This window comes from Xenopus laevis, chromosome 9_10S, assembly GCF_017654675.1.
Source record: "Xenopus laevis strain J_2021 chromosome 9_10S, Xenopus_laevis_v10.1, whole genome shotgun sequence".
Taxonomy (NCBI): Eukaryota; Metazoa; Chordata; class Amphibia; order Anura; family Pipidae; genus Xenopus; species Xenopus laevis.
The window spans coordinates 93,288,482-93,424,526 of record NC_054388.1 but is presented as its reverse complement, the minus strand read 5'-3'; the positions used below and the strand labels follow the sequence as shown (position 1 = coordinate 93,424,526).

At 38.9% G+C, this 136,045-nt stretch overlaps 2 protein-coding genes across 5 annotated transcripts; both read right to left on the bottom strand.

The window, feature by feature from the left end:
* Positions 1-19,531: 19,531 nt before the first annotated feature.
* LOC121399051 lies at positions 19,532-46,023 on the bottom strand. Its single transcript, XM_041578857.1, has 9 exons — positions 45,800-46,023; positions 42,937-43,066; positions 40,043-40,215; positions 35,989-36,140; positions 34,790-34,952; positions 29,483-29,582; positions 27,263-27,356; positions 23,363-23,439; positions 19,532-21,673 (listed from the first exon to the last, which is right to left on the bottom strand). Exons 1-9 carry the CDS (start codon positions 45,867-45,869, stop codon positions 20,032-20,034), a joined length of 2,601 nt encoding a protein of 866 aa, XP_041434791.1. The 5' UTR covers positions 45,870-46,023; the 3' UTR covers positions 19,532-20,031.
* Positions 46,024-72,569: 26,546 nt separating this feature from the next.
* LOC108703132 lies at positions 72,570-121,651 on the bottom strand. 4 transcript variants are annotated; one of them, XM_018239140.2, is made up of 10 exons: positions 121,457-121,651; positions 100,522-100,649; positions 90,136-90,271; positions 89,361-89,530; positions 87,728-87,885; positions 86,243-86,408; positions 84,191-84,290; positions 82,465-82,543; positions 79,603-79,679; positions 72,570-77,070 (listed from the first exon to the last, which is right to left on the bottom strand). In XM_018239140.2, exons 2-10 carry the CDS (start codon positions 100,616-100,618, stop codon positions 75,189-75,191), a joined length of 2,865 nt encoding a protein of 954 aa, XP_018094629.1. In that variant the 5' UTR covers positions 100,619-100,649; positions 121,457-121,651; the 3' UTR covers positions 72,570-75,188. The 4 variants fall into 4 exon arrangements, with proteins under 4 accessions (XP_018094629.1, XP_041433906.1, XP_041433907.1 ...); XM_041577972.1 differs by lacking the exon at positions 121,457-121,651 and adding an exon at positions 116,375-116,590; XM_041577973.1 differs by lacking the exon at positions 121,457-121,651 and adding an exon at positions 106,336-106,358.
* Positions 121,652-136,045: the final 14,394 nt, after the last annotated feature.

Genomic DNA, 136,045 nt, shown 5'->3' with positions numbered 1-136,045 from the left:
CTAGTCTAAAGGGGTGGCCTCTGGTACGGTGATCCACTTTATGGGTAAAAAGGTCCTGCTATTTGTCTATAATGTCCTCTAATGTACTTGTAATGTGTAATCATGTCCCCTATCGAGTGTCATTATTCCAGAGAAAACAACCGCAACCTTGACAGTCTACCCTCATAATTTAAATCTTCCGTCCCTCTAACCAGTTTAGTAGCACTTAGTCTCTGCACTCTCTCCAGCTCATTTATATCCCTCTTAAGGACTGGAGTCCAAAACTGCACTGCATACTTCAGATGAGGCCTCACCAGGGACCTATAAAGAGGCAGAATTATGTTTTCATCCCTTGAGTTTATGTAAGACAGTACTTTATCTGACTCTGCTAAGCCTGGGCTTCAGTCCTTTATTAGATCTATCTTTAAATTAATTTTTAATATATAATAAGTAGACTGATTCTATATAGCTTTCTAGTTTCACTTCATTATTTTATTTGTATGGCTTTTGATTTATTGGCTTCCCCAAGCTTTCTGGTTTGGTTATTATTTGCCAGTGTGGCAAAAAGCCAAAATCCAAATTTTTAAATAAGAATTTCGGCTCTTCTAGTGCAGAGAGCAAAATTGCACTCTCTGCACAAGCGATGTGGCCCCTGAAAGACCGCCTCAGTCGGTTAAAAGCACAGAAATGCCCTTAAATTAGTGCTATATCCATGACAACAACACTTGCTCTCAATAAAAATGTGTGTAAGTAGGAAATTAAACTTGAAATTCACTCCTAGGAGAGCAAGGGGGATCAGAAATGTACTTTTAATTATATGTCCCTTTTCAAGAAGACTTAAACTTTTACTGAATTCTGCCCCTAAGTAGGCACCCCAAACTAAGAGGAGAAAAATAAAGTTTTTTTCTTTTCATGACTTTTCTTGAGGGCTAGCTTTTTTAGAGGAACAGTTCAGTATAAAAATAAAAACTGGGTAAATACATAGGCTGTGCAAAATAAATACAGTTTCTAATATAGTTAGTTAGCCAAAAATGTTATGTATAAAGGCTGGAGTGACTGGATGTGTAACATAATAGCCAGAACACTACTTCCTGCTTTTCAGCTCTCTAACTGAGTTAGTCAGTGACTTGTAGGGGGGCCACATGGGACAATTGCAATTGATCCTCAGCATTCAGCTCAGATTCAAAAGCAACAGATATGACCCATGTGCTCCCCCTTAAGTCACTAATTGGTTACTGCCTGGTAACCAGGGTAACCAGTCAGTGGAAGTCAAGAGAGCTAAAAAGCAAGTAGTGTTCTGGCTATTATGTTAGACAGACAGTCACTCCAGCCTTTATACATTAAGTTTTGCCTAACTAAATATATTAGAAACATATTTTATTTTGCACAGCCTATGTATTTATCCAGTTTTTTTTTATACTGAACAATTCCTTTAAGACCAATCAAGGTGATCTCAAATTTTCAAAGCCCTTTAATTACATATGCAAAAGCCTTGTCCACTGAGAATCATCTCTACTACAGCCATGTCAGTCATCTGAGATTGAGATAACCAGGGGATTTTTGTTTAACAATATAAATAATCTGGATTCATTTCTGTAGGAAGGCTTTAATAATGTTTACGTGCTACTAAAAAATCATATTTTCATGCCCTGCAGGACTTGGAGCCATCTTTACACAGATTAGTTGGGATTTTGATTGGTGGATTATTTTGCAAATTAATGCAGCTGTGGGCCCTGGAGAACTGTGGAAAGTTTTATTAAGCACATGTTGGCTGAAAAAATTATCCCCACTAGAGCCCACACTCCCGTTGGGGTAAAAGTTGTTTTAAGAAAAAAAAAATTGGCCCCATCAGCGCTAGGACACTCACACTGGGAAAGAGCTCCTGGTGTGAGCGGCCATGTCGTACAGAGTGCATGCACATAATTAACGAATTAATGAGCAAGTTGTGGCATTTATAAGGGGATCATATAATAATCTCTCTAATGCTTTATTTACCAGTTGGTCTTTCCAGCTGACACGAGGTCACCCATTCCGATTAGAAGAAAAGAGGTTCCGCCTAAATATTCGGAAGGGGTTTGTTACAGTGAGAGCTGTGAAGATGTGGAATTCTCTCCTGGAATCAGTTGTACAGGCTGATACATTAGATAGCTTTAAGAAGGGGTTGGATAGCTTTTTAGCAAGTAAGGGAATACAGGGTTATGGGAGATAGCTCATAGTCCAAGTTGATCCAGGGACTAGTCTTTGGAGTCAGGAAGGAATTTTTCCTCCTCTGAGGCAAATTGGAGAGGCTTCAGATGGGTTTTTTGCCTTCCTCTGGATCAACTGGCAGATAGGTAGTTAATATATACATATATATATATATATATATATATATATATATATATATAAAAAAAAAGTTGAACTCGATGGACATGTGTCTTTTTTCAACCTTACTTACTATGTATGTTACTATGTTACATTTGGGAAAATGTTTTCGGCCAACAGGTGCCCTGTAAGAATATAACCTTGATGCTGCTGACTTACAGATCCCACATGTTTTAACCTTTGATGATTTAGTAACATATTCTGGGATTTGTTGTCCAGCATTATCTAAGTAAAGAATGGTTGTGTAGCAGTGAGCAGAAGTGTTTAGAGTATTCACCTTTATGGTTGCAGGATTACAGACTTCGTCACGCCTTATGTTGCATTTGTTTTTGGTAACGTTCTGTAGAGAAGTAGAGGGTGCAGTGAGATAGTTTCATCAAGGCTTTAGATCCTCTTTATATAATATGATAGATGATGATCAGCATTGTAGTCCAGGACCAATACAACTATGATATGGAATGATTAAATCCACTTCAAAGTCATTCTATTTTTCTTTCATGTGCTTGCCACAGGAAGCCTAACATCAGTAGGCACCATACTTCTGATGTTGGCTTCCCGTGGTATGTTAGCAAACCACAACTCCAAGAGCATTATGAGGATAAATAAGTGCAATGCAATACAAGATAAAGTGAATATTTGCGTGTACAACTTCTAGGGGCACATTTACTAAGCTCGAGTGAAGGGTTCGAAGTAAAAAAACTTTGAATTTCTAAGTATTTTTTGGGTACTTCGACCATCGAATAGGCTACTACGACCTTCGACTACGACTTCGATTCGAACGATTCGAACTAAAAATTGTTCGACTATTCGACCATTCGATAGTCGATGTACTGTCTCTTTAAAAAAAACTTAGACTACATACTTCGGTAGTTTAAACCTACCGAGGTACAATGTTAGCCTATGGGGACCTTCCCCATCAGTTTTCTAAGGTTTTTTTGATCGAAGTAAAATCCTTCGATCGATCGATTAAATCCTTCGAATCCGATATTTGAATTCGTAGGATTTTACTTCGAGGGCGAATTTGAGGGTTTATTAACCCTCGATATTCGACCCTTAGTAAATGTTCCCCCTAAAGTCTAAATGCTAAAGTGTTTGCTATGGTTAAAGGACCAAGTCAAAGCTCATCATAGATTTATCCTTAAACCTACCACTGAGAAGGCAGAAGTCATCAGTCCTTTGCTAGCCACTGTAATCAGACAATGGACTTCCCAGTTTGGGGAATGGTATGTATTTTAATCTAGTCTTTGTAATCTCTAATGATACCATGTGATATTATACCCTAAATTTTAAAAGAGGAACATTATAAGACTGAGCAATACCTAAAACTGCGTTATAAAACACATGGCGGAAATGACTAATACAGAAAGCTATTTTTATAGAAAAATATCCCCCTGTGTTAGACTGTTGATTGTGATCGTTGCCCTTGTTCCTGAAATAGGTGACTTTTAATTGCCATTAAAAGGTGGGATAAACATTTCCTAAAGCTCCCATTTGCACCACTACATCTCCAAAACATCCTTAACAGTGTTGCTGGGCAATAGCAGTGTATTATCAGGGGTTAAAGCTTAAATCTTTATGAAAGCTGAATTCCAGCAACTATAACAGCAAGTCCTACAGTGAATCTCTTGTCTTATGCTGGTCAGTGCAAGGCATCTTTATGGCTGCTGAACTACAGCCTCATACCCCTTGCTAATATTCAAGAAGTTGTAGTGCAATAGCATTTGGTGGAGTGCATTGCTGTTCAAGGTTTATGCCCCCTTATACTATTTTTTTCTGTCTCTTAAGACAGCATTATATCTACCCTTCTTATGACTGATTTCATGTGGCAAGCAGAAATCTCTTTATGAATAAAATGGAGTAAGAAGGGATGGTTGTCATTGTGTACTATCTGCTTGTGTCACTATCCAGAGGCATGTATACCTTGCCAGTCCCTTGTGTGGCTCTCCACACGAAAGTCTGCCTGCTGTGTTTACTTACCATGTGTAAGCTTTAAAATTGCCCACATTGTTCACCTGTTCACTCTCATACCAACTGCTGATGGGGTAGCTGCACCAAGCAACTTTATGTAGTACATGTTAGAGTGGTCCTGATAGGTTTCCCTGTCTCCTGCTCTGTTCTGCCTTCCCTATGCTCCTTGTGTGTGACATACTATGCCTGCCCTATGTTCCTGTGTGTGCGCCATACTCTGCCTGTCCTATTCCCCCTGTGTGTGCCATACTCTGCCTGCCCTATGCACCCTGTGTGTGCCATACTCTGCCTGCCCTATGCTCCCTGTGTGTGTCATACTCTGCCTGCCCTATGCTCCCTGTGTGTGCCACACTCTGCCTGCACTATGCTCCTTATGTGTGCCATACTCTGCCTGCCCTATTCCCCCTGTGTGTGCAATACTCTGCCTTCCCTATACTCCCTGTGTGTGCCATACTCTGCCTGCCCGATGCTCCCTGTGTGCCATACTCTGAGGATGTATGGATGCTAACACCGCATAATGTGCCTGTATAACTCTATCTCAATATTGGCAGCTGTCTGATAACACACTTTGCACACATGCTTCTATGAGCAAAGGAGGAAATAAAACTATGGCTTGAACCACAAGAGATAAGACAGCTCAGCAATCACACTTTATAACTGTGGCCAAAGAAATGTTGCTGCACATCTTAAGAATGATGCTGAGGCTTTCACTTGGGCTAAAATAGCAAAGTTGATCTTTAAAAACTGCAAAAAAGTTTTTTTTTAAAAAAAAAAATATACTTTGTACTGTACTTTCTTTCTTTAATTTGCACAAAAGTCAGCTATTGGCAGACAAACAGTTGGTTAAATCTACAAAGTCAATAGCAGATTTTGATCTGTACACTACCGCCTACAGCTACATTTACTATTCAATATGATATGCTGACGAGTCTTGAAACTTCTTTTGGGTTCATTATTGAAATTACTGCTTTTTTACAAGCCTTTCAGGGCTAAGGGTCCACCTGATGCAAGAGATGCTTAAAGCAGTGTTTCCCAAACAGTAAGGTCAACATCTTTTCTGAAGTCAGCATGCAAGTGAACTTTATTCCAGAGGCTCATGGAGGCTGTCTAGAGTGCACATCTCCTCTTCTACTGCACTAAAATGTCCCTGACTATTTTATACTTCAATTTCTTTCTTTTCAATTATCCATAACAAGACGTTAGATAATTGCTTTCATTTCCTAACTTGTAGCAGACTGTACAAAGCTAATTGCTCATTGGTTATTCTTGTCAATTGCTCTTGAACTATTAAGTACATTTGTTAGGTGCTCTTGTACAGCCCTAAAAACTGTGAAAAGTTATGGTTTCCCTGTTTTACATTCAAGTATACAACAGTGGTAATGATGGTGGAAGATAAACAGTGAGGTTCCAGTCACTGGGTTCACTTATGCCAGCAATGTGCACATGGGATGGGAAGTTTAAGTAGTAGGACCAACTGTAAATGATGGCAGAGGTCAATAGAGAATACAAAAATCACTTTGCCACAGCAAATTTGAAACAAGTGTACCACCTTTGAAACATGGTTGGCTCAGGGGGTAGCACTTCAGCTTTGCAACATAGGAGCCCTGCGTTTGATTTCAGCTTTAGTGCTAGATTCTATGTTCTCCCTGTAATGGCATGAGTCTCCTCTCACACTTCAAAAACAAACAGGCAGGTAAATTGGTTAGTGATTAAATTGTCCATGGTGTGAATATAATAGGGACCTTATCTCCACTGGGAATGATCTCCTTTGACCCATGAAAGAACACTCTATACCTACTGTTTATCCTAGGACTTATACATCCCAACTAAAACTTTTGATTCTTTATTAGTCAAGATGGAACAATTTAGTCAAGATTGAACAATTTAACGTGACTGTCGGATGCCAGAAGAATTTGCAAAGGGAAAAACAAAAAGACATGGCTGTTCCACCCACCATTATAAGAAGCTGTATTCCTTTTGATACTTTATACTTCATTTCCCCTTCTATATTTGTTTCGCTTGTCATCTCTACGAATAATATAATGTGTAATACTATACCAGATTTTTTTTTTTTTTTAACAGATTATACTGAATTCCATAATTAGTCAATCATAGCCATAGTCTTGGGGACACACTTGGGAGAGCACTCCACCAACGAGCCAGGGGCCGACCAAACAGTCTTTGCTAACAGCGTGGACACGCCTCCGGATAGGACGCTGCAAATTTGTATCAATATGTCTCAATCCCACGGAGCACCAGTCATAGTCGGAACTTTAAAATGTTACAATTTATTGGAGAGTAGATAACCTCAGTTAATACACACGCCAACAGCGCATCAAACAATACCCACGCTTAACGCGTTCCGTGGCCTCACACCACTTCCTCAGAAGCATAGTCATAGTCTTGGGCAGATACTGAGCTAATAATTCAGTTAGTAATGTATCACTGCAAGAGAAAGTGCAATATATGCACAAAAAATGAAATGGTAACACCCTTAGGACACGTGTGTGTATCAATCACAGAGACACTGTGAACTTTATTTAATGATAACACAAAAATCAATGCTCAATGGAAACCAATGGGAAACTCCTCAACCTGTCACACAGTGAACAAGTCTACTCAGACCAAAAAATAGGTATGGCTCATAAAATGCTTCCAATTTGGCGAGGGATATAGTACTTCAATAAGCGATTTGAATCCCATAAAGATCATACAGGATACAGGACGTATACTGCAATAAATAAGGATTTTTCAACTAAATGCAGTTTACACCCCTCAAATAAATCTTTAGCTCAATGCATTGGGGTGATACCTGCCACTCTTTTTCAGGAAAAAGTGTGCAATTATCTGCAGCTGAATTCCAATAGTTTTAGGTATCAAAGTCATTGAAATTGTCCAAATCCATGCGGCCTCCTGTGGCTCAATCCAAAGGAGCAGGAACCAGTATACACCTGGTTCTACACCAGGAAGGTCCTGATGTTCACTATTTGCTTGTTAGCAGCATTTAAAGGAGAAGGAAAGGTTAAAACTAAGTAAGCAGTCCACCTCCACCTAAATATACCGGTAAACCCTGAAAGTAGTGTTGCTCTGAGTCCCCTGTCAAAAGGAATACTGCATTTCTTTCCTTCTATTGTGTACACATGGGCTTCTGTATCAGACTTCCTGCTTCAGCTTAAACCTCCTTGCCCCGGGCGTGAGCATGCTCAGTTTGCTGTAATCTGAGCCAAGAGCTATGAGTGAGCAGGGAGAGACTAAGGCAGGCAGTTATGTCACACCAAGCTAATACTGCAGCTAATATCCTAAAAACATAGAGTTTCTAGAGCTTTTTACTCCGTTATGGTAAAACATTCTACAGAATAAATATGGCATTCTAGCTTGCACTATTGCAGCTTATCTATTTGCAATAATATGCCTCTGTATCTTTCCTTCTCCTTTAAAGGAATAGTTCAGTCTGAAAATAAAAACTGGATAAATAGATAGGCTGTGCAAAATAAAAAATGTTTCTAATATAGTTAGTTAGCCAAAAATTGAATCTATAAATTAGGTTCCCATGCACACTCATTCTCTGACATCATCACGAGTCATTTATTCCTTCCTTACGCACAGCATGCAAGAAACGAGAAAGCAGGCACAGAGGTTTATTTCCCATTTGCACTATGCAAATACTTTATATATAAAATACTTTTATAATATTCTATTAAACATTTTATATTATGTTTAGGAAAAAGGTTTTTTCCAAAATCAAACATAAGTTCTTTTTTCTGTAGCAAAAATCAATTGCAAGTGCTGTTCTTTTGCAGCATGTAGGGGCAAATTTACTTATGGTCCAATATCGAGGGTTAATTAACCCTCTATATTCGACTGCCGAATGGAAATCCTTCGACTTTGAATATCGAAGTCGAAGGATTTACTGCAATTCGTTTGATTGAATAAAAAATCAATGATTAAATCCTTCGAATCGTTCGATTCGAAGGTTTTTAATCCATCGATCGAACGATTTTTGTTCGACCAAAAAAAGATTGCAAAGCCTATGGGGACCTTCCCCATAGACTAACATTGACTTCGGTAGGTTTTAGGTGACGAACTAGGGGGTCAGTTTTTTTAAAGAGACAGTACTTCGACGATCGAATGGCCGAATAGTCGAACGATTTTTAGTTCGAATCATTCGGTTCGAAGTCGTAGTCGAAGGTCGAAGTAGCCAAAAAAATTCGAAGTCTAATGTTCTGCAAGGGACATTTCGATTAAAACATTTTTTTTAGCATTCCAGCTAAAATAGTCTTTTCTACACAGCATCTTCTAAAAATATTAGATTTGTTATTTAAATTAGCTAGCATGTATTTGCAAAAGGAAAATGAAAATAATTTTTCACTGCCCCTTGTGCAAGTGCTAAAGTACTAAGTTGTACCCAGGGCAATGGTCTGATCAGGCTGTGCCCTCTACCACACTGAAAAGGTGTGGGTATGGGGACTCCACGGCTCCTTATCTACCCCAATGCTTACTTGCACACCTGTCACCAAACCATGGGGCATTCCAGGAGACACCTTGGGGCTACCCATTCTGGATGCAATAATTGCAAATGTAGGCAGCTCTGTCTTCAGTGAGAAGCAACTCTTTGCAGTCCATTCTGGTAGATCATAGAGCTGCACTTAAGGCCTCTTCTACAAAGTCTCAGACAAGGTGCCCTGAGGTGCAGTTCTTTCACCTACTAGAATGGAGTGCAAATAGTTGCTTCTCACTGAAGGCTTCATCTACAAAGTCTTAGGCAAGGTTAATATATGTAGCTACGATTAAGGGAGTGATTCCCGAAACGCGTAGGGCGTTGGATCCTTGTATGTGTTTGGAATAAACATCTATTCCACGTATCGGAGTGCCGTCCTTTCTTCTGTATGTCTATGTAGCTACAGATTAGGCCTTAAGTGAGAAGCAACTCTTTACATTCTAGAGCTACACCTTGGGAGAACCTTGTCTGAGACTTTGTAGATGAAGCCATCGATGATTTACAGAGGGAATTTGATTTGGTGAACCAGCCTAACTAAAGGTCATATTTATCAACATTTGAGATTGCGGGGCGGGTTCTAACAGTCTCTGCCAGAAGCAAAGTAGGAGGAGGGACAGTCCTGCAGTCACACAAGCAGGGTTCTGCCTAGCTGTTGCTGAGTGCTGCTGGCTCCGCTGCACAGCCTGGGAAAAGAAGCAGAGAGAAATGGTAATGGGGAAATGGAAAAAGTAGGGTTTTAGCTTACGCAAATACCTTTTATATTTAGAACAGTATAATGCACTGACACATTCTTTTCTTTAACACAATATGTCTCCTTTAAAGGATAAGTAAACATTTAAACTAAGTGAATGTAAAATTGATGAGGGTGCTATTGTAAGCATTTTTGTCATTTACATTCATTATTTATTTGGTTTTTATTCCAAGATATTAAAGGGATAAATGTACTGTTAATATGAATGAATTTTGTTACAACAGTGTCAGCTGCTGGTCAGTTTCCAACAGTCTGACCACCAAGTAGTTAAGGAAGTTTTCAGGAGAGAGAAAGAGGCTGCTCTGATGTTTCTTTGCTTAGAAAAAAAAAAAGTAAAAACCATTCTTAAACCTTTCCTAAGCAGTAGAACATCAGAGCAGCCTCTTTCTCTCTCCTGAAAACTTCATTGACTACTTGGAGGTCAGACTGGTTGGAAACTGACCAGCAGGTGGCACTGTTGTAACAAAATTCATACATATTTAAAGGATACTGTCATGGGAAAATTTCTTTTTTTTCAAAACACATCAGTTAATAGTGCTGCTCCACAGAATTCTGCACTGAAATCCATTTTTCCAAAGAGCAAACAGATTTTGTTATAGTCAATCTTGAAATCTGACATGGGACTAGACATATTGTCAATTTCCCAGCTGCCTCCAGTCATGTGACTTGTGCTCTGATATACTTCAATCACTCTTTACTGCACGTTGTAGTGATATCACCCCCTCCCTTCCCCCCCCAGCAGCCTAACAACAGAACAATGGGAAGGTAACCAGATAGCAGCTCCCTAACACAAGATAATAGCTCCCAGGAAGATCTAAGAACAGCACTTAATAGTAAAAGCCAAGTCCCACTGAGACACATTCAGTTACATTATGTAGGAGAAATAACAGTCTGCCAGAAAGTAATTCCATCCTAAAGTGCATGCACAAGTCACATGACTGGGGCAGCTGGGAAACTGACAAAATGTCTAGCCCCGTGTCAGATTTCAAAATTGAAAAAATCTGTTTGCTCTTTTGAGAAATGAATTTCAGTGCAGAATTCTGCTGGAGCAGCACTATTAACTGATGTGTTTTGGAAAAAACATGTTTTTCCATGACAGTATCCCTTTAAGTACTCTACTCTGTACGTTCCAATTTTAATATCTTGGAATAAAAAATAAATAAACAATGAATGTACATGGCAAAATTTCTTAGAATAGCCCCCTCATCAATTTTACATTCACTTATTTTAAAGGTTTACTTATCCTTTAAGAAAAATATGTGGTGAATAAACAACAATGCAAAAAAATTGCATGAAAATCTTGGCAATAAAGTATCGATAAATTCATAAAATAGTCCAATTCTTAATCCTCATTGCAAATGAATAGAACAGTTTTTTGTTTGTATGCAACTTTTTTCCTGCGACTAATTGTGGCCGAACTATTTTGTCTTGTATTTTGATTGTATTGTATTCTAGTTCTTGAGAAAATAAAACAACATGGTAGTGGAAAAAAGTTGCAATTTTGTTTCCATAACCTCTCCCCCCTCCCCCAGAGCTCCCCCAGAACTTGAAACTTCACAAATATCCCCCATATGTAGGTGTTCAAGGTCTTGAACTTTTTTCATTTTCTTCTATAAACTATATCTATACATACTATAACACTGCAAGGATACAATCTTTATGTTCTTTTCACCTAATACGAAAAAATACCCCCTCTCCCTCTTAAGTTTAAATAAGTATCAGATTGGCTCATGTCAGGATTTGCTTGGATTTGAACCAGGGACCTTTGGGTTTCTAGCTTGATGCCTTGACAACTGGGCCAGGTGAGCAGCCTGCTAGGGTTTTCACTATACATTACCTGGTCTTTGCAGCCTCAGCCCAGCAGCAGCATGATTGGTTTTCAGTCAGCCAATCAGAGCTGACTCTGCCCTATTTAAGGCCAGCCCTCCGAACACACCTTGCCTGAGCATTTGGTTCCCATCCTAGCAGTGTGGTATTGTCCCTAGCTATGGGTTCCTGTTCTAGCCTTCTTCCTGTTCTGCCTTGCCTGAACCCTTCCCTGTCTTGTCCTGCCTTGATCTGCCTTATCTTCCCCTTCCAGTTCTGATCCGGTCCTGCTTTAAACCTTGATCTTTCCTTTCTTTAACCTTGCCTTGACCTTGCACTGCTCAGCTTTCCTTGTATTCTGAATCTTGCTTTGCTCCTCACTCCAAACCTGATCTTGCCTTAACCTTATTCTGCCTTGACCTTGATCTGACCTTGCCTTTCTGGTTCCTGCTTCCTGTTCTCTTCTGACCTGTACCCTGTCTATATTTTCCCTCATCTTGCTCTGCATCTTGCCCTGCCTTTTCCAGTCCTCTCCTGCTATCCGCTCCAGTTTCATTCTGCTCCAGTCCTCTCCTGCTTTCTGCTCCAGTCCTCTCGCTATCCAGTCCTTTCCTGCTATCTGCTCCAGTCTCCTCTCACTATCAGTTGCCGATCAAGTCTGCTCCCGAGCTACACCCGCACTGTCCTGTCCTATACTTCTAGTCTGCTCCTGTCTCCTGATCTGATCTACATCCACACCGTCCTGTCCCATCCAGTTGGTTCCTGTCCTGACCTTCGCCCTCTTCATTCTGTCTAGTCCAGTCCTGACCTTCTAGTGCCCCCTACTTAATCCTTCAAAAACCTTCATTAATAAAAATTGAAAACCAATTGCAAATTGGCTCAGAATATCACTCTCTACATCATACTAAAAGTTATCTCAAAGGTGAACAACCCCTTTAATAACACAAAATGGCACCTGCCTGCTTGTTATAATTATGAGCTCCCAGACTGAAGAAAAAAGATTCAAATAATGTATATAGTGTAATTAAAGTTAATTTTGCTTGACTAATGTGATAAAACAGTATTTTGAATATTTTTTTTGGGTGACGGGTCTCCTTTCATTGTGAACCATCCCTTCAATGGGAGTGAATCTTCTATTACCAAAATGTATACAAACGTGCTAGTTTTGGCTATTAAAGGAACTTTTACCCACACGCGGTGTTCTTCTGAGCACTTTTACAATTTTAAATTACTATTTTTTTTCTTTTAGATTCCATGCATTAGCTGTTTTTATGATGCTATTGTCATGTTATAGCAGCCCCCTCTGCTGTTCTGTCTGAGCATTGGACAGGCAAAAACCTAATTTACTGCTATAGGAAGCTGATACTTGGTTGCTCAGTTCTATTCCTCGGTGTCACCAGAGAAGCTCCCTGCATAAGTAACTCCTTCCCAGACTTTGTGGCTTTTGAGTTTATTAGCTTTCTATTCAGCAGCTCTTCAATTTGCATCTTAACTAATCTAGTAACTAGGGTCCAAATCAACCTAGCAACCATGCATTGATTTGATTATGAGAATAGCAGAGTACTGGATAGAGGCCTCTACGTCATACTAAAAGTTAACGCGAAGGTGAGCAACCCCTTTAAGTTCCATCTTAACCTCAGCACAACATGGGACCAGAATAATAATGGGCAGGTTAGAGGTGGAGAACCATCAATGCTAGAAGTTGGTGTAGTTAGTGACATAACTATCATACAGAAGTTTGTGCAATCACAGGGGGCCTGGAGGGGGGAAAAGGGCCCTATTGCAGGATCTACTGCATGACTCCATCTTGCTCACTTACTTGTGCATTTGGCCTGAAGTGACAGAGGTCAAGAAATAAGTTACCCCAACTACCCTCATGTACACTTCTGCTTGGCTGTTATTCTTTTAAAAGTTTCTGATGACTTCAGATGGGTGGGCTTTCTGGTGGCTCGCCCCACATTTTTGTTCATGTTTATTATGTGTATGTATAAATGCTATATCTAAATGCAGTTCTTTCCTTGTCTCCAGAGAAATGGAGAATATACCCTTCACACTCACTGCATTATCGAGTTGGAACAAAACATACGGAACACATTCTAAGACGTTGGCAAAATTTGCAATGTTTGTCACAAATTAGATATTCGGGTAACAGTAAAAATGTGGAAAATGTCCTTACGATATGTGAAAAGTAGGGATGCACCAAAATTTGCACTATATTGAATTCGGCTGAACCCCCAAATCCTTCGTGAAAGATTCAGCCCAATAAAGAAACGAATACGAATCATAATCTGCACATGCAAATTAGGGGTGCGAAGGAGAAAACATATTTTTTAGTTCCTTGTTTTGTAACAGAAAGTCACACAATTTCCCTCCCCGCCCCTAATTTGCATATGCAAACTGAAATCCATTTCTCAAAAGAGCAAACAGATTTTTTTATATTCAATTTTGAAATCTGACATGGGGCTAGACATATTGTCAATTTCCCAGCTGCCCTAAGTCATGTGACTTGTGCTCTGATAAACTTCAATCACTCTTTACTGCTGTACTGCAAGTTAGAGTGATATCACCCCCTCCTCACTTTTCCCCCCCAGCAGCCAAACAAAAGAACAATGGGAAGGTAACCAGATAACAGCTCCCTAACACAAGATAACAGCTGCCTGGTAGATCTAAGAACAACACTCAATTGTAAAAACCCATGTCTCACTGAGACACATTCAGTTACATTGAGAAGGAAAAACAGCAGCCTGCCAGAAAGCATGTCTCTCCTAAAGTGCAGGCACAAGTCACATGACCAGGGGGAGCTGGGAAATTGACAAAATGTCTAGCCCCATGTCAGATTTCAAAATTGAATATAAAAAATCTGTTTGCTCTTTTAAGAAATGGATTTCAGTGCAGAATTCTGCTTGAGCAGCACTATTAACTGATGCATTTTGAATTTTTTTTTTCCCATGACAGTATCCCTTTAAGCATGACTTGGGCATAGATCTTATTAGCAGGAGAATGAGTAATACCTATGTTTGTAATGCCATTTAAAAGACGGCACTTATTGAATATACATCTTGCAAGTTGGATGCATGACTAGTAGAGTTGTTTGCAGTCATGCATCCAACTTGCAGCAGGTGTATTCAATAGGTTTTCTGTTTTGAGAGTGATATGGCAACTCTACTAATGTCCATGCAGAATACAATACAGATTACACGCTGTTTACATTATTCCCACACCTAAGGATGCAAAAAAGTAATCCAGGTGTTGCATTTGCTGCAAAAGTTGCAGAGGTGCAAATGTACAATCAGATTGAACAAACATGTAGGGTATTACTCAAATGGAGCACTAGAAAGGTTGGGCAGTTCCCCTAACATCAGGCAAAATGCCTGCTATATATTGTTTTTCCAGCAAATGTGTGTGACTCTGTGTGGGACTTTAGAACTGTCCATCTAACTCAGACCATCTTAAACTTTGGCACTGACCCCCTAGAGGCTTCAAGCAGTGGTGGGTGGCTCAGCCTTAAGGTCAGGGTAAGAACTGGGGAAAATGCCCCTTTTCTCTTCTAGATATACCTAAAAACTCAGCTGAAAGTAGAGTTAAATCTCAGGGTGACACCTCATGAAACTCTACTGTACTGTCTTGCATAAAAAGGGCATATAATTATGTTTATGCATAGATTCCTGGTAAGCCTCCCCTTCGGTATGCAGTGCAGTTTTGGGCTTCTGTTTTTAAGAAACATATTACTGAGCTGGAGAGGAGGAGTCATGCAGCTAAGATGGTCAATGGAATAGGGGTTTTAAACTATGAGGTTAGACTGGAAAGGTTGAGGTTATTATCTTTGGAAACAAAGACTGGGTTTCCTTTCAAGTGGTTGAACTTGATGGTTTTTTTTACAACCCAATTTAACTGTAACCTTTGTTTAACTTGAGCAAACTAACTGTGAGAATACATATTGCCTATTCTTTCAGTTTAATGAAATATGTTTTGCCAATTATTTCAATTAAAAAAAAAACATATTTTAACTGTAATAAAACTCTATTGGATCAGTTTTGTTTTTTCCCCTTATTTCCTTCCCTCCCCCTTCTATAATCAGAAGAGTTTGTGAAAAGAAGCCCATCATGTCCCCCAGCTACAGTCTCTGTGTCATGTTTTCATTATATAAAGGGTGTATTTCTGAGAATGTGATTGACTTTTAAGAATCAAGAATGGAAAACGTGAAAGCACATTAATGCCCTATGTAGTAAAATAAAAAGTTTAGCACAAGGCCTATTGATTGCTGCATAGAGCAGCATTTTATCCCTTTTAGTGAAAAATTTAATCAAAAGGTCCCGACCTAAAAACTTTTTTTTTTATGGGGCATCATTTTCAAAGCAAAACTTGGCAAATCATTGGGCTCATCACTACTATTAACATCTTCAACTAGCTCAAGGGACCTCTGCCATTGAATTCTACATGAACTCGGCAGGTTTTAGGTGGAGAATAGTCAAATTAGAACTGTTTCCAGGGTTGAGGTGGGATAAATCTCATATTTAAAATCAAATTCGAGTTGGGGGTTTTAAATTCGAATTTGTGAGTTTTGACCAAAAAAATTGATTGTATTTGCAAAGTTTCTTATTTCAGTATGATGAAGCTTATATAAAATTTTCATTTTCACAATAGTTCCCCTTTAAATTACAAGCAATCACAGGAAATAGTAGTTGGTTTAAACTTCTTTCACGTTAACCTGTTCTTACTTATCATTTTGCCTTTCCATTAGGCTATACCATGGCATCTTTTTCTGTTTTAGACAGCTACTAAAACCTTTTATAAATATTTGTAACATCAAGGGGCAGATTTACATATGGTCGAATATAGAGGTTTAATTAACCCTCGATATTCGACTGCCGAATGTAAATCCTTCGACTTCGAATATGGAAGTCGAAGGATTTACCGCAAATAGTTCGATCGATTTTTCTTCGACCAAAAAATTGTTAGCAAGCCTATGGGGACCTTGCCCCCCGGTAGGTTTTAGGTGGCGAAGTAGGGGGTTGAGACAGTACTTCGATTATTGAATGGTCGAATATTCTAATGATTTTTAGAAGGTCGAAGTAGCCCATTCTATAGTCGAAGTAGCCAAAAAAAAACATTCGAAATCCAACGTTTTTTTTAATTCTATTCCTGCACTCGAGCTAAGTAAATGGGCCCCTAAATCTAGAAATAAACATTTGTCTAAAGATAACACAACTTCTCAAGTGAAAAATATATGTGGTGCAAAAAATAAGGAAGAAAAAGAGACACAAGTCCATTCTGGCATCTTTACAAAGTTTAATTTTTTAAGAAACAAATTACAAGGACCAGTGAGTTGGAAACAGATGAAAAACCACAGCTATGCACCAATACAGAAGAGCTAAAAAAGGCCTCAACCTACTCAATAAAAAGAGAGAAATGAGGTCTCCATTTTTGGCAAAGATGAGGAAATGTTGAAATGGTGGAACTGCAAGAAAACCGAATTCTGCAGCACTGAAAATGATTCATCAAGCAAAGAGAAATAAATGAGACACACATTTCTTGCAATGCAGAGAGGAAAGCAAAGGGCCAAACTCCACAATGTGCCAAACTGAGGATCATAAAGCTGACCTTTCTACACACCCTACACGATGGATGAAAGCAAAACCCTCCACTATCTGTTTAAAGAAGAAAAAGACCAAAAAGGTGCCAAGTAAGGGGACGAAAAATAAGAAAGAGACCACCAAGGTGGAACTAAAAGAAAAACATTCCAATGTCTTTTTAAAGAAGGAAATAGCAAAAAGATGGTAAAAAAGAGTGGAAAATGAAGAAAAGTCTTATCAAAGCAGAAATAGAGAACAAAACCGTGGCTTTGTGAGCTTATATAGAGCCTTATATGCCTGCATGAATGAAGAAGAGGTATATGAGGCATTGTGTGGTTGACTTGGAAACCAAAGTTAATTTTACATGGCTTAATAGAACATGAGCTGCAATGTAATAAATGGCTGCATGACAGAATCAGTATCTGAATCTAGATTCATCATGGAAGTAAAAGACTATAGGCAGCCAGCCATATGATATAAATTCTCCCAGTGATGCTTATTTTGGAATACTGAAGGAATGATTGGAGAGAGAGGAGGTTAAGTATTCCAGTGGGAGGAAGAGGAGGTAGAAGGCTGATGAACACACTGAAGTTTGATGAAATACAAGAAATGTCTTCAGAACCAAATTTGCTGAAGTGACACCATTGATAAAAATGTTGTCTTTCTTTTGAAAAAAGAATATTATTAAACTTATAAATAAACTCTAATTAATTAGAAATTCAATGAGAAAACCTTGTGCTTATTTCTTAGACATACATGGAAGTGGATTATAGTTAGAAATGGCAACTCAGAGCAGTGGCCCAAAAACATTGCCCGTTGCACATTAATAAGCTTCAGTCATTTATTGGCGTATAAATATACAATATAAGCTGCATCCATATAATCTTGGCACTAGCAAGCTTTAATGAAACTCTGTATGAGTTTACTAATAACACTGGGGTGCGTGTCCCAAAAAAAGCTTTTAAATATTCATAAGTTTTAAGCTTTTAAAATATGTTTGAGGCTTATCCTTGACTTTGTATCAATAGTGCATTCATTTGTTGCTGGACAACTGCTTATTGTTCCACATCCATCCCCTCCCCCCCTAAAAAAAAATAAAAGATATAATAAAGTAGCGAAGGACTTTTAAATACGCAAAAAAGATTTAGTTATTATTTGCTTTAAAGGAACCTGTCACCCAGACATAAAAAGCTGTATAATAAAATTCATTTTCAAACTGAGCATGAAACCTAAATTATTTTTTTATTATTTTAGTATTATTGTATTTATTTTTATTATTTTTTTTATTATTATAAACGTGTTATCAATGCATTTGAAAATCATAGCTGTCAATCATTTATTGCCTGCCTCACCTCTATGCCCTAGGCATACAAGCAGGGCAGGCAGTTACTTTAACTTTCCATTCTTTCCTTGATGTCACTGGTCTCCCCAAATTTCCCCTCTCAATTTAAATCTAATTTTGTAACCACTGTATGAACATGTGCATCGGTTCCCCCACTCTGTCACATAAACAAGATTTTGGGATAATGCAAAATTTGCCTTAATAACAGTGTTTACAAAATGGTACCTACCATCTTGCTGTGATTGTGAATTCTCAGGTTAAATGGAACACAATATAAATAATTTATTTTGCTTGACTAATATGATAAATTAGGATTTGGAATTGTTTTCTAGGGTAACAGGCCCCCTTTCAATGGTGGAGCAGTCTGTTCTCTCATTGGTGAAAGGAGGGGGTTCTCATAGCAGAGTTAAGAACAGACAGAAGACGGGAGAGGGAGAAGTTAGAAAGAGCAGTTAGAAAAAAGAGACAAATCCGACATAGCTCTGTAAATGGTTAATCACTTTACAAAATGATGTTTCATTTTTATTTATGATATTACTGGTCATTAACCTCCAGTGACGGACTTGTATGCCAGGGGCCCATCAGAAAACCTTAGCGTGAGTGCCATTTCCAAACTTTTATTTCTTCCTCTCCTCACTAAACCTTTTTATTCTCCTAGTCTTTTATATCTACTTACTATATTCTTTCATTATTACACATTTTTCCCCCATAAATAAATAGGGAGTTACCATGAAATAGGCCAAATGTTTAAAAGCAAGAAGGCAGTTCGACACTGTTAGGGGCCGATTCACTAACTTCGAGTGAAGGATTCGAAGTAAAAAAACTTCGAATTTCGAAGTTTTTTTTGGGCTACTTCGACCATCGAATGGGCTACTTCGGCCTTCGACTACGACTTCGAATCGAACTATTCGAAGTAAAAATTGTTCTACTATTCGACCATTCGATAGTCTAAGTACTGTCTCTTTAAAAAAACTTCGACCCCCTAGTTCGCCATCTACAAGCTACCAAAGTCAATGTTAGCCTATGGGGAAGGTCCATACTTTTTTTGATCGAAGGATATTCTTTCGATCGTTGGATTTAAATCCTTCGATTCGAAGGATTTAATCGTTCGATCGAAGGAATAATCCTTCGATCGTATTATCTGCGCTAAATCCTTCGACTTCAATATTCGAAGTCGAAGGATTTTAGTTCCTAGTCGAATATCGAGGGTTAATTAACCCTCGATATTGGACCCATAGTGAATTGGCCCCTTAATCTCTAAATAGAACAATATCCCAATTAGTGATGGGCGAATTTGTCCCAGCAAAAAATTCGCGAACGGCGAAACCCATCACTTATCCCAATTAAAATATACAAAATATACAAAAATATACAAAAACTGATACTAAACCTACTATAGATCTTAAAATCTCAGCCATCACAACATCACCCAGCAGGCCATCACACAACCTCCTTGCCCCCAATGTGAAGAACCAACTACACTGCTTCATGTCTAAAGGGGGTGGTCTCTCTCTCTCAGGCATCTACATATTAACTTGTGTAAACTTTGTGAACACTGTGAAATGGCTCGCGTTGGTCTGCATGTTTGACCGCAGCCTCCATCATACAATTTCTAAGTAGGATATGAACCTAAATTTTGTTAAAGTGATCCAGTGTCTTTCATTGAATGCAAAGAAATACAAGAAAAAGTGTTCCCTTTGCAATCAGTTTATGTTTAGTCATTGAAACAGATGTGGTTGGTTTTTAATGATTAAACGCTAGGTAAATATGAGATATTTTCAAATTCCAGCGTTTGCCTTTCAGATGGATAATCCAAAAAATGGTGATTCTGAACGGAGGCAAATCCGTTCTCGGTATTTGATTTAAAATGATCAAGTTTAAATGAAAACGTATTCACAATATTATCATCGTTCTTGCCAACTGAGGATTTTAAGTCCATGGCTTTTTTGAAATTCCTGGAATGGTTGGATATGTCAAATGTCAAAGCATATATGGACCCACCATTATTCTCATGTTCTACCTGATGAACATTTGCTGCTGTGCCTTCACTGTGGGAGTGATCGGAAGAAACTGGAGACATAGACTGTTGCTTCATTGATACTGTAACATGTTTACAGTAATTATCCAAGCAGCTCTCATTGAAATGGCTATTTCGAGAATCAGAACAATCGCACCCAAGAACTTCTACCAAGTTTTTATTTCTTATACTACCATCATTCACTGGCGCTTGGAGGGCATAACTGTACATTCTTTTCACTTCTGTATCTCCATTACAAGAGTCACCAAACACAAGAATGGGTGAATCACAGATGCGGTTGCCATTTTCCAAGTCTGGCTCATATTTTGCCTCCTGCAGGGCGCTATCAAAAGATTTATATTCAGTAATGGGGATTTTGGTATTTCCAAGAGTACAATGAGTCAGTGTTTCTTCTTGATGAACTGCATCTACAAAGCTCTGGTATCCACAGATTTCAATCATAGTAGGGGCATGTGTTTCTGCTGCATCATTTTGTGCTTCCTTGAAAGTGGTTTCGGTTGGGTTGCAAACTGTCAACTTGACTGAATTGTTTATTACATTTTGCTGGAAACAAAGTTCATCGGGTCTGTTATGGGAGAAAGACAGAAAAAGATTTGCCATGTGATTAAATTTGCCACTAGGGCATGTCTTATGGGACTTTTCCAAAATCATGGACAGACAGTTTTCTTCATCCGTTAAACTATTCAAGATTATATTTTTGTTTTGTAACATTACAGCTGTCTTGGCAAGGAGGCTGTAGTCCAATTTATTACATACGTCATCATCATCATCATCAAAGCCATCATCTAAATTGTTCTTAACAAATCCTCCTGCTGGTCGGTAAGGAAGCGACTCCAGTGGAAAACTTTGGTCATGGTTATTACAACAACATTTTGACAGGTCTGTTACTAAAGAACTATCTTGCTTGCAGTTGTAATAAGAGCACACAGAGTTGGTTGCAATCTGTGACACATATGGTACTTGTTTCGCACAGATTTCCTTGAAAAGGGAAAAATCTTTTTCATTCTGAAATGCATTTTCTTTGTCGGCAACATGTCTTACTATGTCATTTGTTACTTGTGCCTCATGTTCAACAGGGTTTTCATTTAAAATATCAAGAAACATTTTATTGATTGAGTTGTCAAACTCTAAAGGTAGATCTCCCAAGTCTTCTAATGCATCAACTTCTTTTTTATCCTTGCTTGGATTGCTTGGATCATCCTTAAGTGGGCAGATATCCACCATGTATTCAACTTCTGTAAACTCAGGGATAAGAAGTGAATTTATCGGGTCTTCTCTTTCAAAAATGTTACGATCGCCATTGAAAGAATAGTCTTCAGGCTCGCCAAAGATCAACTTGTTAAACCAGTTAACTCTGGGGGAAAGAAAAAGCGAATTAGACCTATTATACTGTTATAAAAATGGCATAATTAAAGGATTACTAAAATATACTGTATAATACCCTTTTTCAAAAGAGAAGCTTATACTGAGAAACTTTTCTTTGTTGCATGTCTTACTTGTATTCATTTTGTTAAATTGTATTAAATGTATTTAGTCTGAGATTGTCAACATTACATTACTATAGGATATACACAAGATTTTCAAGTCTAATAGACATATGTAATATGGTGCATTGAGGGAATAAATACATATCTCTGTAATAATAAAACAGTACCTTGTACTTGATCCAAACTAAGAAATAATGTATCCTTATCGGAAGCAAAAGCAGCCTATTTAATGCATGATTTTTTTTTTTGAAGGTTGAAGGTTTTTTTTGGTCGAATAGGTCCATTTATGATCGAATAGGTCCGTATTCGACTGAATTCGAATCATACGAATGGAAGGAATAGCACATTCGATCGAATTGGATTCAAGGTTTTTCCCAAAGGTTTTTTCAAAGTCCACTAATTGAATCCAAATAGGGTCTAGGAGGTCCCCCATAGGCTAAAACAGCAATTCGGCAGGTTTTAGGTGGCAAATGGTCGAAGTCGAATTTTTAAAGAGACAGTACATAATATATTTCAATATTCGAATTTTCTAATTTTTTTCAAATTCGACTCAAATTTGGACTATTCCCTAGTTGAAGTACACACAAAATAGCTCAAAATTCGACCTTTGATAAATCTGCCCCTTAAGGTATAAAGATCCAAATCATGGAAAGATCCATTATCCAGAAAACTCTAAGTCCCGTATGTTCTGGATAACAGGTCCCATACCTGTACTTGGATTTTTTACATCTATAGTATGCTGCATACATGGGGGCAAATTCACTATGCGCCGAAGCGCCTAACGCTAGTGTCAATTCGCTAGCATTGGGCATTTTCGTTACTTTGCAAATTCACTAACGGATGCTGGCGTAACTTTGCTAGTGTAACTTCGTACCCTTACGACTGGCGAATTTGCACAAGGGACGTAACTACGCAAATTCACTAACGTGCGCATTGTTCTGAACGCTACCTTTTACACTAGACTTCCTTCTCCACCTCAGACCAGGCGAAGCGCAATAGAGTAGATAGGGATTTCTTCAAAAAAAGTTAAAAAAATTTCTTAGTTCCTAAAAACGCTGGTGTTTTTTCTATATTATGGGTGATAGACTGAAAAAGATCGAAAAAATTTTGGGGCTCCCCTCCTTCCCCCCTACATTTCCTAACTCATGGCAACTTAACTATACAGTGGGCACATTTGTAGGGCAAAATAAAAATTTTATTTGATGTTTTGAAGGTTTCCCAGGCATTTGTAGTGATTCTACGTATTCCTCCATTGAAATTTGAATTTGGAGCCGTATGCAAATTAACCATCGCTAGCGTAACTTCACTTCGCGAATCAATGGTAGCGCAACTTCGCAACCTTACGCTACCCGTGAGCGCAACTTCGGATTTTAGTGAATTTGCGGAGCGCTAGCGAAACTACGCCTGGCACAACTACAAATCTTAGTGAATGTCCCACATGGTGTCTCTCTTCTTCTGGCTGTGAGAAAACCTGTTATAGAGAGTTCCAATTATTGCTCTCAATGGGAATATAAAACAGTAAAATAGCATACTGTAAGTAGAATGATGATACTTACAGAGTTATATTTGGACTTGGTTTATTAGAAATTAATGACAAGATGTTATTATTCAAGGCTGGCTCTGACACTGGTTCCTGCAACAAAAAAAAAGAGAATTTACCCAATTGGTATAAATGGATTTGCAAGCACACTGTTTATTTTAACATTGTATTAAAACATCTTCTTTGATAATGTCTACAACTATTTGTTTGGGTTTTATATCTTTGTTTTGTGTTTGGGGACATTATAAAACATAGAAACTGAGGGGCATTGGCTCTTTGAAGTATGCTCCAGATTCTGTGGTGATGGTACCCTAACAAATTGTGGTAAACTACACCTAGGGGCAGATTTATTAAGGTTCAAATGGTAAATTCAAATTTAGATTTTTTTTTTGTGTCAAAACTCACAAATTCGAATTTAAAAGCACCAACTCAAGTGTAAATTGAAATGTGAGATTTATCACACCTTGACCATGGAAACAGTTCTAATTTGAATGTTCACAACCTAAAAACAGCCAAATTCAGTTACAAGTCAATGGCAGAGGTCAGTTAACCTATTTGAAGATGTTAATAGCCTTCCTGACATTCAAGGGGTTTTTTTTTGGAGGAAAATTTGATTCGAGTTTCATTTGTATTCGATTAGAATACGAATCAAATTTTCAGGTCGTTCCTACTCGAGTGGTTTTTTAGACAGCCTAAATATTTTTTTAAATAACCTCCCATTCAAGTTGTGAGAACATTCGAATTTATTAGAGTTAAAAAAAATTCACATCAATTTGAAAATCAACCTTTGATAAATCAGCTCCTTATTGTGCCCTTTTTATGTGGTCACTTTGTGTTTGTCTCTTCCGTTTACGATTCTCACAATGATTCTCTGGGCCAACCTCTCCACCCACCAAAACTGGCTTAAAGGGATAGAATCCTTAGTATGTGCAGGGTGGTGGCTCCTATAATGTCATAGTAGATTCCTGTCTGTGGGTTTTGAAATATAACTCAGTAGCAAACCCACCTCCTTGTCTAATCACCTTCACATCCAAATATTGGATGGACGTACTCTCCATAGGCAAGGTATATGAAATATTTGGATGCCCTTCATTAATTTTCTGATGGAACCGCATAAGGGAATTAATGTCACCCCTCCATATCACAAACACATCATCGACCGCCACCACACTAGTTCTTTGTTCTGCCCCATGGCCTCCATGTTGGACAGGATCCTTGTGCCAGTTTTCCTGGATGGAGAGGTTGGTAAGTCAGCCAGAAAGACTTGAGCAATTATGGAAGGATATGATACATTTTTTAGCATGTGGGTATCCCAGATATGTTCCAGATAGAGCTAAATCACGGGCGAGGAAAACCAAACCTAGGCGTAAGAAAATGTAGGGATCAATGTATACCTTTTGTTACCCAATATAGTGACAGGTGTGATACTGTTGCTACAGTCCTTCGTAAACATTGGAGAAGCCTTAAATCCTCTTACCTCGATATCCAGGAATTTGGTCTACCCCATTGATATCTTATCAAAAAGGTAGAACATTGGGCAGTCAATTGGTCCATTCTGTTACTACAGAAACCCCAGTGTTGACACAAACATACATTGGTAAAAGATCTCAGGGTATGTTTCTTGCTTGTCATGCACCCAATGTTGGTGTGTACATAAGAGGGTGACATTTGAACATCCTACTACTGGAAGTAAATATCCACTTAAGGGATACTATTCTTGTCTGTCAAAATTTGCAGTTTATGTATTACTATGTCCCTGTGGTCTCCTTTATGTTGGGGAGACCACGTTACAGATAAAGACTTGGATATATCGGCATAGATCCACAATTAGAAAAGACAATGTAAAATTACCAGTTTCAAGACATTTTGTTGAAATGGGCCATTTTGACATGGATCTCAAATATATGGTCTTAGAATGTGTGCCCACGCCTAGGTGTGGAGGTGATATGGAACTATTACTGAGAAAACGAGGTGTGGTGGATACATCAGTTAAACACATTGGCTCAATGGCCTCAATAAAGATAACAATTTATGTGTTTTTATGATGAGATATTTTTAGTTTCACTGTTTTCTGTTTTTGTTTTCTCTCTTTTAGCTGAATTGGATGTTCTGCGGATTAATGTTGAATGGGGATAAGAGATTCGGATCTATGGACATTGTTGAGTAACTAAGAGGATAACTGGTGAGGATAACTATTGGCGATGTCATGTCCTGTATGCAATTCCCTGTGCTACTATGTAGAAGCCCATCTGTGTTAATGTGTGTAATTGCTACTTGTGCCCTTGGCTTGAGAAAGGGGTCTGAGAACCCCGAAATGTCGCCCTATGGGCTGTGGTATGATTTATTCTAATACATTACAACTTTTTGCATTTATAATCTTGAGTGCTGTGTCAGTTATAGCGTAAAACAACTTGGAGATGTATTTGTATGGCACCAACACCAAAATACAAGCATGGCAGTACCGTTGATTCTACAGTAGGTGGCAATAAAACAATTAATGAAGAATAATAATTATAGCGCAACAGCATCCATTAAAATTTATTGCAGCTTGTGCTGCTTTGGAAGAACCTATAATGAATGTCTAAAATAATAAGTTAGTGTTGGGAACAAACAAAGGATTCTGTGGCTGCTTTTCAGTGGTCAGGACAATAATTTATTTGCAACTTTTTACCCAAATAGAGCATATACAGATCTTGAAAGCTAAAAAAAAGGACCAAACAAACTGGTGGTACCGTAACGTTTCAGCTACTATACATTAGGGTAATTCTCTCATCATGGTTATACGCTATGTAATATTTGGTGGTATGTGTGCAGATGTTACTATGTATTTTGTTGAATATAATGTACATTATGATGTACATTATGGGGCAAATTCACTATGCGCCAAAGCGTCTAATGCTAGCGTCAATTCGCTAGCGTTGGCCATTTTCGTTACTTCACAAATTCACTAACGGACGCTGGTGTAACTTCGCTAGTGTTACTTCGCTAGTGTAACTTCGCACCCTTACACCTGGTGAATTTGCGCAATGGACGTAACTACGCAAATTCACTAACGCGCGCATTGTTCTGAACGCTACCTTTTACGCTAGACTTCCTTCGCCAGACCAGGCGAAGCGCAATAGAGTAGATAGGGATTTCTTCAAAAAAAGTAAAAAAATTTTTCTAAGTCCCAAAAAACGCTGGCGTTTTTTCTATATTATAGGTGATAGACTGAAAAAGATCGAAAAATTTTTTGGGGATCCCCTCCTTCCCCCTTACATTTCCTAACTCATGGCAACTTAACTACACAGTGGGCACATGTGTAGGGCAAAATAAAAATTTTATTTGATGTTTTGAAGGTTTCCCAGCCATTTGTAGTGCTGCTACATATTCCTCCATTGAAATTTGAATTAACCATCGTTAGCGTAATTTCGCTTCGCTTAGCGAATCAACGCTAGCGCAACTTCGCAACCTTGCGCTACCCCTGAGCGTAACTTTGGATTATAGTGAATTTGCGGAGCGCTGGCGAAACTACGCCTGGCGAAACTACGCCTGGCGAAGTGTGGCGAAGTGCGGCGAAGTGCGGTGAAGTTACGCCTGGCGCAACTACGAATCTTAATGAATTTGCCCCTATGTCTAAGCTTTGGATAATGTACTTTTAATTGTAGTACCACCAGTTTGTTTGGTCCTTTTTTTAGTGTGCAGGGTCCGTATATGCTTTATTATTGTGACTTTAATCCTGTATTAGGAGGTTTATTTCATTTTAGCACCTAATTAATTATTGGTAAATATATGCTGGCTTTTCTTAGCCCTGAGTCCCTTCTATTAACTTTTTGCTAAAAGCCAGATAGAGAGCCACCCACATAGCTCCTAGAAAATGGCTCAGCATAGAAGTCAAAATATGAATCTATAAAGATGTATATGTATCTACTCTTACCTGTGAATAATAGCCAATATCTGGCATGAATAGTTTGCTCTGGGCCAGATGACTTTTTGATGGATCTGGAATATCCTGCCACTTCTTCCTACAACTATGAAAGAAATGTGATATTTTATGGAACTTTAGCATGAAAAGAAATTTGGAATTAAACAGATAATACAACATAAAGCAAAAGCTCATACATCATACATTTTTGGCAGAGGAATATTAAAATAATAAAACAGGCAAGTAAAGTGAAGTCTTCTGCAAACATAATGGCCATCTGCAGCTCCTGTCTGTTGCTATAGGCTCTGGAAGATTGGAGGGAGTTTTTTCTGGTGGGTGTAACAGGTGAAATATAATGTACATTTGTCTTGTGGTGGTAAAACTGGTGAATTTGCTTCAGAAACTCAACTATAGTTTATATAAAGAAGCTGCTGTGTAGCCATGGGGGCAGCCATTCAAAGCTGAAAAAGGAGAAAAGACACAGGATACACAGCAGATAACAGATAAGCTCTGTAGTATACAATGGGATTCTTCAGAACTTATCTATCTACTGTGCTTAAATTGCTGCCTCAATGGCTACACAGCAGCTTGCTTATGTATTTCTGAAGCAAACACACCAGTGGTACCAGTGCAGGATAACAGTTTATTATATTGGTAGTAGAGGGTGGATGATCAGAAATTTTCGCGGAAACCGGGCTTGGATAAAATAGCGTAAAGCTGGTTCCCCTGCCTGCTCATACTATTGTATTTTAAACATGGATCAATAAAGATTTACCTATTTTATCCAAGCCTGGTTTCCCCCGAAAAATTCTGATCCGGTGATGTCATCCCTACTATCAAGTTTGGTTTGAAGTATATTATATTGGCAATCCTTTAAAAGACTTTCAGTTTTTGATGCTACTGTTCCTTTAAAGGAGAAGGAAAGACGTTTACCACTTGTAGGTGCCAAATGTTAGGCACCCCAGTACCTAACATCAGTGTCGGACTGGCCCACCAGGATACAGGAAAACTCCTGGTGGGCCAAGGTGTCAGTGGGCCCTCCTGCTTCTAAACATTTGGCTTATTTCATGGCCATTCCCTATTTTTATGAGAATAAAGAGGCTAAATAGATGGAATAATAGGTTATAGTATGTAAAGAAAAGAGACTAGAGGTTGAGTAAGGAAAGGAAGAAAATAATACTTATAGTAGTCCCCTAGTCTAAAGGTTTTTGGGTGGGCCCCTGGTTTAAGGGTTTTTGGTGGGCCCCTGGTGTCCCAGTCTGACACTGCCTAACATTTGGAATGTATTTACTTACCTGAAACTCTGGGCTGGTGCTCCTATCAGCAGAAAACTGATTAGTGCCTTGTGGGACCCCTATACATTCTGGGCCCTCCTACAGCCACAGGGTCTCACTTGGGGTGCCTAACATTTGGCACCCCCAATTGGTAAATTACTTTCCTTCTCCTTTAAATGCACTAGCAAGGGTCATTACGTATTAATGTAGGGTCAAGAATGGTACAGGAAGAAAGCAGGGATGTAACTACAGAGGAAGCAGACCCTGTGGCTGTAGGAGGGCCCAGGAGGTATAGGGGTCCCACGGGGCACTAATCCATATACGATTTCTATAAATATTTGTAAAACAGGTAAACCTATAGACATTTTGGGGGCCTGAAAAATAATTTGCTGTGGGGCCCAGTAATATCTAGTTATGCCACTGAAAGAAACGTTGGCATGCAACACTTAGAAAATGAGTTTGTATGACTGACGGCTGAGAAGGGAGGGTAGAGGACAGAGGTGTCACTGCAGATTTGGACGATGACTGATGGTAAAAGCAACCGATGCGCCATTCCAAAAGCATAGGACATCGCATGAAGGACAGGTATTTCGCTGCAGGATGTCCTAAAATGCGTTCCGTACAAGTATATGTGTCTATTATAGAGAAACTGCAGGAACATATCTAGGGTGTCCAGTCAGAAAAGGAATGATCTCTGCACAGCAAGGAAGACCTCATAATTAAATATCTGTTTAAAGCATAATAACTAAAAGATGAACCTATCTTGCTATTTAAAAATTACAAATGTTTCAATTACAGATCCATTCTGCGTGTTTTCTGCAATGTAATTCAGGCAAAAAAAAAAGGTAATTTAGTCCAAAAGAAATCATCAGAGAGTATCATGGCTCACAATAAGATCTTAAGAAAAGCCAAGGAATTAATTGCCAGTGATTTCAAACGAATATCAGTTCATACTTACATAATGACGAGGAAATAGCATAATAAAATGAATAAGATAGCTAGTACTCCGGAAATTGGGATGGCAACCATCATAATTTCAGTGTCTGTTAAACAGTAATCTGTATAAAGACAATGTTACAGATGTTACAGACTGTATATTTCATGTTTCATGTGATATTGTCACTATGAAGGTACAGTAACAAAGAGCAAGGGGGCTTTGCCACTTTGGGTTGGGGGAATAAAGACTGTTTGGTCAGTAGATGAAACAGTATGAAATACAAGTTTGTTATAGGACTATAGGAATGGAGATGTTTTACACAACTGCAACAAGTACTGCTTGGCTTTTTTGGTCAGTACCATCTGTTGTACATTTGCCTTTTTCTTTAATTTTCAGAGAGAAACACTGGAACAGTCTGAGTAAATTGTTTCTTAAAGGGCATGTAAAGTCTAAAATAGAATAAGGCTAGAAATGCTGTATTTTGTATACTAAATATAAACATGAACTTACTGCACCACAAGCCTAATCAAACAAATAATTTATGCTTTCAAAGTTGGCAACAGGGGATCACCATCTTGTCACTTTGTCAAACATCTTTGCAAGACAAAGACTGTGCACATGCTCAGTGTGGTCTGGGCTGCTTAGGGATCATCATAAACAAAGCTGCTTGAGTTCTGCATGGCTGGGAAGTAAGGTGGGGGCTCCCCCTGCTGCTCATAAGTATGACTGTTTCCCTGCTTAGCAGTTAGGGACCGTCTGACAATTCCTATCCACAGCAGTAAATGAAGGGAGAATTTCACTGCACACAGTCAGGTTTCTTATAAAAACGGTACACATTTTTTAATTAAAGTATATCGGAGATAGGTTTCTTTTTCATTAAAGAAAGTAAAAATGGGATTTTATTTTTTTTGCCTTTACATGCCCTTTAATCTGGGGATGTTACACAGAAATTAACATGCAACATGCAATGTAATTTTTCATTTAAGGGACACAAATACACGTTCATAATTCATCCTCCCTCTATTTATCCGGGAAAAAACAGCAGAAACAAAAGCAATAGTTTTACAAATGATCCATACCCCAAGGCAGATACAACTAATTCTGTATTAAGTTGGGGGTGACAAACATTTGCAAACCATTGGATGATGATGTTGCCAGACCAGGATAATTTTAAGAGTAATTGGCAATTACATTTGAACATTCATCTACAAGTTAGAAAACAAAAACAAAGATCTGATTGGTTGCTATGGGCATGTTTGTCTCCAGTGTTTTTAAATATGCCCCTAAGACTGTTTACTGGTAGGGTTTTTCATAGCACAGGTTGGTGTTATAAAGAGGGGGTAAAACACACAGACACCATCTGTATTTACAATATAGCATATGCACATTTTTTTCCTAACTTGTAGCAACAGGATAGGATAGATATACAAGTATGGGATATGTTATCCGGAAACCCATTGTTCAGAAAGCTCTGAATAATGGAAAGGCTTTCTCCCATGGAATTTATTTTATCCAAATAATCCAAATTTTAAAAAATGATTTCCTTTTTCTCTGTAATAATAAAACAGTAGCTTGTACTTGATCACAACTAAAATATAGTTGATCCTTATTTGAAGCATAACCCACCTATTGGCTTTATGTAATGTTTAAATGATTTTCTAGTAGACTTAAAGGGATACACAACAGAACATTGGGACAGTAACCAGATAGCAGCTCCCTGACACAAGATAACAGCTGCCTGGTAGATCTAAGAACAACACTCAATTGTAAAATCCGGCTCCCACTGTGACACATTCAGTTACATTGAGTAGGAGAAACAACAGCCTGCCAGAAAGCAGTTCCATAGTGCAGTGCTGGCTCTTTCTGAAAGCACATGACCAGGAAAAATGTCCAGAGATGGCTGCCTACACACCAATATTACAACTAAAAAAAATGCACTTGCTAGTTCAGGAATGAAATTTTATATTATAGAGTGAATTATTTGCAGTGTAAAAAGTGTAATTTAGAAATAAAAACGACAGCATAAAAATTATGACAGAATGCCTTTAAGGTATGTACAGTAGATCTAAATTATGGAAAGATCCATTATCTGGAAACCTCCAGGTCCTGAGCATTCTGGATAACAGGTCCCATACCTGTATCAGGATTTACAAAGATAAGCACTATTTTGTACATGTGTAACTAATAAACAATTTATTTAATCAGGCTACTACCAGTTAGAAAATAAAAACAAAGACCTGATTGGTTGCTATGGGCAGTTACATGGCTCCAGTAAATCAATCCTACGGTTTGAATACTGTAGATCAGGTGTGGGGGAACACATACCAAAAGTAAGGCTGTAAATGCTTGTAAAAGGCATAGTTGATTAATTATAACATGCAAGAAGGCCAATGAATTTGAAGGATGTATTGGAACTTAAGTTAAGGCAAATCAAAACTTTGAGGCAATATTCCCTCTTAGCTGTGTGCTTAAATGCATGCCCTCAAATACATTATTTAGTATCTCTTTAGAGCCAACCACTTTCCTGCACTTACAGTTTTATAATAGTGTACACAAAAGAGACATTTTTGCACAGAGTCGAAGAGAAAACCATGACTGGCCTGCACTAATACCGGAGCAATCTTGGTGAGCCCAGGCTCTTTTTGACCCGTTTCCAAGTCTGGCTAGTGTTTTCATTAATTCCTTCTAATATATTCCTGGTCTTTTTTTTAAAAAAGTGATTTTTCCCAGGTAGTTCTAATCACACTTGGGGGGTGGAGATTCAAACTTAGTTTCTTCAAAAAGATAAGTTACATGGTGAAATGGGCTCATAAAAGAATAACAGTTGGGAAAAACAGTATAAGAGTTCATTCAAATGAAAAGATGTTCTGCTGTTTGTTGAGAGAAGTAAAGTTTATCCTTTTCCCTAAGCTTGTGTCTTGGTGTGTTGTCCACTGCACTGCTTTGCTTTCTCACTCAGCTTGTACACAGGCAAATGGAGCTCATTGCAACAAAGAGAACAAAGAGCTGCCCACACACAGCAATAGTCCCAGATCTGTCTTTGTACTTCCTCATCTCTGCCGCCCCTTCTCTATCTTCTCATTCATCAAGTTGTGCAAATACTATTGGTGTGGCTGTTCTGCGGAACCCTAATTGCATAACTTTGTGGGAGATGCCTCATGGTCTGCGTATATAAAACAGTTCCCATATCGCCTAGCAAATTGGCTTCCTCTAATTTAGCAGATAAATAGTTATGAAAAATAGTGCAGTGTCTATTTGTTATATAAAGCAATAACCTTTGATCAAGGAACCTGAAATACCACTGTTTTCAGCAAAAAAAAAAAAATGTCTTTAGACCTGCTAGCTGTTGGTTGGCCATTGACATCAGGCTGTTTGGGGAGGATTAACAGGGGGCCTGTTTAGTTCAACTGAGGTTGGTTAGTGGTTTAAAACAATCTTTATTTTTAAAGTTTAATGTTTTGGTGTTACATTTTTGCATTAGTGTTACACAATGTAGGGGATCAGATAAGCCCTGTTTTTCTATCTGTGAAATCATCCAGCCCGTTTACAGGCTGGAGAGCCATCTGACTTTGGAGCCAAATGCACATGGTTACAGACAGAGCTGATAAAGGGAGCCCCTGCTGCTGCAGCCAGAGAGAAACAGCAGGGAGAGTGGATCATGTAATGTGGCAGAGTGGCAGTACTAAGTGAAACTGTATGTTGTGCTCAGCTGGACAGATCTGAAGGAAAGCCTAGAAGGAAAGGTTGCCCTGCATTATGTTCAGCAGTTTGATACCAGTTGCAACCCTTGTGTGTCCCCAGTGTGAGGACAGGTAATTCTGGTGAGCCTGCCACGTGGGAGCTATAGCCTATATACTAAAGGAGAGGTACATTGAGGCAGATAGCGCTACCTGGTGAATAAGAGATCTAGGAAAAGGGAGATTTCATGTGAACTAAACTGTGTTGTCCACTCGGACTGGAGAGAGACTATGCTAGTTATTAGACAGAACCACATTTCCCCAGTGTAGGAATATTATCGCATTGCACTCTTTAACTTATTCTTTCTTTTATTCTTTATATAAAGTTTTTCTTGGTTTACTGCATTTTCCTAGTTGAATTCCCCTGAGTTGTGATCCTCACTGTCCACTAGGTGGAGTCACTGCACTGTAAATCCCAGTTCCCAGCATCTTTCATACGCAAAGAAAACTCAGGGCCCTGGATTGCAAAGGGTTGATTGCTGTTTAAGAGCGTATGATCCGATTCTACAAAATGTGTGGTAAGGAAAGGGTTACAACCATTTGCTGGGTTTTTAGTTTCCCTGTAAGCAGAGTTGGTAAAGGTGTTCTTACATGGACACCATTAACATCCCGGAAGTATCCATCATAGCTAACAATTCCACTATCACCCTATCTCCCCAGGCCCGGTACCTTGGGGTTATCCTAGATTCTGCCCTGTCCTTCACTCCTCATATCCAGTCACTTTTTAAATCATGACGCTTCCACCTAAAGAACATATCTAAAATACGATCATTTATCACCCAAGATGCTACCAAAATTCTTATTCACTCTCTCGTCATATCACTTCTAGGCTACTGTAACTCTCTTTTAATTGGCCTTCCCCTCCAGAGATTGTCACCTTTCCAGTTCATAATGAACACTGCCGTGAGGCTCATATACCTCAGCAACCGCTCCTCCTCTGCCACGCCATTCTGCCAATCCCTACACTGGCTTCCGCTACCTTTCAGAATAAAATTCAAGTTAATGACCCTGACATTCAAAGCACTTCATAACTCTGCCCCACCCTACATCTCTGATCTCATCTCTATATACTCACCCAACCGCTTACTACACTCCTCTACTGACCTGCTACTCAACTCTTCTCTAATTACCTCCTCACATGCTCGCATTCAAAACTTTGCAAGGGCTGCACGCCTCCTCCGGAATTCTCTCCCACGGTCTGTCAGACTTTCTCCCAACCTTTCTGCTTTCAAAAGATCTCTTAAAATGCACTTCTTTAGAGAAGCCTACCCTCACTCTGCTTAACTACCAAATGCAATACCACATACAGTACCACATCGCTCACCCACTCAATTCTGATCTTGCCCATTCCCACACCTTGTGTCTTATTCCCTTCCCTTTAGATTGTAGACTTCTTTTCACAGGGCCTCCTCACCTTTTGTACCGGTATTGGTTGTGATGTATGTAACTCCATATGTTCTATGTATGTAATTAATGTAATTTAGTTGTATAAACACATTTACTTTACAGCGCTGCAAAATATGCTGGTGCTTTATAAATAAATGTTAATAATAATAATAATAATAATTAAACTCCATCTGCAGATGCTTACCATTATGCCATTCAGCACCCGGGGCCCAGTCACTCCATGTTCCAGTTAAAAAGTTAGTTCCTGGTTTTGACCTGACTTTAATCCTGTAATCATATCCACGCTTCAGCTTGCTCTTGCATATTTCATAGGAAAGTTCTCCTTGTTTGAGGTCAAAGTTTTTCAGCTAAAGAAATAAAAATAGACTCTTTGTGGAAAATCTTTAAAGGAGAACAAAACCCCCCACCATGATGTTAAGTCCCCACTGGCCCCCCTCCGTTGGCCTCCTTCCCTGCCTCTCCCCTGCACAGTCTTACCCCAGAATTCTGTCCCCTCTTGAAATAGTGACTGCATAGTGAGCGCAGCGGAGCTCATGGGTGCCATCTTTTTCTCTTTGGTAATCTTTGTGTCTTTCTCCCCTTCACCAATTTCCATCTCTTTCGACGCATGTGCAGTTGGCGCAAACCAAAAGATTGCTCCAACTGCGAAAGCACCATTACGCCGCTCACTTCATGAAGATTATGGAAGACAAGAAGGTGGCGCCCGTGAGCTCCGCTGTGCTCACTCTACATGTGGGGTCACTATTTCAAGAGGGGACAGAATTCTGGGGTAAGACTGCGCAGGTGGAAGGCAGGGAGGGGGGCCAATGGAGGGGAGCCAGTGGAGACTTAACTTAGTTCTCTTTTAAAGATGTTTTAATGAGGGTTAATAATATAAGCAACTACCCTGGGCCCTACACTTAGTGGGGCCCAGAAAAGCAACAACTAAAGGCAATAAGATTTAGGATATTAGTTATATTAGTTATAATATGTATTATCTTATAATATATATTTTACAACCTGCAGACTATGTGGAAGTACAGCTTCAGCCAGGGCCAAGGGGCGGCAAAAAGTGGCGGCAAAAAGTAGCCAAAGCTGCTTTTTAAGCGCTGATTGGGAGAGGGGGGGGGTGGCATCTGGGCTGGTGCCTCAGGCAGCAGCAGCCCCAAAATCACCCCTGGCTTCAGCTGTTGAGGTGCTGGGAGCTGGGGTCAACAAGATCTGTAGTGCAGGTCTACTTTCTTATAAATACCCCAATTTTACCCCAATTACTTGACCAACAATCCAGTCACAATAATCACAATTTAATAAGGTAAAAGTGTGTTGTTTATGACTTGCGTCATAAAACCTAATGGAAACACAAAACCATGCTTCACCATAAATACAGAGTTGTAGCAGCGTTACCTCATTTGGGTCTTGCTTGTTGGTAAGTTGAATCTGAAAAATCAGGTGATTATGAAGAGGATTACTTTTTAAATAGCCAGTGTCCCAGTGTACCTTTACGTTCTCTTGATTATCATGCTCCAGTGTTAAATTGGTTGGGCTTCTTGGCTTAACTGAGAAAAAACCCACAAACATATATATATATATATATATATATATATATATATATATATATATATATATATATATATATATATATATATATATATATAGATATATATATATATATATCTATATATATATATACACCTCTTGTGAGATATATAGGAAATTAAAAATCAAACAAATTATAGAGTTAAATGAAAAAAAATAATATTTATAAGTTCTAGGCCTTACCAATTGGTGCTTAATGTTTTTTTAAACTCCTGTCCAAGGGAGACTTGTAGTTAACACCAGCCTTAAAGAGGACCTATCACCCAAAAAAATTATTCAAAATCCTATTTTATCACATTAGTCAAGCAAAATGAACTTTAATTACACTATATAAATTATTTGAATCTTGCTTCCTTCAGTCTGGGATTTCAAAATTATAGCAAGCAGGCAGGAGCCATTTTGTGGACACTGTTATTAAGACAAGCCTTGTATCATCTCAGAATCTTGTTTGTGCACCAGAATGGGGGACCTGATGTCCATCCCCATGCCCTGGTTACACAATTAAATGGTAAAGAGAATGGGGGAATGTGGGGAGAGCAGTGACATCTAGGAAGTGCTGAATGGAAAGTGAAAGTAATTGTCTGCCCCACCTCTATGCCCATGGCATAGAGGAGTGGCAGACAATCTTTGATTGACAGCTAAGATTTTTAAATGATCTTACAACAGCTATGAATGCTTTAATAAAAAATAGAAATTGGATTTCATGTTTAGTTTGAAAAGGACTTTTATTATACCGATTTTTGTGTCTGGGTGACAAGTCCACTTTAAGCTGGTAACAATAATACAGAGATCATGCAGTGTAATATATGCAGTGACAATCCTAAAAATGTATAATGAGAGGTACGGTAACAGTACTGGTGGGCCTAGGATGGCAACATTTTATGGATGGATTACCATGTGTGGGGCATATCTGTAGCTTTAGACTATGTACCCCAACCTAGGGACATATGCCAAATATATCTGGCCCTGTGTAGCTATATTTGAAGTTTCTTTAATTTAATTGTTGGTCAGAGGAAATTAAAGGGGAAGCACTGCAGCCAAGGATTATATACTTAGATCTTTGGGGGGGGGGGCTGGTTTAGGAGCTGATTTTAGGTTACAGCAGAAAGTTACTTTGCTATATATGTCCAGCATTATTGGGGCCAGTGGTATAACTAGAGTGCGCTGGGCCCCCCTGCAAAATAATCTTCAGAGAGGCCCAGCGCACTCTGATCTGCCATACTCCCGCCCACTTCCTGCCCCTGCCCTCTATCCACCCATGCACCACCTACACCCACCCACTTCCAACCCCACCCAATTCTCTGCTTTGTGCCGACTTGCGCTTTGATACCCCGCTGCAGGTAACAGAGCTGGTGGGGAAGGGGGGGGGGTTCTTGTTTGCTATAGAGGAAGAAGACCCCACAGTATGGACCCCCCCTGTTCCCTGGGCCCCTCTAAAGTTACGCCACTGATTGGGGCCTCTTTAACTGTGGGTAAATATAAAAGGAAATATTATATTGTTTTACAATTATTAAATATTTTAAGCATTTACGTCAGGGATGTCCAACCTGAAGCCCCCCAGTTCTTGCATGAACCTCATCCTCTTAGCAACCCGCTGACAGCCGTGGGCAGGGCAACTATCTGGGGTTATAGGTAGTACAAATGCAAAGGTCCAGAATAAATGTTTGCTACTGTTGAGTATGTCAGAAGCAGGGGTGCCAAACATTTCCTTGTGAACCTGAGGGATAAAAAATGGATTGTTCATGTTGTCGCTGGATGGGGGGGGATTCTGAGGGCTCTCGTTCAACAGCTGAAGGTCGGACATCCCTGCTCTATGCCATTTTTATGCACTTTACCAGAGGGATTTCTCAGTTAGGCAAGCCTGTGGCACTGAAAGTTTTTGCTATACACACTGAACTATCAACTGGTTGCCATATTTATCAGGTTGCCACAGGATTGTTTGTGTGCTTGTTGATCACATATATTTCTTGTATTTTCTTTGTAAATTTGCTTTTACCTTTACATTGTGGGAAGGGCTTTGCAAGGGTATATACCAGCATGTACATGATGCAGCACTACTAAAATTGCACATCTAAATAATGTGCTTTAGAAACAAACCGGACCCTCTAAAGCGTACCATCCTCAAATTAGGAGAAGTTTAGGAATGTCTCCCTTCTAAAAATTGTGTAGGACACACTGTATCTCTCTAAAATGATGCTACCAGCACTTCTGCCTTAGGGTTCTGAGTTCGATTTTGCGCTCGATCAGCAAGGAGTTTGTTTGTTTTCACTCTGTCACTCCGAAAATTACATGGGGGTTAATTGTCTGTTTAAATTGACCCTAGTGATATGTGATAAGGGACCTTTAACTGTAGGAGCCAGTGGGGCAGGGGCTGATGTGAATGAACAATCTGTGCAAAATGCGATATCAATAACAGATAATATTGCACTAGACATGAGGTGCAAAGCAGAGCTGTTGGAGAATTACAGTGTCAAGTATTATGTGTTGTATTAGCAAAGATGACAGCGATACTAAGGGGCAGATTTATCAAGGGTCGAATTTCGAAGTACCAAAAACTTCGAAATTCAACCAGCAAATTGAAAAACTTTGAATTCCGAATTCTACGTTTTTTCACCGAATTCAGCAATCCTACGATCGAATAAAAATGATTTTAACATACGTTCCAAGGATTTTTATTCGATGTGTAAAGACTTAGAAAAAGTTTGTAGAAGGTCCCCATAGGCTAACATAGCAATTTGGCAGGTTTAATTTGGCGAAGTATTGACATTTTTTTTTTTAAAAAAGAGACAGTACTTCGATTATCGAATGGTCGAATATTCGAACGATTTTTACTTCGAATCGAAGTCGAAGTAAATTCAAAGTCGTAGTATCCTATTCGATGGTCGAAGTATCCAAAAAATGACTTTGAAATTCGAACTTTTTGTACTTCGAAAATGCACTCGAACCTTAGTAAATCTGCCCCTAAAGGTGGCCATGGACGTGCAGATAATATCATATGAAAATGAATTTTCGTACAATATTTGGTGCGTGTATGGTGTGAAACGAAGCGACCGATATTGGCAGAAGACTTGGATATCGGTTGACTCATCGATCGAGCTGGCTGGAAAATTTTGATTGGACGCCTTTGAAGGCACCCGAACATCGCCAATTGTTAGTGCTGAATTGTCCGATACAGGTAGAATTCTATTGTTTCTACCTGTATTGGTATATATAGAATGATCAATGCTTAACATAAGACTGCTATCTAGGAAATAGGATTTTTAGAAGGAAGGTTGGATTGACTAACAATGCATGCAAATATGCTATCTGGGAACCAACCAGGAACAAAACCCTTGACAATCAATTTTATAGCATTTTTCAAACCTGCCCAATTAATAGTCAACCACTATCCACAAGTACAACAATGTCCAATCCAATTGTTCCCTGGACGCACATATCCCAAAAATCATATGAAACCCTGTACCTAACAATAGTAACCAGCTTAAATTAAGTAGACATCGATATTGTAAAAAAAAAAGAGCTGTTCTGCTTTTCCTTTCATTATTATAGATTAACTATTTGTTTTTTGAAAGGTTTTGGAATAAGTAGTGCTGGGCGAATTTCGTCTGTTTCGCTTCTCCGAAAAATTCTCTAATTTGCTGCGAAATTCGGGAAACGGCGAAAGATTCACGAAACGGCGCCGGCATCTCGTTTTTGATGCCGGCATCTGTTTTTTACACCGTCGGCCGTTTTTTTTACGCGGCAAATTTATTCGCTGGCGGCGAATCGCGGGAATTTGCCGAATAAATTCGCCCATCACTAGGAATAAATTGTACATATGTAAGCACCCACTATCAACAATTTGGCGACAGATGAGGATTACCTTTTTGATATGGTCTTATATCTTTGATTTGAAGCACTTCTCCATTAGCCTTCACCTCAATGTTGTAGAAGGTAGATACTACAAAGAAATCAACAGGAATGTAGCAGATACATTTATTGGGGTATATGAAACCATTTGCTCCTCGCATGTTTTCTGGGATGCAGTCATCCACTCTAAAATCAGAACAGCCAGTTGGAAGTCATTGCTGTAATAGTGTGCATTAAAATATACAATATATATATAAATATATACTAAATATATATGTGTGTGTAATAATAATACAGAGGGACCTTGATACTCATCTTCGGCATAACTAGACAATATATATATACTAGTATACTAGAAGTAGAAATGTCTATTCTTAGAAAAAGGAAGGGGCAGTGGTGAGAAAGTTTTAAAAGACAGTAACTAAGGCAAAATACAAAAAAAAAAGAGAAGTAGATTTATTTCAATAGATATTGCTTTTTGACACTTTCTGTAGATTATTTTACAAAAAATGGAAGAACACACACACACACGGAGAATCATGTACCAGCCTATTTGTAATAAATAGGGATAACTATGATCGTATAAAAGTGTACAATATTGTACTTGGGGTCTCAGGTTCTAATTTGTATAAAAATGATTTAGAATTAATTTTCAGTAGCGCTGTAAACAAAAGACAGGCAGCTAGAAGAGGTATGTATCTAGTGCTTCCCTACTATCCCTGCCTCTTTTGCCTACCCCTTGTTCCAACCCTGGTGATCCAGCCCTTCAAAGCTGTGCCCAGAGACGTCACATCTTCCATCCTGTTAGGCCATCTTTTAGGAGTCAGTGACACTGCACATGCTCAGTGAGCTCTGGGCAGCTGTTGAGAAATTAATCTTAGGGTTTATTGGAAGTCATTGAGCAGTAAATGGGTTTTGTTACAGAAGCTGATGCTACAGGGCTGACTATTAAATTCTGATAATGAATATACAGGTATGAGACCTGTTATCCAGAATGCTCGGAACCTGGGTCTTTCCGGATAACAGATCTTTCTGTAATTTGGATCTTTTTACTTAAGTCTAATTAGGTAAGAAGTCTGGTAGGGCTGGTTGTGCTTTCCATAAGGATTAATTGTCTCTTAGTTGGGATCAAGTACAAGGTAGTGTTTTGTTATTACAGAGAAAAACAGAAATCAGTTTAAAAAATTTGGATTATTTGGATAAAATAGAGTCTATGGGAGGGGGCCATTCCGTAATTCAGAACTTTCTGGATAACGGGTTTTCCAGATAATGGATCCCATACCTGTACTGGCATTTTAGCTGCCATTTAATGTGGATCAGAATTAATTACTTGTTAGCCTTGCATTGTGACTTTTTAATTCTTTATTATAGTTTTATTAAGCTCAGTAACTGGCAGTAGCTCAGAGCACCTGCTGGGAATCCGCAGCAAAGAAGATGGGGAGCTAATGGGGGAATCTTCAGAGGCACAGATCTTCCCTACTAAAGGGATGTGGTGGCCTCATGCTTGGAAAGAAGCCCAAAACATAATGGGGTATATTTATCAAAGAGTGAAGTTAGAGATCGCCATAGTGAAATTCCGCCACTCTCCATTCATTTTATGGGGTTTTGAAAGGCGTATTTATCAAAGGATGAACTTTCACTTTCACCCATTGATAAATACTCTTTTAAAAATCCCATGGAAATGAAAGGAGAGTGGCGTAATTTCACTCTAGAGAACTTACTAAACTCTAGAGAACTTGATAAATACAGTATACCCCTATGTGTAGCATCGCTAGCCTAATTATTTGTTAAACGTTAGTTCTCCTTAAACGATGAGCGTTGCAGTTTATAACATCTGGGAGCAAATTTACTTATGGTCGAATATCGAGGGTTAATTAACCCTCGATATTCGACGGTCAAAGTTAAATCTTTCGACTTCGAATATCGAATTTAGCGATATTTTATCAAAAATCATTCGATCAAACGATTAAGTCCTTCGAATCGTTTGAGTCGAAGGATTTTAATCCATCGATCGAACGATTTTTGTTCGACCAAAAAATCTAGCAAAGCCTATGGGGACCTTCCCCATAGGCTAACATTGACTTCGGTAGCTTTTAGGTGGCGAACTAGGGGGGTCGAAGTTTTTTTTTAAAGAGACAGTACTTCGACTATCGAATGGTCGAATAGTCGAACGATTTTTAGTTCAATTCGAAGTCATAGTCGAAGGTCGAAGTAGCCCATTCGATGTTCGAAGTAGCCAAAAAAACATTCGAAATTCAACGTTTTTTTCCCTCTATTCCTTCACTCGAGCTAAGTAAATGAGCCCCCTGGAGTCTAAACACCCTGATGGGCTATGTGAAAACCCAGCACTTTAACAGAAACATAATTCTTTATTTCACATACTGTTACAATGTGGTGAAATACCTGCACATCATAGCACAGTGTTTGGATCATGCATATAGACAGGACTGCCATCAGAAATCATAGAGCCCCATACAAAAAATTTACTGGGCCCCCTGGGCTGCGCACACCGCAAGCCCCACCTACAGGCCCGCCCTCCCCACCACACAGTAAAAAAAACAAAAAAAATATTGGTGGCTAGGGTTCCCACATGTTAATAAAAAATAAAAAGATATTGGTGGTCAGGGCCCCCCATAAAAAAAAATATGTGACCCCACATGAGAAAAAAAATTGGTGACCAAAATTGGTGGCCAGGGCCCCCCCACATTGTAAGAAATTGTTGGCCAGGGCCCCTTAAATGTCCATGCCTTCCCGAAGTCAGAAGCTCTCAGAAAGATGGGGGGCCCAGCTAATCAAGTGTAGTGTGGCGTTGCCCGGGCCCCCCTTACCCTCGGGCCTCCTACAACTCTCCCCCCGTCCCCCCCTGATGGCTGCCCTGCATACAGATATTAAGTGGAGGAAGCTTACTTTGATTCCTCATCAGTGAATGTCAGTCGAAACTGATCAGCGCATCTCCCGCTAAAGTGAATAATCTCCCAGAAGCAAAACATCTCGTTTACATAGTCGTTGAGGCAATCCAAGTTTTCAATCTGAAATACTGCAGGAGCAAAACAGTCAAAACACGGACACTACATAAAAGAGGTTATTTTTGTATGCAGTTTCATTGAAATAACGGATAGATGGATATTCTCTATATTCTGAACTTTAGTAATTTAGGAGATTTATGGGAAGTGCAATTTTGTACTTTGATTTCATCCATTGGATTCATGATGCAGCCTAGTTACCATCAAATACAAGGTACTGTTTTATTATTACAGAGAAAAAGGAAAGAATGTTTTTCTTAATCAGCCCTGTGGGAGATGTGCTACAGAGGGGCAGGATTGTCAGGGGAGTTAGTGGTATGTGTGGAAGGGGGCCTTTTGGTTATTCTGAACTTTTCGGATATTGTGTGTCCAGATAATAAAATCTTTACCTGTACAGGTATGAGACATGTTATCCAGAATGCTGGGGTTTTCCAGATAATGGATCTTTCCATAATTTGGATCTTCATACCTTATGGGGCAGATTTATCAAGGGTCGAATTTCGAAGGGTTAAAAAATCCTCGAATTCGACCCTCCCCTCAAAGTAAAATCCTTCGAATTCGAAGGATTTTAGCGCAAAAGGTTCAATCTAATGATCGAATAAAAATCGTTCGATCGAACAAAAAACGCTCGATCGAACAATAAAATCATTCGAATCGAACGATTCGAACGATTTTAAACGATCGATCTAATGATTTTTATTAGATCAAAAAAAACGTAGAAAAGTGCTCTGGAAGGTCCCCATAGGCTAACATTGCACTTCGGTAGCTTTAATGTGGCGAAGTATGAAGTCGAACTTTTTTTTAATGAGACAGTACTTCGATTATCGAATCATTCGATTCGATCGAATTTGACCAATTCGATGGTCGAAGTACCCAAAAAAATGCTTCGAAATTCGAATATTTTTGCATTCGAAGTATTCACTCAAGCTTAGTAAATCTGCCCCTAAGTCTACTAGAAAATCATGTAAACATCTAGGGGCCGATTCACTAAGCTCGAGTGAAGGATTCGAATGAAAAAAATTCGAATTTCGAAGTATTTTTTGGGTACTTCGACCATCGAATTGGTTAAATTCGTTCGAATTCGAACGAAATCGAACGAATCGAACGAAAAATCGTTCGACTATTCGACCATTCGATAGTCGAAGTACTTTCCCTTTAAAAAAAACTTCGATCCCCTACTTCGGCAGATAAAACCTACCGAAGTCAATGTTAGCCTATGGGGAAGGTCCCCATAGGCTTGCTAAACTTTTTTTGATCGAAGGATTTTCCTTCGATCGTTGGATTAAAATCCTTCGAATCGTTCCATTTGAAGGATTTAATAGTTCGATCGAACGAAAAATCGTTCGATCGATCGAACGAACGTTTAGCGCTAAATCCTTCGACTTCGATATTCGAAGTCGAAGGATTTCAATTCGAGGGTCGAATTTCGAAGTATTTTTAACTTCGAAATTCGACCCTTAATGAATCTGCCCCCTAAATATACCGAACAGGTTGGTTTTCCTTTCAATAAGGATTCATTATATCTTAGTTTGGATCAAGTACAAGTTACTGTTTTATTATTACAGAGAAATTTGGATTATATGGTTAAAATGGAGTCTATATGGGAGACGGCCTTTCCGCAATCTGGAGCTTTCTGGATAACAGATTTACAGGTAACGGCTCCCATGCCTGTATCATTTTTTTTTATTATAGGGAAGAAGCAAATCATTCAGAAATAGTTATTGCTCAACTAGGAAACTAGGGGAAATTACATTGCCACATTTTAAAGTTTTCTATGAAAATAGTTTCCATTCCCTTATAGTAGAGGTCTAAAGAGTTTATGAGGCAAGTGAAGACTTGTTTCGATCTTCTGGGGAAAGGCAGTAAATAAACATTCACCCTCAAACATCTCCCTAATTGAAAGTGAGAGAGAGAGTGAAAGTGTGTGTGTGTTTGAAGATCAAAAACAATGCAATATGCAATACATGTATGGGACCTGTTATTCAGAATGCTCGGGACCTGGGTTTTTCTATAATTTGGATCTCCATATTTTAAGCATACTAAAAAATGATTTAAGCATTGATTAAACCCAATAGGATTTTTTTTTTTTACCTCCGATAATTATTAATTTTGTCTTTTAGGAAATCATTTAAAAAAAATCAACTAATTAATTAAAATGGAGACTATGGGCGATGGCCTGCTTGTAATTCAGAGCTTTCTAGATAACAGGTTTCCAGATAATAGATCCCATACAAGGCAAATATTGTGGCAAGATATAATAATAGATAAGGCTAGCACTATATATGATCCCCATAGCCATAATCCAGTAGGGGACAGCTTTACTAACACTGATTTTTGAGTGTGAATAAAAATATTGTTTTTCTTTTTATTTTCTAAAAAAGTTTAAATTAGGACCAAATATAAATCTTTACTTTTGCAAGAATTTTTTTTTTTTCAACCCTGCCAAGCACATACATTTTTTTCACATAGTAAAAAAATGTTTAAAACCATAGAAAATTGTTGGGGAAATGAGTTAGTGGGCAAGGAAACATAGCTTTTTACCAGTTAGGCACAACCCAGTGAATAAAATTGCTTTGTTTTGTTTTTGCTTAATTTAGTAAAATAAAATCCTATATACGCACCACAACACCGTTTTACCTTGTTCCACCTTGTGGTGTGTGTGCGTCCCCTGCATTGCAAACTCAAAAGAATTAATATGACAACTATGCACATATCCCCCATGATCTAGAATAAAATACTCTACTTACCCGCAGAGACCACCCAAGGTAAGAAAAGAAGCAGCAGAAGACTCATCTCTGTCCTCAGAATCAGCACCATTATGAAGTCTGTCTTCTTAATCTGCTGAAGGTAAACGTATCATAAACCGGCATATCTTTTTATAATTAATAAATATTCCCTGAGTGATTTCAGCGGTAGAATCACGCAAAAAGGAAAATACAGGGAGTATCTCTGCTCAATGGCAGAAAAAAACTTTAAATTATAGCTATATTAGGGACAACTTTGTTTATGCTCCACCAACAGCTGAGAGCTTTCATGCTGATGGGGAAGTTCATAAGCTAAGGGCTTCACAAGAAATATATTTGTCCATGTCAGCATTTCCCCTGTTCTGCCTGTGAAATCACTGTTACAGGCATGGGAGTGCCCGAGTGGCTGGAAGCCCCAGAGGCCATCTAGGAAAAAGAGGAGGATCCAGGAAGAGCATGAGTTTGGAGCCAATTGCAAGGCTCATGCCTCCCAACTATCCCGTTTTTAGAGGGACAGTCCCTCTTTTGACAGCTCAACCTGCAGTCCCTCATTTGTATTGGAAAGTCATGTTTTTCTCTGCACTGAACAGCCAGAAAAAAAAAAATAATGTTTCTAACTTAATTGGCTTTTGGCAGAGAGCCCAGAACAGCCATAAGATAAGATACTTTTGTAAAACTTTCTAGATAAGAAAATAAGTAATTGTAACAATATAAGATAACAGGCCCCCCTGGGAAAAGTTAGGAAAAGGGCAATTCACCTTCATTAGCAAAACTGTAATAACTGGAAAAAAAAAACACAGAAATATGTTCAAACTTCCATAACCTGCCAAATTTTGTAAAATGAACATGGTAATTAGGAGGTGTGGCTACAAAACGTGTGTGGTCAAAAAATTGCTGCGCTACGTGCTGCAACTTTTTTGTCCCTCTTTTTGTTTCCAAAAAAGGGGTGCAGATTTATCAAGGGTCGAATTTTGAGGGTTAAAAAACCCTCGAAGTAAAATCCTTTGAATTTGAATATCGAATTCGAAGGTTTTTAGCGCAAAATGTTCGATCGAACGATAAAATCATTCGAAACGAACGTTTTGAACGATTTTAAGCGATTGATCGAATGATTTTTATTCGATCATAAAAAGTGCCCAAAACCACAATGTCCCCATAGGCTAACATTCGATTCGGTAGCTTTTATTTGGCGAAGTATTGAGTCGAAGGATGTTTTAAAGAGACAGTACTTCGATTATCGAATGGTCGAACGATTTTTACTTCGAATCGTTCGACCAATTTGATGGTCGAAGTACCCAAAAAATTACTTTGAAATTCAAATATTTTTGGATTCAAACTATTCACTCGAGCTTAGTAAATCTGCCCCTTAATGTACAGAGAGAGCCCATCCTGTTCCCTGCCAAGCTGCTAGAAACTCAAGAGGTGAAAGGTGCCACTGGTGAGATTGATCCTGCTGCAGGGCTGCCTGTAATCTCCAGTGTGACTGCATCTGAGAGCACCCTGGTGAGTGATCCACCCAAGGGAGGATACTGACACGGATACAAGCATGAGGACAGGTATTGTGAATTTACCTGCTATGTGGGAGCGGCTGCTAAGATCCAAAGTGAGAGGTATTTTTGGGAAAGGGACATTCCATTTGACAGAACTGTGTGGTTATTAACCCCTTCCAGAGGATTGGGACTCTGATAATAAAAAGGACTGTGTTGGAGAAACAGTCAGGTACCTAATAGTGAGATATGTAGGTCTCACATGTCCCTACTGCAGGAGTGCATTGTGCATTAGATTGTCCAAGTTCTTTCACTACTGTTTACATAAAGTTATATCTGTTTCATTGCAAACTTCTGTGTTTTATTTTTCCACTGAGGTGTGCTCCACAGTTTTCCCTAGGTGGAGGCACTGCAGTGTAAATCCCAATTCCCAATACTTTTCATATACAAAAGGGATTCAGGGCCCTGGATTGCAAAGGGTGAATTGCTATTTAAAGAGACAGTAACCAAATTAGGGTTATAAAACAATATAACATGCATTTGTCCTGATATTATCCTTTTTAAATCATTTCTATTCTGATTCAGTAATGGTGTCTCTGCAGCACAGCCCCAAACAAGATTATGCAATGACAACTATGCACAAAATCCTCCCTAATGCGCGTGTGAAGTAAAAAAAGGGCAGCATCAAGCCCTGTGGGATGATATGAAAACTTTACCCCTTCCTAAATACTCTCTTAACTTTTCCTCCTCTTCCCCAGAAACACAATGGCAACATCCAGATTTTAGGATTGAAAAGGACTCAGCATTTATTACAGTTCAATAATACTGATACAGTAACAAAATATTGACTTAGCATGTCTGGTGTTAAAATTATCTAATTTATTTAGTGATTATACTGGCCCATCTGGGATTATTTTTTTCTATGGCATGAGGTAGAGAACACAACTAGACCATGGTGCAAGAGCTTTCTGCTATGGAAACATTTGGAAATGTTTATGTAATAAAATATTGCATAGCTTTGCTTCAGGTAACATCGTAACATACTTAGTAGCATAGTAAGGTAAATTGAAAAAAGACACGCCCATCATAGCTGTTACGTTTATATATATTCAGTATATATATATATATTTTTTATGAAAAAAATAAAAGCTACGGTTTTGGGGCATGGGTGCATTTTAGGAAGTGAATAGTCAGCACTTGGATAAGAATGTCATTATTTATATAAATAAATCAGCATCAGGTTTAGAAGTGATTATTTTTCATTTTGTGAATATAATGTATATATAACCTGCCTAACTGCTAATTGTTTCAGAGGAAGGCAAAAAAAAACACCCCATTTGAAGCCTCTCCAATTTGTCTCAGAGGGGGAAAATTATTCATTCCTCACTCTAAGATGGCAATTGGACCAGTCTATGGATCAACTACCAGTTTAGCTCTCCATATCAGCACCTTCTCTGGACCCTTTCCAATTCAATAATATTCGTTTGAGCTATGGAGACCAATACTGTACAACATACTGTATTCTAGATGGGGCCTTACGAGTGCTCTGTACGGTGGATGAAGTAGATGTCAGTAAAACATAAGCAGGATTGTTACAGAGCTGTCAGGGGCAGCTAATAAACAAGAAGGAGTGACTCATAGTGAGTCGCTGCCTGAAGGCACCGTATCAAGCAATTCAAGCAATAAGAGGCAATACTTACACACCAAGTGTGTTACATAGTGATGCAAAGTCAATATTGGCATCTGTAATACATTATATACAGTTACAGGCAGTGGGTTCTGTGGTTGCTGAGTCATTATTAGAGTACACCTATTCCGTCTTAGAATGAAGTCAAAGTCTATAACACCTACGACTTGACCAGTTGATACATACATTAAACTGTTTGTGTGCGACATGATTTTCAACGCAAGTATTCCCCTCTGTGACTTTTCTACCATCAGACTTAAGGTGCCCATACACTGAGAGATCCGCTCGTTTGGCAATGTCACCAAATGAGCGGATCTCCCTTCGATATGCCCACCTTGAGGTGGGCAATATCGGGCTGATCCGATCGTGGGCCCTAGGGACCGCATCAACGAATAGATGCGGCCGCGATCCGACGGGATTTTTTGTCCCATCCGATCGAGATCTGGCCGACTTTCGGCCAGATCTCGATTGGTGAAGCCCACCGGGGGGCCCCATACACGGGCCAATAAGCTGCTGACACGGTCTGTCAGCAGCTTTTATCGGCCCGTGTATGGCCACCTTTATTCATGTTGAGATAATGGATAAGGTGTGTAAAAACCCTTAAATCAAACCTTCTCATGGAAGAGGTATACTAATGGACACTTCATAGATGATCCTAGAGAAGAGGGTTTAATGACCTATGGCATGGGCAGGCAATGCTTGACAAGTATGTACAGTACATACCCCACATTGTGAAGATGTGTAGCAACTCAATGCTGAGTTTTGTCACAAGAAAATATGGCCAGAATTTGCTCAGATCTATAACATTCAATAAGTCATTGTCTTTCAGGTTCACTATTTTAACTGGACCATGCCACTAAGGCTAATAGCACATTGGGCTTTTTGCCTACCGCTAGGAACAAACACTCTTGCAACTGCAACATTTCACCAAAATGCATTGATACCAATGGGAAGGTGAAACGCATTGTGGTTTTTAGCTCTGTAATAGCATGTACATTGCCCTACCTTGATAGAGGAGCTCCTTATATGCTACAATTCTTCTTCATTAAGAAAGGTTCCCATGTTGCCAATTTCTTCTAAACAGGGTGCCAAGACAACTACATAAACTTTGGGAGTACGGGGTGGGATCATATTCTTTTGGTTGATATGGGAGGCAAGGGCCTTTTTATCCTGGTAAAACAGACTGCATGGCAAAATTCTAGCGCAGTTCCAAGAACAATTTTGGCACTGGGATAAGTTTGCTCATCCCTAACTACTGCAGGCCATTACCATGACAGTACAAAAGTGCTGTGTTATGAATAGAACTACCACCTAACCTTGCAGGTTCATGAACATTCTCAAGCTGTGTGCCACCAAGGGCAAATTCTCTATCTTCCCTGCTCTGTAACTGTCCTCACATTAGCATATTTTTGGCAGATAAGAGCTTACATTTTATGTACTGATAGCAGAGAATGGCTTAAGAGGAAATGTTTTTTTGCAGATTTCACACAGGATGTAACGTCTTAGCGTGCATCTATACAAAATGTAGACATACCCAACAACAGCCCTTATGCCATATAAGATAAATAAGGACATATGGTTCTAAAATCTCCAGTTTGGTCTTGGTAGATGCAGCATTACAAAAACTTATTATTTCTACCATCCCACCAAGAAGAAATATTGTGCAGTAATCACACTGCTGTATGGGGATCTACACAAACTAGAATCCTAATGTCGAATAAGTGAACCAGTCCTGAATAGCAATGTTGGTACCTTTGTACTGTACATGTTTTTTACCAATATATATACTACTATGTAATATTAGGGGGAATGCCTTTGTGTCTGTTTCATGGTTTAAGTATTTTTAATGGGAAGAATGTACAAGATGTGCTGCAATGTTTTTGCCAATGTGGTTGCTGGTCAGTTTATAGCATATACAAAGGCCATGGTTGTGGGCTGACAGCCATGGAGTTCTCCCCCAAGTAATCTTGGAAGCCTAACTTGAAGACAAGGGTAAGATTTTGGGTAAATATTTATATTCCTTACACTCACTGCAATATAAGTGGAGTTTTAGTGCACAGACTGAGACCTGTAGCTTAAATGGGTGGTTCACCTTTAAATGACTTTTTAGTATGATACAGAATGTGCTGTTCCTTGTAACATTGCAATAGTTCATCATCACATATTCTTTATAGTTGTTTTTAATTATTTGCCTTCCTTTGCTCAGAGGGGGAACATTATTCATTCCTGACTCTAAGATGGCAATTGCACCAGTCCCTGGATCAACTACCAACTTAGCTGCCCTTCTCTGGACCCTTTCCAATTCAATAATATCCCTTTGAGTGATGGAGACCAAAACTATATGACATATTCTAGATGGGGCCTTACCAGTGCTCTGTATAGTAGAAGAATAATCCCCTTTTTTAATACAGCTCAAGACCTTATTTGCTCTTGATGCTGCTGACTGGCATTGTTTGCTGCAGCCAAGTTTATTATCTACAAGGACTCCAACGTCCTTTTCCATTTTGGGTAAATATTTGTAGTCCTTATATAAATAGAGTTTTGGTGCTCAGAACGAGACCTGTAGCTTAAAGGAGTGGTTCACCATTCATATATTCTTTATAGTTTTTTTTTAATTACTGTATTTGCCTTCCTCTGCTACAGTATTTCTTTCCAGGTTTCAGATAGGGCTCACTGACCCTTGCCGTCAAAACATTATTGCTCTCTGAGCTTACAATTTTATTATGAGTGTGAATTTGTATTGCTTATATTTCTGTTTAGTCCCTCTTCTGTTCTTGTTCCAGCCTCTCATTCAACCCCACTGCCTGGCTGCAAAGGTAAAAAAAGACCCTAGCTGCTGAAATTGCAACTGGATAGCTGCTGAACAAAAATCTAAATAACTGGAAAACCACAAAAAAAACAAATGCAAATTATTAAGAATGTTAATGTCTATGCCATTCCAAAAGTTATTTTAAAGGTGAACAGCCCCTTTAAGGAAGGCAGTTGTCACTGCCATAAAAAGTCAGAATTCCAGACCATAGTAGAAAAGACCAACAATATAATAACTAGTGAGATACTCCAACGTATACAAGGTGGAAGACCCCTGTGCCATAAGGGGGGTGTCTAATTTCCCATTAGTTATTTCCCAAAACAAAAAAAGACAAAAAGAACATTATTGGGCATTTTAAATTCATTCCCCACAAAACAAATATTTATTGATGCAGCTAAAAAATTGCAGAACACTGCAAGAATGAGAATAAATATTCAAAAACCATAAAAATCAATGAAAACCAAATCTTTTTGCTCTGTGCATGAAGTTTGGAAGTAGAAGTCAGTTATATTTACTCTGTGGCTATTTATTAATCCCCATTGAGATGCTCTCTGGCTTCATAAAATGACCTTCTGTTCTGTTTTTTGCCACTAACTATCAGATAAAGTGTTACATTGTGAACCCAATTAATAACCAACATGATTTCGCTAAACAAAATGCAAAGTCATAATAACACAGAGCAGAACTGGAAAATAAGTATGAATACTGATGGAGTGAAAGCAAGAGTTGCCATAGCTTAAATCCTAGCTTAATGATATTTTACCATTCACTGAAAGGGGAAACATATAAATGATATATTATTGAATAGAAGAATGATAAAGCATGATCACTGTTGCTTCTCCTTGAACTGCACCTCTTAAAATCATAAGCCTCGAGTATATTGTGTTATGAATCCAGTGGAATGTGCAGCCCCTGAACTCTTAAGTGGAGGACAGTGTGAAACAAAAAGGGAACAGGCAGTAGAACATGCTTTGTACAGGGGAACCCATACAAAAACACTATATTCCTTCCAGGAGATGAAGGGTAATTTACATCATTATGATTGCCATGGGGAGTTATCCCTGATGCAATGGCGAATCAATGTGTCAAAATGGGCACTGTTGCATTTGCACTTTGATGCAGTACTGAACATCATTAGTCCAGTTGGCATAACTTCTGGTGTTTGGTGGGAGAGTGACATATGTGCCCTCAATTTGGAACAGGAGACAGGCAGTGGCACTGATTGCAGCAATACCGACGTGCAAAGAGCACATGTTGACACACGCTCCCACCCTATAACTATGATTATATACCTAATTTAACTGCATTTTTCTACTGTGGCAAAATGAGACAGTGCCCTATGAGTGCAGCCAACATAGATTGCTCTCCATCCTTCTAGGGTAGTCCTAAACCTAAGCAATCCATCTAAAGACACAATAAAAAATCCATAAGCCTTTTTATATCCTTGTGTTTCAACTAGTGATGAACTCAACTAGGGTTCTACGAAAAATTCAACTCAAACCCGACCCTAATCCACAAAACCTTAACCTGCACCCAACCCTAATTCCTTAACTCCAAAATGTTATCATTGTAGGACCCATGCCCAACCCTTACCCACTCCGTGTCTTCTTGCGCTTTACTATACTTCTGTGCTTGCCTCTGGACAAGAAATATTGCCCAGTCTGACCTGCAGCCAATCCTAACCTTCAATGGTTGGCCAAATTTCACACTGAACTCACCCAACTGCGGTTCAACTTACGGGTTGCGGGTCAACCTGCACATCATAAGTTTCAACCCCAACCCTCCATACTAAACAAAACCTTGACAATTTGTAGACCTATCTGTGTGCTATTGGCTCAGTACAGTCAAGAGAAAAGCATTTAAAACACATTTAACACCGATGGCCTTGAGATTAGGATCCTGGGTTTCAACATCCCATTAATTTCCTGGCACACAAAGGTGGCATTATCTATCAGTTATGAAGCCGTCCTACGGGAGGATGGTACTACATTATCCTAAATTAGTCAACTAAGGTAAAACAAAACTATGTTTTTAAATCTGACAGAAGTTATTTAAAGGATCCTATACACATGATTTAGAAAAATTAAAGATCGTCTTACCCTTCCTCTATAAGTAGCAGATTGTCCCAGTCTGGCGCACTGACCGCAGTATATATGAACTCATGTAAACTAACACTTCTTGAAAAAATGCCTGCCTATGAACTTTACAGTGAGAGAGCGTCAACACAAAGGTTAACCTGTTTGGACTTGTAAGGGGGCAGTTAAAGAGGAGGAGAGTGTTTAATTCTCTAAGAGTGCTAGCTCCTACGGTGTGTATGTGTGAGACACAATTATACATGCAATGCAGCATCTTAGTTACTGGGCTCCACATGTTGTAACATCAAATGGGTTTCTATGGCTCTAGTACTGTAGCTTCTCTATTAAAACTCTATTGTCAAATATCATTTTAAACCAAAACATTCTAATTTTGCCATATATTAAAAGGCACTGAGGGTGTATGATATTCAAATGATAAAAAGAAAAAATTACTTATTAGGGTTTAATTCTCCAACAAGCAAACAATGTTGATTTATAGATAAAGGTGAATTCCCAAGCAGTCAAATAAAAAGCTGTATATAATCTGTTTTATTATTATTATTATTATTATTGTTATTATTATTTTTTGGGTGCAAAGTACTGTGCCATTTTTGCACTTTTGTTTTCTTGAATTCTGCTCTGCAGGTTGCACTAGAAGGTGCAGTTGTTTGTTCAGCCAGAATTTCCTATAAATATAGTACTGCCTCTACCCACTCCATTAAAGAGGAAGAGAGAAATGAGGTCTCCATTCCTTGCAAAGATGAGAAAACGGTGGAATTGGTGGAACTGGAATAAAAACAGAATTCTGCAGCACTGAAAATGATTCATCAAGCAAAGAGGAAGAAATAAATGAGACACACATTTCTTGCAATGCAGAGCAAGAGGGAAGCAAAGACTCCACAATATGCCAAAATGAGGAACATAAAGCTGAACATTTCTTCACACCCTGCACGATGGATAAAAGCAAACCCCTCTACTATCTGAAGAAAAAGACCAAAAAGGTGGCAAGTAAGGGGAAAAAAAATTAAAAACAGACCACCAAGGAGGAACTAGAAGAAAAACCCTCCAATGCCTTTTTAAAGAAGGACAATAGCAAAAAGATGGTAAGAGTTTAAAATGAAGAAATGCCTTATCAAGGCAGAAATAGAGAAAAAACACAAAGTGGCTTTGTTGACTTATACAGACCCTTATATGCCTGCACAAGTGAATAAGGGGTATATGAGGCACACACTTGGAAAATGGAGAAACGGAAAACAGAACCTGACTCCACTCCTTGCATAAATGAGGAACATCAAATCCTGTCCTTCACTGACTGTGACCATGAGAGAAGGGACAAAAAGTAGGCAAGGAAAGGTAGAAAGTATAATAGACAGACTATCAAGGCAGAGGAAAAGAAAAAGAGAGAAAATTTTCAAATCATTACAATCATTGATGCAGCTCAATCCTTGCTCAAAATCCAGTTGCTTCAAAATTGCCTCCTTTCCCAAGTTGGATTTCAGCCGGTTAAAGGATCTGTAGAGATTCATCATGACAGTGTAGAGAACCATTGACTGACAAGCTGCTTTAAATTTGATCATGTGGAGATTGTAGACAGTGCTGGGATAAAATACCATTGTATCTCACTAAGGAGACAAATAAATGAATGCTTTAGTGCACTGGTGTGTGATCCTGAAGGAACTATGGAAATACTTGATGTTGATGATGTTGATGAACATTATGAATGTGGGGTTTATGCCATTGCTAATGCATTTGAGCTCCTGTCCAGTTCCTGTCCAGCAGAAACCCCGCCTGCAAGTATGATCATTTGTTGGTTCAGTAGAAGGAAGTTTACTGCATTCCCTAAAATAGTAGATGCCTGTGTGGTTGACTTGGAACCCAAATTTAACTTTTACATGGCTGGATAGAGAATAAGCTCCAACATAATGACCCAATCAGCCAATGGATATATTCTCCCAGTGATGCTTATGTTGGAATACTGAAGAAATGATGGGAGAGATGAGGAGGTTTAAGAATTCCAGTGCAGGGCCAAATTTACATAGAGTGCACCCCTAGGCCTGCTGTCATTCGTCACCCCCGACCCCTCCCTTTTATTCACTCAAATTTTCATCATTGGGACCAGAGCAATTGGAATTGACACACAGGAGATTTAAAAAACTATTGTATCTCCTGCTCATCCCCTGTGTTTCTGAACCAATGTGGGTGTAGTTGGGCAGTATGCCACCCCCTAAAATTCTGCTGCTCTAGGCCCGGGCCTTGGTGGCCTCTCCACAAATCCGGGCCTGTTCCAGTGAAAGGAAGAGGAGGCAGAAATATAAAGGCTGGTGAACACACTGATGGAAGAGATGGCTGCTATGGCATTTCCAAAGGTTTGATGAAATACAAGAAAATTCTTCCAACTGTCTTTTGAATAAATAACATCATAAAATGAATAAAAAGATGTAGTATCCTTACTCTGGAGTAACTCTGGAGTTAAGGAGAAGGCCCTCAAAGAAGGCCCTCAAGCCTAAAAATAAACATTTATTTAATAATAAATAAATAAGAAATAATGTTCTTATTCAACATTCATAGATGGTCATGAGTCATAGCATGAATTAAGTGGCACAATACAGTTTGTACTTTTACCTACTAATTTTGCACCCAACATAATCCTTAAGGGGAACTAAACCTTAAAAATGAATGTGGCTAACATGCCATATTTTATAATCTGTACTTATTGCACCAGCCTAAAGTTGCAGCTTGTCAATAGCAGCAATGATCCAGGACTTCAAACATGTCACAGGGGGTCACCATCAGGGCCGGACTGGAAGTAAAAAGCAGCCCGGGCAAAAAAACTCAAAGCAGCCCATATGTAAACACACAGGTCTTGTAATCATCCACTCATACTATATATTGGAGTAAAACTGCAAACAATTATGTGCATAAAGAGCTGCTTTTCTCACTTAAGTGTAATTAATGTAAAATATGTTAAAGATTCTGCAGCCTTGTGCCTTTAATTGGTCACAGAACAACCCCTCAGTGACTTCTAATATCCTTATCATTTACATTAGGGGGTACATTATCCCTTATAATACATAGTTAATAATAGTTCCCTGTATAACTCAGCCTGCATCCTTGTGCCTTTATATGGTCACAGAGCGAGAATACCATGTATAATACCCCCAGAACTAGACACATGAAACATAGAAAGTAATCCGTTAAGAATGTTTAAAAAATATTTTGCTGCAATTTTTAAGTAAGGAGTCAGAACAGAAAATAATCAACGCTAGTTAGGCAGCACCGCAAGATGGACTGTCCTTTAATTTGTTCCTATGGCTTCAAGTTTGAGTAGATATTCCCTTGGCTTTTACTCTGAGCCACCCTGAGGAGGCCATGGCATAGCTGCAGTTCCAGGTTTTGGCCTGCTTTGAATGTACTCGTGGCAATCCTGAAAACGAGTTCGGTCTCTGGTAGGGTACAGTATACATATACACATTGCGTATACAGTGGTCCTGTTTATCAGACAAGGGGTACAGACAGCCTCGGCTGCTTAGAAGGTTGGCACAACCGATGGCCTCCGTTTTACCAACATTGGTACAGAATAAAACAGGGAACCGATTGCTTGCACCTGGACCTCATCTGCCTGTAGGGTAAAAATGTATGAATTAATGGCTGGATTAAGAAAAGCCCAAATACTGCCTCAATCCTGCTCCACTTGCTGATAGATTTCAGGTCCCCCCCCACCCAATTGGGACGAGATGGGAATAATTGCACCAATGTGCCCGATGAATCTCTCATCCAAGACAATCCAGCAACTGCCAACTTGGACACTAACGGAGTCCATGTCTTTGTCTTCTGCTCAGCCAGCCAGAATGGGCTGCAGAAACACAAGTAAATCACCGTAAACTTGAAAGCCAAAGAGGCATAACTTACAGGCGCCAGTCCCTATGCCAAGGAGCCGCAGGATAAAGTCGGTGCCTGCTGTGCGCTCAGCCCTCTCCCCTGCTGCATGCAGGCAGCGCTTTACAGTAACCCCCACCTCCCCTTATAATAATACACTAAGTGCCTTGACACTGGCTTTCTGAGCAGCCCGTCACTTTTTATGTCATGGGGCAAGAAGGCACCAGGCGTGCAGCAATGACGGTTTTTCCTGCTCCGGCAGTCAAGCGCATACCTGTGCTGTGGGTACAGTTCCGTGCTGCGGCTGCTGCTTCTCTCCACCGCTGACTGCAGAAGGCAATGAATACGCGGACGGGTAGCTCAGGAGCCTGCCGTGCAGGAGCATTGCGTAGCTGGCCTGCGCTGCCACTGCTTCTGGTTCTGTTCCGGTTCCGCCTTGCTGCCCTGCTGTGCGCACTTAAAGGAGCAGTCGCGGTTTTCGGCCCCATCTTAATTAACTTGCGAGCGGCCCACTTGAACAACTATATAGCGGCCCCTCGGGCAATTGCCCGAAAAGACAGATTGCCAGTCCGGGCCTGGTCACCATCTTGGAAAGTGTCTGTGACACTCACATGCTCAGTGGGCTCTGAGCAGCTGTTGAGAAGCTAAGCTTAGGGGACGTCACAATTATCAAGCAGAAAATGAGGTTCGTCTGTAATAGAAGCTGATGCTACATGGCTGATTATTAAATTCTGCTGTTAATTGCACTGGTTTCTGTGCTGCCATGTAGTCAGGCCCGGATTTGTGGCAAGGGCAGCAGAATAATAGCGGCGGCAGGCCACCCAGCCACTTAACGGGGAGCATAACTCCCCTGAGCTCTGGTGCAGGCGTGCATGTGTGCTCGCACCGTAGGGGGGCATGCGGGTGGGCGCTAGGACCGTCGGGAGCCCACCCACTAGATCCAGGGCTGCATGTAATAATTATCTGTATTAATTACTAATGAGCCTTTTATTGTGACATTTATATTCTATGTGTACTGTATTTTGTGAGTGGGTCCCTAAGCAGCACAGAGCATGTGCAGTGAATCAGCAGAAAAGAAGATGGGGAGCTACTGGGGCATCTTTAGAGACACAGATCTTTACTGCTAAAGGGCTGTGGTTGCCTAAGTCCAAAACATAATTTACAAAATTGCTAGCCTACATGTTTAGTTAAGCTTTAGTTCTCCTTTAACACATTTTTTGAGCACTTTTATATTGTATCTCTTATGTGTTCTCTCTAAATTAAGTTTGCTAAAATACCTCCCCCCCCCCAAAATCCCTGGCAGGTAGAAGTGTATGTGGCAGTTTTACCAGAGAAATTTGTAAAGATATGGGATCTTTTATCTGGAAACCCATTATCCAGAAAGCTCCAAATTACTGGAAGGCCATCTCCCACAGACTCAATTTTAATTAAATAATTCAGATTTTTAAATCTGATTCCCTTTTTCTCTGTAGTAAAGAAACAGTACCTTGTACTTGATCCCATCTAAGATATAATTAATCCCTATAAGAGGCAAAACAATTCTATTGGGTTTACTTAAGGGCCCATTTACTTAGCTCGAGTGAAGGAATAGAATTAAAAAAACTTCGAATTTCAAATGTTTTTTTTGGCTACTTCGACCATCGAATTGGCTACTTCGACCTTCGACTACGACTTCGAAACGAAAGATTCGTACTATAAATCATTCGACTATTCGACCATTCGATAGTCGAAGTACTGTCTCTTTAAAAAAACCTTCTACCCCCTACTTCGCCACCTAAAACCTACCGAAGTGCAATGTTAGCCTATGGGGAAGGTCCCCATAAGCTTTCTAATGTTTTTTTGGTCGAAGAAAAATCGTTCGATCGATGGATTAAAATCCTTCGAATCGAACGATTCAAAGGATTTAATGATTCGATTGAACGATTTTTCGTTCGATCGTTTGATCGAACTATTTGCGGTAAATCCTTCGACTTCGATATTCGAAGTCGAAGGATTTACATTCGGCAGTCGAAAAACGAGGGTTAATTAACCCTCAATATTCGACCCTATCTGCCCCTTAAAGTTTAAACAAATTTTAAGTAGACGGGGAGGCACATTTATCAAGGGTCGAATTTCAAATTCATGTGAGTTTTGTTTAACTCTAATGAATTCAATTTTACTCAAAAATTCGATTGGGGGGTTACTTATTAAAGAAATTGAATATCTAAAACTCGGACGAATTTTACTCTGATATGCTAACGATGTATTCATATGAAAGTTCTTTATCTTTAAATAGTGGCTTCCCAGCTAATAGATCAGATGGTTATAAGTAAGGTAGGAGTAAACAATCTGATTTTTTTATCACTGTATGTAGGTCAGAATACTAAGGAAAAATATAAATGATAACAATCATACCAGTAAGTGACATTTTGGCTGAGGCAATTAAAATGCACTTTAAAAAGACACACCCACTAGCGCCTAGTATAGGATTTTTTCAATTGATTGTGAAACAGTGCTGCCACCCTAGTCATGGGCCCTTGAGCGTCTATATTCGTAAAAGCATTCCTGCTTCAATAATATGAATTATAGAAGCACATGCTGTGTAGTTTAACTACAACTCACTGTGCTACTGTAACTGTGCATACAAATAAAATAATGACGCCAGAGGTTCTTGCAGCAAACAAGCAGTAGCTTATTGTTCAAGACCATTGATCCACAGGGTTATACTTAGGGCTGACACCTGCCCAGTTTTCAACCCGACAGCCTGGTTTGTGGGAGTGCTATCCAGGTCAAAAGTGTATTAGATTGACATGGCAATCGGACAATCATGGATCAAACCATCATAACATGCCCCCCAAGGTCACCAGCTCTGCCACTGACATTACCTGTCCTGCCTCCGTTATGTCATCGTCCACCCCCTGCCTGGTCCCGTTATACTCATAGATTCACAGAGGCAACATATTAGCAGATGTTAAATAAGTCAGGACAGTTCAGCAAAGGCAATACACTGTGACACCATGTGGATGCATCTAGGGAAGTTTAAGGTGCACCTCTAGGATGGAATGCCCCATACAGAGGAAATGATCAGGGAAAATAATCTAAGCCTAGGGGAGAGATACTCCCTGTTTATAATCCCTTGTTGGAGCACAGGCTGTTTGTTCTATTTAACCTCTTTATCTCCCTTTCGTAGAAAGATTTTACCTATCACTTAGGGCAGGGGTCCCCAACCTTTTTTTACCCTTGAGCCACATGCAAATGTAAAAAGAGTTGGGGAGCAACACAAGCATGTAAAAGTCCCTTGGGGTGCCAAATAAGGGCTATGATTGGCTATTTGGTAGCCCCTATGTGGACTGGCAGCCTACAGGAGGCTCTACTTGGCATTATTCTTTTTTTTCTGCAATTGAAACTTGCCTCCAAGCCAGGAATTCAAAAATAATCACCTGCTTTGAGAACACTGAGAGCAACATCCAAGGGGTTGGAGAGCAACATGTTGCTCACGAGCTACTGGTTGGGGATCACTGACTTAGGGCAGTGGTCCCCAACCAGTAGCTTGTGAGTAACATGTTGCTCTCCAACTTCTTGGATGTTGCTCCCAGTGGCCTCAAAGCAGGAGCTTATTTTTGAATTCCAGACTTGGAGGCAAGTTTTGGTTGTATAAAAACCAGGTATACTGCCAAACAGAGCCTCAATGTAGGTTGATAATCCACATAGGGGCTACTAAATAGCCAATCACAGCACTTATTTGGAACCCCATGAACATTTTTCATGTTTGTGTTGCTCCCCAACTCCTTTTTCTTCTGAATGTTGCTCACGGGTTCAAAAGGTTGGGGATCCCTGACTTAGGGGCACATTTACTTTGCTCGAGTGAAGGAATAGAATAAAAAAAACTTTGAATTTCGAATTTTTTTGGCTACTTCGACCATCGAATTGGCTACTGTGACCTTCGACTACGACTTTGACTTCGAATCGAACGTTTCGAACTAAAAATCGTTCGTCCATTCGATAGTCGAAGTACTGTCTCTTTAAAAAAAACTTCAACCCCCTACTTCGCCACCTAAAACCTACCGAGGTGAAATGTTAGCCTATGGGGAAGGTCCCCATAGGCTTTCCTATGTTTTTTTGGTCGTAGAAAAAACGTTTGATCTATGGATTAAAATCCTTCAAATCGTTTGATTCGAAGGATTTAAACTTTGATTTTCGAAGTCGAAGGATTTACATTCGGCAGTCGAATATCGATATTCGACCATAAGTAAATATGCCCCTTAGTCTCGTTCACAGGGTCCCTGCTCCCTGACTTTCAAAGAGCAAATAGGAGATAATGGCATTTCCTCCCTTTTCCCCATCCTGTGGAACCAGTAAAATAAGTCAGAAAATAGGTTTGATTTATTTATTTTTAATTTAAGGTATCACACTGCCTTAATAAAAACTTGCATATGCATACAGTATGTCTGTACCCTAAAACTAACAAAATCGGCACTGAATGGACCTTGTAATAACTAACAATACTGAACTCATCTCTAACATTTGTGTGGGTGAGCATTTAGGGAATAGTGATCATAACATGGTCTCCTTTGAAATTCTGTTGCAGAAACATTTCTATAAAGGAGCAACTAAAACACTAAATTTCAGACGTGCAAACTTTGACAGTATAAGGGCATCGCTGGAACATATTAAGTGTGAAATGCTTTTCACAGGGTTAAACACAGAACAAAAATGGGAAGTCTTTAAAATGCTGCTTAATAAATATACTTGTCAGTATATTCCACTTGTAAGCAAGGAACGTTGTTGCAAAGCAAAACCTTTTTGGTTCAATAGAAGCGTTGGTGTTGAGGTGGGTAAGAAAAGACATGCTTTTAAGGCTTTCAAGTTAGCTGGTACAGCCGAAACATTTATAAGGTACAAGGAGGCCAATAAATCATGCAAGGAAGCTATAAGGCAAGCTAAAATTGCTATAGAAAAGGATATTGCAGCTAGCAGTAAATAAAATCCAAAATTATTTTTTAAATATGTTAATAGTAAAAAAATGAAGCAGGAAGGGGTGGGACCCTTACTATCAGAGGGGGGTCAGCTGGTGGATGAAAACAAAATAAAAGCGCAGATTCTGAACTCATATTTTTCATCTGTCTTCACAAATGAGGAACCAGTAAGTGAAGGTTTCCTTCTTAACAGTCCCAATTCTAGTAATACAACTAATGATGCATGGTTCACACATGAAGAAATTCAAAAGAGACTAGAACATGTTAAGATTAACAAAGGTCCAGGGCCAGATGGTATTCATCCCAGCGTAATTAGCGAGCTTAGCTCTGTGATTGCCAAACCTCTTTACTTAATTTTTCAGGATTCATTGAGATCTGGCATAGTGCCGAGAGACTGGCGAATTGCTAATGTGGTGCCTCTATTCAAAAAAGGATCCCGTTCTCAGCCTCAAAACTATAGGCCAGTTAGTCTGACGTCAGTGGTAGGAAAGCTTTTCGAAGGGTTAATAAAGGATAAGATACTGGACTTCATAGCAAATCATAATACTATGAGTTTGTGCCAGCATGGTTTTATGCGTAATAGATCTTGCCAGACTAACTTAATTTCTTTTTACGAGAATGTAAGTAGAGACCTCGATTCTGGGATGGCAGTGGAGGTGATTTACTTAGACTTTGCTAAAGCATTTGATACAGTGCCACACAAAAGGTTACTGGTTAAATTAAGGAATGTTGGCCTGGAACATAGTATTTGTACCTGGATAGAGAACTGGCTAAAAGATAGACTACAAAGAGTGGTGGTAAATGGAACATTTTCTAATTGGACCAGTGTTGTTAGTGGAGTACCACAGGGCTCTGTACTAGGTCCCTTGCTTTTCAACTTGTTTATTAATGACCTGGAGGTGGGCATTGAAAGTACTGTTTCTATTTTTGCAGATGATACTAAATTGTGCAGAACTATAGGTTCCATGCAGGATGCTGCCACTTTGCAGAGTGATTTGTCTAAACTGGAAAACTGGGCAGCAAACTGGAAAATGAGGTTCAATGTTGATAAATGCAGGTTATGCACTTTGGCAAAAATAATATAAATGCAAGTTATACACTAAATGGCAGTGTGTTGGGAGTCTCCTTAAATGAGAAGGATCTAGGGGTCTTTGTAGATAACACGTTGTCTAATTCTGGGCAGTGTCATTCTGTGGCTACGAAAGCAAATAAAGTTCTGTCTTGCATAAAAAAGGGCATTAACTCAAGGGATGAAAACATAATTATGCCTCTTTATAGGTCCCTGGTAAGGCCTTATCTGGAGTATGCAGACTTAAATTATGATGCTTTTCAACTTTATGATCATAACTTTGTAACTAAAAACCCCTGTTTTGTAAACTTACTTTTGAGACAGGGGCCCAGGGAATGTGCATTAAAACTAGCACTTCCATTATACTTAAATATACTATTACTTAGCCTTTAGAGTGCTTCCACACACCTATTTTTATACATTAAATTATGAGGGTAGACTGTCAAGGTTGGGATTGTTTTCTCTGGAAAAAAGGCGCATGCGAGGGGACATGATTACACTTTACAAGTACATTAGAGGACATTATAGACAAATAGCAGGGGACCTTTTTACCCATAAAGTGGATCACCGTACCAGAGGCCTCCCCTTTAAACTAGAAGCAAAGAACTTTCATTTGAAGCAACGTAGGTGGTTCTTCACAGTCAGGACAGTGAGGTTGTGGAATGCACTGCCGGGTGATGTTGTGATGCTGATTCAGTTAATGACTATAAGAATGGCTTGGATGATTTTTTGGACAGACATAATATCCAAGGCTATTCTGATACTAAGCTCTATAGTTAGTATAGGTATGGGTATATAGAATTTAATAAAAAGTAGGGATGGATGTATGTATGGATGCTGGGTTTTCATTTGGAGGGGTTGAACTTGATGGACTTTGTCTTTTTTCAACCCAATTTAACTATGTAACTATGCAATGAAAATCAAGGAGACAAATGTTTGGGGATATATTAGGGTAGAGAACTGTCCTACAATTGTGAAATGCATGTGCAAAACTGTATTGTGACAACCTTGTAGATATGAAGCTAAACCCGATCTAATGCAGCTGCTACTGAATAGGGATTTATGAGAAGAGGCAGGAGTACTCTGTGTAAAATCTGCAGTTCTGCTAATTTTAGAACTGGCCGTTGGTTAGTGGTTAGTGTCAGAATGTCAGTGTATTTTAATGGTTCCATAACACAGTAAGGCAACCCTACAAACTTGGATGTTGTGGTTGGGTTTCAGGAAGATTTTGTTCACGCAGGAGCCAAAATGTTGTTGTTATATATGAAATAAAGCACTTTGAGAAATACAGATATTTGGAGTGAAGACCACCTTTATTGTATGTATTAAACCTTCATTGTATTTATCAACAATAATTGACCGCACGTTGCATTAAAATTGATAAAACTTTATATAACTGGCAAAGTGCAGAAAAAATAGAATTTCACATCAATAACAGCTCCTTTACTCTCTCTGCTGCCTCAAGCTTCAAACGATTATCAGGGTCCCGTTATCCCCGAGCCCTCCAAGGGCATCACCATCCATGTGGTTTCTCTCTATAGCCTGGGGCCTTTTGCTGCAAGGACCTCAGACTAAAAGACTCACTCTATCCTGGAGTGAATAGGAAGTAGACTGACAAAATCTGGAATCTACACATGGGACAAAGGACTCACCCACCCTCCCAGATTCAATTTAGGTCCAATCACGTGGAGATTTTCAGACCATAGGGGACCATAACCCTATATATTTTAAAGGAGAAAGAAAGCCAAAAGTTATGCACTACCTCCCTGAAAAGTTAGAGCACCATATTTTGAGCTCATGTGTGTAATAAAGTAAAAAATTGTGCTTGTTTTGCAGAATGCAACGCAACTGCAATCTTTGATAAAGACGTTACGTTTTTACTATTGCACGTGTGAAAAATCACTTCCCCTGACCCCAGGTGCGCATTCTAGATGACGTTGCACTTAATAACCTCAGTGAAAAAACCCGCTCGGCACGCTTCTGAAGCAGGTGCGATTGTCTCTAATTTTGCAAATGAGACTCGGGGCTGCCTCAGGCATGAAGGTATGAAGCTTGATAAGAAATCAGTCACTGGAGTCCTGCACTCGCATCATCAGAGCATGTTTCCTACTGCTAGAAACACAGGATTAACTCTGCTCTGTAAGTGCTTAATATAATAGCATTATCATATAGCTTTATTAAAAGTTGTTGTTCTATAGAAACACACACACATATATATATATAATATCAATAATCACAAACCGCACTCCAAGGACTTCAAATAAACACAAAAAAAAAGTTTATTTCAACGTTTCAGCTCCTCTACTCGAGCCGTCTTCAGGAAGGGCGCGAGTAGAGGAGCTGAAACGTTGAAATAAACTTTTTTTTTGTGTTTATTTGAAGTCCTTGGAGTGCGGTTTGTGATTATTGATATTGTATGACATTTTGAGTGCACTCATTTTGGAGAAACTATATATATATATATATATATATATATATATATATATATATATATATATATATATATATATATATATATATAGATTTGCTTGCTTGTGGGTGCTCGGTCCAAAAATTCATATAGAGACCCGCACACCAAAGTTGTTTTCTTCAAAATTAGTGATTTTATTTAGTATATAAATTTATGTACGGTACTAAATAAAATCACTAATTTTGAAGAAAATAACTTTGGTGTGCGGGTTTTTGCAAATAAATCTCTATATGAATTTTTGGACCGAGCACCCACAAAGATTAAGCAAAGTCCGGTCTTCAGAGTGTGGTCGCTTAACACAGATTATATATATATATATATATATATATATATATATATATATATATATATATATATATATATATATATATATATATATATATATATATATATATATATATATACTTAGATATAAATCTGTTTATATATATATATATATATATATATATATATATATACACAAGCATGTAACCTGTTATCCAGAATGCTCGGGACCTGGGGTTTTCTGGATAATGGATCTTTCTGTAATTTAGAAAATCATGTAAACATTAAATAAACCCAATAGGCTGGTTTTGCTTCCAATAAGGATTAATTATATTTTAGTTATTCTGGATAATGGATCTTTCTGTAATTTAGAAAATCATGCAAACATTAAATAAACCCAATAGGCTGGTTTTGCTTCCAATAAGGATTAATTATATCTTAGTTTGGTTCAAGTACAAGGTACTGTTTTATTATTACAAAGAAAAAGGAAATAACTTTTTGTTGATTATTTGGATGAAATGAAGTCCATGAGAGACGACCGTTCCATAATTCTTTAACTTTATGGATATCAGATCCCATACCTGTGTTTTTTTTTAAATAATAAACCATTTTTTTGTGCATTTATATTTTTTTGTTTGCCAATTCTTTAAATCCTAGGAATGCTGTCCTTGGTCCGTTGTATTTTTTTTTGTACTAGCACCCAGGTTTTGTTGCTACACATTATGAAAAGGCCGTCTCTCATATAATCTCAAATAATCCACCTTTTTAAAAATGATTTCCTTTGGAAGATGCTTTTGGTCAATAATACTCCACGTCTCCACCATAAAGTCCCTACACTGTGCTGCTCTGAATGCAGTGGCCTCGTTTGTTTTGTAATCTGTAAAGAGATTCCATAATTTTATTTTAGGGGCTATCGACCTATACAGACCAGTACACTGTGTATTTCAGAAGAGTAGTGGAAAGTACTTGAATCTCTATTCATGGTTATCTTCCTTTATCAAATCTGATTTATCATATTAGTGTGCATGACCTGCATAACATTTGGGGGGGGGGTCCACACTTCTTTCTCTTGATTGAAAAACTTGCATGCTTTGCACTTGAAGAAGGGAGCCAGGAGGCTATTGTGCACATTATGCACTTTTTGCACACTCAACCATTTTGTTCCAGTTGATGATTTGTCTTTTAGCCTCAAGGGGCAATTTGCTAAATATCCCTGTACAGAGGATACCTGGAGACTCCATGTAGTCAGTGGTAGTCCCCCAACCACTACTTATTCATTTGTATGTCCTAATTACAATAAAACAATTATTGATATTTCTTTGACAATAAGCCAGTCATTCCATTCTTTCTTGCAGCAGAAAAATCAAAAAGAACCCTCATCTACTCTCATCTATTTCCCACCCTCATCTACTGTGTATTACACATGGCACTAAATTTTAAAAAAAAGTCTCTCTATCATATATCTATCATTTAGTTATCTGTCTATATTTATTAATCTATCTAGCTAATCTATCTAGCTATCTTCTTCTTCTTCTTCTTCATCATCATCATCATCATCAAACTGTCTTCCTGTCATTCTATCTATCTATCTATCTATCTATCTATCTATCTATCTATCGATCATCTATCTATCTGTCATCTATCTATCTATCTATCTATCTATCTATCTATCTATCTATCTATCATCTATTGAGTTAGCTTTCTGTCTGTCTATCTATGGATGCACCAGATGCAAAAATATACCATGACATCTCTCATCGTTTAAATGTGGTACCTGCAAACTGCATGAAGTTAGTCTGTTTCATGTGTATTATTTGTCTAGAAATGTAAGATAATAATCAATTTATCTCTGTGTATCTCAGTAAATCAGAAACAGAAATACTGTAAATGGTCCCTAAACTTCTGCATTCAAAGAACAGTCCCAAGCCCACAAAGCTTTCTTATAGTGTCTCTTGACAAAAGAACTTTACTTACTTGAAATCCTTACACGGTGCCCTTGGCCAAGCTGCTGCCTTGTAGCACAGAAGTAGACGGGTAACTACTGAGGCTTTTTCTCTCTGCTCTTGACTGTATATATTTTCCAAACACTTGTTCATCTATATTGTCCACGTGTTTCCTCTTGTGATTAAACATAACAGCTGCCCAGCCCCCTGCATCTCGCTACCTCTTTCTCTGATCGGTGTAATTTAGGCACTTCAGGGTTACCATGAATTCATAATTCTAGGAGCAGGAATAGCTGTTTGCGTTACTAATTTAGCTAAAAGATTAAAGTGCCACCGATGTGAAAGCACTGTTTGCTGTTATTGGAGAATTAATCTCAGCATACATCTTATTAACAGTTAAAGAATGCTGGGAGCTGTAGTCCAGCAACACCAGGGTTTTAATCTTAAAGCAGCATTGCACAATAGAACCTATCCACAACTCTCCAGGGGGAGCCGCCTAATTAAAATGCAAAATAGTCCTCAATTGAGATCTGTGTAAAGCTTCATGTTCCTTGTACCAGCATTTGGAACTGAACATTAATCTATCACAGATCAGATAAACGACAGTATACCCTCCCTTTTAGTGTTTGATAACAGAGTAATATTATGAAGCCAAAATGATGGTAAATAATATTCCCACTGGTGAATTGTCTTGCATTACATGTTTTGGTTAATAGTATGACCAGATCAGCACCATGACTATGACTAGGGGCAGTCAGAATGGAGATTAGGAGTCCAGAACGGCAAACCACAGAACTAGAAAAATGAGAGTGTGATTAATAAGCAATGCCTGTAAAATAGATCAGTATATCAAATAATTCGTTCTAATTAAAGGAGAACTATCGCGGAAATAAAAATGTAATATAAACTTCAGCATACTGAAATAAGACACTTTCTAAATATAATTAATTAAAAATTCTGTACTGTTTCTGAAATAATCAAGTTGTTCCCTATTCCTCTCTCAGGATCTGTTTCTCTTCATTCTGTCTTCATCCAGGAGTTGTGTGTCAGATATTCATTGATAGTTAGATCCAATATATCTTATAGGGGGCTCCTTTTGCCTAGAAGATGTATTAGAGCTCACTGTATTAAAATCACCAGAAATTCTGTCTCTCTACATGCAGAATTTGTGCAAAAGGCAGTTATTTTGTGAGATTTTGTTTGTACTGGAATCAGTCATTTGAGTGAGCTCTAATTCATCTGCTAGGAAAGGAAGCCCCTCTATAAGATATATATTGGATATAACTGTCAATAAATATCTGACACCCAACTGCTGCATGAAGACAGAATGAAGAGACACAGATGCTGAGAGAAGGATACTGAGATAAACCTGATTATTTCAGAAATGATGCAGAATATTTAATTGATTGTATTTAGAAAGTTTCTTATTCCAGTATGATGAAGGTTATATTAAATTTTCATTTTTGTAATAGTTCCCCTTTACAGTCAAGAAAAGTGTTCATGAGAAGACTGTGAGATACCACGTGCCTTTCATCTCAATCTTTTCATGCTAAGCCCAAGTGTTCCTTTCTATTTCAGTGAAATACAAAAATTCAGGCACTAACCTTATTAAGAGGTTGGTTACCAACAGCATCCATGAAATATTTGATAGAACTACCATTAATCAGATGAATCTGAACATATTAAGGCATGGTCTGAGCTTACAGAAATAGATAAAAGGTTCAGATGAGCTGCCCTGATCAACAGACAAGGGCAGGAGCAGTTGGACCCAACATATCGAAGTATGGGTTCTGTTATCCAGAAAGTTCAGGACATGGGTTTTTTCGTATAAGTAGTCTTTCATAATCTGGATCACCATACCTTAAGGGCCAAATTTACTTAAGGCCGAATATCGAGGGTTAATTAACCCTCGATATTCGACTGTCGAAGTTAAATTCGATATTCGAAGTCGAAGGATTGAGTTCGATTCAAGGGATTTTAATCCATCGATCGAACGATTTTTGTTCGACCAAAAAAAGCTAGCAAAGCCTATGGGGACCTTCCCCATAGGTTAACATTGACTTCGGTAGCTTTTAGGTGGAGAACTAGGGGGTCGAAGTTTTTTCTTAAAGAGACAGTACTTCGACTATCGAATGGTCGAATAGTCGAACGATTTTTAGTTCGAATCATTCGATTCGAAGTCGTAGTCGAAGGTCGAATTAGCCCATTCGATGGTCGAAGTAGCCAAAAAAAAAACCATTCGAAATTCGAAGTTTTTTTCCTCTATTCCTTCACTCGCCCCTAAGTCTACTAAAATAATAAACATGAAGTAAACCCAAGAGGATTGCTTTGCCTCCAAAAAGCATTCATTATATCTTAGTTGGGATTATGTACAAGGTACTGATTTGTTATTACAGAGAAAAAAGAAATCATTTTTAAACATTTAAATTATTTGGTCTATGGACTTCCCAGAATTCTGAGCTTTCTGAATAATGGATCCCTTACCATGGTCACTGTTTTTCTCTTTTTAGACATCGTTTATTCTGTGAATTCATTCTCTTCCAGAGCAACAAGAAAAGTAATTATGATTATTTTTGTATTTCTCCTATGGCATTTAACAAAAATGAGAGACCCAAGAAAAGTTTTTTTATCGGCACGGAGTTAAGTCAAGAGGGAGGGAACTCTCTGATTCAGTGCATGGTTGCTAATCTGTTGTTGGTTTGTGTCAGTTGATCAAGAAATTACTCATTTTCTTTTGGAACACTTATCAACAGTTTATCACCTTCTACCGATCATAGTAACACGACTCTTGCAAGCACTGCTGCAGTATACAAATGTGGTTTTCCTAAAGTATCACTCAGTGAAACACATACAGTATCTTCACACTTGTCTTGTATTATTTACATGTAGGTTTGTGCATTTGTTCATTGTCATTAGGGAAGTGACACATTGGGCTGTTTGGGCAGCTTTAAGTTATGTGTTTGAAGTTTGACTAATTATGAAGTGTTAAAAGACCACAATCAACTCCCCATAGGCTATCATTGCACTTTCCCTCAATTTTAATTGTTGGCTGGCAAGGGCTGGTACACGCTATCATGAGCTCAGGTACCAAAGCCATGTATCCATCTGTATGGTGTGCGAGTCAGGGTGGGTTGGGCTTAAAGGGATACTGTCATGGGGAAAGTTTTTTTCAAAATACATCAGTTAATATTGTTGCTCCAGCAGAATTCTGCACTGAAATCTGTCTTTCAAAAGCACTTGACAATAAATAAATCTTAAAGGGATACTATCATGGGAAAAAAATGTTTTTTTCCCCAAAACGCATCAGTTAATAGTGCTGCTCCAGCAGAATTCTACACTGAAATCCATTTCTCAAAAGAGTTAAAAGATTTTTTAATATTTAATTTGGAATCTGACATGAGGCTAGACATATTGTCAGTTTCCCAGGTGTCCCCAGTCCAGTGTCGGACTGGCCCACCGGCATACCAGGAAAACTCCCGGTGGGCCCAGGTGTCAGTGGGCCTCATGCTTCTAAACATTTGGCCTATTTCATGGTTATTCCGTATTTCTTTATAAGAACAGAGAGGCTTAATAATGGAAGAATAGAGTAGGGTATGTAGAGAAAAGAGACTAGGAGAATAAAGAGGTTGAGTGAGGAGAGAAGCTACTGTATAATAGTTTGGAAAGAGGCTCCTCCTAAGGTTTTCTGGTGGGCCCCTGGCATCCCACTCTGACACTGCCCCAGTCATGTGACTTGTGCTCTGATAAACTTCAGTCACACTTTACTGCAAGTTGGAGTGATATCACCCCCTCCCTTTCCCCCCCAGCAGCCCATCAGCCGAACAATGGGAAGGTAACCAGATAACAGCGGCCTGGTAGATATAAGAACAGCAGTCGATAGTAAAAATCCATGTCCCGCTGAGACTCCTTCAGTTACATTGACTAGAAGAAACAACAGCCTGTCAGAAAGCAGTTCCATATTGTACCACTGGATCTTTCTGAAAGCACATGACTAGGATGACCTGAGATGGCTGCCTACACATCAATATTACAACTAAACAAAATACACTTTTTAGGTTAGGAATGGAATTTTACATGGTAGAGTGAATTATTTTCAATGAAAACAGTGTAATTAGAAATAAAAACAAAACCATAAAAATCGTGACAGAATCTCTTTAATGGCTTTAATATAGGTGTAGTACAGAGATATCCACATACTCAAACAACATTCCATATTGGGTATTTAGGCCTATGGTACAGAGAGAACCATCACAGTCAATATGCTTTTAACTGACTGTCACTTTTTCTGTTGAAATGTCTCTCTGCCTATGGCAGACACTTCAATAGGCCCAGGTATGGGAGAATGCTCTGGACCTGGGGCTTTCCAATAAGGGGACTTTCTGTGATTTGGATCTCCTACCTTAATATCATTGTCTTCACCAGTGATTAAATATATCTTAGTTGAGATCAGGTACAAGATACTGTTTTATTATCATTACAGAGAAAAAGGAAATCATTTTTAAACATTATTTGAGTAAAATGGATAAACTTCCCATAAATCGGGAGCTGGGGTTCTGGGTTCAATCCCAGCCAGGACACTATTTGCAAGCAGGGCCGGATTTACATAGTGGGCGCCCCTAGGCCCACTGCCGTTCATCACCCATGTCCCCTCTCCTTATTCGTGCAAATCTTCATCATCTGGACTGGAGCAATGGGGATTGTCGCACGGGAAATTTAAAAAATTATTGTATCTCCAGCGCATCCCCAGTGTTTTGGAACCAATGTGGCTGTGGTTGGGCAGCATGCCACCCCCCTAGGCTCCGGCCTAGATGGCCTTTCCACAAATCTGGGCCTGTTTGCAAGTAACTTGTATGTTTTTCTCATGCTTATCTGGCTCAACTCCTACACTCCCAAATATTCAGGCAGGTTAATTGGTTCCTGATAAAATTGGCCCAAGTGTGTGTCAATATGATAGGGGCCTTCGGGCAGGGACTGATGTCAATGATGTAAAATCTTTGTTAAAGCAATGTGGAATATGTGGAATGTGGAAAATCTATATAAATAAATGAATAATATTAAGCTGTTGCACGCAGAGCCCTCCCCAATTGTCTCCTAACAATATGCAACTGAAACTGTGAATCTACAGTGTTATGTCTTTATTATAAATATATTATAATACTATTAATTTCAGAAATTCAAATCAAGGTTTTATTTCAAGTACAAAAGCAGAAAATGCAATATACAGTATCAACCTACAGATATACATTTTTCATATATGGAAAAGCACAATTACTTGTGAGAAAGGCTGGTGTTCCAGCCGAAACGTGTGAGTGCGGCTTCGTCTTTGCAACTTTAAATTTCCTTTTGGAAGACAGCACCCAGGCTGCGATTTTGTGAGTGCCGATCCCCACAGCTTTGAGATATATATATATAAAAGATATCTCGGTGTTGCTGGTCATTTCTTCGTTATCTAACCTACTTACCGTGTACCCGAGGCAAGTCCTAAAGGCTGCCCATTTAAAGATATATATATATATATATATATATATATATATATATATATCTCTATATATCTATATATATGTATTTACACACATACAAGTATGTACACAGCTACTTGGTTACAAAGAATTTGGTGTTGATATGCTGTGGAAGGAAGCTGCTATTGTGTAATCCTAAAAAATGTTCTCTACTGCTTTTTATAACAAGTTATATCACTGCTGACTCAACCAGTGGTTCTTGCTCTGTGATGTATCAGTACCAATAATCATTTTCCATAATACAACAACCAGACTAATAATAAAGTGCCATTGCAATGCTCAGCCTGAAGACAGGGGAAAGTAATGGTACTGACACTGTTTTATTTCTTATTTTTAATTTTTTTATGCACTGGTAGCTAGGCACACATCTGTTATTCCAAACAGTTTGTGGTCTATTGTATGTAAACAGGAACGCTATTACATTGGGATTCCTTCTGCTTGAGAATATTCTCCAGGCAGTAAATACGGAACAGTAGCTAGAATTCTGCTTTCAATTTTCATCAGAAATCTGGGGAGTGTGTTCTAAAAAAAAGTTTGTAGTGTGTTTCTCCTGGAATTTCCCTTTATTTCACATAAGACTTTATTTATAAACTGTAAGAGGAATTTAAGATTCTTAGAAAAACTATAATTAAATATAATTAAGGGATCACTTTACATGAAAGGAAACATTTCCAAGTTAGACTCGACTATCAGCTCAGCTTTGTATTTCATCAATGCGTAAATCACCAAATATTTCCTATCCCTGTTGCCTACATACATTTAGGAGAACAAATGATACAATGTATTAAGTATCCAAAGTTTTTAAATTTGGGTAAAAGCTAAATTATATATGGCAAAATTCTAACGTGCATTTGAAGATAAAAACTTTCTACATCCAAAATATATGTTGGCATTTTAACTTCTGTAAATAATTTCTTTGATCACATGTGCCTCTGACAGATAGTAAAATTGCGGAACAATAGGGTTGGGCAAATTACATTGATTGTGCCAAATCTGAATCAATTTTGTAAGTTCAGAAGTGCCTCTAAGCTCCACTATATGATATATTGATTATATATGATATTAGAAAAATTGTAGGAAAATATTAGGAAATTGTTGGGGAACACTGTTGGCACCTATCTTTGTAAATTCAACTCTCTTTGGGAAGATATGGAGCTTGTGTCTTTCTAATAAATTGTTTTATGGTATGACAAAGTTAATTCAAGTTGTATATTAAAAATATTTTCATTACAATAATTTCATAGCATGACCCTAGAACCTTCTCTGCAATATAAATCAAGACCAACTGGTAAAGATATTTGCATGTATGAACAACCGTCATTTTCGTGATTTTTGGGATGCTCAGGTGTGTGGTCTGATAAAGTTGCCAAGTCATCTTGTGTATCATTACGTTTTGTCTTTAACTCATTATAAAGAGGCACAAAATATGACATATTTGCAAACTTCATTGTCTGAGAATCACTTGCGTTATTATGGTCACTGAATGCAGGCTGGTGTGGAAATATTCCTATATCAGTTTCTGTTACAGTTGATTTTCCATGATCAGTGTGGTTGGAATGTGATCCTCTGATAATTCGGTCTATCTTATCAACTGGTGAGCTTTGGGGGAAATCAGGTCCATACATGTTGGTCAAGTCTTTCCATTGCTCACTTAAACCATGTGTCCAAGCAAATGGTAAATGGCAGTTGGTATCGCCTTTGTAAATTAAGCTGAAATCATTTTTAATATCCTCTGCTTTGATTGGATTATCCTGGGTTTGATCAGAAGAATCCTTTGGGGGAAATGGTTGTTTATCTTCAGTTGACTCTTTGCAGCCACTATCTAGGCAATTCTCAGTCGAAAGTAAATTAAGAAAGCCAAAAGTAATTTCATGGGCTGGAGCTTCTGCAAAATCTATTTTTGTCTGCCCACCTGTGTTTTTCATGTTGTCAAACTCATTTGTTCCTGTATTCTGAGCAGTGATTTGGGTCATTTCTTCTTTCTGTACTCCCATGTCTAGAGCACAAAGACAACTCTCAGTATCTGATTCTGCCTCTGGTGTATTTTGGTTTAAAAGGCTCTCAAATGATTTATAAGCCGATTCTAACACAGAACTATCCAGTGTTTCAGAAGGGTGATTTACTGATGTTCCATCTTGCTGAATGGCGTCAGCAAAAGTCTGGTAGTTTGATACTGCACAGATATTCATAGAGGAGGATAATTCTCTTTCTTCTTTGGGTGATGTGTTATAATCTTCTGAAATTCGTGTTAAAGTCAGTTCTACATTCATGCTACTTGTATCACAACTCGTGTCAGGTAAGAAGAACCTGGATTGTCTGTTGTAATATACACTTCTATCTGTAGTGTCACTATGAAGACTGCTATTACTGGAACCAAAGGCTGATCTTGATAAGCAACTACTTGTATTAGATAATTCATTGTCTTTATCTGTGGAATATTCTGAGGATACTGAATACATTTCTGAGCCAGATACAGCATTGGCAAAGCTACTGTACCCTGAATCACAGTATGTATTAGCTTGGCATCCATTGTTTGCATAACCATTGTCAAGTTTTGTCTCTGACGCCTGGTATAGAGACTCTTGAGGTACAAAGCACAATGAGTCCTGCTGATCAGCAGAGCAATGGTCCATACCTGAAAATAGGCAATGGTCTGATTTAGTTGGAAGATCTGTTTCAGAATTGTCACAAGGGTAGCTTCTATCTGGAGACTCTTGTATAACTTCCAAGGGTGCTGGATGGTCCTCAAAGAAAGCAAAAACCGGTAAAATGTTATTGTTTGAGTTTTTTAAGGTATCTCTTGTTGTGCTCAATCCATGAGCTTTAAAAGGGCTATCGTCAATGATGTCTTGAAACATTTGGTCAATAGATGGGTCAAAAAAAGGTTGTTTTTCATCTTTGTCTTCTATAATATCTTTTGTTTCATATACAGAGTTCTTTCGACTCTCTGGCAGGTGGCTTTCCACAGTTGCAGTATCAACAACTGAAACCTCGGGAACAAGGACTGAATACTCTGTACCTTCTGTTCTACAGATGTGTTCATAGCGTTTAGAGGTGCAGTCCTGGCTTAAATGTTTTTTATGATGATTTTTGAAGAACAACTTATTAAACCAGTTGGTACTGTGAAAAGAAAGTAAGAAGGGAAAAATAATTATTTTTCGCAGTATTTTCTTGACAAAATTCCTGCATCAGATGTAGTTTACTGAGAAGGAAAACAAGTCTTTTCATCAGAAGTATCTTTCACTTCATTCAATTTGTGATCAAATGGTGTAGTCATTCATGCACCTGTCAGATGACATAATGACAGATGAACTCTTGGATAAAACCAAAAACTAGAATGACCAGTGATTAGAAATTACATTTGTATTGAAACTAGAGGGGCCTACATTTCTCATTTGTGGCTGAACTAATCATGTCATAGACCAGTTGGTTGGATCACCATAATTTGGTCATCCATGTATGTCACCACATTTAATTAATATCCAATTGATCATCACTCGGAGTCTCAGGAACTTTGTATGTGTGTGAATGGTCAGCGAAAGAGAAGTTAAAATTCCAGCATTTTAATTTACCCTAGAAAATAAAGTTACTTTCCATATACTCATACTGGACATTTTAGGATAAGTTATTCTAAATTAAGTCATTCTAAATGAAAAATTATATTGCTGCAAGTTACAGTAGAGATGGCACAAAGACTGAGAGAGGGTTCTATGAATCAATAGCTGATTGGCCGTTCTTGTCAAAGTTTGTTGCATTGTTTGCAAGTGGTTTGTACCCTTCCCTAATATTTTGTGGAATACATTGATCCTAAACTATAAAACATTGTGGTATAGCAATAGGAGAAGGGAAGATGCTAATAAAATATAAACTCTATATTACAGCTCACAAGTTCTGTAGTTACCACCAGCCAATTTTATTCGGGATAAAATGTATTTTAAAATAAATTAAATTGCAACCATTATTACAGAAATTCCAGATGTCATTTAACTAATTTGTCTATAAGTATTTTGTGGTCACAGCCTCATTGCACCCCTGCCTAATGTTTTTAAAAATTAGTGGTGAGCACAACTTTCCCCTGTTTGTTATAGTTAAACAGCAGTGACCAGCTCCTTGTTGTAGCTCCCACCCTTCCCAGCTATAGTCAGGTGACCCCACTGGTGTCTAATAAAAGGGCAGCTAAGTTTGGGAGTTTTACTTTGAAAGCAGCAAGTAAGTTGCAGGTAAAACTTAGTCCCTTTGTAAAATGCATAATGAAGCAATAGAATTCTTAATGAATCAAATTGAATGAAAATTGAGCGTAAAACTGACTTTGACGTAGTTGGCCAGCTTAAATATATTGCAATATATGGACAAACAATCCTTGTTTTGTTTAAAGGGTAAGGCATTTTTCAGTAGCAGTATGCACAAAATGTCTCTGTCTTAAATATATTGATAATGGGTTGAGTGCAGAGGACTCTTGTATTTGTCTATAAGTATTCTGTGGTCACAGCCTCATTGCACCCCCCCGCCTAATGTTTTTAAAAATTAGTGGTGAGCACAACTTTCCCTTGTTTGTTATAGTTAAACAAATACGTGTTGGAAATGACCTGTAAATTGGATTTAATCCAATTCTGTAGAATAGAAAAAAAGTCTTTAGTCTGTTTAAAGGAGAACTAAACCCTAAAAACTAATATGGTTAAAAATGCCATATTTTATTTATTGAATTTATTGCACCAGTGTAAAGTTTCAGCTTGTCAATAGCAGCAATAACCCAGGACTTCAAATTTGTCATAGGGGTTCACCATCTTTGAAAGTGTCTGCAACACTCACATGCTCAGTGGGCTCTGAGCTGCTCTTGAGAAGATAAACTTAGGGGTTGTTGCAAATTATCAAGCAGAAAATTAGTTTGGCCTGTAATATAAAATGATTATTAAATTAGATTAGATTATTCAATTCTGATGCTAGTTGCACTGGTTTCTAAACCACCATGTAGTAATTATCTGTATTAATTATTAATCAGCCTTATATTGTGACATTTATATTCTATGTGTACTGTATATTTTGAGTCAGTCCCTAAGACTGGGGAGCTGCTGGGGCTTCTTTTGAGACACAGATCTTTACTGCTAAAAGGCGGTGGTTGCCTTGGGCTGGTACAGAAGCCCAAAACATAATGTACAACATTTCTAACCTACAGGTACTTCTTTAGTTAAGCTTTAGTTCTGCTTCAATGTGTTGTTAATGCATGTTTAATATATGAAGGGTATACCATACAGCTCACCCTACAGATTACTGTAATGTTGCCTGTCCAAGAAGTTAAAGCATCAAGAGGATCTGCCATCGCAACATTTCCTGGCAGGCCATCCCACAGAGACCTCACTGTCCTCACCCAGAAGAACCATGTTCCTTTGTCATGTCTAAAGGGGTGACCTCTCGTACTATGGACAAAGAACCCAAAACTGCACTCCATACTTAAGGTCAGGTTTTACTAGGGATGTTTAAAATAAGCAAACTTAGACTTTCAGCCTTTGCGTCAATGCTTATTTTCATACAAGAGAGTACTTTATGTGATTAAGTGGACACTAACTGACAGTTGTACACAGTCAACATGGCTTGGAAATCCAGAATATTGGGAGAGAGGATGTAGCACTGTATGCACAGAGAGTTGGTACTTACCAAATTCTCTTTGCATTTTCCTGTTTATTGGATGGTGGATAAATATTAGCATTCTCATCAGATTTAACTGCTGTTTCCTACAAAAGGAAAAAAAATTCTAAATAAATGTTTTTTCTTTAGTGCCCCTTTTTAAAGATAAGACAGCAGTATGATTCTTGCAGTAAGAGCAGAGATAATCTGTAATTGCTAGATGTTTATACAACTGGCCTGCGGGTGTCACTGTGCACAGGACTTGTACTGTGCATACACAGGACTTTCTGTACAGCTGGAGAGTGTTAGAGTTTAAGCTTACTGTTGTGTAATGGCTGCATGAGAGCCTGCTAATAAAAGCACTGTTATACTCTACTCGTGCTCGGCTACCAAACATAATAATCGGCGACAGGATGTCTCTTCCACCTCTGCAGCAGCCTTTCTTCCAAACCCTGGTGAGCCTACTATACCTTTTACTGCTTGGATCCGTATGTTGGAAAATTACATTATTGCTGCTGACCAAGGGGAGATTTCTGCTGCTAGAAAGCATGCTCTACTTATTCACTGCCTGGGAGCAGAGGGACAGCATATATTCTATACAGTACCATTCACTGATTCAGCATGGGAAAAACTTGCTATTGATTGTCGGTCCTTTTACAGATGCTCCTATAGACTGTATATTTGCTATAACCTTGATAGACTATTACAGTAAATGTCCTGAAATTGCATTTGTTTCTCATATAACATCAGCTACAGTAAAAACATTTCTGTCTACAGTCTTCAGCAGAGAAGGTAATCCAAAGGAGTTAATATCAGACAATGGACCACAGTTTGTCTCATATGAGTTTGAATCCTTTCTGAGAGAGAGGAATATTGTTCATAGGAAATCTTCAGTGTATTACCCACAATCAAATGGAGAAATCGAGTGATTCTCTGAAAGAAGCACTACAGACAGCAAATCTTACTGGGAAATCTTTAAAAGTATTTACAACAGAGTTCCTACATAACTACATAGCAATGTGCCATGCAAAAACCCAATCATCTCCAGCTGAATTACTACATGTCAGACAGATGCGCACTAAGTTACATGTTGCAGATATCAAACTTCCACAAAATACTGTGCCTACAAAATCATCTACTGCTGACATTGTGAAACGTCACCAAGCCAAATGCAAGGCTTATACTGACAGCCAGGATCTTTAGTCAGAATTAAGAAACCAGGAATACTGAAACAAGGACAATCTAAATTTACTAAACCACTTGAAGTGAGACGCCAGCGAGGACCATACACATATGAACTGTCTGATAGACGCATATGGAATGCAAGTCGTCTTGCTTCTGTTAGATATGACTTTGGAGAAGCTCCATTTGATGAAGGACATTTTCCTACTCCTGATGTCAACTGCAATAGGCCTGAAGAAATTGAACCTATAAGGCGTACTGAGATAATAAGAAAACTACCTGCATGGACCAAGGACTATGTGATGTGAAGGATGTATAATATTGCTTTAATATGTATACTGTTTTATTATTGCTGTTTATTACATTTGTCCAAATGCTTTCCTACTATAGGGGGAATATGTGGTGTTTATACAAAAGGCCTGCGGGTGTCACTGTGCACAGGACTTGAACTGTGCATACACAGGACTTTCTGTACAGCTTGAGAGTGTTAGAGTTTAAGCTTGTTGTTGTGTAATGGCTGCATGACTCTGCTAATAAAAGCACTGTTATACTCTACTCATCCTCGGCTCCTCTTCCCCCCCTCCTACCCTCCCTGCTGTAATCTGAGCCCAGAGCTATGAGTCACATCAAGCTAATACTGCAGCTGCTATCCTAAACAAACAGAGAGCTTCTAGAGCTTTTTAACCTGCTATGGTAAAACATAAATATAGCATTCTAGCTTGCACAATTGCAGCTAATCTATTGGCAATAAAATGCCTCCGTAGCTTTACTTCTCCTTTAAGGCACAAAATGTCTCAATGTCCTAAATATATTGATAATGGGTTATTCAGAGGATCTCTTGTATTTAGCTGTATAACATAGCATGGAGGAGTTTCGAGGCTGGAGCTCCTTTAACACTTGATGGCAGGACACCATGGCTGTGATTCCCAAGGGAGAGCCCCCTGCAGTCACTAGTGACTTATCACAGCTAACCCCCAATAGAAGGATGGTGTGACAAGCATCCCTAGAGATGGCGGTTCCAGCACATGTATATTGAAATATTGCTTACGAGGTGCAGTTGTTTTCTGCAATTGAATGTCTGCCAAGATATTAACCACTAAGTTGGCTGCTTGGACTATGGTGTCATTCTGGCATTCTCCGCCATGGGGTTTAGCTGCTTAAGTATCTTCATTTTTAATAACTTTGTTGGGGTTATTATGTACAAAATAAAGCTTTTGTATCACAATCTCATGGTTTGGTGTCACATGTTACTGGCTATGCACAACAATGGTATGGTTTCAGATATAGCTGTGTAAACCACAAAGATATCTATCATCAAGGTACAGAGGGCAGAAGATTGCATCAGTCTGTCAGCCACCCTCCTCTTATCAAACTGCCTCACTTCCGTAAATAACTTGTGTTACAAAAAAATTCTGCAGACTCTCTAACTCTTATCCACTGTCTCATTCTAGTCTATCAGTAAAGGCAGAGACACACCATCAGATTCAGGGAGATAAGTTGCTCCAAGAAGAGGAGATTTGTCGCGAACCTGACTGTGTGTCTCTGCCGTAAAGCAACTCTTTAGTTAGCACACAGTCAAATGTATCAGCATCTGAAATATTGCCCCCCTGATTGCACTTTTTAGTTTAGCTCACTGTATGTAGCCAATTATAGATAGACAGTCAAGCAGACGAGAGACATGGAATCAAATAAATAATCGTATTAACAAACCTGTGACATGTGTCTTCTAATCAAGTGCAAACTGCTTTTCGCAGGATCTGGAATATTCTGCCACCATTTTTTCTTACAACTACAAAAACCAAAAAAAGACCAAAAATGTTAACTTTCAAGAAAATGTTGTAACAGAGTGACTACATCTCCATAGTTTTGCAGAGCTGTATTTATTAGGGGCGAGTGGGGGAGGGACATAGGGATCCTCCCTTTTGCTGTTTATTCACTGCTTAATTTGCCTGTCTCAGGATATTGTTGGCCTTCACCCCATAAAGTGCTCTGTAATAGTGATGAGCACATTTTTTTTCGCAAGGCATTAATAAGCTGTGACAAAAAAGTCGCCAAGATAAAGTTGCAAAGACAAAATTTGAAATCTGACATGGGTCTAGACATTTTGTCAATTTCCCAGCTGCCCCTGGTCATGTGACTTGTGCCTGCACAAGGCAGGCTTTCTGGCAGGCTGCTGTTTTTCCTTCTCAATGTAACTGAATGTGTCTCAGTGGGACATGGGTTTTTACTATTGAGTGCTGTTCTTAGATCTACCAGGCAGCTGTTATCTTGTGTTAGGGAGCTGCTATCTGGTTATCTTCCCATTGTTCTTTTGTTTGGCTGCTGGGGGGGGGAAAGGGAGGGGATGATATCACTCCGACTTGCAGTACTGCAGTAAAGAGTGATTGAAGTTCATCAGAGCACAAGTCACATGACTTGGGGCAGCTGGGAAATTGACAATATGTCTAGCCCCATGTCAGATTTCAAAATTGAATATAAAAAAATCTGTTTGCTCTTTTGAGAAATGGATTTCAGTGCAGAATTCTGCTGGAGCAGCACTATTAACTGATTCATTTTGAATTTTTTTTTTTCCCCATGACAGTATCCCTTTAATGTGACAGCTATGGTTTTCCACTGCCTGTACTATGTTTGGACTGCTGCTTTTAGGCCACAATTGCCCTTTTATAGCACTGTGATGTATTTCTGTATAAAACACAACTCTTTGGCTCATGGCCCATATGATGTCTTTTTCACAGCCAAAAATGCCTGGTTCTGGCCATTGACATATTGAAAATCCACCTGTCATTACTGCTGAACACATGCCTTATTATACAGGTAGGGGATCTGTTATCTGCAAACCCTTTATCCAGAAAGCTTCAAATTATGGAAAGGCTGTCTCCTCTAGACTCCCTTTTATCCAGATAATCCAACTTTTTAAAAAGGATTTCCTTTTTCTCTGTAATAATAAAACAGTACCTTGTACTTGATCCAAACTACGATATAATTAATCCTTATTGGAAGCCAATCCAGCCTATTGGGTTTATTTAATATTTACATGATTTTATAGTAGATTTAGGGTATGGTGATCCAAATTACGGATCCATTATCTGGAAAGCCCCAGGTTCCGAGCATTCTGGATAGCAGGTCCCATACCAGTATCATATTTCCTTAATTGTCAATAATAATTGACATGGCCAGGCCCGAACATTTCTGTGTGGTGGAAAAAACAACTTTTATGTGTACAGAAATAAGTATATGTGGTTTGGTTTAATCCATTACAAAAAAAATGCTGGGGTGGATATTGTCTTTTAGTGAGACCCCTATCAGGTCTTATATCTTGTCAAATACCAAGAATGCATATCAGTGCCGTTACAATTACTTTAAATCATGTCTCTTAAAGTCCCCGTCAAGTCATAAATCTTTCATCTACAATGTCTGTGATGTTCCTAGTACTTACATGTTAATAATGCAATAGCACAGTAATATTAGCAAGAAAAGAAGGAAGCAACAGACTGGAATGACGATACTCGGGATGTAGTCAAAACTAGGACTGTAATCTGTAGGAGACAACATAAATCGATCTTGTAAACTGATATTGTGCAATTACATTTACAGTACAGTAGTGATAAAATCTCTGCAAGCACAGAGGACATTATTATATTGATGACTAAAGGTGGCCCATATACAGGGAGATCCGTTCGTAGGCCAAACAAGCGGATCTCTCCCTGATATGCCCACATTGAGGTGGGCGATACTGGGCCCTGGGGTCCAACAATCGGATCAGAATGGAGGCAACACAGGCAGTCGGATCGAGGGAAGTCGGAACAAACAGATGCGGCTGCCTTAAATCCTCATACATTCCATATTCATCATTCACCTATACAGTATATAACCAGCAAAAAAGAATAGAACTAATGATAAAAGGGTGAAATTCTCTGCATGTATATGAAGTAGAATTTATCTTGAGGAACAGGCAACTTGCCGTAGTCCCTTGAGGGTGATTATGTTTTTTACCTGGATGGAAACAGATTTTTCAACATTAAAATTTGTTGTTGCTCTAGTTTAAGAAAAAACTAAAATATGTTAAAAAAACAAAAAAAGGCTCAATTTTACTGAGCTTGCAGAATTTCAAATTGCTCTTAGAAACTTGAATTAAGAAATAGTATCAACTTTGAAAATGCAGCTCCCACTGATTTCTTAAACATTGCTAATTTTTTATTCAATATTTTAAGTTTCTTTTTCACTTAATAAATCAAAAAAAAATTGGATTTTGGAACCTCAAATTCAAATTTGCAAAAAAAGGCTTGAATTGCAATAAAAACTCAGATTCAAATGTTGATAAATCTGTTCCTTAGCCAATTTATAAAAATTCGAATCAAGTTTAAAAAACAAAACCTAATCAAGTAATCAGTGGAAAAAGCCGTTAAACTTGATCACAGTTTTTCTTTTAGATTATCTTTTTCTCGACCACAAGCATGATTACAAAAAGATTAAAGGAACAGTAATTAAAGTGATTTAAAGGAATGACAATATATTGTACTGTTACCTTGCGCTGGTAAAACTGTTGTGTTTGCTTCAGAAACACTACTATAGTTTATATAAACAAGTTGCTGTGTAGCCATGGGGGCAGCCATTCAAGCACAGGATACACAGTAGATAACAGATAAGTACTAAAGAATCTCATTGTATACTACAAATAGTATCTGGTATGTGTTGTGTATCTTGTGCCCTTTCTTCTTTTTCAGGTTTGAATGGCTGCCCCATGGCTACACAGCAGATTGTTTATATAAACTATTGTAGCATTTCTGAAGCAAACACACCAGTTTTACCAGGGCAGCAAACACTGCATTATTTTTTTATTACTTTAAAACACTTTCATATTTTGGTAAAAACGTAATTATTTTAATTTATGAAAAAATGCCCCTGTATTTATATTTCTGGAAAGCAATCCAGCAGCACGCCAAAAATGTGTGTAGTTCAAAATAAGTTACGTAGTAACATAGGAACATAGTAGTTAGGTTGAAAAAAAGACAGACGTCCATCAAGTTCAACCTTTTAACTCTATTATAACCTGCATAACTGCCAGTTGATCCAGAGGAAGGCAAAACAAACCATTTGAAGCCTCTCCAATTTGCCTCAGAGGGGAAAAATTCCTTCCTGACTCCAAAATGACATTCAGACTAGTCCCTGGATCAAATTTATTCATCCAATAATCATTTGAACAATGGGCAACATTTCAGGTCCCCCTGTGCCCTTTCTCATTTTTGAGAAAGGGCCCAAGAGTGCCCAAAACATTGTCTTTTGTTTATATGTTGCCCTTTGGTGTGCTGCTGATTACTTACCGCTCTGCGGGAGAGAAGTCTCCCAATATCTGCATAAGTGTATGCCACTAAGTTAATTGAGTTTGCCATCATTCTGCACTGTAGTTATGCTTAGAACTTTAGATAATTTAGGGGAAGGCAGAGATGAAAGGGAACAGATTTTAAAAATATTTGAATTTTCAACTTACCGTTATGCCATTCTATAGCTGAACTCCAATCACTCCAGGGAAAACTTTGAACTCCATTCTCTCCAAACGTAAACTTTGATCTGACTTTTACTTCGTAGTCACATCCTGATTTAAAATATCTCTTATTGATACTACAAGATCTGATTGTTACGTTCATGCTTTCAAACTTGAAAACAAAAGAGAAAAGTTCTTTTAGTCTGCATATTATGAAAATGTGCAAGTCATTCATCTTTTACCTTGCCCTGGTGTCCTACCGCCCTTCAGAGATCTGTGAATCCTGTGTCAATTTATGGCCCTGGCAAAGTCAAGGGGGTATATTTATCAAAGAGTGAAGTTTATAGTGAAGTTCTGACACTAGAGTGAAATTCCGCCACTCTCTATTCATTTCTATGGGATTTTTATAGGCGTATTTATCAAAGGGTGAACTTTCACTTTCACCCATTATTAAATACGCCTTTCAAAATCCCAAAGAAATTGAGAATTGAGAGCTGCGGAATTACACTCTAGTGGCGGAACTTCACTCTTTGATAAATTTACCCCAAGGTCACAAAGACTGAATTAAAGGCCAAGATCAGCTCATTTGGCTGGGTGCTAAAAAATGTTGATGTGATGGACAAATACTGTATAGCTGATCTGGTTATTTGGCCCTTGAGCCAAAGATTGAATCACATTGGGGCAAAGGAAGAGAATAATAAAGATTCAGGGTGTCTGTTCATCTTAAAAAAAGATCATCTACTAGATATATAAATGGAAACCCTTCTGTTAGTATTTTACTAAAAAAAATATGTCACTGGTGGCAAATGACTGCATAAACAGGGTGGAGGGGTCCATGGATGAACAGAAGTCGTATTTGTATGAACTGCACCTATGGATCTCGGTGATCACCACTGAAATGAAAGAGGGGCAATTTGGAGTGTTTTGTTGGGAACTTGGGGCGACAAAATGCCATGGAGGTGCTTTTTCTTATGGGAGACCTTTTTCCCCATAGAACACGTCAATGCACCAGAGGCCACCCCTTCAGACTAGACACTAGAAGAAAAGAACTTTCATTTGGAGCAACGTAGGGGGTTCTTCAAAGTGAGGTCAGTGAGGTTGTGGAATGCCCTGCTGGATGCTGTTTTGGTGGCTGATTCAGTTAATGCCTTTAAGAGTGGTTTGGATGATTTCTTCAACATACATAATATCCAAGGTTTTTGTGAAAATCTACAGTTAATATAGATATTAGTATGTATAGTTTGTGAAGGTATGGAGGGGTTGGTGTGAGTGTGTGTATGTATGTATATGCATTGGGTTTCATTTGGATGAGTAGAACTTGATACAAGTTCTTTTAGCCCACTTTCATTTTTTGTGTTATTGACCCATGGCAGAGATTTGCCTTGGTAATATTTTTATAGGTGAACCAACACCATTTTTCTTTGCTTTACTTTTGGGTCAGGGAAAACCACCACCATCAAAAATACTCCCCCACAAAAATGGTATTGTTACCAGTGTTGGGTCCTGCTTGCAGGTAATTTGGATATTATACATCAGGTATGTAGATAAAAATATGTCTTTGCTCCCAGAATAGCCATTATCCCATGTCACATTGATATCATCTTCATTACCAGAAGTAACTGTTATGCTTCTTGGAACTTTCGGTATAGCTGCAAATATAAAACAAGAAAACCATCTTAGTACAGACCTGACATCTTAACAACGGAGATTGAAAGATAGTATGTGAATCGCCAGCAGGATGGCACTCGTGGCGCTTCGTTTTCCGAAGTCGCCCGAAGTTTCCTCGTGAGGCAACTTCGGAAAACGAAGGGCCGCGAGTGCCATCCCACTGGTGATTTTTCATTATAGCTGGCAGGAAGGAAGGGGAAGGCAGTTCAGGGAGATTGTCATCCCGAAGAAGAGGCGATTTGTCACCAGGGCTAATCTCCCCGGATCTGTCCCTGTGCCCTCACCCTAAGAGAACCATGTTAAGCTAATATTATAGGATACTTTGAGTATATAAAGGCCCATGGCCCTGATACAGAAATTGTATTTGGGCACATACTGGTTCCCCCTTAAAAACTCAATGCACCCAATGCAATTTCCTCCATTCCCCTAAACTTTTCCTTGGGGGATTTGTACTTAAGTGGTAAAATATTTAATCCTATATGTCCACTGTGTTACAGACCAAGGAGTAATAGTGAATGGATGGTTTTAGGCTTTTCATCACTGGCAGAAAGATGTCGTGGGATAAAATGCTCATTGTGTCATAGCCCTTATACTGGAATCAGATATTAGTTCCATTTTGTCATACATATTTCAGCTTTTGTGACCCCACCCAAAATGAATTTGCGTGAAGAAACCTGTGCACCAGTAACAATTTTCGAAGTTATCAAGGTCCAGCCCAACTGATTCTTTCTCATCTGCTTCGAAATGCCTACTTTGGTGAGCTAGGGGGCACAAATGAGCCAGTTATAGGGAAACTGGTATATATTGATAAACTATGTTCTTCTTCCTCATTATTTAGATTGCATTTTAATTGATTAAGAAACAACTTCAAGGACCATTTGGCAGATCCTTTTGGATTATATAGTCGGTTTCATGTCATTCTTATACAAGACATGCTACTACTGCAGAATCTACAAAGCTACATAAAGTGTCTTTGTAATAATATTTCTTTACTAACGTGTAAAATACCCAAGTACACTGTAGAAGACAATAGAAAATATATCCATTGAGGCAAATATAAATGAACTCAGCTTTACTATTTATCTGACATTTCTACGTGTGCTCTGCACACTTCGTGCCCCTGCTGTATGTAGCAGTAACGTAACTACCCCAGCAAGGTCCGGGTGCAGGCTGTGCAACTGAGCTCCCCCTCTACCTCCCCTATGAGGTCCGAGGTGCAGGCCACGCTAAAGGGCCCTCCCTCCTCTCCTTCCCCCCCCTCCCTCCCCCCTCCTCCCCCTCCCTCCCCCCTCCTCCCCCTCCCTCCCCTCTCCCATTCCAAAAGTGATTTTGCTCGCGCAAGACCGCCGGCGGGCCCCCAGGGGCTGTGGTCACTGGTGCAGTCGCACCCCCTGCACCCCCAGTAGTTCCTCCACTGGTATGTAGGATCCACTGAGTGAAACATGAAAAAAATTACCTGTATCCAGTGCAGGGAATACCCCTCTTTGCACTGATGTTCCATTGGATTCCAGGTTTATGATAAAATTCGTAAGTGCTACAATGTAAAAACCAGACATCGTGCAGACGCACTGATTGGGCACCACAGCGCCACCATGCTGCCTGTTTTGTGGGATGCAGACATTCTGTCTGAAATGATAAAATCACAAAGAGATGAACATACTAATCAATACAATACTGCATGTGCTTCATTACATAAAAATAGAAGACTGTAAATTATATGCGGAACGGCCTCTGACCAGCTAATGAATATATTATGTGTTTGTTTAACTCTTTATTCATTAAAGGAAAACTACACCCCAGAACTACACCCCAGAATGAAAACCAGAAATACTGCAGCTCTAACTGTAACAGGAAAAAGTGTGGAAGTAAAAGACTGAACTAGGATTGCCCGATGGCACATACTGCTATAAAAATATATTTTTATGAAAATGGTTTATTTACATAAAGCAGGGTTTTACATATGAAATGTTTTATGTTATATATTTTTATACCTACATTGTTTTGGGTATGGTTTTCCTTTAATGCTCTAGAAAAAATGTATGTAAAAGCCTATAAGGTAGTATATTCACTTTCTGTGTGCTCATTTCAGTATAACATTTAGAGAGAGACTATATGTGAGCAAGTCCCCCCATGTGCCACAGCCCATAAAAGGAATGGAGAAAACAAAGAGAAAGCCAGCAACTTTCTCACAATGGTTCCACTTGCAGTATTTAATAATATTTAGTACTCACTGTACGGACTGTGTTTCATACTTCAGCTGAAAATCAGCACTGCAGTTACTGCTGGAATTTGCCACTTCCCAAGAACACATCAATTCACTGTCGTAATCGTTAAAGCATTCCAGGTTTCTGATGTGAAACTCCTTGCCTAAAATATAGAGTATAATGATATTGGGTTAATGTCACCTATATCAGATTTTCTGGTTGAGAAATGCCCTGACTGTTTCCTCCTTTGACTTAGAAGGAAGTTAGAAAGTTTTAGATGTGAAGATTGTTATTCGCCCATGATATTCACCAAGTTAGGCTTTTTAAAGATTAATCAAGAATAGATTATAACCAATAATATAACCAATATTTACATAGCCTTTTACAAAAGTGTTTGTAAATGGCTTAGTAGAGTTAACTAAGAGCGCAGTGGGGATGTGTAAACCTGGGACAACTTTAAAGGGGCACACAAAAATGCATTCTTATTTATTTTGTCTAGTTTTTATACTATGATGATATAAAGTTCCTTATACCCAGCGTCAGACTGATCTTCTGGAGTAGGGGCATTTTTACGACCTACCGTAAGTGGGCTCTTTGACAGAAGCTACATAAATGCAGGATTTGCAAGTTCCCCCACTTATCCGTCATAGGTGGTGGGTGATATTTTTATTTGGGTAGACTAAGTCTAATATCGAATATATATAAACCCCCAAAGAGGGAATACGTATAAGAAGCGATCAGCGCCTGTGGCAACAGAAATAGAAAACAAACATAGCGCAATACGTTTGCAATATAAAATATCACCCCGTGCATGCACTGGATGTTAAGTGGATGTGTTTTCCCCTTCTCCTTCGGGTGGCTATTAATAAGTAAAAGTGGCAATACAGGTGAACAGAGGGGCGGAAGAGTGCTTTTCCTGTGAAAATGGGATATGTTCCAGGGATGCAGATGCCTCCACCTTCTATATAAAATGCCTACTTACAAACCACTGCCGTGGTATGATGCGTTTAACATGAAGCTCTCTCAGGTTTCTCCTCCAGCGTTCAACTCCTTCCAAGTTCCCAAAGTAGGAATACAAACCGATGATAGTGTTACACCGTTTATTTAAAACATAATTAAAAGCAATTAAAATTCACACTCACATTTCCCTTGCGGGTTTTTGCGCATTGAGTCCAAAAAACAGTTTTTCTGGGGTCCCCAGGGGCCGTCCTGCCAGCTCGCTCCAAAATTCTTGTCTGCTCACTCCAGGTGCCTTGGTCTAGGTTGTTGTGTCCCCCAAACTATGCCTAACGCGTTTCGCTGGGAGGTAGAGACGCCTATGAGGAAGCTGGTAACACCCAGCGAAACGCGTTAGGCATAGTTTGGGGGACACAACAACCTAGACCAAGGCACCTGGAGTGAGCAGACAAGAATTTTGGAGCGAGCTGGCAGGACTGCCCCTGGGGACCCCAGAAAAACTGTTTTATGGACTCAATGCGCAAAAACCCGCAAGGGAAATGTGAGTGTGAATTTTAATTGCTTTTAATTATGTTTTAAATAAACGGTGTTACACTATCATCGGTTTGTATCCCTACTTTGGGAACTTGGAAGGAGTTGAACGCTGGAGGAGAAACCTGAGAGAGCTTCATGTTAAACGCATCATACCACGGCAGTGGTTTGTAAGTAGGCATTTTATATAGAAGGTGGAGGCATCTGCATCCCTGGAACATATCCCATTTTCACAGGAAAAGCACTCTTCCGCCCCTCTGTTCACCTGTATTGCCACTTTTACTTATTAATAGCCACCCGAAGGAGAAGGGGAAAACACATCCACTTAACATCCAGTGCATGCACGGGGTGATATTTTATATTGCAAACGTATTGCGCTATGTTTGTTTTCTATTTCTGTTGCCACAGGCGCTGATCGCTTCTTATACGTATTCCCTCTTTGGGGGTTTATATATATTCGATTTTGGATTCATATACAGTTGAGAGACTGTGAAGGGGTCGGCAAGAAATAATCTAAGAGACTGACATTTTTTACTGGGCTGCGTTTTGTAAGACTAAGTCTAATGTTTCGTCAACAGTTTTACCACTGCCGGAGAAACATCTGATTCAGTCCCATATTATAAGCATTGGCAAAAGTTGTAATTCACCTGTCTAAGCACATAGGGTGGATTTTTGTCTAAAATTGCAAAACAATCTGAAATCTGTCCCATACATGGTCTGACTGAAGAGCCACTAACTGATGGGTCCACAGGCTGCATTGTTAAGTACTAAGTCATTTTCCATTTGTCATGGACGAAGTCCAGACTATTTTGAAAATAATATTCATAGCACTCTCTCATTAAAAGTTCATTTCTTATAAAAGGTCAGTTCAGCCACATTACTGGAAATTGGGGCTAATTATTGGGTTGTTTAACATTAAACTATGTTTATTATTATACTTTCTCATAAAACACAAGGGGTATGTTTTTATATATATATATATATATATATATATATATATATATATATATATATATATATATATATATAGACAAATACAAGATTCCTCTGCACTCAACCCATTATCAATATATTTAAGACAGAGACATTTTGTGCATACTGCTACTGAAAAATGCCTTACCCTTTAAACAAAACAGGGATTGTTTGTCCATATATTGCAATATATTTAAGCTGGCCAACTACGTCAAAGTCATCCCATATCTGGCCAGTCCTATGCTCAATTTTCATTTGATTCATTAAGAATTCTATGGTTTCATTATACATTTTATAAAAGGGACGAATGCGTTTTACCTGCAACTTACTAGCTGCTTTCAAAGTAAAACTCCCAAACTTGGCTGCCCTTTTATTAGACACCAGTGGGATCACCTGACTATAGTTGGAGGGGGTGGGAGCTACAACATGGAGCTGGTCACTGCTCTTGTAGAACTATAACAAACAAGGGAAAGTTGTGCTCACCACTAGTTTTTAAAATCATTAGGCGGGGGTGCAATGAGGGTGTGACCACAAAATACATATAGACAAATACAAGATTCCTCTGCACTCAACCCATTATCAATATATTTAAGACAGAGACATTTTGTGCATACTGCTACTGGAAAATGCCTTACCCTTTAAACAAAACAGGGATTGTTTGTCCATATATTGCAATATATTTAAGCTGGCCAACTACGTCAAAGTCATCCCATATCTGGCCAGTCCTATGCTCAATTTTCATTTGATTCATTAAGAATTCTATGGTTTCATTATACATTTTATAAAAGGGACGAATGCGTTTTACCTGCAACTTACTAGCTGCTTTCAAAGTAAAACTCCCAAACTTGGCTGCCCTTTTATTAGACACCAGTGGGATCACCTGACTATAGTTGGAGGGGGTGGGAGCTACAACATGGAGCTGGTCACTGCTCTTGTAGAACTATAACAAACAAGGGAAAGTTGTGCTCACCACTAGTTTTTAAAATCATTAGGCGGGGGTGCAATGAGGGTGTGACCACAAAATACATATAGACAAATACAAGATTCCTCTGCACTCAACCCATTATCAATATATTTAAGACAGAGACATTTTGTGCATACTGCTACTGAAAAATGCCTTACCCTTTAAACAAAACAGGGATTGTTTGTCCATATATTGCAATATATTTAAGCTGGCCAACTACGTCAAAGTCATCCCATATCTGGCCAGTCCTATGCTCAATTTTCATTTGATTCATTAAGAATTCTATGGTTTCATTATACATTTTATAAAAGGGACGAATGCGTTTTACCTGCAACTTACTAGCTGCTTTCAAAGTAAAACTCCCAAACTTGGCTGCCCTTTTATTAGACACCAGTGGGAAAGGGTAAGGCATTTTTCAGTAGCAGTATGCACAAAATGTCTCTGTCTTAAATATATTGATAATGGGTTGAGTGCAGAGGAATCTTGTATTTGTCTATATGTATTTTGTGGTCACACCCTCATTGCACCCCCGCCTAATGATTTTAAAAACTAGTGGTGAGCACAACTTTCCCTTGTTTGTTATATATATATATATATATATATATATATATATATATAAAATACACATATATTTTGGTCCCGTTGCAAAAAAACAGTACCTGCTTTTTTACTGCAGTTTCAGAGTAATACAATATAATAGTAGTTGAGATTGAGAAACTCAACTCAAAATGTGTGCGTAAGTGAAAGTAGCCTAATTGATCTGCTATCTGATCCAGAGGAAGGTGAAAATACATTAAAGGCATGTATGCTGCGGTCTAAGCTGTGATTCAGCACTCCAGCAAGAAGGAATGGCATATTTTAATGAAACTGTCACTGATATCCAACACAATGGTTCCCTTGAACTATTCAGGTAGGTGTTGGCAGAAACTCACAGAGGTGTGAACATTGAATGTGGTCACCATGAAACCATAATGACTGCATGACACCTGCAAACTTTTTTATGGTTCAGCTAACACCTAACTGAATAGTTCAAGGGAACTATCATGGACCATAGTGTTTTGTGCCAGTAACCCCTTGCAATAACTCTTTCCAAAACCATCTATCCATGATGAGTTCAGATGCTATGTAAGTTTAGGCAAACAGGTTTGGGCAGGCTAAGGCTCTCCAGGCCTTAATGAAAATCCACCTATGCCGTAACGTGCAGGACATTCAGATGTGCAAGTTAGGGTGCAGCAGGAGGCTGGTCTCAAAGGGGCCCTTTTATCACTACCTTCCCTCACCCTTCCCTTCTGACACTGCTGTCTACTCCTTGTGGCAAAATTTTAATCTGGTGCAAGGAGCATATTATTGTATTTCCCAGGGTGCAAGTGTTTGTTAATGAACACTGGGGTCTTTTGTCTCTTAGTATTCTAGCAATTGAATTCTGGAGAACAGTAACCTCTAGTGCTTTTTTTGCTATATTAATCAGTTACATTTGTACAATGAGGGGGTTATTTTCAGTGATGCACTATGCAAAAGGTGTGATGAAAAACTTATTTTTAAGCACAGCTCTATAAATATGTCCCTAACAAAAGAGATTTTGGAGAAAATGAAAAGCTGTGGCTTTACCTGTGGCATTAATTCTATGTGTAAAGACTCTGGAAATTCAATTTTTACCTGTGATTTAACATTCTGTTGGCATAAGTATTGCTTTTTAGTATGATCTTTAATTCCCTAACTTTAAGGCATGGTTCTCTTCAATATAAAAAAAACCATGGGAAACCCCATGTCCCAAGTGCTAAACATTATATATCTCATATCTGCATTAACTCAGGACAACATCACGCTTGATATTTTCTTTCTCCGTTGGTGTAGATATCCACTCCCAGTGGCCAAATCTTGTGTGAGCACGGAATAAACTTATCAGTGCACACATGGGATGAGTTTTGCTGCCACAATGCATACTTTTGTGTTTCCATACACAAGGCAAAGCAGATGGAAGTGGATCAGCCTTTTCTTTGGAGTATAATACTAAGGGGCAAATTCACTACGCGCCAAAGCGCCTAACGCTAGCGTCAATTCGCTAGCGTTGGGCATTTTCGTTACTTCGCAAATTCACTAACGGACGCTGGGGTAACTTCGCTAGTGCAACTTCGCACCCTTACTTACGCCTGGCGAATTTGTGCAACGGACGTAACTAAGCAAATTCACTAACGCATGCATTTTTCTGAAAGCTACCTTTTACGCTAGACTTCCTTCGCCACCTCAGACCAGGCGAAGCGAAATAAAGTAGATAGGGATTTCTTCAAAAAAAGTTAAAAATTTTTCTAAGTCCCAAAAAACGCTGGCGTTTTTTCTATATTATGGGTGATAGGCTGAAAAGATCGAAAACTCATGGCAACTTAACTATACAGTGGGCACATGTGTAGGGCAAAATAAACATTTTATTTGATGTTTTGAAGGTTTCCCAGGCATTTGTAGTGCTGCTACATAGTCCTCCATTGAAATTTGAATTTGGCGCCGTATGCAAATTAACCATCGCTAGCGTAACATCGCTTCGCTTAGCGAATCAACGCTAGCACAACTTCGCAACCTTACGCTACCCCTGAGCGCAACTTCGGATTTTAGGGAATTTGCGGAGCACTGGCGAAACTACCCCTGGCGAAGTTAGGCAAAGTTACGCCTGGCGCAACTACGAATCTTAGTGAATGTCCCACTAAGTGTGACACTGTCCAATCCAGTCCTATACTGATTATTCAGGTACAATATGTCCTCTTCCTTTAGAACAGATTTCCCAAATTATGAGGCTATCTCCGCTAGGCTGTAGATAGGCAAAGGGCTGGAGCAGTGGCAAAGGAGGGGTCTAGCCTGACTGTGATTTCCTAGATATTTTCGGAAGTATGGAGTACTGTTTTTATACATTTTTAACCTTGTTATTAAGTGAAATGAGCCTTGACCAAGGGTTGGTATTTTTATGGAGGAGGGTTGCCACCTGTCTGGCTTTGTCGAGGACAAACTGGTTAAACATAGGCTGCCTGGTTCAAAACTGCCTGCCTGGTTTCCACAGTTTAGAATCCCGGATAAAACTCTGTCTTGGGGGATACAAGATTTTAAACAATCCTTCCCCCCTGTGTCATTACACTGACATCATCATAACACCGGGGATTAACATCAACCACAACTCCCCCATACATCATCTGCCCTGCTGCTGATGTCATGATCCCAGACAGAGGAAGTTAGAGGTGGTGACCCTATTAGGGAGACTTTAACTGTAAAATTCCAACAGCTACTGCTCTAGAACTTAAAATCTAAATGTTTCTTGTCTGGGGGAGGTTAAGCGACCTGATTAAAACCTAAGATACTGACTATGGAAACTTGGCTTTACTGAGCAATTCTTTCTCCCCATTCAACAATCGAGTTCTTTCATGTGCATTGAGGTTATTTGGTAAATTCCTGGAAGGGGAAGAGGGTGGTGGTTACCTGAACATGACACAGTTCATTTTTCTGTGTTCAGTGTGTGTGTTTATTGTTTATTCCTTAATATATAGAGTTTCTTAGGAGGAACAAACAACACAGCGAAATGACACGCTCTTCTTAGACTTAAGTTGTTTATTATTGTATATTTATGCAATTATTGTTCCTTGTGCATTAACTGATTGTATTTGCTACATGCGCAGTGATTTCTGTATGTGTTCAGGTGTCTGTGGTTGTGTGTGGGTTTCCTGAAGCTTCCTGTAGTGAGTTATTCATCTTTTATTGCTATCATTGTATCTGGTGATTGATTGTATGTACTTCGTTCTAGAAAGCTCAAACAGGAACAATCACTTTCAATCTCTTTTTAAAGTTCTGTTCAAATCTCATGAGAGATTAGAGCTTTATGTTATTCTAGATATTATCTATGTACTGTGCTTATAATTATAATTGTATAGTTCTGCCCTAGGCACACTTACACATTACTCAGCCTGAGGTCAGAATAGACCCAATGCATTAAGCATACTTTTTGCCAAACCATCGCCAATGATAATAAGTGGGTGAATGAATGAAGTTTCATATAGAGAAGAAAGACAAAAAAGTGGACGACCCAGATATCATATATCTGTCATTATATTGACATTTGTTTGAACTTGCTCCAGAAATCTGGGACACATAGGTGGAGGGTGATTTTTTTTGTCTGGGGAGTCTAGAAATAACCACAAACATATTGGTGCAAAGCCTGACTCTGAATGACATGCTACAGCCACCTGAGACCTCCAAAAAAAGAAGAAGAAAGTCCTGCTTCATATGTGCTGGCCTGCAAATCCTGTCTGGGGGCTGAAGTGTTTTTGGGGTTCTCTTTTTGCAGCTAATTTGTTTTTGCAGTCATTGGTGTAAGGGTGGGGAGATGTTGGTTGCCAGTTACTGAGAGCTTATGCTATCCTAAACAGCCATCACGTTGGCAGTTATTTGTCATTTGATGCTGGTGGTTTTGCCCTCAAAGTTTAAGAACAAAAGCCGTGCAGGTAGTCAATTGGCTGGAAGGTGAACAATGAACCTTACTAAAGCCAATTCAATTCTCACACAACTATAGTGGAACTGAAACTTTGAGAGAAGAACCAGGTTGCACCTGTTGCAGGAATGAGAGCAGAGGCATCTCTGGGCCGTTCACCACTCCGCTCTGAAGTGTGTGCACCCAGGCTGATTAGATTCAAATCAATGGAGCAGGGGCAGATCCGCTTCTCTTAATCTGCAAAAATACACAGGCTCAGGGCAGATTAGCCTTCAGCCTTAATGGCTGCAGCCTTAATGGAATACTTCTTAACTGCATATATTCACTGTTTGCTGCCAAACACCTTTTCTAGGGCGTTCCCTTCACGTCCTGGCTTTGGCTGCTATGTTGTCCATGTTTTCCAGACTTAACAGAGAACTGCCCTTTTGTTTTCTGAAGTGCAAATACTCATTAGGCTATTCATAGACAGACTGTAGATTTGGGAAGCACTCACAACAGCAGGATAACTGCAATTAAGCTATTATTGTGCATCCACACGACATGTTTCGGGCTCACACACACTTGAAACATGTCAGGTGGATGCACAATAATATCTTAATTGCAGTTATCCTGCTGTTGTGAGTGCTTCCCAAATCTACAATACAGTGATACTACAAAGGATGTTGATGACGGAGCATCCAGGTAACCACATTAAAACTACCATATACTAAAACAAAGGCTAATCTGTGTAACTCTACTCCATGGATATTCATAGACACAGTTGGCCCCTATTCACCTTCTTTTCCAACAGATATGTGTGCGTGCGTAAATACATGTCTTATATTTGAGAGCTGTTTATAACAGCATGCCCAATAATTACTCATAATTAGCAGGCTATTTACTGCACTGGAAACTTTACTTGCTATAACGATAATAGTAATTTTTGCTTTAAGTCTTTTGGACTTCAGCTGAGAACATTTGATGTTGTTGTTATTCTTGAGCTTGTTTATAATGTTGGTTTGGGCTGAACACAAGGATATCCTTGCAGATAAACATAGACATTTCCTTTGTGGTGGATAGAGCTACATTATGTAAGTACTGTATGTGGTCAGGTAATGGTAAGGTCTCTTTGCACATCTGTGTCCGGTGTAGAAGTCAGTTTAAGTAAATAAACTCTACTTAACATTTTGTGCTTAGGATCAGTACTGCATATTGTATATTATAATGTATCCTGTCCAGGTTCCTCTTTTTATTAACCCTGGTAATAATATACTTTTATTGGGTTTGGTTCCATTTTTGAGGATAATTTCCAGATGAGAACAAAACTGGAAAGAAAGTAGATGATAATTCAACCCTCCTGACACGTGCTTTGCTGATTCCCCCTAGGCCACTTTGAATGCTCAAGAGATGCCCATGTCACCAAGTCACAAGCAATGTTTACGTTCACATGTACCCATGAGTTGGTTGATTTTGCACATGCATTTGGCTTACTGACTTTTCCTTGTCCTGAACTCATCTTTGATTGCTTCTGACCTTGACCTGGCCTATATCCTTGATAAGAAATCTCTGACTTCCAACCTCAGCCAATCTAGCCATCCACTGGTCTATTGTGTGACTGTCAAGTCATCAGTGAGCTCAATGTTGTCATAGTAAGTTAGGATGAAAAAAGACACACATCCATCACCGTATAACTCTATATATAACCTTTATCCACTTCTAATTTTGAGTTTGAAACATCAGTAGGAGGAGCAGTAGAGGTTCAGTACTCAATAGAATTCATCTATAGAACTGACACTGGCACCATAAACAAAGTATTGAGCAACCACTCACATGTAGAGTACATTAGCCTAGATCAAAAATTCAACCATGTAGCTCTCTAACATAAAGTCCTAAACTTATTAATGGATGCAAGAATGCAAAATGGCTCTCCTGATAGGCCCAAACCGAGGTCAATTTCCACCAGCCATTTCTTATTTTCCCCATAGGTGAATAAAAATCCTATATCATTTAACATGGTCTCTACCTCATCAGTGTGCGAGGGGACCCTACAAGGCCTAATCCAACCACTAACTGTCTTACATCTTTGCACCAGTGTGCAGTGCACACAAATGACAAACTATCCTGATTCATTGCACTTTACTCTTGTTAGTGAATGAGCCCTTGTGTGTAATGTGTTTAATGCATACCAGGGTTTCTACCAGGAATTTTGAGGACCCACACACCAACCTGGTATTGCCACGAGGTCTCTGAGGAAGCGCGTAGACACGAAACGCATCAGACTTCGGACGCTTGTTTGAATATCAAATGCATAAAATACAACAAATATCTTTTTAACCTAAATCCTGGGGTTGGCAATATCTGTGGATGTCCAGAGTGCGCTGCCACAACTGCAGACTCTTGCCACCAAGTCACACAATCTGGCCCGATCTGCTCAAATGCTTTAGTCATATCCTCAATCAGTGTCATGGCAGTGTGGGGCCAACTGCTCTCTGGCAAATATTGAAAATAAAGATCCAAACACCTTTTAAAAAACATTTGAACTTACCATAACTCTCTTGTAAGAGCAATGCAAAGATCAGCAGGAAGTGTACTGGTATCGCCATTAGGATTTTCCTTTCAGTTTTCATTTCTTTTCCGTTCATTTCAGGCTTTCATTTCAGTTGGAAGAGTACTCTGTGAATTACAAATAATTTTTTGTTTTATTTTTTTAAACTAAGGGATAAAAACTCTCCAATTAGTAGCACAATTTTTTGACACCACAGGAATCTCCTAACAGACGTAGGGCAGTTTAATATATTTTGCAATAGTCAGGACTCATGATAACTAATTTTATAAGGATGATACCTATATGTATTCCAGAATGCTCAGGGGCTTTCTGGATAATGGATCTTTTCGTAATTTTGATCTTCATACCTTCAGTATAGTAGAAAATCATGTAAACATTTAATAAACCCAATAGGCTGGTTGGATTATTTATATCTTAGTTGGGTTCAAGTACAAGGTAATGTTTTATTACAGGAAATCAATTTTAAAAATTTGGATTATTAGGATAAAATGGAGTCTATGGGAGATGGACTTTCCGTAATTTGGAACTTTCTGGATAACAGGTTTCTGGATAACAGATCCCATACCTGTATAGAGATAATATACTAGGCCATGGTGGGTACTACAAAATGTCTCAAAATTCTTTAATACCACAAAATCTGCAATAGTCATGGACATTAGACATAGCATTTGGAAAAGTCAAACACATGTATCTGGAGTTTCAATATTGGTCGGGCAGGTCAGTTGACAGCCACAATACACAGTGGATAACCTGGCCACTTGTTCTGGAGTCAGGAACGTTTATCAGCCTGTACATGGTCAACTTTACTTCTTCTTCAGTGATCTACTCAGCAAATTTTTCATTGCATTTTCACATACAGGCAATCAAGGTTCTATTACTCAATTCTCTCCTATTATGCTTGCCACCAGCCTTTTTCATCAGAATTAAAAAAAAATCATAATGGGCTAAATATTTGCAATGGGTGGCAGCAGGATCGGACTGGGCAGACGGGACACCAGGAATAAACCCGATGGGCGCCGGCACAGACCTCCTCCACTGACCAGCTGTTGTACAGTGGTGCTGCGTTTATCATGCATACGCACAGCATCTTTCACTCATGTTCGCTGGGGGGGGTGGGGACTGGCAGGAGGGCCCTTTATTTTGCAGCGCTGGTGGGCCCCCAAGGCTCCAGTCCGACCCTGGGTGGCAGATCTGAACTGTAGGCACCCAGACTATTGTACTACAAAGTCATGCTGTTGTAATACACGTAGAATGTGGTTGGGCTTTGTCTTGCTGAAATAAGCAAGGCCTCATCCTGAAAAGCAATCTCTGGAAGGCAGCATATGTTGTTCCAAAACCTGCATATATCATTCAGCATTTATGTTGACTTCACGGATGTGCAAGCTCCACATGCCCATGTGCACAAACGCACCCCCATACCTTCACGGATTCTGGCTTTTGAACTGTGCACTGATAACAAGGACGGTCCTTCTCCTCTTTAGACCAGAGGACATGGTGCCCATGGTTTCCAAAAAAGAATTTAAAAGCTTGATTTGTCAGACCACAGCACAGTTTGCCCCTTTGCCTCAGTCCATCTTAAATGAGTCTGGGCTCAGAAAAGGTGGCGGTGCTGTATCTGGATGATGTTTATATATGGATTCTACTTTGCATGGAAGAGCTGTGACCTGCATTTGTGATGAACTATGTTCACAGCTAGTGGTTTTAAGAAGTATTCCTGAGCCCATGCACTGAATTCCCACTACAGAATCGGGTCTCTTTCTAAGGGCAAGTAGATCATGGCCAACAATGCTTTCTCCGGATTCTCTGAATCTTTAAATGTAATGACAAAATCCACAAATTCTTTTCAATTTTACATTGACGTTATGAACTGTAGAAAATGAAGTCCCCAAATTCTTTGCAATTTTTTGCTGAGGAATGTTATTGTTAAATGGAATGCAATATAGATATTTTTCAGAAAGCAACATTCTCAATTTGTTATGTTGTCTTTGTACTATTTGCAATAAAAAATATAGAAGTTTTGATTTGCAAATCATCGCATTCTCTTTAATATACAGAGAATACGTGCTATTTGGTAAGAGATACAGTAGGAAGAAGGTCCCTGCCTTTAAAATATTCTGAAGAGCTGGCAAAGAACCAAACAATCTGGAGACACTGTAGCTTTGGCCAGTTAAATGCAGTTCTAGAGGAGTAAAGTGTGTCTGTCAGTTACAGTGAATTTACCTTTTTTGTTTATTAAGTCAATTCCCCATTAAGTCCTGGGGCATCACTAGCAGTGCTTGTTTTATGGAAACTCTCAAGAGAAGATGAATCAGTGAATGAGACAAAACCTGTGCTAGCATGGGAATGTACAGATATACACGGTGGAAAGGGTAGAAAATGTGGGTGGAAACACCTCCGCTTTTCTACCTTTGTTATTATGTATGATTCAGCGTTGTGTCATTTTACTTTTTATGCACAGAGGCTAAAATACTTAAAGTGTTTTTCACCTTTAAGTTAACTTTTAGTATGTTACAGAATGTCTTGTTCTTAACAACTTTTAACAACTTCAATGAATCATTTGCCTGTTTTCAGCTTTCAAAAGGGGGTCACTGACCCCGGCAACCTAAAAACTGTTGCTCTGTGAGGCTACAATGTAGTTTTTACTTTTTATTATTTATTTTTCTAGTCAGACTCTCTACCATTAATCCATACCTCCCAACATTTTGGAAATAGAAAGAGGGACATAAAGCAGATTTTTTTTACCACACATACCATGTCCATTTTACAAAATTTGGCAGGTTATGAAAGTTTGAACACATTTCTATGGGTTTTTTTATGTGTTATTACAGTTTTGCTAATGAAGGTGAATTGCCCTTTAAGCTGTGAGTCTAACTTCTTATCTTATCTAAAACTGTTACAAAAGTATTTTAAGTATCTATTCTGGGCTCTCTGCCAAGAGCCAAATAAGTTGGAAACTTTATATCTTTTTCTGGCTGCTCAGTGCAGGAGATGAAAGAGAAACTTATCGGTACAAATCCGTGACTGCGGGTTGAGCTGTAAAAAGCGGACTGTCCCACTCAAAACGGGACAGTTGAGAGGTATGCATTAATCTTCCAGACTTGCATTCAAACTGCTACCTGGTTGCTATGGTAAATTGGACCCTAGCAACAAGATTGAGGCTGAAATTCCAAACCAGCGAGCTGCTTAACAAAAGTTTGAAAACCACACAAAAATAAAAAATGAAGACAAATTACAAATTGTCTTCCCTTTAATCTCTCTCTCTCTCTCTCTCTCTCTCTCTCTCTCTCTCTCTCTCTCTCTCTCTTTTTTTTTTTAACAAACATTATTCCTATTGTTCAACCATAGGGGCTGTCAGACCAATGGGACGAGGGCATTAGCTTTTATGACATGATTTGCATTTGTAGTATCAGCAATAGGAACAGAAAGGCAGTAGAGTAAGCAGGACCCTTAATAGCACATTTGAGTATTCTGGGAGGAGCAACCAAGTAATTAAAGGGGATGTAAGCCGTCCCTAAATCTGATTCTTCTGTGCCTCTAGCTCTCCACACATAGGGGGTTATTTATCATGGTCCGAATTTATCTCAGTATTTCTAATATCCAACTCTAAGCAACTCAGAATTCCCGAATGGACCTTATTTATGAAGAAAAAAGCCCAAAAAAAACAGGGTCGGGTAAAACTCTGAAAACTTTGGAGCTTTCCCTGAAAACTAGGAATTGTTCGGAGTTTTCCGCAAAAACTAAAAAATTTTCGGAGTTTTCAGAGTTTTTTATTTCGAAACCCCGAAATCATCGGATATCAGTACAGACATCAGCGCAGTTACTGGGACCTTTCCCATTGACTTATACAGGACCTCAAGAGCTTTTAGATGCCCGGGTTTCAGATTCAGAGTTTGCAGCCCATCACACTTTAATAAATCTCGAATAATTTGTAGTTTTTCTTTTTTGCTACAAACTATTCGAGCTTCCGATATTCGGAGCTTGATAAATTACCCCCTTAATATAGTTAACTTAAAAGGAATCTAAACACTTTTGCTCAAACATACTTTATTGAAATATTTCTGGGCTACAAATCCCCTGATACACTTCACATTTACGGTATACACATAATAAGCAAGCTGGGTCAGTCTCTCATTATGCACATGATTCTGCTCCAACATGACTGCCTATATCAGGAACTCACTTCTGGTGGAGGGGGTTTCTCGAACAAGTACTGTCGTTTTCCCCAGCTGGAGAGCAGGCTCTATTAGTTTACACATTCAGGGGCAAATTCACTAAGATGCGAAGTTGCGCCAGGCGCAACTTCGCCGCACTTCGCCAGGCGTAGTTTCGCCAGCGCTCCGCAAATTCACTAAAATCCGAAGTTGAGCTCAGGGGTAGCGTAAGATTGCGAAGTTGCGCTAGCGTTGATTCGCTATGTAAAGCGAAGTTACGCTAGCGAAGGCTAATTTGCATACGTCGCCAAATTCAAATTTCAATGGAGGAATACGTATCAACACTACAAATGCCTAGAAAACCTTCAAATCATCAAATAAAAATTTTATTTTGCCCTACACATGTGCCCACTGTCTATGTAAGTTGCCATGAGTCAGGAAATGTAGGGGGGAAGGAGGGGAGCCCCAAAATTTTTTTCGATCTTTTTCAGCCTATCACCCATAATGTAGAAAACACACCAGCGTTTTTTGGACTTTTTTTAAAGCAATCCCTATCTACTCTATTGTGCTTCGCCAGGTCTGAGGTGGCGAAGGAAGTCTAGCGTAAAAGGTAGCGTTCAGTACACTGCGCAAGTTAGTGAATTTGCGTAGTTACGTCGCTAGCGAAAATTCGTCAGGCGTAAGGGTGCGAAGTAACACTAGCGAAACTACGCCAGCGTTCGTTAGTGAATTTGCTCAGTAACGAAAATGCCAAACGCTAGAAAATTAACGCTAGCGTTCGGCGCTTCGGCGCTTAGTGAATTTGCCCCTCAGTTGGGGAACAATTCTGATGTGATGGGTTCTCTGCTCTTTAATGCCTTTGGTGATGAGAATATGAAATCAAAAATAGAATGAAGTGTAAAACAGACCTTGCAGAACTTTCCCTGTAATACTTGGAAATATTTATAATTGTGCAGTGTTGCTTTAAGAACCCATCTCTATGGCTGCTGGACTACAGCTTTAACCCTTGATAATATGCTGTAGAATTCTGGGACTTGTACTGCAGGGACATCTGAATGGAACAACACTGCAATGTAAGGTGTATATCCTCTTTAAGCCTGTTATACAGGTATGGGACATTGATTTTCTGGATAAGGGGACTTTCCATAATTGGGATCACCATACCTTAAACAACATGGATTCATGCCAAGTACAATGTACTGTTTTATTTGCTCAAACTTACTCTGTAGGACATGGCCTTCCCGTAATTTAAAGCTATCAGGGTAATGGATTCCTGAATAATGTATAACATATACTTTATATGTTCGTTTTTGTACATTATGCTCAGTTCTTCAGTAGCACAATGGCCCAAAAGCAAAGGTGTCTCTGGAAGTTATTTTGACATTGCTGTTATTTTATTTTTTCCTTATAGTGCCAACAAATTCTACCTTACATGGAAACCCGTTATCCAGAAAGGCCATCTCCTGTCGAGTCCATTTTAACCGAACAATTCTTATTGTTTCATTTTTCTCTGTAATAATAAAGCTGCACTTTGTACCTGGTGGCTACATGAATCCATATTGGTGGCAAAATAATGTAATTTAGGAACCCAAGATATTTTATAATTTTCCACACTATAGGCACAGGCAGAAAAAACAATTACCTAAGGACTTTCTTTGATGATGCAGTATTTAACCACACTTATCTGAGTTATTTCTTGCAGATGCCCCCTCCTGCGCCTGCTGAAAGGGAAGTTAGAGTTACGGGAATGGGTTTGTAGCAATTCAGGAAACACTTTATTTCTGAGAGTTGGAATAGGTGGAAATCGGTATCTTTGTTAAAAATTGCGGCGATTAAAGCTTTGTTGAACCATACAAATCACAGGTTGTTGCTGTGCTGCATGTTGCCAGGAAGCTCAAAGCCAGCAGGGAAGGAAGAGGTTAAAGGACTAAAAGAACTAAAGTCTAAAATAGAATAATGCTAGAAATTCTGTATTTTGTATACTAAACATAAACATGAACTTACTGCACCAGAAGCCTTATTAAACAAATGATTTATGTTTTCAAAGTTGGCCACAGGAAGCTGTCATCTTGTAACTTTGTTAAACATCTTTGCAAGACCAAGACTACGCACATGCTCAGTGTGGTCTGGCCTTCACTTGGGAAGTTAAGCTTATTCATAATTTATCAAAACAGCACAAGTCAAATCATTTCTGACAAAGAAGCCGATACAGCAAGACTGGTTAATAATCAGAATATACAGACTGCACTGTGATACAAATCTCTACACAGTCTCTGGCTGCACTACAGAGAAACAAACAAAACTGCTCGAGGTCGGGGAAGTAAGGGTGGGGGGCTCCCCCTGCTGTTTGAAATTATGATCATTTCCCTGCAGAGCAGTTACGGACTGTCTGAAGTTTCCTATCTGCATTTTCTTTTTATAGTTTTTTTTTTTAATGATTTGCCTTCTTCACCTGATTCTTACCAGTTTTCAAATGGGGGTCACTGACTCCATCTAAATATCAAATGCTCTGTGAAGCTAACATTTTATTGTTTATTACTTCTATTCAAATTCCAATCTCTTATTCAAATCAATGCATGGTTGCTAGGGTAATTTGGACACTAGCACCAAGACTGCTGAAATTGCAAACTGGAGAACTGATGAATAAAAAGCTAAATAACCACAAATAATAGTAATGAAAAGCAATTGAAAATGGTCTCAGAATATCACTCTTTTCATCATACTAACAGTAAAGGTGAACAACCCCTTCAAGAAACATGCTGAACAACAGGAAATGTATCCAGAGCTTCCAGTTATTACTTACTGCACTGGTGCAAAATGAACCCTCCAGGGGTATAATAAATATATTTGAATGATATTTACGTTATTTTAAGCATTAGTGTGCAGGGTCGGACTGGGCCGACGGGACACCGGAAAAAGACCCGGTGGGCCCCCAGCTCTCATGGTTCCCACCGGCCCATTTCCGCACCCTGCGCTGGTTCTCTTCCTCCTACTTTTGTGCCCGTCATGGCCACACCGTCGTGGCCACACAAACCTACACTGCGCGCTAATGAGAACACGCACATCCACACACACACATTGCAGCGCGTGGGGTGTGTCCTGAGACGGGCCCTGAAACTGTATACCTGGTGAGCCCTTGGCCCCCCAGTGTGCCTTTAAAAATGTGCAGATGAAGAAAGACAAAGACTTTGGACTGTAAAAGGCTGAGATTCCCCTGTGTACACAATGAATCATGGGCTGCTATCTAATTTAAAGAGGTCATCGAACATGTTACAGATTAACTATTACTTACAGGAAATACCACATGCTGTAAAATATGGCAGTGCTATGTAAATAAAGAATAATAATGGCAAGGAATTCGGCTTTTCAGTATTTAAACCATCATCTTCTATTGTTAAAGGGATACTGTCATGGGAAAAAAATTTTTTTCAAAAGGAATCAGTTAATAGTGCTGCACCAGCAGAATTCTGCACTGAAATCCATTTCTCAAAAGAGCAAACTGATTTTTTTATATTCAATTTTGAAATCTGACATGGGGCTAGACATATTGTCAATTTCCCAGCTGCCCCAAGTCATGTGACTTGTGCTCTGATAAACTTCAATCACTCTTTAGTAGTAAGACAAAACAGAGGCGCCAAAAGGATAAAATTAGCTAAAAACACTTAAAAACCCAATGGGTAATTCAGAGGAGGTAGTAGTGGACTTACCTCCTCCAAGCAGACACCAACGAGGCACCTGGCGTGTTTATACAAAGACACTGTTGTTTTTGCTCCCGTTCCACATTGCCTGATGAAGCAGGAAATGCCTGCGAAACGCGTTGCAATACTGTTTTGTGAATAAACTATTACTGAAAATTACCACTTTCGTTGGTGTCTGCTTGGAGGAGGTAAGTCCACTACTACCTCCTCTGAATTACCCATTGGGTTTTTAAGTGTTTTTAGCTAATTTTATCCTTTTGGCGCCTCTGTTTTGTCTTACTACTATATCGAGTCCACCTCGAGTGGAGGGGTGTCATCCCCTTTTTCGTCTTCTACAGAGAGCGACGTCTTATTCCTGAGTGGGGTCAGGATAAACTCCCCACCTGCCTACAGTGGTTGCCTATCGGTAACCGTGGTTTGTGAGTATTAATTTGTTTACTCTACCATTACTCCTTGTAAAAACATATTACACTATTGGGGCTCTTGGTGTTCCTTTTTGTCTTCAATCACTCTTTACTGCTGTACTGCAAGTTGGAGTGATATCACCTCCCTCCCTTTTCCCCCCCAGCAGCCAAACAAAAGAACAATGGGAAGGTAACCAGATAACAGCTCCCTAACACAAGATAACAGCTGCCTGGTAGATCTAAGAACAACACTCAATAGTAAAAACCCATGTCCCACTGAGACACATTCAGTTACATTGAGAAGGGAGAAACAGCAGCCTGCCAGAAAGCATTTCTCTCCTAAAGTGCAGGCACAAGTCACATGACTGGGGCAGCTGGGAAATTGACAAAATGTCTAGCTCCATGTCAGATTTCAAAATTGAATATAAAAAAATCTGTTTGCTCTTTTGAGAAATGGATTTCAGTGCAGAATTCTGCTGGAGTAGCACTATTAACTGATGCGTTTGAAAAAAAACATGTTTTCCGATGACAGGATCCCTTTAAAGTACTCTTTCAAATACCCATTAAAGTATTTTTTGTGTATAAACTGGATAATGTTGATTACTTCCCTTGTAGGACAAAAGGTATCAGGTGTTAATGTTGTTTTTGAAATAAAAACTAGAGTGCAGGCTTCTGTCTACATTGAGATTGCGTTTTCCCTTCTGGGGTTGGAGCTTTCTGCACCTTGATTGCAGCAAGAAGATTGTATTTCCTCCCCCCCTCCTGCTACAGGTTCAGGGTATTTTGCAGTGAGTAACCACTTCCTTTAAATCCTCCTGATGCTAAAACTTGGCTTGTGTAGGACTCCGAGCTCTAGCACCTGGGCCATTAACTACGGGGTGAGTCTATTCGTGCTGGTTGTGCTTATTTAAAACGCTGGGCTAGGGGCTAAAGCACCCGGGTCAACTTATACATTAAGTGAGTGTGGTATAGTGTGAATTGGTGCCTCATTGGTTGCCAGTCCACATAGTGGCCACCAGTAGTCAATAACAGCCCATAATTGACACCACCAGAAACATTTTTCATGCTTAGGTAGTTCTTCCTGTTTGAGGAAGTATTTATCATTTATATAAAGTTGTAAAACATTTTGCCCCTTGTATAGTTTTTTTTTTTGGTATATAACATTTTATAGGTCATGGCCCTATATGTTTTGAGCCTCTGTGGACAGTAGAAGGATAAATGATGTGATAGTTAAAGATACATCAAGTGGGAGGTTCAGTATTTGCTTTGAGATTGGATTAAACCTGTGCCCTGGGAATTGACACATCATCATCAACACAAACGCACAATAAAACACAATTCACTGAAATTCACCAAACAAGTGTTACAGTGGAAACAACCTGCATTATTCATAGAATTCAAATGTCATTCTAAAGGGCTCTGCTTTCAGTAGACTCTAAGGTTGTACCCTTCGTCATTCCAGCCCACATATTATTCCTAAGGCGATTTGTCGAATTCATTAGTTCAAGCTACAACACTTTGTTTTCCAAGAACAATTAGTAGATAAAGAAACAACTAATTTTCTGTTCATAACAATCTTCCTTTGCTATTTAGCCACCTAAACACAAGTTTTGTTCAGAATAGTAGCAGTGCGACGTCTCTAACCTGATCAATCACTGTTTTTGGTAGAAATTATATCACTACATGGCATTTACTAGTAAATGTAGTAGAGTAATAGAAACCCAACATAAATGAAATGCATGCTGCTGATTCTGTGTAATAGAAAAATTAATTGAGGTTGTTCCAGACATTGCTTAAAAGAACAGCGTACTTTGATTAGAAAGTTGATTAGAGAGGGGAAAACCTATAAAGATGTTGCTTTAAAATGGCAACCAAAACCTGAAAGACATAGAAGACCTGAAAGACATAGAAGAAAATGGAAAACTACCATTTGAATGCCAATAATCAGCTCCAGTAGGAGCAAAGAAGGTGTAAAGTTACCTGTGATACTGTTACAATTAGAAGACGTCTATGTGAAGCCAAGCTATCGGCTAGGAGCCCCCGCAAAGTCCCATTTATGAAAAAAAGACTTGCGCTGGAAACGTTACAATTTGCTAAAGAACACCTCGACTGGCCTAAAGAGAAATGGAGCAACATTTTGTGGACTGATGAAAGCAAGATTGATCTTTTTGGGTCTAGGACGGCAGACAGTTTGTCAGACGACCCCAAACACTGAATTCAAGCCACAGTATAGGTGAAGAAAATGAAGCATGGTGGCACAAGCATCTTGATATGGGGATGTTTCTCATACTATGGGGTTGGGCCTATTTATCACATACCAGGGATCATGGATCAGTTTCAATACATCAAAATACTTGAAGAGGTCTCGTTGCCTTATGATGAAAAGGAAATGCCCTTGAAATTTAAGTTTCAACAAGACAACAACAACCCCAAACAAATCAGTAAACGACGCTGACATTATGGAGTGGCCAGCCCAATCCCCAAACCTCAATCTAATAGAAAACTTGTGGGGTGTGTTGATAATTTGCTTACCAGAACCTGGTGGTATCAAAAATGCTGTTTCTGAGGCAAAACCAAGAAATGCTGAAGAATTGTGGAATGTAACATGTGCCAGAAGTTGGTGGATTCTATTTAACACAGATGTGCAGCAGTTCTCAGAAACACGGATTATACAACTAAATATTAATTCAAAGGAAAGCAAAACCGTAATACACTTGTTTATACAGTGAATGCTTGAGACTGTAAAGGAGAATGCAGACACTGCTATTGTGCAACAGCCTAATATCCACTTTCGTCACTTTCTGTAAAGGAATAACACAAATTTGAAAAATGTTTCTTCATGATTTGATTTGGAATAGAACGTGCAGTGTTCCCAATGCATTTGCATGTATGGAAATAAAGGCTATTAGAAGGATCTTGAGCTTTATTCGCTTTTTTCACATTGCTATTCTGAACACAACTGTATTTACATGATTTGAATGGGGACACAAAGAACAATGAACAGAAAATAAGGGAGGAAAATGTAGCTCCTAGGAGAATGCAGAGTGGTTTATGCTAATGGTTTCACTTTAGCTAGGAATGAAATTCGGATGCACACCTGTTAGTTGCAATTGTGTCCAAACGGTGATTTATTAAAGCCCAAAATATACATCACAAAGGGGCAACGTTTCGGACCCCTCCAAGTCCTTTATCAAGCCTATCAAGCCGAAACGTTGCCCCTTTGTGATGTATATTTTATTTTATAGGATTTACCATCTGCTGAGGCCACAAAAGTATCACTTTTATTCATATGGGGGAAAATGACACAACGCCTATCACCACATTTATAGTTTTCTTTAGTCGATAGCCAGGTGGGGTCCCTCTCTTTCTTAATCTGAATTATGCTGGGTGACAACACGTTATTCAGAGTGATCCCCTTTCTTCTAACAAGCCTCTTTAGTGTACAGGGTATTGCGAGAGTCACTCTGGGTAATTGAGGAGGAGACCTGTCTAAAATACTAGATAGGAGAGAAGTTTTCTCTCTTAGTTAACACAAGGATACCATTTGGTATGAATTCTGAATTCGACGTTACTTGTTACTATTGAGATATATAGATATGTCCGCAAATTCCTTATATCATGGGCTATTTCTCACTATAATCATGTATGGCAGTTTTTATGGTATGTTCTTTAATTATTTGCCTTATAGTTTGTATATTGTTTTTATTGGGCACTTTAAGGCGCAGATTTATCAAGGGTCGAAGTGAAAATTTGAATTTTTAAATACGAATTTCGAGCTATTTTTAGTGTACTTTGACTATCGAATATTCCAAAATTCGAATCGAATTTGAATTTTTTTCATCATGTACTGTCTCTTTAAAACTTCAACTTCGACCATTCGCCATCTAAAACCTGTCGAATGGCTGTTTTAGCCTATGGGAGACCTCCTAGAACCCATGTGAGTAATTTTGTGGACTTTGAAAAATCTAAGTTTTTTTTCGAATACAGCCTATTCACCCGAAGTTAAAAACTTTTTTTTAAAATAAATTTCAATTGGTCCCATCACCTCGAAATCCGACCCTTGATAAATCTGCCTCTAAGAGTCCCTTTCCCCTTTTTCCATTTTTTTCCAAACTGTTTTTGATTGGTTGCTTTCTGTATAGAAGCTTATTTCCTGTGGGTGGGCTCTCAGCCCATGATTAAGTACCTTGGAGTTACGAAATGCGTCAGGCCAATGGAGATGCATTTATACTTTTAATTATGATCAATTAAGACTTTTTTTTAACTTATACTTTTGGCCCTGTGGAGTGCCGAATAACTCTTTCTCTTTGCTGTACACATCAAATTGACATACGGGGTTGAAATCTGGGAATAATTATACATGATATGCATATAAGAGAGATTAACTGGATCAACCTGATCTATTTTTTTTAATTAAAAATGATGGGGGTGCTTATTTATTAAACAACACCCAGTGACTAAAATTGCTAGCCTAATATCTCAGGGCAGTGAGTCTATAAAAAAAAACAAAGAAAAAAAAGTGAGTGGGGGTTTATCAGATAGAAAAACCTCAAAGATATTTCTCCCTGTGATATGGCCTTAGGTCTGGAGTAGATCAACCATCAATCTAATTCAAAAACAGATTTCACTAGTGTGAAGATATGCCACACGTCTACTGGTTTTGATGGAATTTAGAACCTATACTTTTTATCTTTTTATCTTAAGCAGCCACAATCATACATGTAACAGTGTCTCAATCCTAATTTCACAAAACAAGAAGCGGCCATTGACAGGTCTACATCCATCTAATTAATTGGAAAAGACAACCAGATGGGCTCAAGAATGATTGGATTTTAATTTTAAAGGTATGTTCACTTGACACCAAACCATGAAAAAAATAGCATGCTTTCAGCATCTCTGGCTATGGAATTTCCCATAGGCAAGGCCTGTCTTTCTAAGATTAATCAAGAATTGCGATTCCATATCACAATAAATGGACTGCTTGAGTGAACATCAAAGCACTGTATATGCAATGACAGATTATTCTAGTTGCCAACAATGTTAGAGTAGAAAGGAAATTGCTTTCTGGGTTGAACCAATCAGGATCTTGCCCTTTCTTAATTTTATAACTAAATGTTAAAGGTATGTTATTACTAAGGCAAAAAATGTAAGGCATTTATAGAAAATAGTTTTTTGCATAGGTCTATGCATAATTCTGCAAATCACACCATAACCATAGGTTATGCCAAGCAAGACCTAATAACAGTGCTCATAATAAAAATTTTTTTAGATGCTAAGGTTATAGTATCAATATGTTCATGCAGTCTCTCTATTCTTAAGCTGGCCACAGAGCAGCTGAACATCAGAGCAGCCTCTTTCTCTCTCCTGAAAACTTGGTGGTCAGACTGTTGGAAACTGACCAGCAGACGGCGCTGTTGTAACAAAATTCATTCATATTAACAGTACATTTATCCCTTTAATATCTTGGAATAAAAACCAAATAAATAATGAATGCAAATGACAAAAATGCTTAGAATAGCACCCTCATCAATTTTACATTCACTTAGTTTACATGTTTACTTATCCTTTAAAACCAGTGTGAACATCTTTTTCTGACAGTGGTCCTAGCAAAACGTGTCCCTGGGATATGCAAATAAGTTAAAGGCGAAGGGGGAATATTAGCACTCTGGACTGCGCATATGCATATATGTTATTTTAAGGCTGGGACGATCTAATAATTCTTAACTTAAAATTTATAATCATGCATTAATTTATTCTACAAGTGGCAATCCAGCAAAAAAATAACAAAGAATCTGATCTACTAATAATTTTTCATTAATGCTCACTATTTTTCTAATACTTAAAGGAACAGTAACACTAAAAAAAATTAAAGTGTTTTAAAGGAATGTAGTCTTGCCCTGCACTGGTAAAACTGGTGCATTTGCTTTATAGTTTTTATAAACAAGCAGCTGTGTAGCCATGGGGGCAGCCATTCATGCACAGGACACAGAGTAGATAACAGATAATGAATCTCATTGTATAGAGCTTATCTGTTATCTGTTGTGTATCCTGTGCCTTTTTTCCTTTTTAAGCTTTGAATGGCTGATCCCATGGCTACACAGCAGCTTTTTTTTTTATATAAACTACAGTAGTTTTTCTAAAGCAGTTTTACCAGTGCAGGGCAACAGTACATTATATTTTCAATACTTTAGGACACTTCTTTTTTATGAGGTGTTACTGTTCCTTTAATGATTAGATGGGAATGTTAGATCTTAGCACTGCTGCTGAGCTCTAACACCCCAAAGCACAGATTGGTGTTCTAGTTGAACATAGTCAACCATATCTCATATTAACAGTCAGAAAGAGTTAATAATTGGGAAAAAATCCGGAACTGCCGAGAATCCCTCTTATTTCCAAGTTCATTATTTACTGAACATGCCCAACCTTGTAGGACTTGGGTTACTCACCAATCAAGAGACATTTATGGCATAACTACTGGATCTATAACCAAACACACACGGTTTATGAAATCAAAGTTGCAATGTTTGCTAGGGGGCTAAACATCTATAGCAACCAATCAGCGTTAACTACTTCTGTTTGGCTGTTTTGCACCTGAGTAAACTTTGTGCCTTTTATAACATATGAGAGTTTGTACTTTTTTAATCATGGAAAATATTAGCCTCCGTGGTCGGACAATGTTCAGTAAGCAAGCAAGCAAACCGAAGCCATGTGATTCTGTATTATCCTGTATTCTCAGCTCCACACCAAATACATTTAGAACATTTTGTAACTTTTCTCAGCGCATTTAGTCAGTTGGGAATTCTGAATTCTGCTTCAGGCTGATAACACATATACCAGCTATGTCACATTTTGAAAGTATTAGTCACTTCTGAAACCGCATTTACTAAACCAATACAAAATGCAGGAGTGATCAGTGTGATTTGATAAGATAAGTCACATTCTGCACAAAACAGTTACCAAGAGTAATGTTCTATTTCAACTTTTTTGGTGCAATTCCTTTCTCCTGACTCTTCCCATCTTTTAAACATATGCTGGAAATTGTTCCTGATCTTCCCATAAACCAGAATCTGCTCAGCAGTAATATTTCTAATGACATTCCTGCAATTCTACTTGATTTCTAGGAATAGGCGGTCTTAACACTGATGTCTCTATGCCTTAAGATTGTTTTCCCCTATGGGTTTGCCTAATACAAATATTAAGAACTGAATGTATATTTATTTTTTCTTTGCATATTAAGAATGCAATGCACATGCTGCATATTACCCTCAGTAGCTAAATAATCTATATTCGATCACCAAAAAAATAAAATCTAAATTGTTTTGCTATGAACATGGATGGAATTATTATTATTTATCAGTCAAACCAGTAGCAATACAAAGAAAAACAATACTGCAAGTGCACTGAGCAAAGAGCAATTTTGAGCACAATCGGCATGTGCTTTGCCAAAATTCCAGGGCTTTTACACCAGCAGGGGGATTTGTACCTGACACAATTTTGAGTGATTTCTCAAAATTAGAAAAAATGCTCTTGCAAGCCTTTGCAAATTGGACACAATGTGTTGAATATTTTACATGGTTACCTGATGTCTGATTTCCAATGTTCATTCAGCAGCCAAAACAGGTGTCATTTTGCTGTCCCTGATAATCTTCCGCTCATAGCGAGGTTCTCACCTTGGCTCTTGGCAGGAGTGTGACCTTGTGCCTGGCACACCCCGAGTGTGCTTACGCATTTATGTACATGGGTGCATTCAGTTCAGCCCATCTGTTTCTTCATCACTGACGTACCTTTCTTTTTGTATTATTCTCGGCAAATAGAAAAGGAGCACCAGGTGGGTACAAGGCACACTGGAGCCATGCTTGCCTAGGGGTTCTGTAGAACGCTCTGTACAGTACTGGTGCCAGACACAAGCACTTTGTACCTTAGAGATATTATATTCAAAAGTCATTACTTTATAAGGCTCATAAGCAAGTTTTATGACATTGAGCCCTGGAGATTACTAGTTGCAATGATCAGGAATGATCAGTATGTTTGTTCAGCTTTCCATAAACCTTCATTATGCTGATGATTTGCTTACCACTCCCAAATATATTTTGATATTCTAAATATCTATAACACTGGTTATATGCAAATGTAGCTGGACTACAACCCTCAGAAATGTTCATAGTTACATAGTTACATTGGGTTGAAAAAAGATCCAAATGAAAACCCAGCATCCATACACACACCCCTCCCTACTCTCACATAAATTCTATATACCCATACCTATACTAACTATAGAGCTTAGTATCACAATCGTCTTTGATATTATGTCTGTCCAAAAAATCATCCAAGCCATTCTTATAGTCATTAACTGAATCAGCCATCACAACATCACCCGGCAGTGCATTCCACAACCTCACTGTCCTGACTGTGAAGAACCCCCTACGTTGCTTCAAATGAAAGTTCTTTTCTTCTAGTCTAAAGGGGAGGCCTCTGGTACGGTGATCCACTTTATGGGTAAAAAGGTCCCCTGCCATTTGTCTATAATGTCCTCTAATGTACTTGTAAAGTGTAATCATGTCCCCTCACAAGCGCCTTTTTTCCAGAGAAAACAACCCCAACCTTGACAGTCTCCCCTCATAATTTAGGTCTTCCATCCCTCTAACCAATTTAGTTGCACTTAGTCTCTGCACTCTCTCCAGCTCATTTATATCCCTCTTAAGGACTGGAGTCCAAAACTGAACTGCATACTCCAGATGAGGCCTCACCAGGGACCTATAAAGAGACATAATTATGTTTTCATCCCTTGAGTTAATGCCCTTTTTTATGCAAGACAGAACTTTATTTGCTTTAGTAGCCACAGAATGGCACTGCCCAGAATTAGACAACATGTTATCTACAAAAACCCCTAGATCCTTCTCATTTAAGGAAACTCCCAACACACTGCCATTTAGTGTATAACTTGCTTTTATATTATTTTTGCCAAAGTGCATAACCTTGCATTTATCAACATTGAACCTCATTTTCCAGTTTGTTGCCCAATTTCCCAACTTAGACAAATCACTCTGCAAAGTGGCAGCATCCTGCATGGAACCTATAGTTCTGCACAATTTAGTATCATCTGCAAAAATAGAAACAGTACTTTCAATGCCCACCTCCAGGTCATTAATAAACAAGTTGAAAAGCAAGGGACCAAGTACAGAGCCCTGCGGTACTCCACTAACAACACTGGTCCAATTAGAAAATTTTCCCTTTACCACCACTCTTTGTAGTCTATCTTTTAGCCAGTTTTTGGTTATCTACTTTAGAGAACTAGGGGGTGTTTAGACCCCCTTTAAAACAACACAGCTTAAAAGCATAGTATAACACTGCAACTAATAGGCCTTATGCTTAACATACTTTTACCTATGATTTTCATTCGGAAATATCTCCAGGTTTTTTTTTCTTATTTCTTGCTCTAAACAGAGCACAATTTGGAAATGAAACTAAAACCATATTTCTACTTCCTGATCTGAACCCAAAGAGCAAAGTTAAACATATCAGCAGCCCACTCTATAATGAGCTTTAAAAACATAACAGGCTGTAGCTGGGGCACAGGAGGGGTGTATTTATACATAGGGCATCTGGTTTGTTTGATTTTGCTCTTTGGTACCAGGAGTTCATTTTTCAAGTGTTGCCCTGTTTAGAGCAAAAAAAACCCCAGATATTTCCTAAGTAAAAGAACAGGCAAAAAGTATGTTCATCACAACCCTATTTTCTGCTCTGTGTACAGCCGGCTCCCTATTCTTGGTTCATCAAGATTATTAGTGGAGGCATAAAACCTATTTCTTCTAGCTTTGAACAGGGACACAGTACTGCCCTTCTGAAAAGTCATTACCGCGTACCATTAACAAGCAGGCCTGGATTTGCGGTAAAGTCACAAATGCACCGGCCTAGGGTCAGCAAACTTTTCAGGGTGCATGCTGCCTGATTGCTGTATGTTTAGGGAACATCGCTAGTTGTCAAATCTTGTGTTCTCAGTGTGATTCCTTATTTCTCTTTTTTAGTAGCACTATGGACAGGTCAGGTTCAGGGCTGGGTCCTTAGAGAAGAGGTGACACTGCTCATGTGCTGGTCACAGTAGGTGTTTGTGGTGGGAAGTGGTAGAGGTGCCAAAGGTGGGTGGCAAGGGGAGGCCTAGCCCAGGGGGGGGGGCAAAGATTTTAAATCCGGCCCTGTTAACAAGCAAAAACTTCACAGCTATTTCAACGGTATGAAGAAGCAAAGACAGACTTTACATTTTTAAACCCTGCTATCTGATCCCTTTGCTTGTTTGAATAACAGTGCTAAGAATCTAAAATGTCACTGGTAATCTCTCTGTGTTAGATAACAGTGAAATAATTAATGCCAAGATCTTTAATGGAAGGGAGTGTAAATCCTCCATAAACTGTCCCAATCTCAGGGCCGGAACTAGGAGTAGGCAGAGTAGGCACGTGCCTAGGGCGCAAAGCTGGGGGGGCACCAGGCACATACTCCCTCTGTCGCCTACCCCAAGTCCGGTTCCCTTCTCTGGCCGACTCTCTGCTTATTATCGCATCTTTTCCGCTTCTGCGCATGCGAGGAAACGCCGTTTTGCACAAGCGCAGACGAGCGCATATTCGCACATGCGCAGCGCTAAGCAGGCACCGCAACTGGCCGGCTTGTCTAGGGCACCTGGCTGCGTGGCCCGGCTCTGCCCAATCTACTACCAAACAAAACCAAATAATCGCATACATCACGCTATTTTGTCACGCTTTTGACAGCTCAACCCACAGTCCCACATTTGAACTGAAACTGACTTTCTCTGCACTGAACAGCCAGAAAAAGAAACAAAGTTTCTAACTTAATTGCCTTTTGGCAGAGAACCCAGAACAGCCACAACAGAAGATAAGATACATTTGTAACACTAGAAATACAGAATGCCATAAAAACTAAATAAGGCGCCAGGACCAGATGGATACACTGCTAAATTTTATAAAGTATTGAAGGTATTGTAACACCAATAATGTTACCCTTTGCCAATTCTATTTCAGAAGCCTCTCCTTTAAACCCCAAATTTTTATTGGCCCATATTACTTTAATACCAAAGCCAGGGAAAGATCACTCAGTATGTGGGAATCATAGACCAATATCACTACTAAATATAGACCTCAAAATTTTCTCCGAAAATTCTAGCCCTCAGATTGAAACCTGCTCTACCTCACTGTATAAATAGAGATCAGGTAGGGTTTGTACAGGGAAGAGAAGCGAAAGAGAACACCATGAAATTAGTAAACTGGATCATATGGGGAAAAAAACAACAAAGACTTGTAATGCTTCTCTCCACAAAAGCGGAGAAGGCATTTGATTAGTTGGGATTTCTTGCATTTAGCATTACTAAATATGGGGATCCCACCTCAATTTAAAGAGAGTGAATGGTCTTTTGTCAAATCCCTTTAATATAAGAAACGGAACAAGGCAGGGGTGCCCCCTTTCCCCGATGTTATATGTGATCTGCATGGAATTTTTACTAATAGCAATTAGGAAGAATAAAGATATCAAAGGGTTATGCTTATCTAATATAGAACACAAGGCAGCGGCTTTTGCTGACAATCTTCTCTTGATTGTAACAAACCCACTTATATCTCTCGCAAATATAATGCAAGTGTTTACTCTATATGGTCAATTGTCTAATTATAAAATAAACATGGGGAAGTCTGAGGCCTTATCAGTCAATCTCCCGGCTGCTCTCCAACAACAGCTAGACTTTATTCAGTTGTTGCTAGACTACAGTTCCCAGAATCTGTTAACATATATTCTAGGGTTAAAATGATTGCCGGGAGCTGTAGTTCAGCAACATGAGGGTTTTATTATTATCCCCAGCTCTCCACAGCTGGCAGGTACATCCAAATGCGAAATGATTCTCCAATCGGAACCCCACAAACCCGGGACAGTTTTATTGTTTAGATCCCTCGTTAAAAGTAAATTAAATGTGTCGTTAGATCAGAAGACTATTTCCTCTTTCTGTTAGGCTGGTGCTGTCGCAATCCTGATTTTAGTATCGGGTTGATCAGCAAATATAACGCATGTTCCCATGAAAATCATAAGAACAAAAGCCCTGTCTCTCAATGACCAACCCTTGTAAGAAAGCCAGCTGGGTGAATGGTTCTGAAAACCAGGCTATCCAGTAAAGAAAATCCAGTTCAAAAGGGATGAAACCCCATATAATCTCAAAACTAACCTGTGTGCCTTCAGTTTTTAATGAACTATAATCTCCAGCAGCTTCTGAAATGATTACCGAGTCCCAACCCCTTTCTTCCCCCCTAACAGTTTTCCCCAATTATTATGGAACTGTCACTCCTGATGACTCTTCCCTTGTTTTGGGACTATATTTGAAGCTGTAGTTCAGCGACAACTACAGGGGTGTAGGTTTTACAGCTGTGGATGAAACCAGACCAATGTTTACGTGCTTAGGATTTCCAGACAGACATTTGCTGGAGACTCTGATATGTAAACACAGTAAACACGATTTGTTGTAAAGTAACTTCTAATAACTAGAACTTAGTGGAGCTCACAGCAAAACCATAACTTTGGGAATAGGACATCTTTCATAAACATGTATCGAAACCATTTATCCAAACCATTTGTCAGTGAAAGTATTTATGTGGCATGAAAATCCACTTACCGTGTGGTCTTCCGTATATGGTGATATCACCTGGGTGAAGCTCACAAGGTGAGACAGTCATGTCCGATCATGGTCCACAAACTCAGGTTATTTTGACGAAATCTGCACACACTTCCTCTTTAGCTAGCAGCGAAATGGTAACCCAGCCTACTATACCAGCTCATATTCTTTTCCTGTTCAGTCCTCCTCCTCACACACTTTCCCAGCACTGACATGAAGTGTGGGCTGGGACTTTATGTAACAATACACGTTCTCTGTCTCTGGAAGGCAGCCCATACGCAGCATTTTACAGTTTAACCATGTCATTCTTTAACTTGACCTGATGCACTGTGTAGTTGAAGAAATATTTCAAAGAAAGTTAAAAGCTTGGAAAATTAAAACTGAAGATTGATAATAGAACAGAGTAATGGAAGAAATATTTAAAAGAAATAAAGAATTAAAAGAATAAAGGTTAATGAACCTGATATCTGGACTGCTTAAAAACATTTTTTGAATGCTTATGTATGCACTCCCTTCCATATAAAGGAGCCATCTCTAGAATTTATGAAGTCTCAGCTCACCAATTATCCATCAAAGATCTGAACTATGTCAGGCAATGGGAGCAGGACTTACATGTATGTTTGGAAGAGGATACATGGCTAGACATGTTACCAGATATGACTAAATGCTCCCCAAGTATTCTAATACAAGAAACATCCCAAAAAGTTATGACAAGGTAGTATTTCGTTCCCGAAAAGTTATCAAAATGGTATCCTTCCGCCTCACCAAACATACTTCGGGTTCATTTATTCATATTTGGTGGCACTACCCTACAAATACTAGATTTTGGGCCAGAGTATACATAATGATAACAAGCGTAACAGGGCTGATACTTAGGAAATTCCCCCTGTAAGCTTTACGACACGGGCGAGTGGAAACAAATGGGTACGGCAACTAGTAGGCCGTATATTTACAGCAGCCAAACAGACAATCGCCAAAGCCTGGAAAGCCAAATCACTAGACATACAAGAAGTAAAAAACAGACTAGATAACTACTTAGCCATGGAAAAGCTCTCCTCAGTTGCCAAAGGCGACTTGCATTCCTGCAATAAAATCTGGAGCCCTTGGATCCAATATAGAGGTTTAACGGGAATATGATAAAATAAGGAAAAAAATTAAACCCAAGGCCTGCTTTTTCCCCCAAAGACCCCTATAAGATCATATCCTGACCTGAGTATGCACCCCCTTATGGATACAATTTTTTTGTTAACTGTAATAGTTTACGGTTGTACCTTTTGTTTCTGTTCTTCTCTTTTCTATACTATTACTACTGGCTATTTTCCTTATCATCAAACAATATTTGTGACCTGCATTATAGCCTTATTGACATTTTTCTAAACTATTGTACACAGAATAAGTACTTATGCAAAACAGAAACAGCAACTGTAGCTTGATTTTCTTTCATTTCTTTATTGTAGAACAAAATAAAAATTTTTAAAAAAAAAATAAATAAATAAAATGACTAGCCAGTTACTAGATTATTACTACAGAGAAAGGGATATAATTTTGGATATAGGTTTAATTTAAAGGATTATTTGGATAAAATGGAGTCTATGGTCTAAGGACGGCCTTCCTGTCATTTGCAGCTTTCTGCTCCTACTGCCCATAATAGTTACATATATCTGCATTAGGTTTTGAAGGCACCTTCACTTGCCCCAGTGAATATCATCATCATCATCATTTATTTATATAGCGCTGTCAAGATACGCAGTGCTTTACTGCAGTTATAGCAAACAGGGAATAAATGGTGGATAACAGACAAGGATTACAGAGTACAATAGGGTTTACAAACTAAAAGGTTAGGGTACAATTGAGACATTAGGATTATATAAACACTTTGTCATTTTTGATACAGCAATGATTAATTAAGGTACATCGAATAGGCCTCTTTAAACAGATGGGTCTTTAAAGAGCGCTTGAAAGTTTGAAAGGAAGGAGAAAGTCTGACAGCTTGTCGCAGAGAGTTCCAGAGAAAAGCAGAAGCCCGAGAGAAGTCTTGTAGACGAGAATGGGCAGAAGTGACCAGAGGAGAAGATCAGAAGCAGAGCGTAGGTTTCGTGAAGGAGTGTATTCGGAGATTAGAGATGAAATATAGGGAGGGGTTTCATTATTAAGGGCATTGAATGTGAGTGTAAGTAATTTGAATTTGATTCTAGAAGAGATTGGGAGCCAGTGAAGGGACATACATATGGGAGAAGCTGATGTTGAGCGGTGAGATAGATGAATGAGTCTAGCGGCCGAGTTTAGAACAGATTGGAGTTGTGAAAGGTGACTTGTTGGAATACCTGTGAGGAGTAAGTTGCAGTAATCAAGGCGGGAGATGATGAGAGACTGAATCGGTGTTTTAGTTGATTCTGAACTGAGATAGGGTCGTATTCGAGCAATGTTGCACAGTTGAATACGGCAAGATTTTGCAAGTGTTTGAATGTGTGGTGAAAAAGACAGATGAGAGTCTAAGATGACTCCTAGGCATCGTGCATTAATGAATTAGGAAGCTCTTCTTTCTGCTTCTGATCAATAGAAAGGTAGCCATGATGTGTATGACCACTCATACTTGCCCCATCCATTCAGCCTGTCAGTATTGGCCAATGTTTTGCCTTTAAGAAGATACAGTCATATGAAAAATGTTGGGAACCCCTCTCATCCTGCATAATAATTGACTCCACTTTCAACAAAAAAGATAAACGTTGTATGTCTTTCATTCCCCATCTGAGTACTGGGGTGTTTTCTGAACAAAGCAGTATTCAGTTGTATGAAATTAAATCAAAAGTGAAAAACTGGCTGTGCTTAGGACTGATGAGAGGAAAATCACCTGCTAACTACAGTCAAATTTGGTGGGGGTTCCATCATGCTGTGGGACTGTGTGACTAGTTCAGGAAATGGGGCCCTTGTTAAAGTCGAGGGTCAGATGAATTCAACTCAATATCAACAAATTCTTGGGGATAATCTTCAAGCATCCCGTCACAAAGTTGAAGTTACGCAGGGGTTGGATATTCCAACAAGACAATGACCCTAAACACACTACGAAATCTACAAAGGCATTTATGCAGAGGGAGAAGTACAATATTCTGGAATGGCCGTCGCAGTCCCCTGACTTGAATATCATCAAAAATCTATGATTTGAAGCAGGCTGCCCATGCTCAGCAGTCATCAAATTTAACTGAACTGGAGAGATTTTGAATGGACGAATGGTCAAAAATACCACCATCCAGAATCCACACTCGCTATTGTGGAGTGCTCACCTCCCAAACACTTTTGTAGCGTCAAGTGCTGTACTGGAAGACCCAATCCTGTCACTGGGTCATAACAATATGCAAAAAAGATACCAGCAGCACACTTAAATTACAATAGTGCACAAAGGAATTTATTGAGCCCACATCATACAAAAAAGCAACGTTTCGGGCCTATCAGGCCCTTTATCAAGCCCTATGTTACACTATATCAAACCCTTTTAAAGTGAGAGAAAGTGGTGTGAGAGTACTTGCACTATTGCAATTTAATTCAGTATTGGTATCTTTTTTACCATCCAGAATCCAGACACCCATCAAAGGCTATAGGAGGCAACTAGAGGCTGTTGCAAAATGAGGCTCAACTAAGTATTGGTGTAATATCTCTGTTGGGGTGCCCAAATGTATGCACCTGACTAATTTTGTTAATCCAATTAACTATATGTCACTGCTGAAATACTACTGTTTCCATAAGGCATGTTATATATTAAAGGGAAGTTGCTACTTTGAAAGCTCAGCCAATGATAAACAAAACTCCAAAGAATTAAGAGGGGTTCCCAAACTTTTTTTCGTATGATTGTATGGTCCCTGGCAGTGGAGGGCGTGGTGTGTCCTGTAAGAGCTGAATATAGCAGAAGAGTATGAGTCCTGTATCTCTGTGTTCAGCCTGCCGCTTCTTTTTTTCACGGTGCTGTTCTAAGCAAATTGCACCAGAATGGAAGCACACAACCACTGCCAGGGCTCATTTGTGGCCAAAAATAACATTATACTTTTAATGTGATAACAAACAATACCAACTATAGTATTAAAAAAGCAATATTTATTCCCAAACATGCCATAATGATATGAATTAAAACCTTATTAAAAACAAGCAGTACTGCATCTAAAGAGAGGGCCCTCACCTGAAAATACTTAACCTCGCCACTCTGCCACTAGCGCTCCCAGTATTAGTGATGATGCAAGCAAAAATAAAGTTTATACAGACCAGGTGTCTGAAAATGTCGCCACCAGATCACCTCCAATTCAAAGGGTCCGCACTGATAATGAGCTGCACCTTGAGCTTCTTTCACGGGTTCATGTGTATGGGGGGCCCCTTACTCTTTGCGCAGGACTATGCCTCGACAGCCGTTTCGCTACCACAGTAGCTTTGTCAAGAGGCCGAAAAGCCTGTTCTCTCTGTCAAGAGAACAGCACCCATTAGTGACGTGAATGACCTCGGGGATTGGTTAAGCCCAAAAAATTTTTTAATAGAATAAGTAAGAATCACTGATGTACAGCTCATTGTCCAATCATTGCGTCCGAGTGTCCATTGGCTCCACAGCCTACATCTATACTGTGCATAAGTGTGAAAAGCTTTAAAGGGAAACTGTCATGGGAAAAAAAAATTTTTCCAAAATGAATCAGTTAATAGTGCTGCTCCAGCAGAATGCTGCACTGAAATCCATTTCTCAAAAGAGCAAACTGATTTTTATATATTCAATTTTGAAATCTGACATGGGGCTAGACATATTGTCAATTTCCCAGCTGCCCCAAGTCATGTGACTTTACTGCTGTACTGCAAGTTAGAGTGATATCACCCCCCTCCCCTTTTCCCCCCAGCAGCCAAACAAAAGAACAATGGGAAGGTAACCAGATAACAGCTCCCTAACACAAGATAACATCTCCCTGGTACATCTAAGAACAATACTCAATAGTAAAAACCCATGTCCCACTGAGACACATTCAGTTACATTGAGAAGAAAAAACAGCAGCCTGCCAAAAAGCATTTCTCTCCTACAGTGCAGGCACAAGTCACATGACCAGGGGCAGCTGGGAAATTGACAAAATGTCTAGCCCCATGTCAGATTTCAAAATTGAATATAAAAAAATCTGTTTGCTCTTTTGAGAAATGGATTTCAGTGCCGAATTCTGCTGGAGCAGCACTATTAACTGATTCATTTTGAAAAAATTTTTTTTCCCCATGACAGTATCCCTTTAAGATACAGGAATCCATAATGGTTCAATATTTTATATGATGAGGCAATGGGACACCCCAACCCTTCTATACTCCTAGCTATCTTCATTAATTATACTTTTAATGTTATTGCAAGAAGCTAATTGTGCTGCCAGGCAAGAGCTGAAAGCAACTAAATAGCATGACTAATAGGATATAACACTTTATAACTCACTACAAGGCTATATACACCAACAAAAGCCATCTTAATTAATTTTAGAAAGTACAAATGACTAATCTACCACTATCCCCATCATTTTGCACTGTTTATTTGTTCTAGCACTATAAAAATCCAAGGCATGAAGTCTGAAAAACGGTTAAGTGGCAGAGCAGAGTGGCAAATAATAATAATAAAATAATATTATTTCGGGCCTTTCATCATAATATATGGTATAATGCATTACCCCTGTATAGGATAATAGAGGTCACATAGGAGTTGATGCCTATATAATTGTACAGTTATAGTACATAGGGTACATATTTCGTTTAATACATAGGGCATGTCACAGCTATAATTTGGGTACCAGAGATCAGACACGGATAGAGGACTGATCTAGTACTGTCTTGTATGTTTGCAGCTGAAGATATCGGTTATTTCTGGTGCTACTCCCACATCAAGAGAAGAAACCCTGAGAGTTGGTGGCAGCCATGTGTATTCAGTAAGTATAAGCACAGAAAAAGTTTGGGACCATCCCTTTAGCTACTGAATTGTTTTTATACCAGTGACTTAATTTTAAAATGCATATTGTATTGTGGAGATCTGATAGAGTTGTATGAATATGAGGCGACAACTATGTATATGGTCGTTTATATGCACTAGCAGTTCTCATCATTTCTATGATTTACATGTAAAATCACCCATTGCACATTGTAGCCAAAAATATGGCTCAAACATAAAGTTCATCTGAACAGTATTGCTGAACCATACTTTCAACTGTTGCTGGACTACAAATGTGACAATATATAATCCAGTAAGAATTCCTCTTGCCCTGTTTACACTTGACTGCCTGTTCTGGGTTTCTTATGATCAACTAAAGGCAATACATAATTATAACATTCTAGCTCTAACATCCAAGCACAGGTTTGATTACAGTGCAATATTGGCAGGCAAAACACTTATTGATATTTTAAATTACATACACAGTAAGGGATTGTTTTCGTTAGAGAGTCATTTGGCATCAGTAATATATGTTTATTTTGATTTGCAAGGGGAAGGCATTGGACGACAAATAAATAGAATAAAGAGAGCAGATAGGATGAGGAGGGTTAGAAAGGAGCCATTGTGTAATAAATACAATGGAGCCTTCATAAAACAGAAGGTATTTGCATGCTTTATGCTACTCATATAGCATTAATCATATGTCATACATGTTTTGGACACAGGAAAGTAAAGGAGCCTTTGCATTTATTCCTACACTTGCAGATAAACCAGAGTCCCTTACCTACTCTTTGTGACATGATTTTTCTATACCAATATTGTTGCTTTGGCACTAGGACTATGCAGTGGAGAAAAAGGTGCAGGCATGAGTACTGTTATTCAGAATGTTTGGGACCTGCGGTTTCTGGATAACAGATCTTTCCTTTATTTGGATCTCCATATCTTAAGTCTACTAGACAATCATCTTACTTTGGATCAAGTTCAATGTACTGTCTCATTATTACAGAAAAATGAAATCATTTTTAAAAATCTGGATAATTTGGATAATATTGATTCTATGGAAGACTGTCTTTCCATAATGTGGAGCTTTGTGGATAATGGGTTTCCAGATAACGGATCCTTTACCTGTATTTTAAAGAGAATTGGATTATTAATTAAAAACACAACTCCAAGTCCCTTTAACATATAATAGGAATATATAATAACAGTTGTTTAATAACACAAAGCCCAAAATAACACCTAAAGAGTAGTGGTTTACAAAGGAAAAGGGCATAAAAAGGTCAAGGCTATTAAAATAATTCTTCTTTCTTAGTTGTTTTTATTGTTTGCCTAAATCCATGTCATTAGTTGATTTATAAGGTTTATTCTCGTTGTTGTACTGTCACATCGTGACTATTATATGTGCATACCTCCCAACATTTTGGAAGTAAAAAGAGGGACAAAAAAATTTTTCCCGCACGTAGCGCAGCAATTTTTTTGACCACACCCCTTTCTGTGGCCACACCCCCTAATTACCATGTTTGCTTTACAAAATTTGGTAGGTTATGAAAGTTTGAAAATATTTCTCCTTATCTAAACTGTGTTTTTGCGTCTCAAAATTGTTACAAAGTATCTTATTTGCACCTGTTAGCTGTTCTGGGCTCTCTGCTAAAAGCCAATTAAGTGAGAAACTTTGTTTCTTTTTCTGGCTGTTCAGTGCATAGAAAAGAGGGACTTTCCAGTACAAATGAGGGACTGCGGGTTGAGCTGTCAAAAGAGGGACTGTCCCTCCGAAAAAGGGACAATTGGGAGGTATGATATGTGTTTTGAAATCCAGCGGCAGAGTGAATTGAACTTTCTTGAGACAGTTTAGCACACTCAGTGCTTTCAATTACTGATTCTTAAAGGAACCGTGTGACAAAGTCCATACCATTGGAGTGGGTGAAAAACATCTGTGGAGGTGGGCATTGTTGATTAGTGTGAATGGTTCCTTTGCTAAACGGTAATTACTACATAGCAGTGGGGTTGCCTGTTTCTATTCCAGAGGGCATAAGTCTTGCCCAAGATTAGCTCTCCATATAGGAATATCAAAATTAACTACAGGTACAAAAGGGTCCTTGACGGAAAATCACCCTACTAGCACTATATCAGTTATCTCACTGTTATCTAACATACTGGGAGTACTGTGCAATTTTTACTTTCCAGTTTAACACTATTAAACGTGAGAAGAAACATCCGGAAAGAAAAGAAGAGAGTCCCCAGTGCCCATTGCCAATAGTGCTTTTGCACTTGTGATTTCATAGATTATCTTTTAGATAGTGTTTCTCAATGCAGTCCTTCCAGATGTGTTTCGGAATGTGTGTACTGTGTATATAAGAGTGTTTAGGCTACCAGGAACACAGACAAAGCCTCCCTTTTAAAGAGATGCAAATAAAATCAACAGTTCCAGTATTTACTCTAGCCTACTTTTTGTTCTCAGATTAGTATCAGGTGTCTGGAGACAATGCCTGGAGGCATACGCAACAGAGGTAGGGTTTGCTACTTGGCCAGTATTTCACCTGCCTATCTGGTAAAATGCTATCCAAGGCTGTTATTACAGATGTACCTGTCAGTTTGTAATAATTAATACTTGCTCCCCTGGCATGCTTCTGTTCTGCCCCAATCCTTCTCTTACCACTTTTTACTCTAATACTATAAATTTCATTGAAATTGCAATTATTTTATGGGAGTTCTTGTTAAGCATTGGCACTGTTAGACTGTGAGTACTCAACCTAGTCCCCATCCCCCGCCCACTGCATATACACATGAGCACTGCTTACTGCCTCCTCTGCTGCTATTGGGTCCAGGTGGGATTAGGTTACATTCCGGGTGGGATGAGGTTACATTCCGGGCAGGGGAGCAGGCCGAGTCACTGGAGCCTAACAGGTTTTTTAGATTGGTCAGCCAGCAACATTGCGTTCCATTTGCAGTGGTGGCGTCCTACATCCAAGCGTTCCAAGGAAAGGACACCACCACTGCAAATGGAAAACAATGTTGGACTTTGGGTTTTGGCTGGACTGAATTTCACACACATATGGAATATTTGGACTTGAACTTTTGTTGGACCAGCTAGGCTGGTAAATCCTCCCAGCAGTTGCTGGCTGATCAATCTAAAGTTAGAGGGGTGGGGCTATGAGTATTCGTATTTTGTACCACATTAATTTTGTTTATACTTGATAAAGAGCTATTAAGCTCGGAACATGTAGTTGTTGAATGAAGGCACCTTGCAGCAGAATCCCTGCACCCATTGGTATCATTATGCATTCACTGGATTTATTGATTATATTGCTCTGGATGGAAGCAAGGGTTCCTGATACCAGAATAAAAAGAGAAGGGTAACTATACCGGTTTATATTGACTTTAGGTTTTTCCCCCAGTGTCCGGGCGGCCCAGTCCGACACTGAGCATTGGCGTAACTAGATATTACTGGGCCCCACAGCAAATTATTTTTCAGGCCCCCAAAATGTTTAGAGGTTGACTTGTTTCTCCAATATTTATTGAAATTGTATATGAATTAGGGCCTCATGGGGCCCCTATACCTCCTGGTTCCCCCTGCAGCCGCAGGGTCTGCTTCCTCTATAGTTACGCCCCTGAGCATTGGTATTGTTCATAGAATTATGAATTCTTTTCATTAAGTAATTACAGTTTCTGCTCAGCAACAAGAAACACAAAAAGCCTGTTACCAATTTTGTTTCTTCTGGAAAATCCCTGGAGATATTTATACCGTCAGTGAGCCCAATGACATCATACACTCCTTTATCTGGCCTGAAAACCATAGAGTATGTTGTAGATAGGGATGCACTGAATCCACTTTTTTGGATTAGGCTGAACCCCCGAATCCTTCATGAAAGATTCAGCCGAATACCGAACCGAAATCCTAATTTGCATATGCAAATTAGGGGTGGGATGGGGAAAACATTTTTTACTTCCTTGTTTTGTGGCGAAAAAATCACGCGATTTCCCTCCTGCCCCTAATTTGCATATGCATATGCAAATTAGGATTCGTATTCGGTTCGGCCAGGCAGAAGGATTCGGCCGAAGCCTTCTGAAAAAGGCCAAATCCTGGCCGAATCCCGCACCAAATCCTGGATTTGGTGCATCCCTAGTTGTAGGGCTACAGGCCAGAGTTTGGATCAGGGCATAATGTCATAAACTGTCTTTAAGTTTGGTACTTGTCTAGTAACTATTAGCAACCATGTAAATGCTTCCAGCTGATTGGTTGGAATGGATCACTAGACAAGTAGCAAATTTAGACCGTTGATTACATTCTGCCAGTAGTCGCTATAGAAAGCAGCTGTCACTAAGCAACTAGATTATCAAAACATTTATAAACGTTACCATGCGACATTTCCTATTAGTATAACAGTGTGAATAAACCACATTAATAAACTCATGATACGACTTTAGGCAAACTATAACAATCACTTTAAAATACACTTTGGAATAGGATGCCGTAGTACGGAGCTCTGTTTCTAGAGTATTATTCAATGTTGTTAGACTATTCAAGTTTACAATGTGGGTTACCCCTGTAAAACTTTCCTAGCCATCAAGATGTAAACTGATGATTAAAACTGCCTCATTTGTTACTATCTGTACTTCATACATCATATTTACTCCTATAGCAAAGCTAAGGCTATGGGTATGGCAAAGGCAGATATTCTTAAGGCTGTAATCAAAGTGCCACCATCATTAAAGAGGTACTGTCTCGGAAAAGCATGTTTTTCTCAAAATACTTTAGTTAATAGTGCTGCTAGACTGACATGAGGCTAGACATATTGTCGGTTTCCCAGGTGCCTTCAGTCGTGTGACTTGTGCTCTGATAAACTTCAGTCTCTCTTACTGCTACACTGCAAGTTTTGCTTCCCTCTGCTTTTCCTTTCAATGAACTGGAAGCAAATTAATCCATCCAATTATTTTTCAATTAATTTCAGTTTGTAACTTTGTAACCTGCACTCATTCTGCTGCAAGACACGATACCACATTTACTAGAAACTTGCTAACTCAATCCTTTACGGCTTTCAGATAGATCAAATTCTCATCAACTGTCTGGCAGCTCCCATGGGGAATTGTTTTTATGCCTTGTGTGAAATATCTTACATCTGAATGAGAATCATTTACCTAAGGTGTTTTTCCACCTCAAAAAAAGAAAAATGTACCTCCATTTTTCTTACATGTATCAAATCTCGCCCGGAGGAATGCGTTTATTTATATCTAATAAATGGCCAGCTATCTGTGTACTGGTTTCAGGCTTTTTTGTGTAAGTGACCCAAATTCATATTGTAGGACTGTACAAGAAGGCAAACGTGTCTACATGAAGCAAAGTCTATATTATATTGCAAATAATATTGTACACTGATTAAAATGAAAAACAAAGTTTTATATACAAATAATGCTTATTCTTACAGTCAGGATAAGTGAAAAAAAAACTAAGTTTGCAGGCTATAATGAATAATCCATGGTGCTGGTTTTACTTGAGGCTAAAAATTAATATTCTTGAAAATGGCCCCTTTATTGGAGATCCTTGTCACTGTCCATGTTTCAAATGAGGGGTGGGCATGTCCTAATGGTAACAAACAGGGGAAGTTGTGCTCACCACTAATTTGTAAAACCATTAGGCGGGGGTGCAATGAGGCTGTAAAAACAAAATACACATAGACAAATACAAGAGTCCTCTGCACTCAACCCATTATCAATATATTAAAGACAGAGACATTTTGTGCATACAGCTACTGAAAAATGCCTTACCCTTTAAACAAAACAGGGATTGTTTGTCCATATATTGCAATATATTTAAGATGGCCAACTACGTCAAAGTCATCCAGTCTTACACTCAACTTTGATCTGATTCTTATTTTGATTCACTGGCGTCCACACTGTTTTCTTGAACATGAGACCCACATGTGTTTTAGATCCACATTCAGAATAGAGGCAATGATGGTTAAATAGAAACAGGGCCGGCAATTTTTGGATCCAAACTGCACTTTGTTGTTGGGGCCTTCTGGCCATTTTAGCACCTTTTGTGGGAACTTAAAAGGATTCAGGTCCATTAAAGGGGTTCTTGTCCTTTAAGTTGTTATAGAATGACTAATCCTTAGCAACTTTTTTTCATTATTCTTTATAGCTTTTCAATTATTTGCCTTTTTTGGTTCTTTCTAGCTATTCAAATGAAGTTTACTGATCCCAGCAGCCAAAAAAAAATATTGCTTTGCAAGGCTACAATTTTATTGTTGTTACTTTTTATTGCTTATTTTAATATTTGGACCCTGTCCTATTCATATAGGGGCATATTTACTTAGCTCGAGTGAAGGAATAGAATAAAAAATACTTAGAATTTCGAATGTTTTTTTTGGCTACTTCGACCTTCGACTATGACTTCGAATCGAACGATTCGAACTAAAAATCGTTCGACTATTCGATAGTCGAAGTACTGTCTCTTAAAAAAAAACTTCGAACAACTACTTCGCCACCTAAAACCTACCGAGCATCAATCTTAGCCTATGGGGAAGGTCCCCATAGGCTTTCTAACAAATTTCTGATCAAAGGAAAATCGATCAATTGATGGATTAAAATCCTTTGAATCGTTTGATTCGAAGGATTTAATTTTTCCTACGATCGTTCGAACGAACGAATAGCGGTAAATCCTTCGACTTCAATGTCGAAGGGTTTTACTTCGACAGTTGAATATCGAGGGTTACTTAACCCTCGATATTCGACACATAGTAAATGTGCCCCTTAGTGTCATTCAAATCACTGCCTGGTTGCTAGTATAATTTGGACTTTAGCAACCAAATAGCTGCTACGACAAACTGGAATGTTCTGAACAAAAAGCAAAATAATTTAAAAAAACAAATAATGAAAAATGAAGACCAATTACAAATTATCTCAGAATACCAAACAATTGTCGGCATGCAACAATACCCACCAGTTTTAGGACTTATACTACCTGTGAGCAGAGTGAACAGCCAAATACTTACCAACAGAAAATTGTAGTACTGTCACCACCTATACAAATAACCACTCTAAATTCCCAATCACAGCACTCAGATTGCTTTTATTTTTGAAGGGATCAGCCCCAAGCTCTGGTACCTAACGCAAGGGTAGGCATAGCCAGTTTCTTTCTGTATGTAGAACTGTTCAGCTGCCCGCCACAACCAGTCTTTTGTTTCCTGCAAGTGCACAGGAGTTCATCTGAAAGCAGATTATGTGGTTTTTAAACACCATTTTTGGATTACTTCCTTGCTGTTTTCATTAGATTTCTGAGAATTGATTTGCCTACACCCCCCATGCAGAAAGTCCAAGGAGCTGCACTTTATGAAGCCATATATTAAGTGTTACAATCAGTGCACATAAATAGAGAAACCACCCTCACCCTGCCGGAACCCTGCATGATAACCATGATAGCCTGCCTCCCCTTTGGCTCACTGGGTGATCTAAGAAGAATTTCACCAGCACACAGGAGTTGCAGTAGCCCTTGCAATTTTATTATGCAGTAGTGCAACGTTTCGGGGTCACGCCCCTTTGTCAAGCACTACTGCATAATAAAATTGCAAGGGCTTGCCCTGCTACTGCAACTCCTGTGTGCCGGTGAAATTCTTCTTACCCTTGTTGTGAGGCGGCTGATTCCTCTATCACTGGGCACCAGGATAAGAACCTTTGGGAGTGTGTGGTGTGCGGCTTCTCCAAAGTTTACTTCACTGGGTGATCTAAACCATCCCTCATTTAGTTCCATTGTGAAATGATGGATTCTGGGACTTTACTTTCCATGGTGGGTGATACAGATTGGGATCAATGTACACGGTACAGTTTTATTATTATAATAAAGATCATTTTTAAAATTTTGGATTATTTGGCTAAAATGGAGTCTATGGGAGAAGGCCTTTCCGTAATTCGTAGCTTTCTGGATAAAGGGTTTTCAGATAAATGGAGCCCATAATCTGTAATCATTTTCAAGCACTCACATGTTTAATAATAAAACACTTTGATTGCAGTATTCTTTGCTGAGAACTGTTATTATTGAGGAGATTTCGCTGCGTTAAAGAAAACAAACTGGGTTAGTACTCTGAGCTGACCGATGCACCTATGTAGAGATTTGAGTACGTGCAAAAACAGCCATAGAGGGCACATGGCATTTGTTATTTCTTAATAAAGACTTTGTGATTTTAAAGTTTAATTTGTCTTGGTGTTTTTTTTTTCCAATGTATACTAACAAATTTATTAAAAAATGATAAATAAATAATATATATATATATATATCTATATATATATATATATATATATATATATATAAATAATTTGATGTTACTGGTCCTTTACCCACTGGGTCTCTCTACACACCGGGACCCTCAGAGGATTTTTTTGCTGGGAGGGGCGCTCCGTGGTTACACTAATGGCACACGACAAAACACCCAGAAATACAATGCCAGATACTGAAATCAGTATGGGTAAAACAATCCTCTGTCGAAAGAAACACAGCATTTCTTTCCTTCTATTGTGTACACATGGGCTTATGTATCAGACTTCCTGCCTTTAGCTTAAACCTCCAGGGCTAGGGCTTGAGCATGCTCAGTTTGCTACTCCCCTCCCTGTTGTAATCTGAACCCAGAGTGAGCAGGGAGAGACTCAGGCAGGAAGTGATGTCACACCAAGCTAATATG

Excerpts from the sequence above, each read along its gene's own strand:
- LOC108703132 (XM_018239140.2), bottom strand. The coding sequence starts at position 100,618 with ATGAACGGAAAAGAAATGAAAACTGAAAGGAAAATCCTAATGGCGATA. Across the intron at positions 87,886-89,360 it reads ATTCCCTGCACTGGATACAG|CTATACCGAAAGTTCCAAGA; the intron begins GTAATTTTTTTC and ends TTATATTTGCAG. Across the intron at positions 86,409-87,727 it reads GCAAGCAGGACCCAACACTG|TTTGAAAGCATGAACGTAAC; the intron begins GTAACAATACCA and ends TTTGTTTTCAAG.
- LOC121399051 (XM_041578857.1), bottom strand. The coding sequence starts at position 45,869 with ATGGTGCTGATTCTGAGGACAGAGATGAGTCTTCTGCTGCTTCTTTTC. Across the intron at positions 40,216-42,936 it reads TTCACTGATGAGGAATCAAA|AGTGGATGACTGCATCCCAG; the intron begins GTAAGCTTCCTC and ends TTCTGATTTTAG. Across the intron at positions 27,357-29,482 it reads TGCTATTTCCTCGTCATTAT|TTGTAGGAAGAAGTGGCAGG; the intron begins GTAAGTATGAAC and ends TTTCTTTCATAG.